The sequence below is a fragment of the Pecten maximus genome, chromosome 6 (genome assembly GCF_902652985.1).
Source record: "Pecten maximus chromosome 6, xPecMax1.1, whole genome shotgun sequence".
Classification (NCBI taxonomy): domain Eukaryota; kingdom Metazoa; phylum Mollusca; class Bivalvia; order Pectinida; family Pectinidae; genus Pecten; species Pecten maximus.
The window spans coordinates 20,291,920-20,436,098 of NC_047020.1; the positions used below are offsets into that span (position 1 = coordinate 20,291,920).

Sequence of the window (144,179 nt, forward strand, 5' to 3'; positions counted from 1 at the left end):
TTTAGCATTCCTATTACTCAGGGACAATGTTTTCAGCGGCATATATGGTTATACAAATACGGCAATTACGATCTTTACAGACAAAGACTTTCCCTTATCGATTTTGACACTTTGGCGAGTACTGACAACATAAACAAATGCGTGAACGACTTCAGGGATAGCCTCCTTTCAACATGTAAGTCATGTATTCCGAACTTTATCACTGTCAGATCAAGTGATCCACCATGGATGACCAACGAAATAAGAAAATTGATACGTAAAAGACGACCGGTACACAATAAGGCAAAAATGTCAAATAGAGCAAATTACTGGACAAAATTTAGACATATTAGAAACACTTGCATAAACACCATACGACAATCCTAGCGGAAATACTTTGAGAAGTTATGTGAACAACTTCATGTTTCCCACTTTGCAGACTCCAAACAATGGTGGAGATCTATAAAGGCCTTTTTACCAAATTCTGGAAAATGCCCCATCCCTCCTATCTCTCACAATAATTTAATATTTGACGATGACATGGACAAATCTAATATCTCTAATGACCATTTTTGTTCCCAGGCTTACGTTGACGACTCTAACGTTCAGCTTCCACACATACCTTTCGTAAATGACAAGCGTCTAGATGACATAAACATTTCTCCTAGAGACGTCAGTGACATCATAAAAAACTCTTGACTGTTCCAAAGCTGTTGGACCTGACCTTATTAATGCACGGTTATTAAAAGAGGCAGATAATATTATTAGTTCCCCATTGAGTAAACTATTCAATAAATCCGTAACTTCTTCTATTTTTCCTACACTTCCGGAAACAGGCAAATGTAACACCTGTTTTTAAGAAAGGTGATAAATCATCTCCATCGAATTACAGACCTATATCCCTACTTTCTATAATTGGTAAAATTATGGAACGATGTGTCTTCAAATACGTATACAACTTTCTTCTTGAAAATTCTCTTCTATCACCACAACAGTCTGGCTTTAGAACTGGAGACTCGCCTCAAAACCAACTAGCGGTCTGAAGTTAGCAGCGGATTCGTTATTCGTTATTGGGGATTCGAATAACGAATCCGTCTGATGTAAAAACGAATCCGTCATTGCGAAAACTTAAAAAAAAAACACTTGCATGGTTCTTCCACCAAAGTACCATTATATTTCTCCTCTCCATGCGAGACTAATAATGGAATGTAGCTCCCTAAATAGCCACCTTTACTCGAAAGGCCTAGTCGATAGTCCTCTCTGATCATGCGGGCTATCGAATGAAACAAATTTCCACTATCTTTTGCGATGCCCACTATACGTAAATCTCCGCACGCCATACTTCAATCAGATCAATCAGTACCACTTAACTGAAAGGTTGTTACTATTTGGAGATGAAAACCTCTCTTTCAAAGAAAATAAGAAATTGTTTACAAGTATTCAAAAGTTTATATTCCCATGAAATGGTGGGGGGTTGGGGTATAGAGGAGGATATCTAACAGTGTCTTCTGTAATACCAAATAACAACATTATTTCATGATTTTGGGTTGTCAAATACAGTATAAAACTTTTGTTTGTAACGGAAATTTATGGAGTGTACTTCCGAATTCTTCATATTTAAAACAATGTACACATTGTTGATATCAATGACTGTTAACTTATTTGGGGGTGATATTTTCTATACTACAAATACAATGGTGGCTAACACATGCAATTATGTAATACCAGTATTCATTGTTTTTTGCTTGTATTGTTTCTCAAACATATTAGCACTTATGGCAATAAACAGTATAGTGCCGTTATCAGAGGGCACATGAATTATTGGTGTTGTGCAACCTGACGCCTATTTGGCGAAAGTGATAATCGATTTATCTCCCTTGTTAAAGGAAGACAACTTTGTGAAGATCAGCCAGAGAGTTATCAGGCTAAGTTTATCAAAAATTTACTTGCTTAAATACTTTATTTCTTCAATATTCAGATGTAATACATTTCAATGATATTTGATGATATATTGTCAGTGTAAAAATTGCTTATATTAATAATGTGTACCGGTTGATGGCACCGGATCGTTGTTCAATATATGAAATGGCGTGGTCGTCCATATTTCTTCATATCTCGTATATGATATATTTGAGACCGCTGATGATAGTCAAACAAATCTTCAAGCCATCGGATTGAAATATCTGGCTCAACAATTTTGAGATTCAGTCCAATCGTAGCATATTTTGTCGCACCGTGCTTATGTTTAAATCAAACGCCAATGGTCGACTCGACCCAATCGCACCACGTTGGGTCGAGTTGTCTTTTATTCAAATTGGGTCTTTGTCGGACTTAACCGATGGCATCACGTATATAGGGTCGAGTTGTCTTTTATTGAAATTAGGTCAAAGTATGTTAATGTATATTGATTATGGAACTTGGAAGCAATTCATAAAAGTTGATACTTTAATAATATATGAAATTACCCGTATACTCTACTATTCATCTGCTAATAATATATCAAAACAGTGATCATGTATTGGAGCAGAAAATGTAGGAAAGGGGGTACCATGGAGCCAGCTGTTAGTCAACCGGAGGAGGCTACAGTAGAGCAACCGTTGGTGTCAGCTGAGAATGTGAGGCCACAGTCGGTTCAACAGGAACAGATCACAGCTGGCAATTAACAGACATCAAGGGAACCTGAGTACATATACAATGGGTATGACAATACTAACACATACCGTATGACAAGTGTAAATGATAATTTAGGCTTGCATATAGCAGCTAATGTTAAACAAAAACAAAAAAAAAAACAAAAAATATCAATGGTGAATATATTGAGCTTGCCCATATGTTGTCACACTCCATGGGGATATCTGACGGTACCCACAAAATTTCTTTGATTGATGGGGAGTTATAGTAGTGAAGCCCAAAACACAAACCCCTAAAATATCTGATATAAGTAAATGGACTGATGCATTTATAATATATAAGTATCTACACCCCTGTTTAATTTAGGCTTGCATGTAGCAGCTAATGTTAAGCAAAAAAATAATCAATGTGGAATATATTGAGCTTGCCCACTTGTTGTCACACTCCATGGGGGTATATGAAAATACCCACAAAATTTCTTTGATTGATGGGAAGAAAGTAGTGAACCCACAAAATATCTGATATAAGTAAATGGATGGATGCATTTATAATATATATAAGTATCTACACCTCTGTTCATTCAGGGCAACTGCATGGGCTATTGAAATATATGCAGATTGTTTGCCTTGGGGCACAATGATGTGGTGGTACTGGATGGTTGAAGTATGATGAGCAGTACTGGCTTAGAAAGTTAAAAAAAAAAAAAAAAAACCCACATGAACATGGGACATTATTGACAATGAAATGTACTTGATATATATGCAGCCACAGAAGCAGGCGTTGCCACAGACACTGAATCATAACTCACAAAAATGCTTTGATTTCAATTACAAGGGCAGTTGTGCTCGGTCACATTGTACTTACTCTCATAAATGTATTCGGTGTAATGGAGGGTATGCCACTCTCTATTGTTTTAAGGCAAACAATAGAAATTCCAATTCCTTTCAGTCAAAACCAAACTTCATACACTCAGTCTACGGTCCCAGAACAAAACAAGCAAGATAAGGAACACAAACAGTTATGGCTTTAAAAATGTCCAGCTCATAAGCACTGGGTTACTAAATATACAAACATGTCTGTAGGGAGGCTTCTTCTCCAAGGGTTTAAGAGCGTTTCTAAACTTCATTATTTTTGCCCCAAGGGGAGAAAAAAAAAAAAAAAAAAAAATTATGCAGGAAGTAGAATTAGGTAGGGTGGCAGGTTACTTTGATAACAAACCCATCGCACAGTGGAATAGTTCTCAAACAGGATGGAAAGTCGTGCCTAATAACACATCTCTCATTGCAATTAGGGGATAGCATGGATAGCAATATTGACCCTGATATGGTTTCAGCCCAATACTCATCATTGGATAAAGTTGTTGAGATGATAGCTGAGTTGGGCAAAGGTGCATTATTGGGGAAGATAGAGACCATCCAGCTGATTTTCCATTGTTAGGTTTTAAGTTTCAAGACAAATACTTGGACAAATGTTTACCTATGGGTTGCTCAGTGTGGGGTAGTTTATTGAAAAGTTTTCATCTTTTATTGAGTGGATTGTCGGAGAGAAGTCTGGTGAACAAAGTTTAGATCATTATATAGATGACTTCATATTTGCTGGGAAGGACAAAAAGGATACATGTGCTAGCCTCCTAGGCTTGAAACATGTCGAGACATTGGTATACCTATCGCTGAGTAGAAATCTGAGGGTCCAACTACAACTGATATCCTTAGGTCTTGAAATTGACACAGTGGACATGGCAATTAGGGTCCCACAGGAAAAAGTTGTGGTATTAAGGACAGAGATTTGGGAAGTTTTAGGTAGGGGGTAAAGGTTAGATTACAGGATTTACAGTCTGTAGCAGGGATAATGTCATTTCGTACTAATTCTTGAAATATTCTTACTCTGTAGTAAGGTTTTTGTATGCCTAACAGGACATAAAAAAAAAAAAAAAAAAAAAAAGTTGAATAAATACTCTAGCTATTGGTATATTAGAGCTGACCTAGAGATGTGGTTGCAATTGTTAAGTCAATTCAATGGCAAATGCTGTTATTTTTAGGGAAAAGTCTTGGAATAGTAATGTGGATTTAGTGTTGGGATTAGACATGCCAGATTACCTATTACTGTTGATCTGTTAGCAGGCATTATATCAGTCTTGACAAAAATGTAAAATATGCAGTTCCCAATATGAGGTTAGCTTTGTTTAGTTGTGCCTGTTCATTGGCTTTCTATGGATTGTTTTCGTGTTGGAAAAATTACTGTCAGTAGTAGTAGGGACATGGCTTACAGGGTTGTAACTGTTGCACAAGTATCACTTCAGGGAAGTGCTGCTAAAGTAGTGTCCTCACCAAAGCATGCACTAGCTTTGGCTGTAACATTAATTTTCCTTACAAGTCCCATTCATTCAGAATTGGGGTAACTACATCGACCTCCCAATGTGGTATGTCTACTGAAGATATTATGGAATGTGGTAGGTGGAAATCCAGTGTTTACAAAAGATACATCATAATTCCAACCCCAAAAATAATTGTAAAGTGTTAGTACGCATTTTAAGATTTGTAGGTACCTGAGGGAAGGTCTGGATTCTTGTCATCAATCATTAAATATGACTTTGTTCACAGTCGGGTTTGCCCAGGAGGGGTACACCTTGGGCTGTCTCGCATTGGATTAACAGTGTGGTGGCAGTTTAAAGGAGGTACATGTATGGTCATTTCGGACATCAAAAGTAAAATTTGTCACTTGGGAAATTTGAAACTGATCAACCAGCAAGGCTTGTCATACACTGTTGGGGTAATGACATAGGTAACACTTGGGTTGGGTGCATTGAATATAATTAAAGAAGATCATGTATTTCCTGATGTCTGAGTTCCCTGGGACATTATTGATATGCTTGTAAATATTACCCCGAAGCCATAAGTCATTAAGCACTTAAAAAAGTCTGAAAGAGATTGAACAATACAATTTCTGATCATGTTTTATAGCATAGTGGAGCTGTTGTACTTTATACAGACTTGAAATTAGATAACCATTTTTTTTCTGAAAGATGGGGTCCATGTGTCTCCTTTGGGTAATGACCTCTTTCTTAACACCTTAAAAAAAACAGGTTCTTCCCTAACAGTTACTAGTTCACAGTTACAAGTAACATGGAACAATAATGACATGTTAGGATTTTGGTCACAGCCTTGTACCGGGAAATGTGTCGCCTCCTCTTCTGTCTTCGTTTGGCTGTGAATGAGTTTCATGTGGATAACTCATTCATATGGCAGATTTCGTGGTACAAGCATTTATTGGTGATTATTGAGTTATTGATTGATATTGATTGATGTATATTGCGCATATTGATGCGGATCAGTGATATCTGTTTCCCAGTATCTACTAATCAGTATTGTCATCTGATTGATTTGTAGTCAGCTGAAATCTGTTTCCCAGGATCAGCTGATTAATTGATTTGAATTGTTGTTGAATTGGTTGAGAACTGTTTCCCAGGATCAGCTGATTAATTGATTTGAATTGTATTGTTTAATTGGTTGAGAACTGTTTCCCAGAATCAATCGATTAATTTGTTTGATTGAAATTGAATTTATTGTTGGCGTGCCATTATGGTCTATTGACAGACCGGCCGCCATATCTTGGCAATAAAGCTGTGACCATAAATCCAAATTTAAATTGTTTGTGATATGTGCATCTATTGATAAAAACAAAATGTCAGCTTTTGTTGGAGTATTTGTTATTTTTATGCTGGCAAAAAAAGGAAATAAATTCAAATTTATTCTAAATGTGGGTAAGAAAAAAAGACTTTATAATCCCGACAATCGTCACCTCATCCAGGAATGTCCCGGAACATTTCAATGAAAAGTTGCAATTATGACCGAAGAAAGCAGCAACGAAGACGACGATATGCGGAAGCAAAAAAAAAAAAAAAAAAAAAATGACCAGCGAAAACCCTTATTCATCTCGTGAGGGGAAATCAACAAATCTATCTGGGGGAAAAAATCCAAATTTGCTCACTGCATTGGGAGTAGAATCAAGCGAAAGCGAATACAAAGTTAAATTGTAAGCCTGTCTTTTTTATTCTGTATTATTTTAAGAGTGAGTAACGTATAAGTGTCAGTGACTGTGTATACAGACAACTAATATCGTACGTTAAACATACACTACGGCACCTGGGGCCATGTCGATAATATATAATATAATATAATATAATAAATACTGTTTTAAATAGGTGGCGCTGGCAATCACTATATAATTTCATAGTAAAATATATGAAGGTGCAGAAATCGTAAGAACGTTTTCGTAAATTAAAAATTGATTGATTTCGAGTTGGAAATCCTTGTTGGTGTCCTAGGCATTTATTGAAAGATACGTACACATATCTGTGAAATTACAGTTTCCAGGAAACTGTCTACATGTACCTGAAAACATATACTATAATATACTAGAATTCAAACCAGTGTTAGTCCTTTGTGTCAGGCATAATGGGTGATATCTCTTTCGGAGTGGAGGAAAAGATACTTTTCTTTTGAACGACCCCCCGAAATCGCCAAGTACGTAGTACGCGTACATTGTTAGCTGGAGATGTCAAATACACAAAGAATATAAACTCAAAACGAACAAACAAAATATGTGATACTTTTTATGGAACGGCATTAAGATGCTTTTAAGTTTGAAACTTTTGTTTACCCAAAATCCCATCACTTGAATATGTAAATGGACATACATTATTAACGATGCAAACAAATGCTCAAATTCAATTATTTAAGTTTATGTATATGTGTATCCTTAGATAGTGCAGTAAAGCAAGTTTATGTTTGAGGCAATACATTTTATTTTGACAGATTTAAAAAGTCTAATTGGCAAAACATTGTAACAGATAGCAATCGCGTGTAATTGTTGAACGTGGAGTGAACTGATTGGATGGGGTAAAGACAAATGACAGTACATGTATATAGAAGCTGTCTATATGAGTACTAACAAAATATTTCTTCAGGTCAGTAAAAGGACACATATTTTATGTCATGCAACAATGAATTTATTTAGATATCTTAAATGCATGTACCAATATTATAGATCAATGTAACTTTACCACTTCACACAGAGTAGGTACGTTCTATGTTATAAGTGTTGGTCTATTGGCGACGAGTGGTATTGCATTTTAAATTAAGGAGTGTGTAATGATGCATCCAAGTATGTTGAAAATGAAGTAAATATGACGTGTGAATAATGATATATAAAAATAAAATACATGATATCATCAAAATTCAAAATTTATTGAATGCAGAAGGACTTTTTAAGTGAATATGTTCATACGAGCCCTATAACTTAGGGAAAATCAATAGTTTACGTTATAGTCTTCACAATGAACTCTTCGCGGTCGTCATGTCCGAGTAGTCTTAATAATAAACATGCCATTCCCGTTAATAGGCTATAGGTTGGTTATGGGAAATGGTGAATTTACATTCATTATACCATTTGGAATTACACTGATTTTTTTTTTTTTTTTTTTTACATTAATCTTTTTCTTTACAATTAATTGTTTAAAGCATTGTCTTTATATTTTTGAATATAACAAGATAAGAACTGCATCATTTCTTAATTTGATTTGCATTAATTTTTTCTGAACTTATATCATTCAACATTGTACCTTTACATACCGGACACCTGCATAAACCGGCCAATACGTTTGGTCTCAATGACTTACGGTTTAGACAGGTTACAATGTAATAACAGAGACTTGTATATCACATATACAAGTCTCTGGTAATAAGAAACAGCTTATATTATTTTTACTTTCTAATTTCAGTATAGAATGACTTCATTTCAATAGAGTTGGTCTTCTTAAACCTGTTAACCAATTTGTTAATGGTTTTACAGCTTATCGTTACATTTCCACCTTAATTACACTGGTATTTCATTTATACATGTAATTTTGGTCTGATTAAGGCCTCTCAGATGTAGAGCTACAATCCTTTCCTTCAAGTCAGGAGATAATCTTACTGTTCTGTTAATTGGCCTGAGGTTATAACACACCCTGCTTTGCACAGCTTCATCATTTGAAGCCATGGCTAACAGTGACAAAATTGACATAGGTATTTCTGTGAAACCAGGACAGTACCTGTAGCGGCTCATTCCCCGAACACCAACTCTGGTGAAGACAAAGGGAGGTGTTATTGTAGGAAGTTCTTTGAAGTTTAGTTATAGTCTGTTTCAATATCGAATACCAACTCAGGTAAAAATAAGGGTCAACTCAGGTAAATAAATCAGATATATAGTTTTCTTATACAAAGCACTATCATATAGATGATTTTACTAGTAATAAAAATGAAATGACAATATTATATAATATATAAATAAAAAATCAAATTTTCAAAGCACTATGCCTAACTATATATTTTATTATTAATAGTAACAACATCAGATAACAATATATATATAAAAACAAATACAAATCAGAAGCTATTTTCTAAATTCAAAGCACTAAATATTTATATTACTTTTTATGATGACAATACTAGATTAAAATATATATAAATAAATACATCGAAACAAAAACAAACAAAAACAAACAAAAACAAACAAAAACTAAGTATTGTTAGGCAAATATAGTAGTATATTTCGAGCACAATCTGGTTTTAGAAAAGGATACTCAACCACTGAAAATATACCCACGGGTAAAATTTTCAAAGTTATCAATAATTTATATAATAATACTAAATCATGTGTTCGAAACGGAAGTGAGACATCTGATTTTTTCATGTGTAACGTCGGTTTAAAACAAGGCGAAAATTTGTCACCAATTTTGTTTTCTATATACCCTAACGATTTAGAAGATTAAAAGATTATCTTCAACTTCAACAAATTAATGTTTCTTGTTTGCAAGAAATTGATAGTTAATGTGAACATACTCTTGGTGTATATGTTAGATCAAGCAAAGAAAGCTTTATTTGCATTGTATACAAAATAAGAAGCATCCCATTTTCTATAGACTTACAACTTAAATTGTTCAATTCACTGGTTACCCCGATTCTACTTTATGACTGAGAAATCTGGGGATATGAAAACGTAAGTATAATTGAAAATATTCATTTAGAATTTTGTAAGAAAATTTTAAATATAAGAAGCAGTACACCAAATTACATGGTTTATGGCGAACTTGGAAAATTTCCTTTTTAAATGGAAATAATTGAAATTAGGATGTTAATGTTTTGACATAAATTAATGATAGGAGGCGACAAACTTTCTACTAAATTCTACCGCTTAATACTAAAAATGCAAGAAAATCAAGTAGCAGACTTTAAATGGCTTAGCTATATAAAACAAATACTAATGATACTGGTTTTAACAGAATTTGGATATACCAAAACACGTTTATAACTCCTTAGTATATACACTCTTGTAAGCCATGTACATGTACCTTGTTTTGTCATATTGACCTCTTGTTACACACTTTGTGTGTCTTGAGTGAATAAAATCTTGTATCAGGTGAGTTGATTTACCTGTGTTCTTACATTGATGATATTTCTGTAACAGACTATAACTCCCTATCAACACACCTTAACCCCTATGTAAACACCCCACCCTAACCAGAGTTGGTGTTCGGGGAAGACCCCCCTGTAGCTGGCTCCTAAAACTCACCTGGCACAGGTCTCAGGTGTGTCAGGCCAGAGTTAGTCATGCATGATCAATAATAATAGCAATTAAACAGATACTTTCATTCATTATGGGTAGTCCAGAACTACATACTTGTGTTTACATTATGTAAGAACATTAATTTAACCAGGTAATGCTCATAAATATGTAGTTGTAAATGTATATTTTTTCTAATGATACATTTAAATATATAACCTATATAAACTAAAATGATTATGTTTATTTTATAATTACTTGCCTGAACTGAGTACATATATGTAGAGAATGTCTTATTAAAAAAACACATAATTCATTAAATACTGTAACTTTCAATATTTTGAATAATCAATAACATAATATAGATACATTATCTAAACTTCCTTTAAAGTCATGATATATGTACAGTAATAAATATTCTAATTAAAATAATTTTCAATTCCTTAACAGAATGAAATACAATTCACTTACATCTTAATAAAATATGAAATAATAAGCAATTAACTTTCATAGAAACCTGATTATAGCATAAATTGTATAACTGTCTTTTATGGATCTTAATAAATATAAATTTAACATGTAGGCATTATTACCATGTATTAACAATAAAATAAATATTCCGAGTAGACTAAACGAATGTTAATAGTAATATTAAGAGAACAAAAGTAATTTGTAAAAATCTATTTATTTATATGTAAATTATATTAAAAGCATCAAAGTATTAATATATATATGATATACACATGTAGTCTGATTATAGAACTGGGGTATAGGCATGGTGTCTTATAGGACTCCAGGTAGACTCGGAGTCCACTTGGAGTGCACTCCAAGTTTACCTGGAGTCCAAACGGAGTGCACTCCAAGTCCAAATGGAGTGCACTCGGAGTGCACTTGGGTGTAACCTTTAGTCTACACTCAACTGTATATGGGCCGTCGTAACATACCCCTATATAATATATTATTTACAATTGAACACCAGCTACAACGTGACAGTCACTAGTACTGTAAGCGGGAAACAATACATTAACTTAGAAAATAAACTATATTTAAGACATATTTCATATTCCATATACATGTAAGTATGACGACATGAATTTGTACACGTGAGGACCTTATGTATGCGCTCACACACCGTCACACACCCCTATATACAATTGAACACCGGCTACAACGTGACAGTCACTAGTACTGTAAGCGGGAAGCAATACATTAACTTGAAAAATAAACTATGTTTAAGACATATTTCATATGAGGATTCGATACTTTACATCAGGTAGGTTTCAACAATGCAGGTAGGGTATGCTTGGGTAAACACATAAGTTGCTCTAAATATAACGCTATTTATTACACTCATATACAGTACGAGGAGGGTGATTTGGTACTCAAACGCTCACAGCGCGTTTGCGCCCGTCGAGCGATGGGGATTAAAACCCCGCTGCAATCCCGCCGTAATCCCGCGCAAGCGATGTCGCTGCGATCCCGCTCACGCAGCGATTCCGCTCTGACAAGGCAGCAACCCCGCTCAGCCAGCGATTCAGCTCCGGAAGGCCTGCAAACCCGCTCAGTCAGCGATCCCGCTCCGGCGGGCCAGCAAACCCGCTCAGCCAGCGATCCCGCTCCGGCGGGCCAGCAAACCCGCCCAGCCAGCGATCCCGCTCCCGTAACATGGACACAAGAAATCCTTTTTTTTTCTTTTCTTTTTTTAAATATAACGATGAATAAGAAGGAACTCATATTTATTTCATCAGAAACGTTCGCAGAATGTAATGTAACGTTTACAAAATGTGTTTCGTATTCACTTGCTTGAGTTGTTTTCTGCTTGTGTAAGTATCAAATCAAGAGTAATTTGGTAGCGTAAGTAGTGAAGTTTAGTTTAACAAAAATACATTTTATGGATCTTAAAGTATAATCATAGAAAAAGGTTAAACACAAAGTTATTTTTTAAACAACATCTTGTATCTAAAAATATTCATACGGAGAGTAGCGTAGTGCAAAATGCAAATGTACATCTGATTTTAATTAGATTGAGTATTCTGATGAAGTTGTTTTGTCTTTTTGGTGTACATACAGTACATGTACATGTTAGCTGGATCGTATGAAAGAGGAACATGACGCAATTTGGCCTGTTTCGACCTAAAGGTGACCATTTTCAAATAAAAAGTAGTTCTCAGATTTGATATTCGCTGGTGTCAATAACATGGGGGAAGACGTAGTTAATGAAATATATAAGTTTGGATGTCAATTAGACTAACTACATGAATAATAGAAAACAAAACCATCAGTTTATGCAGCATACGGAAGATTAAGAGATCAAACCAGCAACATTTATCTATTTTGCATACATATGTACATATCTACAAGTTGCGAAGCTTACAACGATGACAACTGAGCAAAATATGAGTGCAATATATATGTTTATATCTATTTTGATATAAGGTGATGTAGATTCGCAATAAGTCACGTGATATTTCACATGTACTCCAGTTAAGCTCTCGCTAGCGCTGTGCGCGAACAATCATATATCTTATATATACATTTGTGCGTGGTATATCCACTTAAAGTATCGTAGTTATGTATGATATATTAAAATAAAGAAGGCAATTAGTTCTGTCAGTGAAACATTTTCTTTGATATAGGCAGGATTTGAAATGTGGTCGAATTGTACGATCGCCAGCCGTTATGTAGCCATGCCCGTCTGAGTTACCTACAAATGTATTCAATGCTCGGTAAACGTCGTAGTATGCACAATGCACGCGCAATGTACAGGGTACCGAGATAGTTTTTCGACGGCTGGCGATGGGCAGTATACACTGATACATGTAGGCTTAGTTTGTTGTCCAATCCATTCATATATATAATATTTATGTAATTCTCTGAATGAAATATTTGAAATGAACTGTGGTCATCCTTATCATTTACGTAAGCCGAGACGGTAAAATGTACAGTATTGTAAACTTATTAATCTGTATATCACTCAATTGATAGGTAACCAGTCTAGACATTTTTCATAAAATGAAAACACATTCGTTTTGAACAACCGGACCCATAACGTATATCTCATATATACATTATACATGTACATGTACATTTGTATGTGCTTGTTGAAACAAATACATGTACATGATTTATTACGGATAATGTTCTTATTATGATTAGTATTGTGTGTATATATATGTAAATTGTATATGCACGTTTGGGTAAAATATCCAAGTTCGTCCTTATTAAAGTAATATGAAGATCAATAAATAAGTGTATCACGATATCGATCTATATAGGCTATGCCTGATGTCCAATCCTATTGACTTAACATCTCGTCAATAAGATGTGTTGAAATTAAAAATATGGATACTGAGTGTTCTATTTTCTTACGAAACCTGACATAAATAGTTACCCTGATTTTTTATTTAAACATATTTTTATTGTAACTTATATGTATATAAGAGATTGGGCAAAAACCACCTTTCCCGACACAAGTATACATGAAAAAAATACAGCAAGATGTTTACAAATTGGTTTAGCGGGAGGGAGAGAGGAGGGGGGTATATATCAAGATATAGTGAAAGTAATTGCTCTTATTTCAATGCATGTGTACATGTATATCTTGATATGTTGCAACCATTAAACCAATACGTACATATTATAAATGTATAACTTTCAACAATACAAATTATGTACCTAATTTAAATCTGAAATATATATATAATTTAAGAATGATTAATACAACTATCATCGCATATGGATTTAACGGGTTTTACTTCCGCTATTACGGCCTCAAAAAGAAAACGGCAGGTGCCTTATTCTAAAAGACTTAAATGTAAGAGGTGAGATACAGGTAGACTAGTAAACATGGAGCATAGGCGATACAGGTATACTCGCTATTGTAATCAAAATCTGTGATTGGCAGATGTTAACAGCAGGTGAAAACATTTCTATAACGGTAACTACACTGTACACGACCGGTATTTGTCCTGTGTATATATTTATCTATATCACATTGATTAACTCCAATCATGATTTGTAAATGACGCGATTTTAACCACGTGGTCTCCATACACACAGTTTTATTTGGATACTATAACACATGGAAATGTGTTACATGAGGAACATTAACATTGTATCACACGTACATATATATGAATAAACAATCCAGGTACAAAAACATAATATTCATAGGATTATATTACATACACGTAATCAAAGAAGAGATTTTTTTTAGAAAAAAAAAGACAAACCATTTAGAACTTCGTTTATAATTATGACCTTTAACAGACCTTTTAGTTTAGTTTTATTTCGATTTGAGCGGTAATAATTTAGAATATGTAATTTCGTTGCAAATTTTCAATGATTGCGTTTTTACAGGAAAACAGATAATGATACTCATCTCCTGCATTCTCTGAAGACAATGTTCATATCTTCTCCTGAAACTCTTTATTACCTACCAGTTTCAATGGAAAATTTCAATTACATGTACGTACACTGTGTATCTAATACAATTAGAGTTAATCTAATCTCAGGCTTCATCGGACATAAAATGGACTGGTCTGAATAGCTCGGTGAAGGAGGAAATACTTCACATTGTTTGGGTGTTAGGTCTTGATAATAATGGTGACTCTCGCATAGTCAGTACGTATTTTTTTTTTTTACTTCCGAAATAAAAAGGACAGGAAATATTCCCATGTTGTCGTTATAATTGATTAAAATATGTGTTTAAAATGTGTTTTTGTTGACGTTTTTATCACATACACATGACAGATGACACAAATGTATTGTTTTTCTCACAATAAAGAAAGAATATTGGACTACACACACAATCATTCTGTGGTCTATATAGTTTAAACTGTATTTTATTTGACAATTTCCATTTAATAGTATATATACAACATAAGATATATATACATACGTATATACTATAATGCTCTGTCTTGTAATCAAAGACCGTACTACATGTATTTCTTTGCTGGCAAAAAGAGATCGGGAAGGCAATCGATTATCCTTTACAAAAGTGTTCGATATCTCACATAATGATTTTGTACCAGGCTGCTAAAATAGTCAGCTCGAGTAGAGCAATGCACTTGTGACGATTTTTTTTCTGATAAGAAAGTAATTAAATGATTAGCTACTATAGTTGGGAAACTATTAGCACTGGTTTCGATATCTACCGGTAATATACATGTAAGTGTATGTCCGTGATATTAGCCATGCAAGAGATGTCCCCGATGGACACATAAATAATGATAGTAATAAAAACACAATATCTTTAGGCCGTGGATTTAAAACTACGAAATGTTCAAATAATTGTAAAGTTTATGAAACTTACTACAGAAATGCAAAGATAATTTTCTCAAACAGACATGTTGCTAGCTAAATACTTCAAATGTCTACGTAAAAATAAGTCGAGATCAAAATAACGAGCCCCTTATGTGGCCTCTCCGAGGTCATGCACAAAACGCCATCTATACAAAGGTCAGCTAAATCAGAATTGTAATAATGCTGCCGTGGACACGTGGCTCATTGTCCACTATTTAAATGGTTTCCGGATTGAGCACATTTCCGTGTTCCCCATATCCCACTCGAGGTGCACAAACATTCTGACCAAGATGCGACCGTCCTAAGTACTCTAGAAATGATGACAAAACTGCCTTTTGACCCGTCCCCATTCCGTAAGAATGAAATAATGCTACTGCGGACACTTTGTTCATTGTCCACCATTAACCGGAATGATTACCTTTCCGTTTTCCCAAAGAAGGCGGTCACCGGTTAGCAGTCACAGGATACATTTACAATGTATTGACTCAGCTCCTAACACTAAATGACGACTATATCCAATATTACTGGATTTATGACTCGTGAGTGATCTTGGTGATCTTGCACATGCATGAAAATAGTCTATTTGAACTTTAATAACTATATTTCCCTACAAATAGTTTTTATCAAAATGGGCTGACATCAAGTACACTGTCATATTGTACATCATTGCAGATATTATTCAACTTATTACAACGATTTCATGAGCAATACATTACACATATGAATTTGTATCTCATAGTTGAGGTACATCATCCAATAAATACTTACGATGGACGATACAACTGAAAACATATACATGGTAATTAAAGTATAATTAATCGACACCAGGCTGTTGAACGTCTACCGTCATTACTGATTGAGCGGGTCCTATTCAATTCCGCTCGAGCGGGCCCGCTACAAGCCCGCCCGGCGAGCGGGCCCGCTACAAGCCCGCCCGGCGAGCGGGCCCGCTACAAGTCCGCTCAAGCCCGCTACAAAACCGCTCAAGCCCGCTCAAAACCCGCAGCAATCCCGGTGCAAACCCGCGCAAATTCTGAGCTGCGCGGGTCAACGCTCTGTGAGCGTTTGAGTACCAAATCACCCTCCTCGTACTGTACATGTACACTAGTACCTGTGTGTGTCTTCGACGACGTCCGAGCATTTCAGCTTTCCATTACCATACATACTAATGATAACATTAAATCATAGTAGTAAAGTAAAACCACACGCATGCCGAGAAAAACAAAACAGTTAACGATGGAATGTGTACATCCGAATTTATACTTACATACTATTATGGTGTTCAAATTATAAATATTGGGATGAACAGTGACACTCGTATCTAAAATTATGGTGTGATCAAACTTGTACTAATTACATATATTTATATACATGTACAATTGCAGAGATGGTTCGATCGATGTCTGGAGGACCGCAGTGAGCTGCTATGCTACAGTATTGTCAGATCAAGGGTTGAAGAACAAGAATCATCAGGAATCAGCGAAACTGGGATTCAAGTGCACTCACACATGCCCCGGATTTAATCAGGATTTTTTCAGAAGATTCACTACATTTGTATAAGATGCGACCATCCATGGTCCACACGGCATAAATATGTTTGGCTTTGCGAAGAGTGTTGGGGCGGCCTACCAGGGAAGATCTGATGTTAACATCGATCTTCTTGGCCATATCGATAACTGCCTGATGGGTATCAAAATCCGCAACATTACCTCTGGGGACCGGAACGTTATGGAATTTTAGAGCAGTGCGCCTCGAATAATGGTCCTGTTCATCAAAGGACAATCGGATATCGTTTATTTCTGATTTCAGCTTGTTTATCTCTTGCGATTGTGACTTGATTACATCAGTCAGGGGGCGATACAGCGGTATTAACTTGCTCATTGATAATGGCATGTAACTGTTGATTGTTCCGAATGGCAGAATTCACAGAACTGTGAATAAGGGGCTCAATGGATTGAGTTATCGCAGCAGATACCATAGAGGCTATAGTAGGGGCCAATAGCTGCACGAAGGTCTGCATATATTCAGGCGAAAAAATAGGATTGAGTTCGTTCTGGGTACATGTAGGTGTAGGTACGTGGGTAGTAGATACATCATGACTGCCAATAGTAAACGAGCCTAGATCTGGACGTTTGTTTTCAATTATTTTTGGAGGCAGCGGACTTGACATTGTCTTACGTTTGTCGCTAGTCATATCAATAATTGGAGTTGAGAAAGAGTTCACTGAAGTATCCTGCTGATAAATCTGGTGGTCCAGATGGTCTTGTGTATGAACATGTCAAATATTGTAATGATCTGATGATTGAACATATCACGTTTTTGTTTAATCTTTTAATTAAGTACGAGTATATTCCAAAATCTTGGAAAGTCGGCATCATTGTTACTCTTTATAAAGGTGATAAAAAAACCGAAAGATGACCCCAATAGCTACAGAGGTATTACATTAATTCCTGTATTTTTTAAGATTTTTGAAACACTTTTGTCTACCCGTTTAAATCCCATTCTAGAATCTCATACTTTTCCTAACAGACAGCAATCAGCTTATCGGAAAAAACTGTGTAGTCTATGCACTTCATTTAATTTACAAGAGAGTATTAATTATAACTTAGAGAATGGATCTGAAGTTCTTGTTGCTTTTCTTGATAGCAATAAAGCCTTTGATTCTGTATGGCAAGAAGGCTTATTCTACAAATTGTACAACATGGGTATTAAAGGGAAAATATGGCTTATTATGAAACAAATGTACTCGTGTTTCACTACTAATGTTGTTTTTAATGGTTTTAAATCAGAAAGTGTAATTACGAAACGAGGGATCTTACAAATGATTTTTTAAACGAAGTAGAATCCAGTGGAAAAGGAGCAGTAGTCCATTCATCACGTGTTAATATACCTACACAAGCAGATGATATCTGTAATTACCAATAACGTTGAAAGTCTCCAACACTTACTTTCTATGTGTGACAATTACAGTAGAAAGTGGTGATTTACATTTTCCGCCTCTAAATCTAAAATTGTTGTTTTCACATACAAAAAGAAGCCAAGTACTTGTCGAAATGTATCCTTTTACGAAAAGAATTAACCAATTGTAGATAGCATAAATCATGTTGGTGTTTTATTAAATAATAGAAACAACAATGTCGAACGTACAGAACGTGCCTGCTCCAAATTAAAATGTGGTGTAATGTCCTTAATTCGTTCTGGAGCACACCAATGTGCCCTCAATCCTTTAACCATTGCTAAAATTATTAAGTGTAAAGTATATCCTTCCGCACTCTATGGTTGCGAATTGTGGCAGTTAAAGAAAAATGAAATGTACATGCTTGAAAAAGCACAGAACTTCATTGTAAAATCAATTCAGGGTTTTAATGTAAGAACAAGAACAGACATGTGTACGTCATTGATCGGTTGGTTTTCAATAGAAGTATATATCAGTGTGAAAAAATTACTATTCCTTGGTAGAATATGTTCCATGGATGTTTGAGTTTTGACGCGCGAAATTTTTATAAAGCGCATATTTGATTACAAACTGTGTACTTTCTCCAGAGGTTTTATTCCCGACATTGTCAATATTTTGACAAAATATAATTTGAATTATGTTCTTGGTGAATTTTTGAAGAGTGGCTTGTTCCCAAACAGATGCCAATGGAAACGATTAGTGAATGACCATGTAAGAAATTGTGAGGAGTTTAATCTATGTGAAAGAATGAAAACTGATAAAGAATTTTCTCGTTTCGGTCTTTTGCATAATAAAATACAACCATATTCAATATGGAAATTAGCTCTACATTTCCCCCAATACAGTTCATGTTTTAAACAAATTGTTAAACTTTGTGTTGAAATGCGAGATGACGAAAATATATTTTGTGTCAATATTGTGGTTTAATTTACAATGATGTAATCTTACATAGCGTGCTTGAATGCTCTCATACAGAGTCTTTGCGTGACCAACTGTGGTGTGTTCTCTGTACTATAAAAGATGTCGATTGTGTATGTTACCTTAACATGTTGTCAAATTACCATCTTCTCCATGTTCTTCTTGGGGGTATCGTCAATTATGACTTATCCTCATACGAACTCGAGGACTTCAGAGTTAATTCAATCGTTATTGTATTCAAGATTCTTCAATGCAGTGGTATTTTGTAATTATTTCATATGAAAAAGAGAACTTGTAATTATTATTAATGTTGTTTTATAGATATTCATACATGTATATAAAATGCATTTGCAAGCCTACATAACACATGTAGGCACTTCAATTATATTATCTCACGTTAGACCACAGAATGAAATGACTGCTATTCATTTTCTAAAAATGAATTACGTATACATGTGCTAATTAAGAATCTAATGTGTCTTAACTTAAGAAACATGTGAAGAAATTTCCTTTACTAACATCATGTAATCATTATTATATCTGTAGTTTATTGTGTAACGCGTGAATCCTTATGCGAGAGGTGATAATGAGTGTGTTTGTAAATTATTTCTGTATACTCTTCACATCTTGGAGGAAATAAAGAAATAATATACATGTACACTAGTACCTGTGTGTGTCTTCGACGACGTCCGAGCATTTAAGCTTTCCATTACCATACATACTTATGTTAACATTCCATGAACTTAACCTACTAAGGGTCCAAATGAGATGACGTCAGAGTCACGTGATTCATAGACAAGAGTTTACCGATTCAGTTAACAGGAATTTTGTTTGGGCTCCGGTTTATTCATCGTTTTTTCAAGTTTTCCTACGGTTTTTTGCAAACCGGAAATGGACAGGAGTGAGCTTGACAGACTGTCATCGTAGTTTGAGTGGTTTTTTTCCACGTACTACGGACCACATGGTACCGTGTTGTGTCTGATTTGGGTGACTGCACCAAGGACGGCTCGTGAACTTTGTTTACGTCATGACTGACCCTCAACAAACTATGATTAACGCCATTTCTGGTGATACAAACTCGACCATTTCTGGTCAACAGACTCCCATTGCTGGGGTTATCTCCGTTCACGGAGCGGCATTTCTGCCTTCCACGTCAAGAGACAATTCATTTACGACTGAAGCGACGGTCACTGCTGTAGATAGCCGCCATTTTGATGGGGTTATTCCGTCAGCTTCTTCATCGAGGTGCATAAATTATGCAAATGAGACTACCCAGCGAAGTATCGCGAGATCAGCGCTTCCCAGTCCACGAGACAATACGGGATCAAACATGGCTGCGCCCATTCACAACACAAGTGCGGGTTTCCCTGATGATTTTCGTCAGCAATTATTGTCACAGAATCAATCAATGTTGATGATTTTATCTCAATTGTTCAATAAACAACACGTGATCGCTACGGGACAAACAACAAACGATATCCCCACAAATTCTGATTCTGGCGACAACTTTAGTGATCTCCTTTCCAACACGGACACGCAACGTCACGATCTACATGAAGTAAGTTCTGACGACGAGGCAGGCGGTGAGTCAAACACGGACTTTGATACTCATGATTTCTTGAAAGGCCTTGACGATCAATTCGCGAAAGATGATAACACGTCGGTTAAGTACACGATGGCCTGGCTAGAATCGTGAATGAAGGCTTCAAACGCCATCTAGACTATAAACAACGGAAAGAGATTCTACAAAAACATCTCTGCCCGGAAAACTGCAAAACACTTGTGGTACCCAAAATAAACAACAGTGTGCTGACTACTGTAAAAAGTGGCCAGAAGAACAAGGACAGTGGACTTAGGCTGACTCAGACTTATATCTGTGGAGCAATGTACCCTCTGGTTCATCTCACCAATATCCTTACTCAAGGGAGTAAAGGCCTGCAACCACCGGCAGTTAAAGATTGTTTATCATTAGCACATGACACTTTCCGGTTGTTACAAGTCGGGTTCAGCGATGTAACATACAGACGACGTCAAGCTCTAAAACCAGTTTTACATCCAGGTTTCTGGTCAATCTGTGATAGCACAGAACCCCCAACTCAGTGGCTGTTTGGAGATGATTTGGACAACAAAATCAAAGAGTTGACCGATGCTCAACGCATCAGTAAGAAATTAGAAAGATCAAAATCAACAATGCGCTACACACCCTATCAAGCCTACAATGCCAATAACCGTGGCGGGTCGCATTCCTACTCCTCTAGAGGAGGAAGGCAAAGTCTACAAGGTCAAGGAACATATGTGCAACTTTTTTGGGGGACCGCCAGAAAACAAAGAAAAAGGATTGACAGATCAACATGTAAGTACAGGCATTCTCTCATGCTTAATCAATACACCTGACAATTTTCATGCAGGGAAAGTCAGTTTGTACACAGATGCGTGGAGTAATATCACATCAGACAGGTGGCTCCTTACTCAACTACAGGGATACTCTATTGAATTTTCACAAAGACCAATTCAATACAAATGTCCATCAAATATTAAATTTTCCAAGGAGGAACAGGTGTTCGTCCATGATCAAGTCAAAAAATTGTTGGGGAAAAAAGTTATTGAACCAGTTTTACTTGAGACTAGGACCTCAACTGAATTCATATCAAACATATTCCTAAGGCCAAAAAAGGACGGCACATACAGAATGATTTTGAATTTAAAAACACTCAACAATGATGTAGAACATATCCATTTCAAAATGGAAACTTTAAAATCAGCCATTACACTCATGACAACGGAATGTTGGTTTGCCTCCATAGATCTGAAAGACGCGTACTACTCTGTGCCTATCCACAGATCGGACAAAAAGTATCTTCGTTTCATATGGGAAGGAAGCTGCTATCAATTCTGTTGTTTACCATTCGGACTGAGTTCAGCTCCTCGAATATTTACCAAAATCATGAAACCTGTATTTTCGACCTTGCGTAAACAAGGACATACCAATGTTGCTTATATAGATGACACCTTACTTGCAAGCAACACACGCGAATCTTGCGTAGCTAACATCCATGACACAGTACACTTCATTGATTCACTTGGGTTGACAATACATCCTGAAAAATCAATACTTGTGCCTACCCAAGAAATTGTGTTCTTAGGCTTTGTTCTGAACTCTGTATCAATGACGATAAGTTTAACAAAGGAGAAAGCTCTGGGTGTCCAAGAGAAATGTCGGAACATATTGATGCATCATGAACATCCCATTCGACACATAGCTCAACTCATTGGGGAATTGGTGGCTTGTGAACCAGCAGTTCCTCATACACCCTTGTTCTATAAACCTTTAGAACACGAGAAAGACGATGCTCTCAAAGCATCCAAGGGAAATTTTGAGGCAAAAATGACATTGACTCCAACAGCTAAACAAGTAATTTCTTGGTGGATTGACAACATCGTTGACAGCAAAAAAACCAGTTCGTTATGGCCCACCTGACATTTCACTGGAATCTGACAGTTCTGGTACAGGATGTGGTGGCCTTGTGGTGGATAATAAGATCCAGAAAACAGGAGGCCATTGGTCATATTTGGAACAGTCTTATCACATAAACTATCTTGAACTAAAAGCAGCTTTTTTGACACTACAATGTTTCTGCAGTATAAAGTCACATATTCATGTACAGCTGTTTCTCGACAATACAGTAGCTATGAATTACATCAACAACATGGGCGGGAAAACTATAGATCTTACAACTCTTACACAAGAAATATGGCTGTGGTGCATTCGAAGAGATATCTGGTTGTCGGCCTGTCACCTGCCTGGTGTTAACAACACAGAAGCAGATAAACTCTCGCGCATGCTATCTGATGATATGGAGTGTCACCTTGATGAGTCTATTTTTCACCGCATCTGTGTACATTTTGACACCCCCGACATTGACCTCTTTGCCTCGCGAGTAAATGCTCAAGTTGACACATATGTTTCATTTTTACCTGATCCAACAGCCATCGCGGTTGATGCATTTACTATTTCATGGTCAAACTTTAATGTTTGTTATGCTTTCCCTCCCTTCAGCATTCTCAGCCGTGTTCTACAAAAAGTGGAGGAGGAACACACAACAGACCTGATACTAATAGCACCTCTGTGGACGACACAACCATGGTTTCCAGCCCTGCTTCATCTGCTGGTGGACAAACCTGTTCTCCTACCCAACAAACAACGGATCCTCCACCTAATCAACAAACCCAACAAGGAGCATCCTATCAAGAACCTTCGGCTGACTGCATGCAGATTATCTGAGATAGACTCGAGGAGAAGAGTATTTCAAAAGAGTCTGCAGACATCATCATGGGAGCATGGAGAGATTCAACCAAAAAACAATATGGGGTCCATCTCCGCAGATGGCTGCTATTTTGTCGTGAACAACAAAGTGATCCACTTTGTTCATCTGTGAAAAATGTGATAGATTTTTTACAGACAATGTATGATAGAAACCTTAGTTATAGTTCTATTAATACAGCTAAATCTTGCATTAGCTCACTATTAGAGATAACTGGTTCTAATAGCATCATGCAGGACAGTCTGATTCAAAGATTTATGAAAGGTGTGTTCCATAAAAGACCTACACTACCTCGATATTCCAACACCTGGGATGTTTCTGTAGTACTAGAATACCTCGAAACTTTAACTCTTGTAAATACTATCTCTTTTCGTTTACTTTCATACAAATTACTTATGTTACTGGCTATACTGTCAAGCCAACGCTGTCAGACAATTCATTTGTTCAATGTACGTGACATCAGGGTAACTTCTGAAGATGTGACAATTAGAGTGACTGATTTGATTAAACAGTCACGTCCAGGATATCACCTGGAACCTATCTGTTTGAAAGCTTTCCAACAGAACCATAAACTGTGCATTGTGCAGACCATGTCTGAATATCTGAGACGTACAAACAAAATGCGTGTTGAAGGACAAACTCGGCTATTTTTAGCCGTGAACTCGCCACACCATCCAGTTTGCAAGCAAACTTTATCAAATTGGATAAAAAATGTACTCATGCTGGCAGGTGTGGATGTGACAGTGTTTAAACCACATAGCACAAGAAGTGCGTCTGTATCAGCAGCAAAAACAACACAGGTTCCCCTAACAGTCATCATGAAGAGTGCGGGCTGGTCGAATGCCCAAGTGTTTCAAAAATTCTACAATAAAGAAATACATACAGACACATCAACAAAAGAACCTAGTAGTGTTGATGGTGGTATCTTAAATCGATACGCGAATAACAAGTGACTAGTGAGAGACAAATGTACTTCTGGACTACTATCTGAACAAACATGTATGTGGTTGTAAATATGGTTTTGAATATACAAAGCAGTATCAAAAGATCTCGGAAATGATTGTTTTTGTTTTGCTTTATTTAACAACACAAATATTCACCTCCAAAATCTCATTTGGACCCTAAGTAGGTTAAGTTCATGGAATTGGAACTTAAATGAGCTTTCTCTGAAAGCGAAATTTGAGATAAATTCCATGAACTTAACTTCTACTTAGGGTTCAATTGCCCGACCCTTGACCCTCCCAATTAATGCAAATGAATAGTTGTGTTGTACTCTGAAGACTGAATCACGTGACTCTGACGTCATCTCAATTGAACCCTAAGTAGAAGTTAAGTTCATGGAATTGATCTCAAATTTCGCTTTCAGAGAAAGCTCATTTAAGTTCCAATTAAATCATAGTAGTAAAGAAAAAACACACGCATGCCGAGAAAAACAAAACAGTTAACGATGGAATGTGTACATCCGAATTTATACTTACATACTATTATGGTGTTCAAATTATAAATATTGGGATGAACAGTGACACTCGTATCTAAAATTATGGTGTGATCAAACTTGTACTAATTACATATATTTATATACATGTACAATTGCAGAGATGGTTCGATCGATGTCTGGAGGACCGCAGTGAGCTGCTATGCTACAGTATTGTCAGATCAAGGGTTGAAGAACAAGAATCATCAGGAATCAGCGAAACTGGGATTCAAGTGCACTCACACATGCCCCGGATTTAATCAGGATTTTTTCAGAAGATTCACTACATTTGTAAAAGATGCGACCATCCATGGTCCACACGGCATAAATATGTTTGGCTTTGCGATGAGTGTTGAGGCGGCCTACCAGGGAAGATCTGTGTTTGGTGAGACTTTCGGTAATGAAGATGGAATCCAGTTTATCTTTACAAAGTTTTTTTTATTTTTAAACACTTTAAAGCGATCGGTGTAGCGGACGAAGCGCGCGATGATCGTCGTTTTACCATCCCGAACTCCCCCAAGGATATGGGACCTGAAGAGGTCTTCACGTCTGATGTTAACATCGATCTTCTTGGCCATATCGATAACTGCCTGATGGGTATCAAAATTCGCAACATTACCTCTGGGGACCGGAACGTTATGGAATTTTAGAGCAGTGCGCCTCGAATAATGGTCCTGTTCATCAAAGGACAATCGGATGTCGTTTATTTCTGATTTCAGCTTGTTTATCTCTTGCGATTGTGACTTGATTACATCAGTCAGGGGCGCTACAGCGGTATTAACTTGCTCATTGATAATGGCATGTAACTGTTGATTGTTCCGAATGGCAGAATTCACAGAACTGTGAATAAGGGGCTCAATGGATTGAGTTATCGCAGCAGATACCATAGAGGCTATAGTAGGGGCCAATAGCTGCACGAAGGTCTGCATATATTCAGGCGAAAAAATAGGATTGAGTTCGTTCTGGGTACATGTAGGTGTAGGTACGTGGGTAGTAGATACATCATGACTGCCAATAGTAAACGAGCCTAGATCTGGACGATTGTTTTCAATTATTTCTGGAGACAGCGGACTTGACATTGTCTTACGTTTGTCGCTAGTCATATCAATAATTGGAGGTGAGAAAGAGTTCACTGAAGTATCCTGCTGATAAATCTGGTGGTCCAGATGGTCTTGTGTATGAACATGTCAAATATTGTAATGATCTGATGATTGAACATATCACGTTTTTGTTTAATCTTATAATTAAGTACGAGTATATTCCAAAATCTTGGAAAGTCGGCATCATTGTTACTCTTTATAAAGGTGATAAAAAAACCGAAAGATGACCCCAATAGCTACAGAGGTATTACATTAATTCCTGTATTTTTTAAGATTTTTGAAACACTTTTGTCTACCCGTTTAAATCCCATTCTAGAATCTCATACTTTTCCTAACAGACAGCAATCAGCTTATCGGAAAAAACTGTGTAGTTATGCACTTCATTTAATTTACAAGAGAGTATTAATTATAACTTAGAGAATGGATCTGAAGTTCTTGTTGCTTTTCTTGATAGCAATAAAGCCTTTGATTCTGTTGGCAAGAAGGCTTATTCTACAAATTGTACAACATGGGTATTAAAGGGAAAATATGGCTTATTATGAAACAAATGTACTCGTGTTTCACTACTAATGTTGTTTTTAATGGTTTTAAATCAGAAAGTGTAATTACGAAACGAGGGATCTTACAAGGAGGTTCTTTGTCTGCTAAAATGTATCTTGTTTTTATCAATGATTTGTTAAACGAAGTAGAATCCAGTGGAAAAGGAGCAGTAGTCCATTCATCACGTGTTAATATACCTACACAAGCAGATGATATCTGTGTAATTACCAATAACGTTGAAAGTCTCCAACACTTACTTTCTATGTGTGACAATTACAGTAGAAAGTGGCGATTTACATTTTCCGCCTCTAAATCTAAAATTGTTGTTTTCACATACAAAAAGAAGCCAAGTACTTGTCGAAATGTATCCTTTTACGAAAAGAATTAACCAATTGTAGATAGCATAAATCATGTTGGTGTTTTATTAAATAATAGAAACAACAATGTCGAACGTACAGAACGTGCCTGCTCCAAATTAAAATGTGGTGTAATGTCCTTAATTCGTTCTGGAGCACACCAATGTGCCCTCAATCCTTTAACCATTGCTAAAATTATTAAGTGTAAAGTATATCCTTCCGCACTCTATGGTTGCGAATTGTGGCAGTTAAAGAAAAATGAAATGTACATGCTTGAAAAAGCACAGAACTTCATTGTAAAATCAATTCAGGGTTTTAATGTAAGAACAAGAACAGACATGTGTATGTCATTGATCGGTTGGTTTTCAATAGAAGTATATATCAGTGTGAAAAAATTACTATTCCTTGGTAGAATATGTTCCATGGATGTTTGAGTTTTGACGCGCGAAATTTTTATAAAGCGCATATTTGATTACAAACTGTGTACTTTCTCCAGAGGTTTTATTCCCGACATTGTCAATATTTTGACAAAATATAATTTGAATTATGTTCTTGGTGAATTTTTGAAGAGTGGCTTGTTCCCAAACAGATGCCAATGGAAACGATTAGTGAATGACCATGTAAGAAATTGTGAGGAGTTTAATCTATGTGAAAGAATGAAAACTGATAAAGAATTTTCTCGTTTCGGTCTTTTGCATAATAAAATACAACCATATTCAATATGGAAATTAGCTCTACATTTCCCCCAATACAGTTCATGTTTTAAACAAATTGTTAAACTTTGTGTTGAAATGCGAGATGACGAAAATATATTTTGTGTCAATATTGTGGTTTAATTTACAATGATGTAATCTTACATAGCGTGCTTGAATGCTCTCATACAGAGTCTTGCGTGACCAACTGTGGTGTGTTCTCTGTACTATAAAAGATGTCGATTGTGTATGTTACCTTAACATGTTGTCAAATTACCATCTTCTCCATGTTCTTCTTGGGGGTATCGTCAATTATGACTTATCCTCATACGAACTCGAGGACTTCAGAGTTAATTCAATCGTTATTGTATTCAAGATTCTTCAATGCTGTGGTATTTTGTAATTATTTCATATGAAAAAGAGAACTTGTAATTATTATTAATGTTGTTTTATAGATATTCATACATGTATATAAAATGCATTTGCAAGCCTACATAACACATGTAGGCACTTCAATTATATTATCTCACGTTAGACCACAGAATGAAATGACTGCTATTCATTTTCTAAAAATGAATTACGTATACATGTGCTAATTAAGAATCTAATGTGTCTTAACTTAAGAAACATGTGAAGAAATTTCCTTTACTAACATCATGTAATCATTATTATATCTGTAGTTTATTGTGTAACGCGTGAATCCTTATGCGAGAGGTGATAATGAGCGTGAATGAATTTTGCTCTAATTTGTAAATTATTTCTGTATACTCTTCACATCTTGGAGGAAATAAAGAAATAATATACATGTACACTAGTACCCGTATGTGTCTTCGACGACGTCTGAGCATTTCAGCTTTCCATTACCATACATACTAATGATAACATTAAATCATAGTAGTAAAGAAAACCCACACGCATGCCGAGAAAAACAAAACAGTTAACGATGGAATGTGTACATCCGAATTTATACTTACACACTATTATGGTATTCAAATTATAAATATTGGGATGAACAGTGACACTCGTATCTAAAATTATGGTGTGATCAAACTTGTACTAATTACATATATTTATATACATGTACAATTGCAGAGATGGTTCGATCGATGTCTGGAGGACCGCAGTGAGCTGCTATGCTACAGTATTGTCAGATCAAGGGTTGAAGAACAAGAATCATCAGGAATCAGCGAAACTGGGATTCAAATGCACTCACACATGCCCCGGATTTAATCAGGATTTTTCAGAAGATTCACTACATTTGTAAAAGATGCGACCATCCATGGTCCACACCGCATAAATATGTTTGGCTTTGCGAAGAGTGTTGAGGCGGCCTACCAGGGAAAATCTGTGTTTGGTGAGACTTTCGGTAATGAAGATGGAATCCAGTTTATCTTTACAAAGTTTTTTTTTATTTTTAAACACTTTAAAGCGATCGGTGTAGCGGACGAAGCGCGCGATGATCGTCGTTTTACCATCCCGAACTCCCCCAAGGATATTGGACCTGAAGAGGTCTTCACGTCTGATGTTAACATCGATCTTCTTGGCCATATCGATAACTGCCTGATGGGTATCAAAATCCGCAACATTACCTCTAGGTACCGGAACGTTATGGAATTTTAGAGCAGTGCGCCTCGAATATTGGTCCTGTTCATCAAAGGACAATCGGATATCGTTTATTTCTGATTTCAGCTTGTTTATCTCTTGCGATTGTGACTTGATTACATCAGTCAGGGGCGCTACAGCGGTATTAACTTGCTCATTGATAATGGCATGTAACTGTTGATTGTTCCGAATGGCAGAATTCACAGCACTGTGAATAAGGGGCTCAATGGACTGAGTTATCGCAGCAGATACCATAGAGGCTATAGTAGGGGCCAATAGCTGCACGAAGGTCTGCATATATTCAGGCGAAAAAATAGGATTGAGTTCGTTCTGGGTACATGTAGGTGTAGGTACGTGGGTAGTAGATACATCATGACTGCCAATAGTAAACGAGCCTAGATCTGGACGATTGTTTTCAATTATTTCTGGAGACAGCGGACTTGACATTGTCTTACGTTTGTCGCTAGTCATATCAATAATTGGAGGTGAGAAAGAGTTCACTGAAGTATCCTGCTGATAAATCTGGTGGTCCAGATGGTCTTGTGTATGAACATGTCAAATATTGTAATGATCTGATGATTGAACATATCACGTTTTTGTTTAATCTTATAATTAAGTACGAGTATATTCCAAAATCTTGGAAAGTCGGCATCATTGTTACTCTTTATAAAGGTGATAAAAAAAACCGAAAGATGACCCCAATAGCTACAGAGGTATTACATTAATTCCTGTATTTTTTAAGATTTTTGAAACACTTTTGTCTACCCGTTTAAATCCCATTCTAGAATCTCATACTTTTCCTAACAGACAGCAATCAGCTTATCGGAAAAAACTGTGTAGTTTATGCACTTCATTTAATTTACAAGAGAGTATTAATTATAACTTAGAGAATGGATCTGAAGTTCTTGTTGCTTTTCTTGATAGCAATAAAGCCTTTGATTCTGTTTGGCAAGAAGGCTTATTCTACAAATTGTACAACATGGGTATTAAAGGGAAAATATGGCTTATTATGAAACAAATGTACTCGTGTTTCACTACTAATGTTGTTTTTAATGGTTTTAAATCAGAAAGTGTAATTACGAAACGAGGGATCTTACAAGGAGGTTCTTTGTCTGCTAAAATGTATCTTGTTTTTATCAATGATTTGTTAAACGAAGTAGAATCCAGTGGAAAAGGAGCAGTAGTCCATTCATCACGTGTTAATATACCTACACAAGCAGATGATATCTGTGTAATTACCAATAACGTTGAAAGTCTCCAACACTTACTTTCTATGTGTGACAATTACAGTAGAAAGTGGCGATTTACATTTTCCGCCTCTAAATCTAAAATTGTTGTTTTCACATACAAAAAGAAGCCAAGTACTTGTCGAAATGTATCCTTTTACGAAAAGAATTAACCAATTGTAGATAGCATAAATCATGTTGGTGTTTTATTAAATAATAGAAACAACAATGTCGAACGTACAGAACGTGCCTGCTCCAAATTAAAATGTGGTGTAATGTCCTTAATTCGTTCTGGAGCACACCAATGTGCCCTCAATCCTTTAACCATTGCTAAAATTATTAAGTGTAAAGTATATCCTTCCGCACTCTATGGTTGCGAATTGTGGCAGTTAAAGAAAAATGAAATGTACATGCTTGAAAAAGCACAGAACTTCATTGTAAAATCAATTCAGGGTTTTAATGTAAGAACAAGAACAGACATGTGTATGTCATTGATCGGTTGGTTTTCAATAGAAGTATATATCAGTGTGAAAAAATTACTATTCCTTGGTAGAATATGTTCCATGGATGTTTGAGTTTTGACGCGCGAAATTTTTATAAAGCGCATATTTGATTACAAACTGTGTACTTTCTCCAGAGGTTTTATTCCCGACATTGTCAATATTTTGACAAAATATAATTTGAATTATGTTCTTGGTGAATTTTTGAAGAGTGGCTTGTTCCCAAACAGATGCCAATGGAAACGATTAGTGAATGACCATGTAAGAAATTGTGAGGAGTTTAATCTATGTGAAAGAATGAAAACTGATAAAGAATTTTCTCGTTTCGGTCTTTTGCATAATAAAATACAACCATATTCAATATGGAAATTAGCTCTACATTTCCCCCAATACAGTTCATGTTTTAAACAAATTGTTAAACTTTGTGTTGAAATGCGAGATGACGAAAATATATTTTGTGTCAATATTGTGGTTTAATTTACAATGATGTAATCTTACATAGCGTGCTTGAATGCTCTCATACAGAGTCTTTGCGTGACCAACTGTGGTGTGTTCTCTGTACTATAAAAGATGTCGATTGTGTATGTTACCTTAACATGTTGTCAAATTACCATCTTCTCCATGTTCTTCTTGGGGGTATCGTCAATTATGACTTATCCTCATACGAACTCGATGACTTCAGAGTTAATTCAATCGTTATTGTATTCAAGATTCTTCAATGCTGTGGTATTTTGTAATTATTTCATATGAAAAAGAGAACTTGTAATTATTATTAATGTTGTTTTATAGATATTCATACATGTATATAAAATGCATTTGCAAGCCTACATAACACATGTAGGCACTTCAATTATATTATCTCACGTTAGACCACAGAATGAAATGACTGCTATTCATTTTCTAAAAATGAATTACGTATACATGTGCTAATTAAGAATCTAATGTGTCTTAACTTAAGAAACATGTGAAGAAATTTCCTTTACTAACATCATGTAATCATTATTATATCTGTAGTTTATTGTGTAACGCGTGAATCCTTATGCGAGAGGTGATAATGAGTGTGTTTGTAAATTATTTCTGTATACTCTTCACATCTTGGAGGAAATAAAGAAATAATATACATGTACACTAGTACCTGTGTGTGTCTTCGACGACGTCCGAGCATTTAAGCTTTCCATTACCATACATACTAATGTTAACATTCCATGAACTTAACCTACTAAGGGTCCAAATGAGATGACGTCAGAGTCACGTGATTCATAGACAAGAGTTTACCGATTCAGTTAACAGGAATTTTGTTTGGGCTCCGGTTTATTCATCGTTTTTTCAAGTTTTCCTACGGTTTTTTGCAAACCGGAAATGGACAGGAGTGAGCTTGACAGACTGTCATCGTAGTTTGAGTGGTTTTTTCCACGTACTACGGACCACATGGTACCGTGTTGTGTCTGATTTGGGTGACTGCACCAAGGACGGCTCGTGAACTTTGTTTACGTCATGACTGACCCTCAACAAACTATGATTAACGCCATTTCTGGTGATACAAACTCGACCATTTCTGGTCAACAGACTCCCATTGCTGGGGTTATCTCCGTTCACGGAGCGGCATTTCTGCCTTCCACGTCAAGAGACAATTCATTTACGACTGAAGCGACGGTCACTGCTGTAGATAGCTGCCATTTTGATGGGGTTATTCCGTCAGCTTCTTCATCGAGGTGCATAAATTATGCAAATGAGACTACCCAGCGAAGTATCGCGAGATCAGCGCTTCCCAGTCCACGAGACAATACGGGATCAAACATGGCTGCGCCCATTCACAACACAAGTGCGGGTTTCCCTGATGATTTTCGTCAGCAATTATTGTCACAGAATCAATCAATGTTGATGATTTTATCTCAATTGTTCAATAACCAACACGTGATCGCTACGGGACAAACAACAAACGATATCCCCACAAATTCTGATTCTGGCGACAACTTTAGTGATCTCCTTTCCAACACGGACACGCAACGTCACGATCTACATGAAGTAAGTTCTGACTACGAGGCAGGCGGTGAGTCAAACACGGACTTTGATACTCATGATTTCTTGAAAGGCCTTGACGATCAATTCGCGAAAGATGATAACACGTCGGTTAAGTACACGATGGCCTGGCTAGAATCGTGAATGAAGGCTTCAAACGCCATCTAGACTATAACCAACGGAAAGAGATTCTACAAAAACATCTCTGCCCGGAAAACTGCAAAACACTTGTGGTACCCAAAATAAACAACAGTGTGCTGACTACTGTAAAAAGTGGTCAGAAGAACAAGGACAGTGGACTTAGGCTGACTCAGACTTACATGTATATCTGTGGAGCAATGTACCCTCTGGTTCATCTCACCAATATCCTTACTCAAGGGAGTAAAGGCCTGCAACCACCGGCAGTTAAAGATTGTTTATCATTAGCACATGACACTTTCCGGTTGTTACAAGTCGGGTTCAGCGATGTAACATACAGACGACGTCAAGCTCTAAAACCAGTTTTACATCCAGGTTTCTGGTCAATCTGTGATAGCACAGAACCCCCAACTCAGTGGCTGTTTGGAGATGATTTGGACAACAAAATCAAAGAGTTGACCGATGCTCAACGCATCAGTAAGAAATTAGAAAGACCAAAATCAACAATGCGCTACACACCCTATCAAGCCTACAATGCCAATAACCGTGGCGGGTCGCATTCCTACTCCTCTAGAGGAGGAAGGCAAAGTCTACAAGGTCAAGGAACATATGTGCAACTTTTTTGGGGGACCGCCAGAAAACAAAGAAAAAGGATTGACAGATCAACATGTAAGTACAGGCATTCTCTCATGCTTAATCAATACACCTGACAATTTTCATGCAGGGAAAGTCAGTTTGTACACAGATGCGTGGAGTAATATCACATCAGACAGGTGGCTCCTTACTCAACTACAGGGATACTCTATTGAATTTTCACAAAGACCAATTCAATACAAATGTCCATCAAATATTAAATTTTCCAAGGAGGAACAGGTGTTCGTCCATGATCAAGTCAAAAAATTGTTGGGGAAAAAAGTTATTGAACCAGTTTTACCTGAGACTAGGACCTCAACTGAATTCATATCAAACATATTCCTAAGGCCAAAAAGGACGGCACATACAGAATGATTTTGAATTTAAAAACACTCAACAATGATGTAGAACATATCCATTTCAAAATGGAAACTTTAAAATCAGCCATTACACTCATGACAACGGAATGTTGGTTTGCCTCCATAGATCTGAAAGACGCGTACTACTCTGTGCCTATCCACAGATCGGACAAAAAGTATCTCCGTTTCATATGGGAAGGAAGCTGCTATCAATTCTGTTGTTTACCATTCGGACTGAGTTCAGCTCCTCGAATATTTACCAAAATCATGAAACCTGTATTTTCGATCTTGCGTAAACAAGGACATACCAATGTTGCTTATATAGATGACACCTTACTTGCAAGCAACACACGCGAATCTTGCGTAGCTAACATCCATGACACAGTACACCTCATTGATTCACTTGGGTTGACAATACATCCTGAAAAATCAATACTTGTGCCTACCCAAGAAATTGTGTTCTTAGGCTTTGTTCTGAACTCTGTATCAATGACGATAAGTTTAACAAAGGAGAAAGCTCTGGGTGTCCAAGAGAAATGTCGGAACATATTGATGCATCATGAACATCCCATTCGACACATAGCTCAACTCATTGGGGAATTGGTGGCTTGTGAACCAGCAGTTCCTCATACACCCTTGTTCTATAAACCTTTAGAACACGAGAAAGACGATGCTCTCAAAGCATCCAAGGGAAATTTTGAGGCAAAAATGACATTGACTCCAACAGCTAAACAAGTAATTTCTTGGTGGATTGACAACATCGTTGACAGCAAAAAAAACCAGTTCGTTTTGGCCCACCTGACATTTCACTGGAATCTGACAGTTCTGGTACAGGATGGGGTGGCCTTGTGGTGGATAATAAGATGCAGAAAACAGGAGGCCATTGGTCATATTTGGAACAGTCTTATCACATAAACTATCTTGAACTAAAAGCAGCTTTTTTGACACTACAATGTTTCTGCAGTATAAAGTCACATATTCATGTACAGCTGTTTCTCGACAATACAGTAGCTATGAATAACATCAACAACATGGGCGGGAAAACTATAGATCTTACGCAAGAAATATGGCTGTGGTGCATTCGAAGAGATATCTGGTTGTCGGCCTGTCACCTGCCTGGTGTTAACAACACAGAAGCAGATAAACTCTCGCGCATGCTATCTGATGATATGGAGTGGCACCTTGATGAGTCTATTTTTCACCGCATCTGTGTACATTTTGACACCCCCGACATTGACCTCTTTGCCTCGCGAGTAAATGCTCAAGTTGACACATATGTTTCATTTTTACCTGATCCAACAGCCATCGCGGTTGATGCATTTACTATTTCATGGTCAAACTTTAATGTTTGTTATGCTTTCCCTCCCTTCAGCATTCTCAGCCGTGTTCTACAAAAAGTGGAGGAGGAACACACAACAGACCTGATACTAATAGCACCTCTGTGGACGACACAACCATGGTTTCCAGCCCTGCTTCATCTGCTGGTGGACAAACCTGTTCTCCTACCCAACAAACAACGGATCCTCCACCTAATCAACAAACCCAACAAGGAGCATCCTATCAAGAACCTTCGGCTGACTGCATGCAGATTATCTGAGATAGACTCGAGGAGAAGAGTATTTCAAAAGAGTCTGCAGACATCATCATGGGAGCATGGAGAGATTCAACCAAAAAACAATATGGGGTCCATCTCCGCAGATGGCTGCTATTTTGTCGTGAACAACAAAGTGATCCACTTTGTTCATCTGTGAAAAATGTGATAGATTTTTTACAGACAATGTATGATAGAAACCTTAGTTATAGTTCTATTAATACAGCTAAATCTTGCATTAGCTCACTATTAGAGATAACTGGTTCTAATAACATCATGCAGGACAGTCTGATTCAAAGATTTATGAAAGGTGTGTTCCATAAAAGACCTACACTACCTCGATATTCCAACACCTGGGATGTTTCTGTAGTACTAGAATACCTCGAAACTTTAACTCCTGTAAATACTATCTCTTTTCGTTTACTTTCATACAAATTACTTATGTTACTGGCTATACTGTCAAGCCAACGCTGTCAGGCAATTCATTTGTTCAATGTACGTGACATCAGGGTAACTTCTGAAGATGTGACAATTAGAGTGACTGATTTGATTAAACAGTCACGTCCAGGATATCACCTGGAACCTATCTGTTTGAAAGCTTTCCAACAGAACCATAAACTGTGCATTGTGCAGACCATGTCTGAATATCTGAGACGTACAAACAAAATGCGTGTTGAAGGACAAACTCGGCTATTTTTAGCCGTGAACTCGCCACACCATCCAGTTTGCAAGCAAACTTTATCAAATTGGCTAAAAAATGTACTCATGCTGGCAGGTGTGGATGTCACAGTGTTTAAACCACATAGCACAAGAAGTGCGTCTGTATCAGCAGCAAAAACAACACAGGTTCCCCTAACAGTAATCATGAAGAGTGCGGGCTGGTCGAATGCCCAAGTGTTTCAAACATTCTACAATAAAGAAATACATACAGACACATCAACAAAAGAACCTAGTAGTGTTGATGGTGGTATCTTAAATCGATACGCGAATAACAAGTGACTAGTGAGAGACAAATGTACTTCTGGACTACTATCTGAACAACATGTATGTGGTTGTAAATATGGTTTTGAATATACAAAGCAGTATCAAAAGATCTCGGAAATGATTGTTTTTGTTTTGCTTTATTTAACAACACAAATATTCACCTCTAAAATCTCATTTGGACCCTAAGTAGGTTAAGTTCATGGAATTGGAACTTAAATGAGCTTTCTCTGAAAGCGAAATTTGAGATAAATTCCATGAACTTAACTTCTACTTAGGGTTCAATTGCCCGACCCTTGACCCTCCCAATTAATGCAAATGAATAGTTGTGTTGTACTCTGAAGACTGAATCACGTGACTCTGACGTCATCTCAATTGAACCCTAAGTAGAAGTTAAGTTCATGGAATTTATCTCAAATTTCGCTTTCAGAGAAAGCTCATTTAAGTTCCAATTAAATCATAGTAGTAAAGAAAAAACACACGCATGCCGAGAAAAACAAAACAGTTAACGATGGAATGTGTACATCCGAATTTATACTTACATACTATTATGGTGTTCAAATTATAAATATTGGGATGAACAGTGACACTCGTATCTAAAATTATGGTGTGATCAAACTTGTACTAATTACATATATTTATATACATGTACAATTGCAGAGATGGTTCGATCGATGTCTGGAGGACCGCAGTGAGCTGCTATGCTACAGTATTGTCAGATCAAGGGTTGAAGAACAAGAATCATCAGGAATCAGCGAAACTGGGATTCAAGTGCACTCACACATGCCCCGGATTTAATCAGGATTTTTTCAGAAGATTCACTACATTTGTAAAAGATGCGACCATCCATGGTCCACACGGCATAAATATGTTTGGCTTTGCGATGAGTGTTGAGGCGGCCTACCAGGGAAGATCTGTGTTTGGTGAGACTTTCGGTAATGAAGATGGAATCCAGTTTATCTTTACAAAGTTTTTTTATTTTTAAACACTTTAAAGCGATCGGTGTAGCGGACGAAGCGCGCGATGATCGTCGTTTTACCATCCCGAACTCCCCCAAGGATATTGGACCTGAAGAGGTCTTCACGTCTGATGTTAACATCGATCTTCTTGGCCATATCGATAACTGCCTGATGGGTATCAAAATCCGCAACATTACCTCTAGGTACCGGAACGTTATGGAATTTTAGAGCAGTGCGCCTCGAATATTGGTCCTGTTCATCAAAGGACAATCGGATGTCGTTTATTTCTGATTTCAGCTTGTTTATCTCTTGCGATTGCGACTTGATTACATCGGTCAGGGGCGCTACAGCGGTATTAACTTGCTCATTGATAATGGCATGTAACTGTTGATTGTTCCGAATGGCAGAATTCACAGAACTGTGAATAAGGGGCTCAATGGATTGAGTTATCGCAGCAGATACCATAGAGGCTATAGTAGGGGCCAATAGCTGCACGAAGGTCTGCATATATTCAGGCGAAAAAATAGGATTGAGTTCGTTCTGGGTACATGTAGGTGTAGGTACGTGGGTAGTAGATACATCATGACTGCCAATAGTAAACGAGCCTAGATCTGGACGATTGTTTTCAATTATTTCTGGAGACAGCGGACTTGACATTGTCTTACGTTTGTCGCTAGTCATATCAATAATTGGAGGTGAGAAAGAGTTCACTGAAGTATCCTGCTGATAAATCTGGTGGTCCAGATGGTCTTGTGTATGAACATGTCAAATATTGTAATGATCTGATGATTGAACATATCACGTTTTTGTTTAATCTTATAATTAAGTACGAGTATATTCCAAAATCTTGGAAAGTCGGCATCATTGTTACTCTTTATAAAGGTGATAAAAAAAACCGAAAGATGACCCCAATAGCTACAGAGGTATTACATTAATTCCTGTATTTTTTAAGATTTTTGAAACACTTTTGTCTACCCGTTTAAATCCCATTCTAGAATCTCATACTTTTCCTAACAGACAGCAATCAGCTTATCGGAAAAAACTGTGTAGTTTATGCACTTCATTTAATTTACAAGAGAGTATTAATTATAACTTAGAGAATGGATCTGAAGTTCTTGTTGCTTTTCTTGATAGCAATAAAGCCTTTGATTCTGTTTGGCAAGAAGGCTTATTCTACAAATTGTACAACATGGGTATTAAAGGGAAAATATGGCTTATTATGAAACAAATGTACTCGTGTTTCACTACTAATGTTGTTTTTAATGGTTTTAAATCAGAAAGTGTAATTACGAAACGAGGGATCTTACAAGGAGGTTCTTTGTCTGCTAAAATGTATCTTGTTTTTATCAATGATTTGTTAAACGAAGTAGAATCCAGTGGAAAAGGAGCAGTAGTCCATTCATCACGTGTTAATATACCTACACAAGCATATGATATCTGTGTAATTACCAATAACGTTGAAAGTCTCCAACACTTACTTTCTATGTGTGACAATTACAGTAGAAAGTGGCGATTTACATTTTCCGCCTCTAAATCTAAAATTGTTGTTTTCACATACAAAAAGAAGCCAAGTACTTGTCGAAATGTATCCTTTTACGAAAAGAATTAACCAATTGTAGATAGCATAAATCATGTTGGTGTTTTATTAAATAATAGAAACAACAATGTCGAACGTACAGAACGTGCCTGCTCCAAATTAAAATGTGGTGTAATGTCCTTAATTCGTTCTGGAGCACACCAATGTGCCCTCAATCCTTTAACCATTGCTAAAATTATTAAGTGTAAAGTATATCCTTCCGCACTCTATGGTTGCGAATTGTGGCAGTTAAAGAAAAATGAAATGTACATGCTTGAAAAAGCACAGAACTTCATTGTAAAATCAATTCAGGGTTTTAATGTAAGAACAAGAACAGACATGTGTATGTCATTGATCGGTTGGTTTTCAATAGAAGTATATATCAGTGTGAAAAAATTACTATTCCTTGGTAGAATATGTTCCATGGATGTTTGAGTTTTGACGCGCGAAATTTTTATAAAGCGCATATTTGATTACAAACTGTGTACTTTCTCCAGAGGTTTTATTCCCGACATTGTCAATATTTTGACAAAATATAATTTGAATTATGTTCTTGGTGAATTTTTGAAGAGTGGCTTGTTCCCAAACAGATGCCAATGGAAACGATTAGTGAATGACCATGTAAGAAATTGTGAGGAGTTTAATCTATGTGAAAGAATGAAAACTGATAAAGAATTTTCTCGTTTCGGTCTTTTGCATAATAAAATACAACCATATTCAATATGGAAATTAGCTCTACATTTCCCCCAATACAGTTCATGTTTTAAACAAATTGTTAAACTTTGTGTTGAAATGCGAGATGACGAAAATATATTTTGTGTCAATATTGTGGTTTAATTTACAATGATGTAATCTTACATAGCGTGCTTGAATGCTCTCATACAGAGTCTTTGCGTGACCAACTGTGGTGTGTTCTCTGTACTATAAAAGATGTCGATTGTGTATGTTACCTTAACATGTTGTCAAATTACCATCTTCTCCATGTTCTTCTTGGGGGTATCGTCAATTATGACTTATCCTCATACGAACTCGAGGACTTCAGAGTTAATTCAATCGTTATTGTATTCAAGATTCTTCAATGCTGTGGTATTTTGTAATTATTTCATATGAAAAAGAGAACTTGTAATTATTATTAATGTTGTTTTATAGATATTCATACATGTATATAAAATGCATTTGCAAGCCTACATAACACATGTAGGCACTTCAATTATATTATCTCACGTTAGACCACAGAATGAAATGACTGCTATTCATTTTCTAAAAATGAATTACGTATACATGTGCTAATTAAGAATCTAATGTGTCTTAACTTAAGAAACATGTGAAGAAATTTCCTTTACTAACATCATGTAATCATTATTATATCTGTAGTTTATTGTGTAACGCGTGAATCCTTATGCGAGAGGTGATAATGAGTGTGTTTGTAAATTATTTCTGTATACTCTTCACATCTTGGAGGAAATAAAGAAATAATATACATGTACACTAGTACCTGTGTGTGTCTTCGACGACGTCCGAGCATTTAAGCTTTCCATTACCATACATACTAATGTTAACATTCCATGAACTTAACCTACTAAGGGTCCAAATGAGATGACGTCAGAGTCACGTGATTCATAGACAAGAGTTTACCGATTCAGTTAACAGGAATTTTGTTTGGGCTCCGGTTTATTCATCGTTTTTTCAAGTTTTCCTACGGTTTTTTGCAAACCGGAAATGGACAGGAGTGAGCTTGACAGACTGTCATCGTAGTTTGAGTGGTTTTTTCCACGTACTACGGACCACATGGTACCGTGTTGTGTCTGATTTGGGTGACTGCACCAAGGACGGCTCGTGAACTTTGTTTACGTCATGACTGACCCTCAACAAACTATGATTAACGCCATTTCTGGTGATACAAACTCGACCATTTCTGGTCAACAGACTCCCATTGCTGGGAATATCTCCGTTCACGGAGCGGCATTTCTGCCTTCCACGTCAAGAGACAATTCATTTACGACTGAAGCGACGGTCACTGCTGTAGATAGCCGCCATTTTGATGGGGTTATTCCGTCACCTTCTTCATCGAGGTGCATAAATTATGCAAATGAGACTACCCAGCGAAGTATCGCGAGATCAGCGCTTCCCAGTCCACGAGACAATACGGGATCAAACATGGCTGCGCCCATTCACAACACAAGTGCGGGTTTCCCTGATGATTTTCGTCAGCAATTATTGTCACAGAATCAATCAATGTTGATGATTTTATCTCAATTGTTCAATAACCAACACGTGATCGCTACGGGACAAACAACAAACGATATCCCCACAAATTCTGATTCTGGCGACAACTTTAGTGATCTCCTTTCCAACACGGACACGCAACGTCACGATCTACATGAAGTAAGTTCTGACGACGAGGCAGGCGGTGAGTCAAACACGGACTTTGATACTCATGATTTCTTGAAAGGCCTTGACGATCAATTCGCGAAAGATGATAACACGTCGGTTAAGTACACGATGGCCTGGCTAGAATCGTGAATGAAGGCTTCAAACGCCATCTAGACTATAAACAACGGAAAGAGATTCTACAAAAACATCTCTGCCCGGAAAACTGCAAAACACTTGTGGTACCCAAAATAAACAACAGTGTGCTGACTACTGTAAAAAGTGGCCAGAAGAACAAGGACAGTGGACTTAGGCTGACTCAGACTTATATCTGTGGAGCAATGTACCCTCTGGTTCATCTCACCAATATCCTTACTCAAGGGAGTAAAGGCCTGCAACCACCGGCAGTTAAAGATTGTTTATCATTAGCACATGACACTTTCCGGTTGTTACAAGTCGGGTTCAGCGATGTAACATACAGACGACGTCAAGCTCTAAAACCAGTTTTACATCCAGGTTTCTGGTTAATCTGTGATAGCACAGAACCCCCAACTCAGTGGCTGTTTGGAGATGATTTGGACAACAAAATCAAAGAGTTGACCGATGCTCAACGCATCAGTAAGAAATTAGAAAGACCAAAATCAACAATGCACTACACACCCTATCAAGCCTACAATGCCAATAACCGTGGCGGGTCGCATTCCTACTCCTCTAGAGGAGGAAGGCAAAGTCTACAAGGTCAAGGAACATATGTGCAACTTTTTTGGGGGACCGCCAGAAAACAAAGAAAAAGGATTGACAGATCAACATGTAAGTACAGGCATTCTCTCATGCTTAATCAATACACCTGACAATTTTCATGCAGGGAAAGTCAGTTTGTACACAGATGCGTGGAGTAATATCACATCAGACAGGTGGCTCCTTACTCAACTACAGGGATACTCTATTGAATTTTCACAAAGACCAATTCAATACAAATGTCCATCAAATATTAAATTTTCCAAGGAGGAACAGGTGTTCGTCCATGATCAAGTCAAAAAATTGTTGGGGAAAAAAGTTATTGAACCAGTTTTACCTGAGACTAGGACCTCAACTGAATTCATATCAAACATATTCCTAAGGCCAAAAAAGGACGGCACATACAGAATGATTTTGAATTTAAAAACACTCAAAAATGATGTAGAACATATCCATTTCAAAATGGAAACTTTAAAATCAGCCATTACACTCATGACAACGGAATGTTGGTTTGCCTCCATAGATCTGAAAGACGCGTACTACTCTGTGCCTATCCACAGATCGGACAAAAAGTATCTCCGTTTCATATGGGAAGGAAGCTGCTATCAATTCTGTTGTTTACCATTCGGACTGAGTTCAGCTCCTCGAATATTTACCAAAATCATGAAACCTGTATTTTCGATCTTGCGTAAACAAGGACATACCAATGTTGCTTATATAGATGACACCTTACTTGCAAGCAACACACGCGAATCTTGCGTAGCTAACATCCATGACACAGTACACCTCATTGATTCACTTGGGTTGACAATACATCCTGAAAAATCAATACTTGTGCCTACCCAAGAAATTGTGTTCTTAGGCTTTGTTCTGAACTCTGTATCAATGACGATAAATTTAACAAAGGAGAAAGCTCTGGGTGTCCAAGAGAAATGTCGGAACATATTGATGCATCATGAACATCCCATTCGACACATAGCTCAACTCATTGGGGAATTGGTGGCTTGTGAACCAGCAGTTCCTCATACACCCTTGTTCTATAAACCTTTAGAACACGAGAAAGACGATGCTCTCAAAGCATCCAAGGGAAATTTTGAGGCAAAAATGACATTGACTCCAACAGCTAAACAAGTAATTTCTTGGTGGATTGACAACATCGTTTACAGCAAAAAAACCAGTTCGTTTTGGCCCACCTGACATTTCACTGGAATCTGACAGTTCTGGTACAGGATGGGGTGGCCTTGTGGTGGATAATAAGATCCAGAAAACAGGAGGCCATTGGTCATATTTGGAACAGTCTTATCACATAAACTATCTTGAACTAAAAGCAGCTTTTTTGACACTACAATGTTTCTGCAGTATAAAGTCACATATTCATGTACAGCTGTTTCTCGACAATACAGTAGCTATGAATTACATCAACAACATGGGCGGGAAAACTATAGATCTTACAACTCTTACACAAGAAATATGGCTGTGGTGCATTCGAAGAGATATCTGGTTGTCGGCCTGTCACCTGCCAGGTGTTAACAACACAGAAGCAGATAAACTCTCGCGCATGCTATCTGATGATATGGAGTGGCACCTTGATGAGTCTATTTTTCACCGCATCTGTGTACATTTTGACACCCCCGACATTGACCTCTTTGCCTCGCGAGTAAATGCTCAAGTTGACACATATGTTTCATTTTTACCTGATCCAACAGCCATCGCGGTTGATGCATTTACTATTTCATGGTCAAACTTTAATGTTGGTTATGCTTTCCCTCCCTTCAGCATTCTCAGCCGTGTTCTACAAAAAGTGGAGGAGGAACACACAACAGACCTGATACTAATAGCACCTCTGTGGACGACACAGCCATGGTTTCCTTCCCTGCTTCATCTGCTGGTGGACAAACCTGTTCTCCTACCCAACAAACAACGGATCCTCCACCTAATCAACAAACCCAACAAGGAGCATCCTATCAAGAACCTTCGGCTGACTGCATGCAGATTATCTGAGATAGACTCGAGGAGAAGAGTATTTCAAAAGAGTCTGCAGACATCATCATGGGAGCATGGAGAGATTCAACCAAAAAACAATATGGGGTCCATCTCCGCAGATGGCTGCTATTTTGTCGTGAACAACAAAGTGATCCACTTTGTTCATCTGTGAAAAATGTGATAGATTTTTTACAGACAATGTATGATAGAAACCTTAGTTATAGTTCTATTAATACAGCTAAATCTTGCATTAGCTCACTATTAGAGATAACTGGTTCTAATAACATCATGCAGGACAGTCTGATTCAAAGATTTATGAAAGGTGTGTTCCATAAAAGACCTACACTACCTCGATATTCCAACACCTGGGATGTTTCTGTAGTACTAGAATACCTCGAAACTTTAACTCCTGTAAATACTATCTCTTTTCGTTTACTTTCATACAAATTACTTATGTTACTGGCTATACTGTCAAGCCAACGCTGTCAGACAATTCATTTGTTCAATGTACGTGACATCAGGGTAACTTCTGAAGATGTGACAATTAGAGTGACTGATTTGATTAAACAGTCACGTCCAGGATATCACCTGGAACCTATCTGTTTGAAAGCTTTCCAACAGAACCATAAACTGTGCATTGTGCAGACCATGTCTGAATATCTGAGACGTACAAACAAAATGCGTGTTGAAGGACAAACTCGGCTATTTTTAGCCGTGAACTCGCCACACCATCCAGTTTGCAAGCAAACTTTATCAAATTGGCTAAAAAATGTACTCATGCTGGCAGGTGTGGATGTCACAGTGTTTAAACCACATAGCACAAGAAGTGCGTCTGTATCAGCAGCAAAAACAACACAGGTTCCCCTAACAGTCATCATGAAGAGTGCGGGCTGGTCGAATGCCCAAGTGTTTCAAAAATTCTACAATAAAGAAATACATACAGACACATCAACAAAAGAACCTAGTAGTGTTGATGGTGGTATCTTAAATCGATACGCGAATAACAAGTGACTAGTGAGAGACAAATGTACTTCTGGACTACTATCTGAACAAACATGTATGTGGTTGTAAATATGGTTTTGAATATACAAAGCAGTATCAAAAGATCTCGGAAATGATTGTTTTTGTTTTGCTTTATTTAACAACACAAATAGTCACCTCTAAAATCTCATTTGGACCCTAAGTAGGTTAAGTTCATGGAATTGGAACTTAAATGAGCTTTCTCTGAAAGCGAAATTTGAGATAAATTCCATGAACTTAACTTCTACTTAGGGTTCAATTGCCCGACCCTTGACCCTCCCAATTAATGCAAATGAATAGTTGTGTTGTACTCTGAAGACTGAATCACGTGACTCTGACGTCATCTCAATTGAACCCTAAGTAGAAGTTAAGTTCATGGAATTTATCTCAAATTTCGCTTTCAGAGAAAGCTCATTTAAGTTCCAATTAAATCATAGTAGTAAAGAAAAAACACACGCATGCCGAGAAAAACAAAACAGTTAACGATGGAATGTGTACATCCGAATTTATACTTACATACTATTATGGTGTTCAAATTATAAATATTGGGATGAACAGTGACACTCGTATCTAAAATTATGGTGTGATCAAACTTGTACTAATTACATATATTTATATACATGTACAATTGCAGAGATGGTTCGATCGATGTCTGGAGGACCGCAGTGAGCTGCTATGCTACAGTATTGTCAGATCAAGGGTTGAAGAACAAGAATCATCAGGAATCAGCGAAACTGGGATTCAAGTGCACTCACACATGCCCCGGATTTAATCAGGATTTTTTCAGAAGATTCACTACATTTGTAAAAGATGCGACCATCCATGGTCCACACGGCATAAATATGTTTGGCTTTGCGAAGAGTGTTGGGGCGGCCTACCAGGGAAGATCTGTGTTTGGTGAGACTTTCGGTAATGAAGATGGAATCCAGTTTATCTTTACAAAGTTTTTTTTATTTTTAAACACTTTAAAGCGATCGGTGTAGCGGACGAAGCGCGCGATGATCGTCGTTTTACCATCCCGAACTCCCCCAAGGATATGGGACCTGAAGAGGTCTTCACGTCTGATGTTAACATCGATCTTCTTGGCCATATCGATAACTGCCTGATGGGTATCAAAATTCGCAACATTACCTCTAGGTACCGGAACGTTATGGAATTTTAGAGCAGTGCGCCCCGAATAATGGTCCTGTTCATCAAAGGACAATCGGATATCGTTTATTTCTGATTTCAGCTTGCTTATCTCTTGCGATTGTGACTTGATTACATCGGTCAGGGGCGCTACAGCGGTATTAACTTGCTCATTGATAATGGCATGTAACTGTTGATTGTTCCGAATGGCAGAATTCACAGCACTGTGAATAAGGGGCTCAATGGATTGAGTTATCGCAGCAGATACCATAGAGGCTATAGTAGGGGCCAATAGCTGCGCGAAGGTCTGCATATATTCAGGCGAAAAAATAGGATTGAGTTCGTTCTGGGTACATGTAGGTGTAGGTACGTGGGTAGTAGATACATCGTGACTGCCAATAGTAAACGAGCCTAGATCTGGACGTTTGTTTACGTTTGTCGCTAGTCATATCAATAATTGGAGTTGAGAAAGAGTTCACTGAAGTATCCTGCTGTTCAGCCATATCTGGGATGTATACAGAAGTACGTACGTGTAGTGTATCTATATTTAGAATGGCGTACGCATGCTGAACAAAAAGTGACTGGACAATCACAAAAATGGTATGTTACTGGATATCACTGGATTTTGACAACGAAGTGCACATCAATCATGAGCCGAATGTTGCAAACGACACTTACTTGGCATCTGAACATCAGAAAAAGGTTCATAGTATCCATATTTTAGAGAAATGTTATCGCCACAAAAACACCGGTTAGTTCACTATGACATCACGTGACACTTTTCTAATTTTATGTTAGAGAATTCATTGTTTTATCAGTATCAGTCAGGTTTCATGCCAGGTCATTCCACTGTTTTTCAGTTAATTGAACTATACCACAAAATCTGTTTGGCCCTCGAAGAAAAAAAGCACACGTGCATAATATTTTGCGACATTTCCAAAGCTTTTGATCGTGTATGGCATCGGGGACTTATTACTAAGTTAAAATCTTATGATTTTACTGGTGAACTTATAAAATGGCTTGAAAATTATCTTTCAAATCGTAAGCAGAAAGTCTTTATAAACAATTCATTTTCATCTCTTAGTACTATTAAAGCAGGGGTGCCTCAAGGCTCGATTCTAGGACCTCTTCTATTTCTGATATACATAAATGATATAGCCGATTTTCTTGAATCAGTTTCTAGACTCTTTGGAGATGATACTTCTCTTTTAGTTTCCTCCCACTCCTGTCAAGAGATAGAGCAAATACTTAACAGAGATCTTGAAGTATTGAACACCTGGGCTAAAACATGGTTAGTTATGTTTAACCCTAATAAAACCGAAATGATTTTCATATCTAATTCAAACGAAATTGAAGCAGACCTTGATATTGTTTTTGATGGAATTTTTGTAAATTTTACCGAGACTCACCGGCATCTTGGTGTATTAATCAGTTCATCTGCTAAATGGGGAGATCATGTTAATTCTATATATAAGTCCGCTATGAAAAAGATCAATATGTTAAGGAAATTGAAATTCATATTAAAACGAGATGCTCTACTTAGAATTTACAAAACTTTTATTTTACCTATTTTAGAATACGCATGTGAACTTTGGGACGGGTGTTCAATATCAGACTCTATAAAATTAGAATTAGTCCAACGTGAGGCAGCACGAATTATCACTGGTTTACCATCATATGTAAATGTTTCAGCTTTATACTCAGAAACGAGCCTTGAGACACTCTCTGAGAGAGGAAAACGCAGAAAATTAAGTCTATTCTACAAAATGAATAGGAACTTAACTCCACATTATCTTAATTCTCTTCTTCCTCCAAATGTCGGCGATACTAACAACTACATCTTACGAACTAACAATAATTACAGAAATTCCCCACTACAGACTCTCCCTTACTACCTCCTCCTTTATACCTTCATCTCTACACATGTGGAATGACCTGGATGAATCTACTAGATCATCTCCTTCCTTGGCAACTTTAAAAAAAAGTATATCCAGGTCTGATGAAGAAAAATACCCAACATTTTATAATTTTCGTGACAGAAAGACAAATATTATCCATACTAAATTACGACATGGATGCAGTGCATTGAATTATGATTTGTTCCGTGTAAATCTCATAAATAGTCCAGATTGTAGTTGTGGAAATCGTGGCGAGAGTGCCTATCATTATTTCTTTGAATGTGAAAATTATTTAAATTGCAGAGGCATTTTATTTGACAATTTAAGAAACTTAAATATTAATATAACATTGAATGCTTTATTGTATGGTAACAATCTGTATGCCGATAATGTAAATCTAAATATTTTCAGTCATGTGCATTATTTTATAAAGTCCAGCAAAAGATTTTATGATATACATTCGTACATATATATACATGTATATAATGTGTTATATTTCATTAATATTGTCTAGGCCAATAAATATTATATTGTATTTAGGAGAGGGCGTCAATAAGTTGACATAACTTGTGCCTTATCCTTTTGTTCACTTAATTGACAATAAAATATGTTTAAACTTAAAACAGAGAAAACTCGGGCTACACCAGACATGATGACAGGGCCAGAGAAAACTCGGGCTACACCAGACATGGTGACAGAACCAGAGAAAACTCGGGCTACACCGGACATGATGACAGGGCCAGAGAAAACTCGGGCTACACCGGACATGGTGACAGAACCAGAGAAAACTCGGGCTACACCGGACATGGTGACAGGGCCAGAGAAAACTCGGGCTACACCGGACATGGTGACAGGGCCAGAGGAAACTCGGGCTACACCGGACATGGTGACAGGGCCAGAGGAAACTCGGGCTACACCGGACATGGTGACAGGGCCAGAGAAAACTCGGGCTACACCGGACATGGTGACAGGGCCAGAGAAAACTCGGGCTACACCGGACATGGTGACAGGGCCAGAGGAAACTCGGGCTACACCAGGCATGGTGACAGGGCCAGAGGAAACTCGGGCTACACCAGACATGGTGACAGGGCCAGAGGAAACTCGGGCTACACCAGAAATGGTGACAGGACCAGAGAAAACTCGGCCTACACCAGGCATGGTGACAGGGCCAGAGAAAATTCGGGCTAATATGTAAAGTATTTTGAATATAAGCAGTTTGGTTATGATCCTGCTGTTATTTAAAATTCTTACTCTATAGTTGTACCTAGATTCGCAAGGATATTTTAGCGATACATGTATGATCACGAGCATAAAGACTATAATTATTCTATTTAGAATTATCTATTTAGAATTATCTATTTAGAATTATTCTATTTAGATATAGAATTGATCTAAACGTGTCCTGCTGATCGGCATGAATGGATAGGCCATTGACAAGGCGTACTATCATTATTTATTTTCAAATACCAAAGAAACTCCTCGTGAGAATGTCACGCTAGTTCTAAACAGCCAGAACATATAGACCCCATGTAACTCCATAAGGATACTAGATCAATTTTACAAACGTAGTCATTACAAACTTTCGCCAAACGGTGAAACTAAATAGTTTTACACGTTAATATACAACCCAATCTGATACAATGTCGGCATCTTGTCTCGGTTGATCCACTATTCAGAACAATATACGAGGAAGGAAGTCAAGCATGGTGTACACAGTCAATACCCTGTATGTCACAGTTATGCACTTCCCACTCAGTCATCAGTGTGTGTACAGCGGTAGATCAGGTTGTATCTGTCCGGCTGTAAGTGTGTGTAATGCGTCATTTTAGGATCAAAATGTTTGTCTCACGTAGAAAGTTGATATCAGCCTTGGTCTTTATCGGTTTGTTTACAGTGACCGGAATTTGGATGCAGTTTCTCAATGTAGCCAATTCAGAAAGATGTAAGTAAACAATTTAATTATTGATTTTAGTACCCTGTAGAACTGTTATATATATTCCTTTTTTCAGATTTATATTTCACATAACAATATTTTCATGTTACATGCGTCGAGGTCTACTGTGATTAATCGTTTATACCTATTCTCGAAAAAGTCTAAAAGTTAAAACCACTTTAAAAACTTTTCGTGGAAACCTTCCACGGCTGGACATAAAACTGTCGTCGCTATCGTGAATTCTGTAATGAAGGGGGTGGGGTTAGGTTAGAAATATTGTATCTTTTACATCGAAATATAGGAGCTTATAGCTCAACCAGTGATCCAATAAGTCATTTTATGAAAATATATTACATTGTATTGTAATATGGTTAACCAGTGGTACGATAAATCGTGATATATAAATATTATTGTTATATAGTTAACCAGTTCCGGTAAATCATGATATGCTAATATTCCTATAACACAGCTAACCAGTAATCCGATAATATGTGAATAAATATTCTAGCCCTCTCCTGAAGGTGGAATAATGATCTTTGTAAACAGATTATAAAGCGGTGACACAACGAGTGGTTGGTGTATATGGCATTTCTTTCACTCGGGTTCACGCTCGTGTTACTGTTACTGAAACAAACGAGAGTGAAATAGATACCATATTCGATAACCACGAGTTTGTGTGACCTGTTTCTACCACAATAGAAAAGCTATTCCGAGAATAAATAGACATGTTTTGTTTCAACGTGTGTTCTTTCACAATATGAGGTGGGTGGAAGGATATGATCTAAAGTAAAATGTCGCTAAATGATATGCAAAACTGACAATTTCGGAAACATATGCAGATAAAACAAATTACATCTACATATAACAAATAATTAGCAAGTTAGTTATTGTTCAAAGCGACCATTTGTTTTATGGAAATCTACATGAAAAATGAAATATAACAAAAACAATGATTAACTACTTTTGGGTGTCATCATTTCCCTTCACTTATCAGGCAAATCGAAATATATGGAACAACCTGATTAAAAAAATAGTCGCTGTCAAAGGTCATCGTATCAACCAATCAAACGCATTTAGAGTTTAAGTTTAGAGCTTAACTTATGGCATGTGACTGAGAAATGACGTGGCCTGACTTATGACTAATCAAGGGGGTCTAACTAATGACGTGGGCTTGACTAATGAAAGGGATCTGACTAATAATTTAGGGGCTGACTTATGAAGGGGCCCTGACGTATGATATGGGCCTGGCTTATGAAGGGGGAGGGGGTAATGAAGAGGCTGACAAATGACTGAAGGAGGGGTCCAACTAATGTGGGGGTGGCAAATGAAGAGGGCCTCACTAATAATTAATAATTGGGGTTTGACTAATGAAGGGGGCTGATTAATGACTATAGAAGGGGTGTTGACAAATGACTAATGGAGAGGGTCTGACTAATGAAGAGGGACTGACTAATGATGACGTGGGCTTGACATAAGAAGGAGGCCTGACTAATGACTAGTGAAGGGGTCTGACTAATGACTAGTGAAGGGGGTCTGACTAATGACTAGTGAAGGGGGTCTGACTAATGACTAGTGAAGGGGGTCTGACTAATGACTAGTGAAGGGGGTCTGACTAATGACTAGTGAAGGGGGTCTGACTAATGACTAGTGAAGGGGGTCTGACTAATGACTAGTGAAGGGGGAAGGGGGTCTGACTAATAACTAGTGAAGGGGGTCTGACTAATGACTAGTGAAGGGGGACTGACTAATGACTAGTGAAGGCGGTCTGACTAATGACTAGTGAAGGGGGTCTGACTAATGACTAATGAAGGGGGACTGACTAATGACTAGTGAAGGGGGTCTGACTAATGACTAGTGAAGGGGGTCTGACTAATGACTAGTGAAGGGGGACTGACTAATGACTAGTGAAGGGGGTCTGACTACTGACTAGTGAAGGGGGTATGACTAATGACTAGTGAAGGGGGACTGACTAATGACTAGTGAAGGGGGTCTGACTAATGACTAGTGAAGGGGGTCTGACTAATGACTAATGAAGGGGGTTTGACTAATGACTAGTGAAGGGGGTCTGACTTATGACTAGTGAAGGGGGTCTGACTAATGACTAATGAAGGGGGACTGACTAATGACTAGTGAAGGGGGTCTGACTACTGACTAGTGAAGGGGGAAGGGGGTCTGACTAATAACTAGTGAAGGGGGTCTGACTAATGACTAGTGAAGGGGGTCTGACTAATGACTAGTGAAGGGGGTCTGACTAATGACTAGTGAAGGGGGTCTGACTAATGACTAGTGAAGGGGGTCTGACTAATGACTAGTGAAGGGGGTCTGACTACTGACTAGTGAAGGGGGTCTGACTAATGACTAGTGAAGGGGGTCTGACTACTGACTAGTGAAGGGGGTCTGACTAATGACTATTGAAGGGGGTCTGACTAATGACTAGTGAAGGGGGTCTGACTACTGACTAGTGAAGGGGGTCTGACTAATGACTAGTGAAGGGGGACTGACTAATGACTAGTGAAGGGGGTCTGACTAATAACTAGTGAAGGGGGTCTGACTAATGACTAGTGAAGGGGGTCTGACTAATGACTAAGGAAGGGGGTCTGACTAATGACTAGTGAAGGGGTTCTGACTACTGACTAGTGAAGGGGGTATGACTAATGACTAGTGAAGGGGGACTGACTAATGACTAGTGAAGGGGGACTGACTAATAACTAGTGAAGGGGGTCTGACTAATAACTAGTGAAGGGGGGTCTGACTAATGACTAGTGAAGGGGGTCTGACTAATGAATAATGAAGGGGGTTTGACTAATGACTAGTGAAGGGGGTCTGACTAATGACTAGTGAAGGGGGACTGACTAATGACTAGTGAAGGGGGTCTGACTAATGACTAGTGAAGGGGGTCTGACTAATGACTAATGAAGGGGGTCTGACTAATGACTAATGAAGGGGGTTTGACTAATGACTAATGAAGGGGGTTTGACTAATGACTAATGAAGGGGGTTTGACTAATGACTAGTGAAGGGGGTCTGACTAATGACTAGTGAAGGGGGTCTGATTAATGACTAGTGAAGGAGGCCTCATTAATGACTAGTGAAGGGGGTCTGACTAATGACTAATGAAGGGGGACTGACTAATGACTAGTGAAGGGGGTTAACTAATGACTAGTGAAGGGGGTCTGACTAATGACTAGTGAAGGGGGGTCTGACTACTGACTAGTGAAGGGGGACTGACTAATGACTAGTGAAGGGGGTCTGACTAATGACTAGTGAAGGGGGTCTGACTACTGACTAGTGAAGGGGGTATGACTAATGACTAGTGAAGGGGGTCTGACTAATGACTAGTGAAGGGGGACTGACTAATGACTAATGAAGGGGGTTTGACTAATGACTAGTGAAGGGGGTCTGACTAATGACTAGTGAAGGGGGTCTGACTAATGACTAGTGAAGGGGTTTTGACTAATGACTAGTGAAGGGGGTATGACTAATGACTAATGAAGGGGGTCTGACTAATGACTAGTGAAGGGGTCTGACTAATGACTAGTGAAGGGGGTCTGACTAATGACTGGTGAAGGGGGTCTGACTAATGACTAGTGAAGGGGGTCTGACTAATAACTAGTGAAGGGGGTCTGACTAATGACTAGTGAAGGGGGTCTGACTAATGACTAGTGAAGGGGGACTGACTAATAACTAGTGAAGGGGGTCTGACTAATAACTAGTGAAGGGGGTCTGACTAATGACTAGTGAAGGGGGTCTGACTAATGAATAATGAAGGGGGTTTGACTAATGACTAGTGAAGGGGGTCTGACTAATGACTAGGGAAGGGGGACTGACTAATGACTAGTGAAGGGGGTCTGACTAATGACTAGTGAAGGGGGTCTGACTAATGACTAATGAAGGGGGTCTGACTAATGACTAATGAAGGGGGTTTGACTAATGACTAATGAAGGGGGTTTGACTAATGACTAATGAAGGGGGTTTGACTAATGACTAGTGAAGGGGGTCTGACTAATGACTAGTGAAGGGGGTCTGACTAATGACTAGTGAAGGGGGTCTGACTAATGACTAGTGAAGGGGGTCTGATTAATGACTAGTGAAGGAGGCCTCATTAATGACTAGTGAAGGGGGTCTGGCTAATTACTAGTGAAGGGGGTCTGACTGATGACTAGTGAAAGGGGTTTGACTAATGACTAGTGAAGGGGGACTGACTAATGACTAATGAAGGGGGTTTGACTAATGACTAGTGAAGGGGACTGACTTTTGACTAATGAAGGGGGTTTGACTTTTGACTAATGAAGGGGGTTTGACTAATGACTAGTGAATGGGGACTGACTAATGACTAATGAAGGAGGACTGACTAATGACTAAGGAAGGGGGTCTGACTAATGACTAGTGAAGGGCCTGACTAATGACTAGTGAAGGAGGCCTGACTAATGAATGGAGCTGATTAATGAAAGGGGTCTGTCTAATGAAGGAGGTATGTGTAATGAAGGGGGACTGACTAATGACTATAATTAAGGGGGCTGATTAATGAAGGGGTCTGTCTAATGAAGGAGGTCTGACTAATGAAGGGGGCTGATTAATGAAAGGGGGTTTGACTAATGACTAGTGAAGGGGTTTTGACTAATGACTAAGGAAGGGGGTCTGACTAATGACTAATGAAGGGGGACTGACTAATGACTAGTAAAGGGGGTTTGACTAATGACTAGTGAAGGGGACTGAATAATGACTAAGGAAGGGGTCTGACTAATAACTGGTGAAGGGGGTTTGACTAATGACTAGTGAAGGGGGTCTGACTAATGACTAGTGAAGGGGGTCTGACTAATGACTAGTGAAGGGGGTCTGACTGATGACTAGTGAAGGGGGTCTGACTAATGACTAGTGAAGGGGGTCTGACTGATGACTAATGAAGGGGGTCTGACTGATGACTAGTGAAGGGGGTCTGACTGATGACTAATGAAGGGGGTTTGACTAATGACTAGTGAAGGGGGTCTGACTAATGACTAGTGAAGGGGGTCTGATTAATGACTAGTGAAGGGGGTCTGACTAATGACTAGTGAAGGGGGTCTGACTAATGACTAGTGAAGGGGGACTGACTAATGACTAGTGAAGGGGGTCTGACTAATGACTAGTGAAGGGGGTCTGACTAATGACTAGTGAAGGGGGTCTGACTAATGACTAGTGAAGGGGGACTGACTAATGACTAGTGAAGGGGGTCTGACTAATGACTAGTGAAGGGGGTCTGACTAATGACTAATGAAGGGGGACTGACTAATGACTAGTGAAGGGGGTCTGACTAATGACTAGTGAAGGGGGTCTGACTAATGACTAGTGAAGGGGGTCTGACTAATGACTAGTGAAGGGGGACTGACTAATGACTAGTGAAGGGGGTCTGACTAATGACTAGTGAAGGGGGTCTGACTAATGACTAGTGAAGGGGGTCTGACTAATGACTAATGAAGGGGGTCTGACTAATGACTAAGGAAGGGGGTCTGACTAATGACTAGTGAAGGGGGTCTGACTAATGACTAGTGAAGGAGGCTAGACTAATGACTAGTGAAGGGGGTCTGACTAATGCCTAGTAAAGGGGGTTTGACTAATGACTAAGGAAGGGGGTCTGACTAATGACTAGTGAAGGGGGTCTGACTAATGACTAGTGAAGGGGGTCTGACTAATGACTAGTGAAGGGGGTCTGATTAATGACTAATGAAGGGGGTCTGACTAATGACTAGTGAAGGGGGTCTGACTAATGACTAGTGAAGGGGGTCTGACTGATGACTAGTGAAGGAGGCCTGACTAATGACTAGTGAAGGAGGTCTGACTAATGACTAATGAAGGGGGTTTGACTAATGACTAAGGAAGGGGGTCTGACTAATGACTAGTGAAGGAGGCCTGACTAATGACTAGTGAAGGGGGTCTGACTAATGACTAGTGAAGGAGGCCTGACTAATGACTAGTGAAGGAGGCCTGATTAATGACTAGTGAAGGGGGTCTGACTGATGACTAGTGAAGGGGGTCTGACTAATGACTAGTGAAGGGGGTCTGACTAATGACTAGTGAAGGAGGCCTGACTAATGACTAGTGAAGGGGTTTTGACTAATGACTAGTGAAGGGGGTCTGACTAATGACTAGTGAAGGGGGTCTGACTAATGACTAGTGAAGGGGGTCTGACTAATGACTAGTGAAGGGGGTCTGACTAATGACTAGTGAAGGGGGTCTGACTAATGACTAATGAAGGGGGTCTGACTAATAACTAGTGAAGGGGGTCTGACTAATGACTAGTGAAGGGGGTCTGACTAATGAATAATGAAGGGGGTTTGACTAATGACTAGTGAAGGGGGTCTGACTAATGACTAGTGAAGGGGGACTGACTAATGACTAGTGAAGGGGGTCTGACTAATGACTAGTGAAGGGGGTCTGACTAATGACTAATGAAGTGGGTCTGACTAATGACTAATGAAGGGGGTTTGACTAATGACTAATGAAGGGGGTTTGACTAATGACTAATGAAGGGGGTTTGACTAATGACTAGTGAAGGGGGTCTGACTAATGACTAGTGAAGGGGGTCTGATTAATGACTAGTGAAGGAGGCCTCATTAATGACTAGTGAAGGGGGTCTGGCTAATTACTAGTGAAGGGGGTCTGACTGATGACTAGTGAAGGGGGTTTGACTAATGACTAGTGAAGGGGGACTGACTAATGACTAATGAAGGGGGTTTGACTTTTGACTAATGAAGGGGGTTTGACTAATGACTAGTGAAGGGGGACTGACTTTTGACTAATGAAGGGGGTTTGACTTTTGACTAATGAAGGGGTTTGACTAATGACTAGTGAATGGGGACTGACTAATGACTAATGAAGGAGGACTGACTAATGACTGAGGAAGGGGGTCTGACTAATGACTAGTGAAGGGCCTGACTAATGACTAGTGAAGGAGGCCTGACTAATGAATGGAGCTGATTAATGAAAGGGGTCTGTCTAATGAAGGAGGTATGTGTAATGAAGGGGGACTGACTAATGACTATAATTAAGGGGGCTGATTAATGAAGGGGTCTGTCTAATGAAGGAGGTCTGACTAATGAAGGGGGCTGATTAATGAAGGGGGCTGATTAATGAAAGGGGGTTTGACTAATGACTAGTGAAGGGGGTTTGACAAATGACTAGTGAAGAGCCTGACTAATGACTAGTGAAGGGGGTCTGACTAATGACTAGTGAAGGGGTTTTGACTAATGACTAAGGAAGGGGGTCTGACTAATGACTAATGAAGGGGGTTTGACAAATGACTAGTGAAGAGCCTGACTAATGACTAGTGAAGGGGGTTTGACAAATGACTAGTGAAGAGCCTGACTAATGACTAGTGAAGGAGGCCTGACTAATGACTAGTGAAGGGGTTTTGACTAATGACTAAGGAAGGGGGTCTGACTAATGACTAATGAAGGGGGACTGACTAATGACTAGTAAAGGGGGTTTGACTAATGACTAGTGAAGGGGACTGAATAATGACTAAGGAAGGGGTCTGACTAATAACTGGTGAAGGGGGTTTGACTAATGACTAGTGAAGGGGGTCTGACTAATGACTAGTGAAGGGGGTCTGACTAATGACTAGTGAAGGAGGTCTGACTAATGACTAGTGAAGGGGGTCTGACTAATGACTAGTGAAGGAGGTTTGACTAATGACTAGTGAAGGGGGTCTGACTAATGACTAGTGAAGGGGGTTTGACTAATGACTAGTGAAGGGGGTCTGACTAATGACTAGTGAAGGGGGTTTGACTAATGACTAGTGAAGGGGGTCTGACCAATGACTAAGGAAGGGGGTCTGACTAATGACTAGTGAAGGGGGTCTGACTAATGACTAGTGAAGGGGGTCTGACTGATGACTAATGAAGGGGGTCTGACTAATGACTAGTGAAGGGGGTCTGACTGATGACTAATGGAGGGGGTTTGACTAATGACTAGTGAAGGGGGTCTGACTGATGACTAGTGAAGGGGGTCTGACTAATGACTAGTGAAGGGGGTCTGACTGATGACTAATGAAGGGGGTCTGACTAATGACTAGTGAAGGGGGTCTGACTGATGACTAATGGAGGGGGTTTGACTAATGACTAGTGAAGGGGGTCTGACTAATGACTAGTGAAGGGGGTCTGATTAATGACTAGTGAAGGGGGTCTGACTAATGACTAGTGAAGGGGGTCTGACTAATGACTAGTGAAGGGGGACTGACTAATGACTAGTGAAGGGGGTCTGACTAATGACTAGTGAAGGGGGTCTGACTAATGACTAGTGAAGGGGGTCTGACTAATGACTAGTGAAGGGGGACTGACTAATGACTAAGGAAGGGGGTCTGACTAATGACTAGTGAAGAGGGTCTGACTAATGACTAGTGAAGGAGGCTAGACTAATGACTAGTGAAGGGGGTCTGACTAATGCCTAGTAAAGGGGGTTTGACTAATGACTAAGGAAGGGGGTCTGACTAATGACTAGTGAAGGGGGTCTGACTAATGACTAGTGAAGGGGGTCTGACTAATGACTAGTGAAGGGGGTCTGACTGATGACTAGTGAAGGAGGCCTGACTAATGACTAGTGAAGGAGGTCTGACTAATGACTAATGAAGGGGGTTTGACTAATGACTAAGGAAGGGGGTCTGACTAATGACTAGTGAAGGAGGCCTGACTAATGACTAGTGAAGGGGGTCTGACTAATGACTAGTGAAGGAGGCCTGACTAATGACTAGTGAAGGAGGCCTGATTAATGACTAGTGAAGGGGGTCTGACTGATGACTAGTGAAGGGGGTCTGACTAATGACTAGTGAAGGGGGTCTGACTAATGACTAGTGAAGGAGGCCTGACTAATGACTAGTGAAGGGGTTTTGACTAATGACTAGTGAAGGGGGTCTGACTAATGACTAGTGAAGGGGGTCTGACTAATGACTAGTGAAGGGGGTCTGACTAATGACTAGTGAAGGAGGCCTGACTAATGACTAGTGAAGGGGGTCTGACTAATGACTAGTGAAGGGGGTCTGACTAATGACTAGTGAAGGGGGTCTGACTAATGACTAGTGAAGGGGGTCTGACTAATGACTAGTGAAGGGGGTCTGACTAATGACTAGTGAAGGGGGTCTGACTAATGACTAATGAAGGGGGTCTGACTAATGACTAGTGAAGGGCCTGACTAATGACTAGTGAAGGAGGCCTGACTAATGACTAGTGAAGGGGGTCTGACTAATGACTAGTGAAGGGCCTGACTAATGACTAGTGAAGGGGGTCTGACTAATGACTAATGAAGGGGGTCTGACTAATGACTAGTGAAGGGGGTCTGACTAATGACTAGTGAAGGGGGTCTGACTAATGACTAGTGAAGGAGGCCTGACTAATGACTAGTGAAGGGGGTCTGACTAATGACTAGTGAAGGAGGCCTGACTAATGACTAGTGAAGGGGGTCTGACTAATGACTAATGAAGGGGGTCTGACTAATGACTAATGAAGGGGGACTGACTAATCTCATCTAAAACGATACATTAATGCAACACCACGGTATTACTTTTGTATGTATTTATCATTATTCCATATATACAAATGTATATATATCAAATACATCATGTTATGAATAATAAAAATTGGATATAAAGATATAAATTGATATTGATAAAAAGGAAAATTTCTCTCGTTGTTGAAAAACAGTGCATATATGTACAATGTTCGCGTCATATATGATACATGTAACGCATGCCATACACAGCTGTAAACAAAAATGACCTAACAAGTGACTGCGGTTGAAATGGTTACAGCATCAGTAACAAAACAAAAGATAGCCAAAAACGGACAAAAGAAATCCGTAGAATTTGTCTAGTATGGCAGATGGGACCTGTTTAACCACAGGGCCACGTCACTGTGTATCGTTTTGGAAGCACTTGATATATTTGTTTTCCTTATGACGTATTTCCCTTAAAAAAAGTAGTGTTATATAATAGTAAGGAAAGAACCTTCCTCTTCTGCAACAAATGATTTTATATAATTGATATGGATTTATCGCTGGGAATATATCTTGAGTAACATGAGATAACGATGTATTCGAGAAAAAAAAATTCTATCCTACACTTATTTTTAAGTCACTTCTATATTCTTACCAGAATAGTACCGCACACGCGCACAAGTAAGAAGCCCACCACTACCACCCTCGCTTTTCAATCGTCAGCACATCGCTTAAACTGCAATGCCAATCTTGGACTTTTTATCACCTAAAAGTCAATATCACAATTTTGCTTATAGCATAAGAGTTATATATAGCTAAATGTACACCAATGTCGGTGGCCAAGTACCGCCCCATACACAGGGCGGGGCTATTTTTTTTTTTTTTTAATTCTGGTAATAGATGAAATATTACTTGCTACAGTTGGCTGGAGATCATCGTTTGACATAATACTTATGAATTTATTTTTATTGTTCATATCATGAAAACCGTCAATATTCTGAGCACTTTTGAGAAAAAGAGTATGTCTTAAATCAGAGAAAAGTTCACATTCTATTAGGAAGTGTTCCTCGTCTTCAATTTTTTTGCAGATTACAAAAGTTACATAGTCTATCTGCCAGGGGTATGGGCGGCCTGGCGTACCGACCTGTCTCAACGGCCAATGGTAGCGATCCCGCGCGAAAAAGAGCTAAGTTACGTCTATGGATTCTGGGTATGTCAAGTCTGACGTAACGCTCAGTTTTAAAGTCGTTTTTAAAAGTTCTGTAGGTACGAAGTTTATTACCGTTAGCGTTGTTCCTATCGTCATATAGGGCATTATACCATTACAGCTTGTCGTTATTGGCTAGGTTGGTAGACAAATGTCTCGTGACGTAATTCGTAGATAATTCGATGTCGGATACCAAATTTTCCGGGTCAATGGCGTTACATAGACGTTGTACTGTGCTAAACCAACTTTTCCTTTAATTTGTTGTCCACATGCGAATTTTATTTGACAAACGATTTCTTCGAAGACGGCGAATTTTACATAAAAGTTTCACACAAGCTACGTTTTGTTTATAATGTACATGTATGTCAAAGTCTGACCTCACGGTGAAGAAATTCAAAAGGATATTTTACAGCTGAGCGTTTGCGACACGCTCTATTAATTCTTTTATGTTCAAACAGTCAACTCTCCAATCTCTTAACATTCGTTTGTAAGATTGAGGATAGGAAACACTTGCGTCATTCAGTGCTCAAATTTCACTGACGATTACTTAAAGGATGAAATAACTAAACTTTTTTTTATTCTTTTTCACAACTTTGGTACAGTTATTCGTTTTTGGGATTTTGTCTAGATTTTATAGTGTTATTCACCTGTTTATTGCCGTTATAAATCATGCAATTTGGAATTAACATATTGAAAACATATATGTTTCAATTAATAACTTCACTTATTGTTGAGGTTTTGTCTTGCATAACGCTGTTAATTATTGTCAAAATAATCTTATTTATCGCTATGTAACGGCCGACCCAGCTGGTAACCAGCAAATAGATTATATGATAACAACTACGAACAGTTTATCTATTCTATATGACATTGTTACTGAGCCTTGTCTAAACTGGGCAAGCGCACAAATGATTTTCTTGACGATTAATTTTTCGCCATGCCGTGGTAGCACTGTCGCCTTCCCGATCTGGGGCCAGTAACTAGAAGCTATCTTAGGCCTTAAGATCATCTTATCCTTGTCTTAAGTCCTAAGGGTGTAACTAGAAGGTATCTTACCCAAGTATAACCGTAAATTTTAAGATTAACTGTACATATCCTCTTAGCGTCCTCTTAGCACGCCCTTATTTTACTCCGGTAACTTGAAGCACCCTTAAACTCTAAGGTGGTCGTAAGATACTCTTAAACCTCTCTTTAGCATTTAAGAGTGTAACCAGATGCTATACTTACTGGAAAAAGTCTATCTTAGGCTAAGGGTGCCTATGACCGCCCCTTACATCCACTTAGTGCGTAATATCGGACAAGAAACATGGCTTTGATTTTGATGAATTTACATGTGCTGTTGGATGGTGATGAAGCCATTCCTCACAGATTGTTCAGAGATCGCCAAAATCCGCTAGACTTTCTAAGCGACCAAGCAATTATTAACGATTATCGTCTGGACAGGGAGAGCATCTATGAATTGTGTGGTTTGCTTCAAAATAATCTGATAAGGACAACCAAAAGGAATATGGCTCTCCCGGTTTCTTTGCAAGCAATGATTGCCTTGCGATATTATGCTAGCGGAAGTTACATGTCAGTTATAGGAGATGCCCATGGTGTTAGTAAGATGACTGTTTCTCGTGCCATCAGGGATGTGTCACTCATTCTATCAAACCATGCTAGGTCGTACATAAAATTCCCCTTAACTAACAGGGAGCAAGCTAAGATTAAACAGGATTTCTTTGCGATTCGAGCGTTTCCTAATGTCCTTGGAGCTGTAGATGGAAGTTTAATACCCATCCATACTCCATCAGAGGAAGAACACCTTTATGTTTGTAGGAAAGGGTTTCACGCACTGAACATACAGGGAATTTGCGATTCAAACTACAGATTTCTCAATATCGTGGCAAAGTGGCCCGGATCAACGCACGATTCCCACATCTGGAACAACTGTGGAGTTTGCGCTGCTTTCGAGTCTGGTCAAATATCTAACGGTTATATGCTCGGAGACAGTGGCTATGGTCTCAGACCTTGGTTAATGACACCGAAATTAGCACCAGCAACACCCGGTGATCGGAGGTACATTGTAGCTCACCGTGCAACTCGCTGTGTAATAGAGAGAACCTTCGGTATTTGGAAAATGCGATTTAGATGTCTCCACAAAGGTATTACTTTGTCCCCTGAAAGATCAGTCCGTGTTATTATGACAACAGCAGTGCTGCACAACATCTGCATTGACAAAAGGCTTCCTTGTGAAGATCTGCTGCCTGATGACGAGGATGACAATCGAAATGAAGACACCTTGTCAAACTCCCAGATGGATGATTCCTTGCCAGGCGTCAGAGGTAGAGAAAGCGTCATAGCAAGTGTCTTTACAAACATTGATTAACTTTAATGTCTTACTCAAAATGAAAATCAATGAAGCGGTTGTTTAACATTTATTGTTTTCAACAACAAAATGACCAACAAAATTAGTAATGTTAATGCTACAAATAGAACTTCCTGTTTCAACATATTCTTCAAAGCATAAAGATAAAGATGTATGTAGCAATGTTTGGGTTTTGATTCTTCATGTACATACATTGTTATAAAACAATGCAAGAGATCCCAGACAGATCTTGGCGCCCGCCATCAAAATCGAAGATGGCTGTCTGTCGGCCATTTTCTTTTCTGATCAGTCTCAATATTAGCATGACACAAGTAGGGACCAAGGGAAACCTACATGTGAAATTTGAGGAATATCCCTCCGGTACTTTTCAAGAAATAGAGATAACAAGAATTGATTATGGACAGACGGACAGACGGACCACGGAAGCAGTGCGATTTGAATAGCTCAACATCTGAAGGTGAGCTATTAGATAATACAACATGTCGACAAAGTTTGACACACTCTGATATACTTCAAATTTCATTTCTTATCTCAGATTGAATGATATTATCTAAATATAAATATACTTAGGTCCATCGAAAAATCAGCTTAATTTGCTCTTTATTAGTTTGACTAATCATACACCCTTTTTCATCTATCATCATATCTCTTGAAAAGAGATCCAAGAGGGATCTTGGCGATCTTTATTCGTTTTGTATACAGCGGATCTTATCTTAATGACATAATGAGTAATTTAGCTATTGTGAGAAATCTAAACTTTCTGTAAACCAGAAATAGTCAAAATCAAATACTAGTATGGCCATCTATCTGCAATTTTGTTTCTGAGTCGCACCTAAAATCAAAGAGACGAAACTAAACCAAGGTAAACCTATGCATGAAGTTTGAGAAAACCCCTTCCAGTATTTTTCAAGAAATAGCCATAATGAACTCAAGTTACCAAAATCAAATATGGCTGACTGTCGGCCATTTGTTTTCTTGATCAGTCTAAATCTAATGGACATAAATACTGAAAAAGGAGACTAACATATGAAGTTTGAAAAAAAAATCCTTCCAGTTTCCTTTTTAAGAAATACAATATAGTGATAACAAGTGGCGTACGACGGACAAATGAGATTTGAACGACCCACCATCGAATGGTGGTAGGCTAAAAAGAAGAGAACCTCCATTATAGTATCTGTGATAAGAATATTCATAAAAATGTCAGCAATAACAAACTTCAAGTTATACTTGGCATTGAATGGAACTTCAACTCGACTTTAAGATGTATTCTTCCAAAATGTCTCCAGCATATTGATAACAAACTTCAAACGTCAAAATTAAAGATGGCCATACATGTTGGCCATTTTGATATCAGACTCTTTATGGGATTTCTTGGGGATTGGAATTACGGAGATTGTTGACAGACGACGGCTAGACGAACGACAGACAACGAACCACCGACGAAAAGCGATTCAAAATAGTCCATCTGACAATGTTAAATATAATTTCAGTTTGACAAACTTTATTTTAGAATAAAATGTACTAATTAATACATGTACAAATTTTGTCTCACAATAATGCACAAGAATATCATCAAAACTTCACTGCTTATGTTAGGTGTTTCCCTAAGCCTTATGGCTAAATGTTCCAACAAGTAAATTTGGTAAAACCAACTGTAAATGAAATTTGCTGTATTTAACAAATCAAACAAATTACAAAACTAAGTTTTCTAGGAATACTTTTCCGGTAAGATCAATGATAGATTCAATAAATATCACCAGTTTTTAAACTTTCAAGTAATAGTTAACCTATTGTCTTGAGCTTGAAAATAAAACCGAACAAAAAGTCAAATATCATAGTAAAATTGAGATAAACGTCGGACGACTTCACTGTGGAACTCTTCTAATGTCAAAATAGATCCAGGCGATATCTGAATAGTGTCGGAAGCTGATAATGGAATGCTGTTTCCATAAAAGGAATTCACAGATGATGGCGAAGACAAATTTGACGTTGGTGTAACCATTCGGGTAGTACATAAACTTTCAATCTCTATTGAAAAATTCGACAGGTCCTTGTCGTTAAGGTCCGGTTTCACATTAAACCAATGTTCCCGGATATAAATGTGTTTTCCGCACTTTTCGTTTAACCTGCAATAATCAATAATAATTAAATCATTAAGTTCTACACATCGATTAAAGTGTTAAGTAAAATTTATATTGCTATGCATGTATACGTCTTAATTTCATATTATCCATTGAGATGGAGACTGAATGTCGTAATATATTAAGTTGTGAATCAAGTTATATTTTGAATTCTACTGAATTGAAACTGTTTCAAAAACTAGTAAGTGAAATACAATAGTCAAACGGAGGTGCGCGACAGTTTGTATGTACTTACTTAAAGACATGTAAAATGCATTGATGTGTTCATCTCATCCTGTGGTAATTGAGCACCTGTTGTAGTACCGGTGACATGGCATTGCAAAATATTGAGGATTTCTTCTTCACACCGCTGTCGTGATTTTTCTACAGCTAGTCGCTCCTGCTTCTTTTTCAATATTTAATTTTTCTCTTTCTAAAGCATAGATCTTTGATGCTTCTTCTTCGTGAGAATCTGGAACTATTTTTCGTTTCCTACCCAAAGTTTTACATACAGAAGGTTCAAACGTAGATGAGGGAGGGGGCGATGTGTGTGTGCACGTTGCTGTAGCACTACTTGTATTTGTATGTTGCTCGATTATCGAATTTATTGATGTGTCCCAAAGTTTTTCAATTTCATTACTCCCATACATACTTGTATCAGTTGAATCAGTTTCTGTGCATGTCGTTAAATGATCAGTGGTATCTACAATATCTACTGACCTTTCAAATGTGTCAGGCATCATTACATCTAACCCTTCCACAGCAGTGACCCCAATCACCGACAGGACTTTTTCCTCTAGGGCGGAAAGTGAAGGTTCTGTTTGTTCTCCACCCCCTGTCTTCTTCCTTTCCCTTTGTAACTTAGATGCCTTCCCTTTAACAATGCTGGACCAGTCCTGCCATTTCTTTTTCACATCGTCCACTTCTCGTGACGAGTGCGATGATGAGTTGATCTTAACTGTTATGTGTCCCCATATTTTCTTTTTCTTCTCATTTGTGACAGTGTCACTGAACTTCCCCATAAGGATGTTTCTATTTTTACTCACTTCATCTACAAGTATCTCCAACTCCGGTTGTGTAAAATTTGGTTTCCGAGCCCTCTTTGTCGTATTTGAAGCCATGATGTTCTCAAGTTAAAACGAAAGTGGAGTCACAAGGAAGCTTGATTTTTTATGTGTTTTTCTGCTTGCTATTAAAGCGTTTCTGTGATTTTTGGAGAAAGTAGTCAAAGAGCCAAGGTACGGACTCCGTAAATATTTCATCCTTAGCAAAGTATCACCCTTAACAAAGATTACCTTAAGTGTGCGTTAAGGGCGTGCTAAGAGGGGTTTCCAGTTACGCTCTTAACAAAATCTTTGCATCATCTTATCGTTCCCTTATTTCCCAACTTAAGAACAATATTCTAGTTACTGGCCCCAGACCCCTAAAAAGGGGTGGGGGTAGAGGCTTACGGAATTGAAAACACAACATATTTGATATATGATACGGTTAAAAAAGCAACACGGTACTACAGGTAACAGTTAACTGCCTCGTTTCGTTTAAGTTTGACATACCCTTAAATCATACGGTACCGGCCGTACCTAGCTTCCATCAACAATAGGTATCGGATTACAATCAAGCGCTCGCATTGTTACTTGAGTCGTGTCATTATGTAGTGTCAAATATATGTCTTTTCCATCATGGACCTAAGATGAAGATGAACCGAGATTTTGATGTTATCGACGATGTCAAATATGTCCCTGTATTCGCCGTAATAATGTATTTAACATATTACAATAAACTTTAGAAAAAAAGTGACACAGGTTCAAAATATAAAAAAAAAAGTTTTATATCTTTCTATATTACACCAACATACTCCGATATACTTTTTCACAATACAATATGTTGATTGACTTATATCTTTCTAAATACGGTTAAGTTTTAGACATAATATTATGTTTAACATAATACAGGTTAGCTCTGTAATTACGTGTCGGTTCATGCTCAATCTAATTCCGTTTTGAATGAATTAAAAGATTGTGCTGATATCACATCTTACCCGTAGAGAAAGGAATATTTCCTTATTTGAATATTCTAGAGTTGTGGACAGGTTTAAATGACCCCTGGTACCACGTCTTTTAGAATGATCCTACCAATTCTTTTTTTACGAAACCCGAGGCGTTTCTGTGTTATACACCTTTTGTTTATTTGTATAGTTCTGTAGTAGTCTCCTTACCCGTCTATAATTTAATTTAGTTGTTTTTTTCAGTCGTTCCGAGTATAACTGATCCCTGAAGACTGGTATCTGTTATTATTATACAACTTTATGAACAAAATACACCTATAATAAACTCTTGAATGGATCGAATGGATCGATATTCGGGAATCAAATAAAGTTCTGTACTGTTCTATCATTACAAACTCCATTTTACATAGTTTAAAACATGGTTGTAACATTTAACGTTACTAATCTAATGCAGTCCCGGGTCATTAAAACCATACCATAGTGAACAGTAATGATAAACTATTTTGACCCCGTGACCATTGATGGCCTCATTGGCTTTAGGTAAAGTGTAATACAGATACAGTATGTGGACATTAAAAAGTATTCAAAAGTGATCAGTGCTGACTGAAAATTTGAACTTTGACATTTCTAAACCCAATGATTAACCTTTGTCATACTGTAAAAGGACAGCTATAAGATTTGTAAATAATATATTGATCTCTTATTGATCAGTATTGAACGTGATTTTTCTACAGCTAGTCGCTCCTGATTCTTTTCAATATTAATTTTTCTCTTCTAAAGCATAGAATCTTTGATGCTTCTTCGTCGTGAGACATCTGGAACCGATTTTCGTGTCCTACCCAAAGGTTTTACATACAGAAGGTTCAAACGTAATGAGGGCAGGGGGCGATGTGTGTTTGCACGTTGCTGTAGCACTACTTGATATTGTATGGTTTGCTCGATATCGAATTATTGATGTGTCCCAAAGTTTTTCAATTTTCATTACTCCCATACTACTTGTAATCAGTTGAATCAGTTTTTCTGTGCATGTCGTTAATGATCAGTGGTATCTACAATATCTACTGACCTTTCAAATGTGTCAGGCATCATTACATCTAACCCTTCCACAGCAGTGACCCAATCACCGACAGGACTTTTTCCTCTAGGGCGGAAAGTGAAGGTTCTGTTTGTTCTCCACACCCTGTCTTCTTCCTTTCCCTTTGTAACTTAGATGCCTTCCCTTTAACAATGCTGGACCAGTCCTGCCAGTTCTTTTTCACATCGTCCACTTCTCGTGACGAGTGCGATGATGAGTTGATCTTAACTGTTACTGTGTCCCCATATTTTCTTTTCTTCTCATTTGTGACAGTGTCACTGACTTCCCCATAAGGATGTTTCTATTTTACTCACTTCATCTACAAGTATCTCCAACTCCGGTTGTGTAAAATTTGGTTCCGAGCCCTCTTTGTCGTATTTGAAGCCATGATGTTCTCAAGTTAAAACGAAAGTGGAGTCCACAAGGAAGCTTGATTTTTATGTGTTTTTTCTGCTTGCCTATTAAAAGCGTTTCTGTGATTTTTGGAGGAAAGTAGTCAAAGAGCCAAGGTACGGACTCCGTAAATATTTCATCCTTAGCAAAGTATCACCCTTAACAAGATTACCTTAAGTGTGCGTTAAGGGCGTGCTAAGAGGGTTTCCAGTTACCTCTTAACAAAATCTTGCATCATCTTATCGTTCCCTTATTTCCAACTTAAGAACAAGTATTCTAGTTACTGGCCCCAGACCCCTAAAAAGGGGTGGGGGTGGAGGCTTACGGAATTGAAAACACAACATATTTGATATATGATACGGTTAAAAAAGCAACACGGTACTACAGGTAAGGTTAACTGCCTCGTTTCGTTTAAGTTTGACATACCCTTAAATCATATGGTACCGTACCTAGCTTCCATCAACAATAGGTATCGGATTACAATCAAGCGCTCGCATTGTTACTTGAATCGTGTCATTATGTAGTGTCAAATATATGTCTTTTCCATCATGGACCTAAGATGAAGATGAACCGAGATTTTGATGTTATCGACGATGTCAAATATGTCCCCGTATTCGCCGTAATAATGTATTTAACATATTACAATAAACTTTAGAAAAAAAGTGACACAGGTTCAAAATATAAAAAAAAGTTTTATATCTTTCTATATTACACCAACATACTCCGATATACTTTTTCACAATACAATATGTTGATTGACTTATATCTTTCTAAATACGGTTAAGTTTTAGACATAATATTATGTTTAACATAATACAGGTTAGCTCTGTAATTACGTGTCGGTTCATGCTCAATCTAATTCCGTTTTGAATGAATTAAAAGATTGTGCTGATATCACATCTTACCCGTAGAGAAAGGAATATTTCCTTATTTGAATATTTTAGAGTTGTGGACAGGTTTAAATGACTCCTGGTACCACGTCTTTTAGAATGATCCTACCAATTCTTTTGTTACGAAACCCGAGGCGTTTCTGTGTTATACACCTTTTGTTTATTTGTATAGTTCTGTAGTAGTCTCCTTACCCGTCTATAATTTAATTTAGTTGTTTTTTTCAGTCGTTCCGAGTATAACTGATCCCTGAAGACTGGTATCTGTTATTATTATACAACTTTATGAACAAAATACACCTATAATAAACTCTTGAATGGATCGAATGGATCGATATTCGGGAATCAAATAAAGTTCTGTACTGTTCTATCATTACAAACTCCATTTTACATAGTTTAAAACATGGTTGTAACATTTAACGTTACTAATCTAATGCAGTCCCGGGTCATTAAAACCATACCATAGTGAACAGTAATGATAAACTATTTTGACCCCGTGACCATTGATGGCCTCATTGGCTTTAGGTAAAGTGTAATACAGATACAGTATGTGGACATTAAAAAGTATTCAAAAGTGATCAGTGCTGACTGAAAATTTGAACTTTGACATTTCTAAACCCAATGATTAACCTTTGTCATACTGTAAAAGGACAGCTATAAGATTTGTAAATAATATATTGATCTCTTATTGATCAGTATTGAAACAAAAATGCAAATGTTTGACCTTTACCGACCTAACGATTGATCTTAACATAACATAGAACACCTATAACCAGTTCAAAAATATCTCGCATTGATCAGTATAGACTTAAAATCTCGCCTTTGATGACCTCAATATTGACCTTGGGTATAACCTAACGAAAAACAGTTGCACAGACCTACAAATTAGATATTAATCATATTGATCAGAATTTACGACCAGTTTGACCTATGACCTATATAATGACATTTGGTGTCATTTTTGTACATTCATAACAACAATCATCTTCCACGGCATTTATTTCCAGTAAAGGATCTAAGTTGTTAGTCGTTGAAAGCTAATCAAACAGTAACCGTCCTTTCTATCGCCATGCCATTGACAATTAATAATTTGACCTGTTTTTATTGATTCGATATCAGTACCCCTCCACTACCTGTATTTATTGATTTATATCAGTACCACCACCCCACACACACACACACTACCTGTATTTATTGATTTTATATCAGTACCACCCCCCCCCCCCCCCCACACACACACACACACACACACACTACCTGTATTTATTTATTCTATATCAGTACACCCCCCCCCCCCCTCCACCACCTGTATTTATTGATTCTATATCAGTACCCCTCCACTACCTGTATTTCTTTATTCCTATATCAGTACCGTTACCCCCCCCCCCCCACCGCCACCACCTGTATTTATTGCTTCTATAATCAGTACCCCCTCCACCACCTGTATTTATTGATTCTATATCAGCTACACCCCTCCACCACATGTATTATTTATTCTATATCAGTACCCCCTCCACTACCTGGTATTATCGATTCTATATCAGTACCCTCCACTACCTGTATTTATTGATTCTATATCAGTACCCCTCCACCACATGTATTTATTGATTCTATATCAGTACCCTCAACCACATGTATTTATTGATTCTATATCAGTACCTCTCCACCACATGTATTTATTGATTCTATATCAGTACCCCCTCAACCACATGTATTATTGATTCTATATCAGTACCCCCTCCACTACCTGTATTTATTTATTCTATATCAGTACCCCTCAACCACATGTATTTATTGATTCTATATCAGTACCCCTCCCCCTACCTATATTTATTTATTCTATATCAGTACCCCCCCCCCTACCTGTATTTATTTATTCTTTATCAGTACCCCTCCCCCTACCTGTATTTATTTATTCTATATCAGTACCCCTCCACTACCTGTATTTATTTATTGTATATCAGTAACCCCCCCCCCCCCCCCCCCCCCCCCCCCCCTCCACCACCTGTATTTATTGATTCTATATCAGTACCCCTTCACTACCTGTATTTATTGATTCTATATCAGTACCACCCCCACCCCCCCCCCCCCCCCCCCACACACACACACTACCTGTATTTATTTATTCTATATCAGTACCCCTCAACCACATGTATTTATTGATTCTATAACAGTACCCCTCATCCACATGTATTTATTGATTCTATATCAGTACCCCTCAACCACATGTATTTATTGATTCTATATCAGTACCTCTCCACCACATGTATTTATTGATTCTATATCAGTACCCCTCCCCCTACCTGTATTTATTTATTCTATATCAGTACCCCTCCACTACCTGTATTTATTTATTCTTTATCAGTACCCCTCCCCCTGCCTGTATTTATTGATTCTATATCAGTACCCCTCCACCACCTGTATTTATTGATTATATATCAGTACCTCTCCACCACATGTATTTATTGATTCTATATCAGTACCCCTCCCCCTACCTGTATTTATTTATTCTATATCAGTACCCGCCACTACCTGTATTGATAGATTCTATATCAGTACCCCCAACCACATGTATTTATTTATTCTATATCAGTACCCCTCCACTACATGTATTTATGATTCTATACAGTACCCCCCCCCCCCCCCCCCCCACACACCACACACACAACCTGTATTGATTGATTCTATATCATACCTCTCCACCACATGTATTTATTGATTCTATATCAGTACCCCTCCACCACATGTATTTATTGATTCTATATCAGTACCCCTCAACCACATGTATTTATTGATTCTATATCAGTACCTCTCCACCACATGTATTTATTGATTCTATATCAGTACCCCTCCACCACATGTATTTATTGATTCTATATCAGTACCCCTCAACCACATGTATTTATTGATTCTATATCAGTACCTCTCCACCACATGTATTTATTGATTCTATATCAGTACCCCTCAACCACATGTATTTATTGATTATATATCAGTACCCCTCCCCCCTACCTGTATTTATTTATTCTATATCATAACCCCTCCTCCACCACATGTATTTATTGATTCTATATCAGTACCCCTCCCCCTACCTGTATTTATTTATTCTATATCAGTACCCCTCAACCACATGTATTTATTGATTCTATATCAGTACCTCTCCACCACATGTATTTACTTATTCTATATCAGTACCTCTCCACCACATGTATTTATTGATTCTATATCAGTACCCTCCCCCTGCCTGTATTTATTGATTCTATATTAGTACCCCTTCACCACCTGTATTTATTGATTATATATCAGTACCTCTCCACCACATGTATTTATTGATTCTATATCAGTACCCCTCCCCCTACCTGTATTTATTTATTCTATATCAGTACCCGCCACTACCTGTATTGATTGATTCTATATCAGTACCCCCCAACCACATGTATTTATTTATTCTATATCAGTACCTCTCCACCACATGTATTTATTTATTCTATATCAGTACCCTCCCCCTGCCTGTATTTATTGATTCTATATCAGTACCCCTCCACCACCTGTATTTATTGATTATATATCAGTACCTCTCCACCACATGTATTTATTGATTCTATATCAGTACCCCTCCCCCTACCTGTATTTATTTATTCTATATCAGTACCCGCCACTACCTGTATTGATTGATTCTATATCATAACCCCTCCTCCACCACATGTATTTATTGATTCTATATCAGTACCCCTCCACTACCTGTATTTATTTATTCTATATCAGTACCCCCCCCCCCCCCCCCTCCACCACCTGTATTTATTGATTCTATATCAGTACCCCCTCCACCACCTGTATTTATTGATTCTATATCAGTACCCCTCCACCACATGTATATATTTATTCTATATCAGTACCCCTCCACTACCTGTATTTATTTATTCTATATCAGTACCCCTCCACTGCCTGTATTTATCGATTCTATATCAGTACCCCTCCACTACCTGTATTTATTGATTCTATATCAGTACCCCTCCACCACATGTATTTATTTATTCTATATCAGTACCCCTCCACTACCTGTATTTATTGATTCTATATCAGTACCCTCAACCACATGTATTTATTGATTCTATATCAGTACCCTCTCCACCACCTGTATTTATTGATTCTATATCAGTACCCCTCAACCACATGTATTTATTGATTCTATATCAGTACCCCTCCACTACCTGTATTTATTTATTCTATATCAGTACCCCTCAACCACATGTATTTATTGATTCTATATCAGTACCCCTCCCCCTACCTATATTTATTTATTCTATATCAGTACCCCTCCACTACCTGTATTTATTTATTCTTTATCAGTACCCCTCCCCCTACCTGTATTTATTTATTCTATATCAGTACCCCTCCACTACCTGTATTTATTTATTGTATATCAGTAACCCCCCCCCCCCCCCCCCTCCACCACCTGTATTTATTGATTCTATATCAGTACCCCTTCACTACCTGTATTTATTGATTCTATATCAGTACCACCCCCACCCCCCCACCCCCCCCCCCACACACACACACTACCTGTATTTATTTATTCTATATCAGTACCCCTCAACCACATGTATTTATTGATTCTATAACAGTACCCCTCATCCACATGTATTTATTGATTCTATATCAGTACCCCTCAACCACATGTATTTATTGATTCTATATCAGTACCTCTCCACCACATGTATTTATTGATTCTATATCAGTACCCCTCCCCCTACCTGTATTTATGTATTCTATATCAGTACCCCTCCACTACCTCTATTTATTTATTCTTTATCAGTACCCCTCCCCCTGCCTGTATTTATTGATTCTATATCAGTACCCCTCCACCACCTGTATTTATTGATTATATATCAGTACCTCTCCACCACATGTATTTATTGATTCTATATCAGTACCCCTCCCCCCTACCTGTATTTATTTATTCTATATCAGTACCCGCCACTACCTGTATTGATAGATTCTATATCAGTACCCCCAACCACATGTATTTATTTATTCTATATCAGTACCCCTCCACTACATGTATTTATTGATTCTATATCAGTACCCCCCCCCCCCCCCCCCCCCCACACACACACACACAACCTGTATTGATTGATTCTATATCATACCTCTCCACCACATGTATTTATTGATTCTATATCAGTACCCCTCCACCACATGTATTTATTGATTCTATATCAGTACCCCTCAACCACATGTATTTATTGATTCTATATCAGTACCTCTCCACCACATGTATTTATTGATTCTATATCAGTACCCCTCAACCACATGTATTTATTGATTATATATCAGTACCCCCTCCCCCCTACCTGTATTTATTTATTCTATATCATAACCCCTCCTCCACCACATGTATTTATTGATTCTATATCAGTACCCCTCCCCCTACCTGTATTTATTTATTCTATATCAGTACCCCTCAACCACATGTATTTATTGATTCTATATCAGTACCTCTCCACCACATGTATTTACTTATTCTATATCAGTACCTCTCCACCACATGTATTTATTGATTCTATATCAGTACCCTCCCCCTGCCTGTATTTATTGATTCTATATTAGTACCCCTTCACCACCTGTATTTATTGATTATATATCAGTACCTCTCCACCACATGTATTTATTGATTCTATATCAGTACCCCTCCCCCTACCTGTATTTATTTATTCTATATCAGTACCCGCCACTACCTGTATTGATTGATTCTATATCAGTACCCCCCCAACCACATGTATTTATTTATTCTATATCAGTACCTCTCCACCACATGTATTTATTTATTCTATATCAGTACCCTCCCCCTGCCTGTATTTATTGATTCTATATCAGTACCCCTCCACCACCTGTATTTATTGATTATATATCAGTACCTCTCCACCACATGTATTTATTGATTCTATATCAGTACCCCTCCCCCTACCTGTATTTATTTATTCTATATCAGTACCCGCCACTACCTGTATTGATTGATTCTATATCATAACCCCTCCTCCACCACATGTATTTATTGATTCTATATCAGTACCCCTCCCCCTACCTGTATTTATTTATTCTATATCAGTACCCCTCCACTACCTGTATTTATTGATCTATATCAGTACCCTCCACTAGATCTATATCAGTACCCATCCACTACCTGTATTTATTTATTCTATATCAGTACCCCTCCACCACCTGTATTTATTGATTCTATATCAGTACCCCTCCACTACCTGTATTTATTTATTCTATATCAGTACCCCCCCCCCTCCCTCCACCACCTGTATTTATTGATTCTATATCAGTACCCCTCCACCACCTGTATTTATTGATTCTATATCAGTACCCCTCCACCACATGTATTTATTTATTCTATATCAGTACCCCTCCACTACCTGTATTTATTTATTCTATATCAGTACCCCTCCACTACCTGTATTTATCGATTCTATATCAGTACCCCTCCACTACCTGTATTTATTGATTCTATATCAGTACCCCTCCACCACATGTATTTATTGATTCTATATCAGTACCCTCAACCACATGTATTTATTGATTCTATATCAGTACCTCTCCACCACCTGTATTTATTGATTCTATATCAGTACCCCTCAACCACATGTATTTATTGATTCTATATCAGTACCCCTCCACTACCTGTATTTATTTATTCTATATCAGTACCCCTCAACCACATGTATTTATTGATTCTATATCAGTACCCCTCCCCCTACCTATATTTATTTATTCTATATCAGTACCCCTCCACTACCTGTATTTATTTATTCTTTATCAGTACCCCTCCCCTACCTGTATTTATTTATTCTATATCAGTACCCCTCCACTACCTGTATTTATTTATTGTATATCAGTAACCCCCCCCCCCCCCCCTCCACCACCTGTATTTATTGATTCTATATCAGTACCCCTCCACTACCTGTATTTATTGATTCTATATCAGTACCACCCCCCCCCCCCCGCCCCACCCCCCACACACACTACCTGTATTTATTTATTCTATATCAGTACCCCCCCCCCTCCACCACCTGTATTTATTGATTCTATATCAGTACCTCTCCACCACATGTATTTATTGATTCTATAACAGTACCCCTCATCCACATGTATTTATTGATTCTATATCAGTACCCCTCCACTACCTGTATTTATTGATTCTATATCAGTACCCCTCAACCACATGTATTTATTGATTCTATATCAGTACCCCTCCACCACATGTATTTATTGATTCTATATCAGTACCCCTCCCCCTACCTGTATTTATTGATTCTATATCAGTACCCCTCCACTACCTGTATTTATTTATTCTATATCATAACCCCTCCTCCACCACATGTATTTATTGATTCTATATCAGTACCCCTCCCCCTACCTGTATTTATTTATTCTATATCAGTACCCTCAACCACATGTATTTATTGATTCTATATCAGTACCTCTCCACCACATGTATTTACTTATTCTATATCAGTACCCTCTCCACCACATGTATTTATTGATTCTATATCAGTACCCTCCCCCTGCCTGTATTTATTGATTCTATATTAGTACCCCTTCACCACCTGTATTTATTGATTATATATCAGTACCCCTCAACCACATGTATTTATTGATTATATATCAGTACCCCTCCCCCCTACCTGTATTTATTTATTCTATATCATAACCCCTCCTCCACCACATGTATTTATTGATTCTATATCAGTACCCCTCCCCCTACCTGTATTTATTTATTCTATATCAGTACCCCTCAACCACATGTATTTATTGATTCTATATCAGTACCTCTCCACCACATGTATTTACTTATTCTATATCAGTACCTCTCCACCACATGTATTTATTAATTCTATATCAGTACCCTCCCCCTGCCTGTATTTATTGATTCTATATTAGTACCCCTTCACCACCTGTATTTATTGATTATATATCAGTACCTCTCCACCACATGTATTTATTGATTCTATATCAGTACCCCTCCCCCTACCTGTATTTATTTATTCTATATCAGTACCCGCCACTACCTGTATTGATTGATTCTATATCAGTACCCCCCAACCACATGTATTTATTTATTCTATATCAGTACCTCTCCACCACATGTATTTATTTATTCTATATCAGTACCCTCCCCCTGCCTGTATTTATTGATTCTATATCAGTACCCCTCCACCACCTGTATTTATTGATTATATATCAGTACCTCTCCACCACATGTATTTATTGATTCTATATCAGTACCCCTCCCCCTACCTGTATTTATTTATTCTATATCAGTACCCGCCACTACCTGCATTGATTGATTCTATATCATAACCCCTCCTCCACCACATGTATTTATTGATTCTATATCAGTACCCCTCCCCCTACCTGTATTTATTTATTCTATATCAGTACCCCTCCACTACCTGTATTTATTGATCTATATCAGTACCCTCCACTAGATCTATATCAGTACCCATCCACTACCTGTATTTATTTATTCTATATCAGTACCCCCCCCCCCCCCCCCCCCCACCACCACCACCACCACCACCACCTGTATTTATTGATTATATATCAGTACCCCTCCACACTACCTGTTTTTATTTATTCTATATCAGTACCTCTCCACCACATGTATTTATTGATTCTATATCAGTACCCCTCCCCCTACCTGTATTAATTTATTCTATATCAGTACCCGCCGCTACCTGTATTGATTGATTCTATATCAGTACCCCTCCCCCTACCTGTATTTATTTATTCTATATCAGTACCCGCCACTACCTGTATTGATTGATTCTATATCAGTACCCCCCAACCACATGTATTTATTTATTCTATATCAGTACCTCTCCACCACATGTATTTATTTATTCTATATCAGTACCCTCCCCCTGCCTGTATTTATTGATTCTATATCAGTACCCCTCCACCACCTGTATTTATTGATTATATATCAGTACCTCTCCACCACATGTATTTATTGATTCTATATCAGTACCCCTCCCCCTACCTGTATTTATTTATTCTATATCAGTACCCGCCACTACCTGTATTGATTGATTCTATATCATAACCCCTCCTCCACCACATGTATTTATTGATTCTATATCAGTACCCCTCCCCCCTACCTGTATTTATTTATTCTATATCAGTACCCCTCCACTACCTGTATTTATTGATCTATATCAGTACCCCTCCACTAGATCTATATCAGTACCCATCCACTACCTGTATTTATTTATTCTATATCAGTACACCCCCCCCCCCCCCCTCCACCACCTGTATTTATTGATTCTATATCAGTACCCCTCCACTACCTGTATTTATTTATTCTATATCAGTACCCCCCCCCCCCCCCCCCTCCACCACCTGTATTTATTGATTCTATATCAGTACCCCTCCACCACCTGTATTTATTGATTCTATATCAGTACCCCTCCACCACATGTATTTATTTATTCTATATCAGTACCCCTCCACTACCTGTATTTATTTATTCTATATCAGTACCCCTCCACTGCCTGTATTTATCGATTCTATATCAGTACCCCTCCACTACCTGTATTTATTGATTCTATATCAGTACCCCTCCACCACATGTATTTATTGATTCTATATCAGTACCCTCAACCACATGTATTTATTGATTCTATATCAGTACCTCTCCACCACCTGTATTTATTGATTCTATATCAGTACCCCTCCACCACATGTATTTATTGATTCTATATCAGTACCCCTCCACTACCTGTATTTATTTATTCTATATCAGTACCCCTCAACCACATGTATTTATTGATTCTATATCAGTACCCCTCCCCCTACCTATATTTATTTATTCTATATCAGTACCCCTCCACTACCTGTATTTATTTATTCTTATCAGTACCCCTCCACTACCTGTATTTATTTATTCTATAATCAGTACCCCCTCCACTACCTGTATTTATTTATTGTATATCAGTAACCCCCCCCCCCCCCCTCCACCACCTGTATTTATTGATTCTATATCAGTACCCCTCCACTACCTGTATTTATTGATTCTATATCAGTACCACCCCCACCCCCGCCCCACCCCCACACACACACTACCTGTATTTATTTATTCTATATCAGTACCCCCCCCCCCTCCACCACCTGTATTTATTGATTCTATATCAGTACCTCTCCACCACATGTATTTATTGATTCTATAACAGTACCCCTCATCCACATGTATTTATTGATTCTATATCAGTACCCCTCCACTACCTGTATTTATTGATTCTATATCAGTACCCTCAACCACATGTATTTATTGATTCTATATCAGTACCTCTCCACCACATGTATTTATTGATTCTATATCAGTACCCCTCCCCCTACCTGTATTTATTGATTCTATATCAGTACCCCCTCCACTACCTGTATTTATTTTATCTTTATCAGTAACCCCTCCCCCTGCCTGTATTTATTGATCTATAATCGTACCCCTCACCAACTGTATTTATTGATTATATATCAGTACCTCTCCACACACATGTATTTATTGATTCTATATCAGTACCCCTCCCCCTACCTGTATTTATTTATTCTATATCAGTACCCGCCACTACCTGTATTGATAGATTCTATATCAGTACCCCCCAACCACATGTATTTATTGATTCTATATCAGTACCCCTCCACACTACCTGTATTTATTTATTCTATATCAGTACCCCTCCACTACATGTATTTATTGATTCTATATCAGTACACCCCCCCCCCCCCCCCACACACACAACCTGTATTGATTGATTCTATATCATACCTCTCCACCACATGTATTTATTGATTCTATATCAGTACCCCTCCACCACATGTATTTATTGATTCTATATCAGTACCCTCAACCACATGTATTTATTGATTCTATATCAGTACCTCTCCACCACATGTATTTATTGATTCTATATCATAACCCCTCAACCACATGTATTTATTGTTATATATCCAGTACCCTCCCCCCATCCCCTCCCCCCTACCTTATTTATTTATTCTATATCAGTAAACCCCCCCCTCCACTACCTGTTTTAGTGATTTCTATATCAGAACCCAACCCCCCAACCACATGTAATTTATGTATTCTATATCAGTACCTCTCCACCACATGTAATTATTTACTTCTATTCAGGAACCCTCCCCCCTCCTGTATTTATTGATTCTATAAAAAAAATTTCAGTACCCCCCTCACCACCTTATTTTATTGATTATCATCTCAGTACCCCATCTCCCCACATGTATTTTAATGGATGCTATATCATACCAACCCCAGTACCCAACCCCCGTCCCCCTACCTGTATTTTATATATCTACTATCCGTACCCGCCACTACCTCATTGATTGAGTCTATAGCATTAACCCCTCCTCCACCCAGATTTATTGATTCTATATCAGTATCCCCTCTCCACCCCACCATCTGTATTTATCTATTCTATATCATTACCCCTCCACTACCTGTATTTATTGATTCTATATCAGTACCCCTCCACTACCTGTATTCATTTATTCTATATCAGTACCCCTCCACTACCTGTATTTATCGATTCTATATCAGTAACCCTCCACTACCTGTCTTTATTGATTCTATATCAGTACCCCTCCACTACCTGTATTTATTTATTCTATATCAGTACCCCTCCACTACCTGTATTTATTGATTCTATATCAGTACCCCTCAACCACATGTATTTATTGATTCTATATCAGTACCCCTCCACCACCTGTATTTATTGATTCTATATCAGTACCCCCTCCACCACCTGTATTTATTGATTCTATATCAGTACCCCTCCACCACATGTATTTATTTATTCTATATCAGTACCCCTCCACTACCTGTATTTATTTATTCTATATCAGTACCCCTCAACCACCTGTATTTATTGATTCTATATCAGTACCTCTCCACCACATGTATTTATTTATTCTATATCAGTACCCCTCCCCCTGCCTGTATTTATTGATTCTATATCAGTACCCCTCCACCACCTGTATTTATTGATTATATATCAGTACCTCTCCACCACATGTATTTATTGATTCTATATCAGTACCCCTCCCCCCTACCTGTATTTATTTATTCTATATCAGTACCCGCCACTACCTGTATTGATTGATTCTATATCATAACCCCTCCTCCACCACATGTATTTATTGATTCTATATCAGTACCCCTCCCCCTACCTGTATTTATTTATTCTATATCAGTACCCCTCCACTACCTGTATTTATTGATCTATATCAGTACCCTCCACTAGATCTATATCAGTACCCATCCACTACCTGTATTTATTTATTCTATATCAGTACCCCCCCCCCCCCCCCCCCCCCACCCCCCCCCCCCCCCACCACCGCCCCCCCCCACCACCACCACCACCACCACCTGTATTTATTGATTATATATCAGTACCCCTCCACTACCTGTTTTTATTGATTCTATATCAGAAACCGACCAATGGAATCAACGATTGCTTAAGAAGAAATAAACTTGTTTTTACGTTAAAGTGCAGAGAGGAGTAGTCTCAATCCATACAAAAAGCGATTGACGCTAAAACACTTTTTTTTATTGCATTTTTTTTACATTCAGCATGCTTGAGATATTTTTTGATTAAACATATCTCATAACTCTATTTGAAATGGTTTACATCAGCCAAATTCTAGCATGTGTACCTAATTATGTGACAAGGTATGAAAAGTATAAATTCATCCCAGTCTTCGTCAAAGTAATTGGTCCTAATGACAGGTTTTTCTGACGGAGGACAGCTAAAATATAACCATAATGTTTCTTGTATGACTTCTCATTGCTATCTTGCCCGGTGACTAGAGATAGAACGTATACGGGAAGTAAGGACTTTAAACTTCAAGTAGTTGATAAAACGTATACGGGAAGTAAGGACTTTAAACTTCAAGTAGTTAATATCTAAATAGAAATCCAGCGTGGGTCGTTTCCTTATAAAACGGGATATGCACTAGCCCTGAAAATTGTTAAGTTGACATTACATACAAACTTTGACGAAGACTGGGATGAATTTATACTTTTCATACCTTGTCACATATAACGAAATTATCTGTTGAATCGAGTTTAATGGGGCGTTAACCTCTTGGCCAAGAGGTATTCATCGCGATAGTCAATGGTTTAATGTTACAAGAATACGCATTAATTAACCAGTCACTGTTAATAACACTGGCCTGAGAATGTTTACTTATTACCATAATAACCTTACAAAGTGTTTGGTTAATGTACTGTGGCATGACTATATATACACTTGTACCTAAAATTTCTAATTTAAACACGGAATGCAACTTTGAGTGCTGTATCAAAACTGATTGAAAACTGATCTCAGGTAGGTATATAGGAGAGAATACAAGAATTATATATGATATTATGCAGTATGCAGATGAAAATGATATTCCTGGGATGTTGATTTTGAAAAAGCCTTTGATTCGGTAGGGTGGGTTTTCATTGATAAAGATTTTTCAAAAAGGGGCGAATTCATCAGTTAATCAGGGGGGGGGGGGGGGGGGGGGGGAGGGGGGGGGGGGTCACCTTGACGAGGTTGTCGTCAAGGTGACCCTGTCTCTCCATACCTATTCATTTTATGTGCAGAAGTGCTAAGAATTAGGATAAGGAATAATGTAAATATTCAGGGAATTGATATTGAAGATACTTCTATATTATTGTCTCAGTACGCTGATGATACAGCAGTCATTCTTGATGGGTCAAGAAAGTCATTACAAGAAACACTGGAAGAGTTAAAAAAAAATATGCTGAAATATCTGGTCTAAAGATAAACAAGGGTAAGACTGAAGTTATTTGGATAGATAGTAGAAAATACAGCGAAGAAAAGTTTTGTCCAGAGTGGAATTTACATTGGGGGAAAAGTACATTTACATTATTGGGTATTGAGTTTAATGTAGATTTACATAGAATGGTTAGAATGAATTTTGACAAAAAACTAGTAAAACTTAAATCACTCCTGAGTAACTGGAATAAGCGGATTCTTACACCTATTGGTAAAATACAAGTTATAAAGTCGTTATTGGTTTCACAACTCAGCCACTTATTCATATCATTGCCAAACCCTGATATATCCTTCATTAGAAAATTAAATTCGGAACTTTATAATTTTCTTTGGAACAGTTAAGTTGACAAGGTAAGAAGAGATATTGTTGTAAAAGAATATAATGAAGGAGGGCTTAGAATGGTGGATATACCGTGGAACTTCGTTAACTCGAACTCGGAAAACTCGAATACCCCGCTTAACTCGAAGTACTTCGTCAGTCCCGGCCGAATTCTCTCTTTATCCTAGTAAAAAAAACTCGGAAAACTCGAATTCGGAAAACTCGGATAATACGAAGTGAAAATTTGGTCCCGACAATAAAAATCCTACTTAAAATGATCGAATAACTCGAAGTATCATGTTTGTGTCCAACAACGATCGGTTGTAAACGCCGACATTTTTTCAACATCAACATTCCGTTCAAGTATCGGCAATACAATTCTACACGCGATTATAAGTGTTTCATCAATTCAAATTAAAAAGAATGAAGAAAACAAATATAAATATAAGGATTGAATAAAGTTATGTTGAGGTGTATGGGGTATAAACCTCAATAGGTCTTGAGGCAAATTTATTCGCAGTTCATAAAATTTGTCTCAAGACCTATTGAGGTTTATACCCCCATACACCTCAACATAACATTATTCAATCCTTAAATGTATGTAAATATGATGTGTGTATGATGAAATTCACGAATAAATGATAAAATTAAAAAAAATAATAAGTTAGTGTTATTTGCCCCACTTATCAGGTACATAAATATACCTCTCTTTTGATTTAATTGATAGAAGCCGTTTATGGTCAAAACTTATAAAACAGGGAATTGATGGAAAGATGTTAAAAATAATACAATCTTTATATGATAATGTAAAGTCTTGCATCAAACATAATGGAGTATTGTCAGAATACTATAGAAACACGATTGGTTTATTCCAAGGAGAAATTTTGTCGCCTATTTTGTACAGTTTATATGTAAATGATTGTGAAATGTGTTTTATTAGAGAGAACTGCCAATCAGTGGAAATTGGTTTGATCAATCTATTTTTAATTATGTATGCGGATGATACCGTTCTGATAGCAGAGTCACCTCAGTCACTCCAAGAAATGTTAAATGCATTGTATCTATATAATAATGAATGGAAATTAACTCTTAATGTTGATAAAACTAAAATCATGATATTTAGGAACGGAGGTAGACTGCGTGACAATGAAAAATGGTTTTATAATAATGTAGATATAGAAGTAGTTAATGAATTTAATTATCTTGGAATGTTGTTCAATTATAATGGAAAGTTCAAAAAAACTCAAATTCATGTTGCTAACCAAGGTAGGAAAGCTTACTTTTCCATAAATAGTAAGTTGAAAAGTCACTCATTTAATATTAAGACACAATGTTCTGTGTTTGATACATATATAAATAGTATATTAGGATATGCAAGTGAAATATGGGGGCATCATAAAGCACCAGACGTAGAAAAAGTACATACCATCTTTTGTAAAAGTTTACTTGGAGTTGATAAATCTACATGTAATGATTTTCTTTATTTGGAGTTGGGCAGATTCCCATTATATATTATCAGGAAACTAAAAAAATTTAAGTATTGGCTTAAACTGAAAAGTACTTCAAATTGTATATTAAAAGCATGATTGGAACAGAGAATTGAGTCGAATGATGAATGGATAATTAACATTGTAAATGAACTTGATAAAGTAGGCCTTTCTTATCTCTGGCATGATACTGCAACTGATTGTTATACGTATAGTGTTATAGAAAATAGAATTAAGGATGTGTATCAGCAAGAAATCATTAATAGAATTAATGCTACATCACGAGGTGTAGTATATAAACATTTAGTCGATAATTTTTGTTTACAATTTTATCTAAGTAAGCCCATTGATAGTATTTATAAAAAGTGTCTAGCTAAATTAAGACTTTCGTCACATAATTTAAATATAGAGTATGGCAGAAAACATAATGTTCCTAGGGCTAACAGATTATGCGATTGTTGTAATTTAGAGGAAATTGAAGACGAGTATCATTTTTTACTACAATGTCCATTTTACTCTGATCTTCGTCAACAATATATTAAACATTATTATTACAGAAAGCCAAGTGTTTTCAAATTAGTCAAATTATTAAGTGTGAATAATGTTAAAGAACTAAATAAAACTGGTAAATTTATCCATTTAGCTTTTAGAAAAAGGGCAGAAAAGGTTAATAGTTAAATATTATTTTGTTAAACTAATGAGATGGATAAGCTTACAATATTATGTTGAACACTCTCCGACCATGTAACTGTTTTATTGTATACCTATGCATTTCCATGTTGTTATTTTCACTTATGGGCCGATAGGTCCTTGGAATAAATTGAACTTGAACTCTCTTTTTGCCCACTTTTTAGCACAGGTAAATCATACAGGTAAACACAGGTAAAATTATTATAGAACTGACTATAATTGGTTTTCCATTGTTCTCCTATGTATACACTTTTCTTTGTTCTAAAAAAAGTGGGCAAATGGAGAACACACCAATAGTACACACGATAGTCAACAACTAATCTACCCGATCGCTCAAGTGGAACTAATCTCTGACACACGGTAGATCTACTCGGCTGATGTTTTTACAGGTGTCAGATTCAGATTCAGATTCTTTATTTGCTTAAGTTTTACAACTTATTACAATAACACAAGACATGATACATTATATACAAAGGCAAACATAACAGCACAAGTATCTACCTTGCACACAACTTTCACCATACGCCTCTCGCCCATTCAATCTATTTGAAATTAGATGTAATTAGTGTGTTTGATGGAAACTTAATTACACATAACTTCAATCAGATTATGCCCATACTCACCATTCATACAATCTCACATGTATCCCCTACCCGTCCCCAGCCACATACAAACCCAATATACACATATGAGATAGAGTGAGAGTACAAAAAAATACACCTGGTCTTAAATCAAATTTGACTTTCTTCTTTCAAGGGCTAGACCGATATATTTAGGTGTAGAAATGAAACAGTCACCGGTGCCTATTAAATCTGTAAACTGCAGAAACAATAGCGTAATTGCTGCCGAGGTGTAGAGAGTACGACTGTAACGGTCAGTGCTGTCTATTAAATCGGATAAAACGCCAACTCAGTAACAGTTACATTTTATACGCACTTGCGCAATACCAACTTCCTGTGCTAATACACATGGAAATGGCGTGGTTGTCGGTAAAACGTAAGTTGGACTATCAAACAGTATTTTATATGTCCAATATACGGTAATGGTTCTGTTACGTTTTACATATAATCAGTGTTAAATTTAAACGGTTATTTGATATAACATAATAAATTGTTATTCGGTTGAATTCAATTTTATCATTATTCCTTTTGCATACATGAAATGAACATCAGATAGTTATTGAAGTGACTAAGTGAAAGAAACTTTATTGAGACTGTATATCGGCAAAACTACACCAAACTACGATTGATAGAACAAAATATTACATATACATTTACATGTATTGACCAGTCTTTACACTGAATTTGATGAGCGACAGAGCGGAGTTATAATGATTATATAATGTTGACAAATATTGACCAAACTTTGCACCAAAAACGACAACTCGCTTAATTCGAACACTCGGATAACTCGAAGTTTTCTCATGGTCCCGTCGAGTTCGAGTTAACGAAGTTCCACTGTATATTCTTTTATTAGAGCTTTGAAGTTAACATGGATAAGAAGATTATACTCTAAGTCAAGTAAATGGCAATACATTTTAGCAAAAAATATTGATATAGGCATTTTGGCTAATTGTGAAGCAGAATACATTAAAAAATGTGAATCTAGATGTAAAAATCTGTTTTGGAAAGATGTATTTAAGTCTTGAAGCTGTCTTATAGATAAAACAACACAATTAAATAGTAAGTATGTTTACCAAATACTGAAAACACCATTTGGTTTAATAAAGATTTAAAAGTAAATAGAAAAGTAGTATTTTAGCAGGGATGGTATAAAAAGGGTATTGTTATACTTCATGATCTTATGAAACATCCCCACCTATTGACATTTTACAGTTTTCAGGAGTTTACAGCAAAATTCAATGTTAACACACATTGTTTAACTTACCAGGATATTATTAATTCCATCAGGGACTTTCTATTGCATAGACAATTTGATAATATTAACTTTTCTTATCCCTTTATTCCCAATAATTTAGAATTTTTTGTTAAAAGCAAGAAAGGGTCAAAAGATTTCTACAGCATTCTTTGTAGTAATAAAATCCTACCTACTGGTAAAAGGAAGTGGAACAACTTATTTGAAATAGATGAAGAAACTTGGAGATATATATTTGACCCCTTTTCGAATTACTAGAAGCTCAAAATTACTGTGGTTACAATATAGAATAAACCATCACATATTAACAACAAATTCATATTTATTCAAAATTGGTCTAACTGATACGCCATATTGCTTCTTTTGTAAAACAGAAATAGAAACAATAGCTCACATATTTTGGGAGTGCAGAGAAGTACAAATTTGTTTTTGAACACTTTGAATTTTTGTTAGATGCATTATTGATTCCATTTTCTTTTAATAAACAAACCTTTATTTTTGGCATGCTTAACACCAAAAATATATATTATGGACAACAGACAATCTGATTTTACTTATTATGAAACAATATATTTATAGATCAAGATGTTTAGAGCAAAACTTATCAGTAACGGTATTGAAATCCATTATCAAGGATAATTACAGTGTTCTGAAATATAGTTGCATTGATAAAGGAAATTGGAGTTTAGAAAAATTTAATACTGATTGGAAAAAATGGAGAAAACTGATAGAAATAACACCCAACCCCTGACAGAAAAACAAAGATGAAATATATAATGTTTTATATGATTTTATTAATAATCTATTAAATTATTCATAAATAACTATGCATTTTCCTGCAACCTCCAACTATATATTTAAATTTTAATGACACAAAATCTCTCGCTCTCTCTCTCTCTCTCTCTCTCTCTCTCTCTCTCTCTCTCTCTGTGTGTGTGTGTGTGCCTGCGTGCGTGTGCAGATGTGCGGATGTGTTAAGTGAATGACAGTGTGTGTTTGCATGTAAGGAAGGATGTATGTGTTTTTAGTCCCCTGCCGTTTGAAAAACGAGGGGACTTTAGGTTTACCCTCCGTCCGTCTGTCCGTCTGTCCGTCTGTCCGTCCCTCCGTCCGTCCCTCCGTCCGTCTGTCTGTCACGCAACAGTTGTGCATCCAACATTTTTTTTCCCGAAAAACCATTTTTCAAAATGGCTGCCGGCTTCTCATTGGTTGAGGCTTGTCCGGACAACTCCTCTTAAAGTACTACTCCGATTTTAATGAAACTTGGTATGCGTTAGCAGTATAACATGTAGTTGTGTATCCCACATTTTTTATTTTCGAAAAAAACATTTTTTCAAAATGGCCGCCGGCTTCTCATTGGTTGAGGCTTATCCGGACAACTCTTAAAGTACTACTCCGATTTTAATGAAACTTTGTATACATGATCAGTATAAAATGTAGTTGTGCATCCAACATTTTTTTTCCCGAAAAACCATTTTTCAAAGTGGCTGCCGGCTTCTCATTGGTTGAGGCTTGTCCGGACAACTCCTCTTAAAGTACTACTCCGATTTTAATGAAACTTGGTATGCGTTAGCAGTATAACATGTAGTTGTGTATCCCACATTTTTTATTTTCGAAAAAAACATTTTTTTTCAAAATGGCCGCCGGCTTCTCATTGGTTGAGGCTTGTCCGGACAACTCCTCTTAAAGTACTACTCCGATTTTAATGAAACTTGGTATGCCTTATCAGTATAACATGTAGTTGTGCATCCCACATTTTTTTTCGAAACATTTTTCAAAATGACCGCCGGCTTCTCATTGGTTGAGGCTTGTCCGGACAACTCCTCCTAAAGTGCTACTCCGATTTTAACGAAACTTGGTATACATTATCAGTATAAGATGTAGTTGTGCATCCTTTTTTTTTTTTTATTTTCCAAAAAAACGTTTTTCAAAATGGCTGCCGGCTCCTCATTGATTGAGGCTTGTCCGGACAACTCCTCCTAAAGTACTACTCCGATTTTAACAAAACTTGGTATACATGATCAGTATAACAGTTTAAACAATGGGAAATGAACAGGTGCACTCCTAGGTCAGGCAGGGGACTTTGTATTGCTGTTGCAATACTATCCATCCTTGTTTTAACTGATGATCAGTTAAAAAAAGATACAAATTAACTTACATTTATAAATATGTTTAGTGTCTTCATTAATTAATCAATACAACAAATATTGATACCTGTAAATGATACTGATTATTTCTAATGATGTGGTGGTGATGATGTTAATGAGTAATTGATGGGTGTGATGGGAATGAATAACAGATGGATGATGCTGAATCAATGACTGATAGTTGATTAATGAAAATGATGACTTATATTTATAAAGATGATGTTGATGATTTATTGATGATGATGATGATGATGATGATGATGATGATGAATGGTGATTGATTTATGAAGATAATTTATTGATGATGATGATGATGATGATGATGATGATGATGATGAATGATAGTTGATTTATGAAGATGATTTACTGATGGTGATGATGGATGAATGTGAGAATTTGACATGATGATGATGATGATGATGATGATGGATGAAGGTGAGAATGGACATGATGATGATGATGATGATGATGATGATGATGATGATGATGATGATGATGATGATGATGGATGAAGGTGAGAATTGGACATGATGATGATGATGAAGGTGAGAATTGAAGTTGATAAGAGTGAGATATTATTATAATGATACATGTATACATATTGAATGTATCTGGAAAATAAAAAACTGATTGACAGTTGATGGGATTGTTTCTTTTGGTTCTTAGTTTAAAATTGTATCTTGGTAAGTAAGGAGTACACACAACCATTTGAACTAAACAGAGAAAACAATTGTTCTGTTTGGGTATAGACACTCGTTTTGTGTGGGTATGATTCGATCTGTTAATGTATAGGAACTCTTCCTGTGTGGTTACGGACACTCGTCCGGTGTGGGTATGGACACTCATTCTGTGTGGGTATGGACATTCGTTCTGTGTGGGTATGGACACTCGTTCTGTGTGGGTATGGACACTCGTTCTATGTGGGTATGGACATTCGTTCTGTGTGGGTATGGACACCCGTTCTGTGTGGGTATGGACACTCGTTCTGTGTGGGTATGGACACTCGCTCTGTGTGGGTATGGACACTCGTTCTGTGTGGGTATGGACACTCGCTCTGTGTGGGTATGGACACACGTTCTGTGTGGGTATGGACACTCGTTCTGTGTGGGTATGAACATTCGTTCTCTGTGGGTATGGACACCCGTTTTGTGTGGGTATGTACATTCTTTCTGTGTGGAAATGGACACCCGTTCTCTGTGGTCGTACGGACATTCGTTCTGTGTGGGTATGGACACTCGTTCTGTGTGGGTATGGACACTCGTTCTGTGTGGGTATGGACATTCGTTCTGTGTGAGTATGGACACCCGTCCTGTGTGGGTATGGACACTCGTTCTGTTTGGGTATGGACACTCGTTCTTTGTGGGTATGGACATTCGATCTGTGTGGGTATGGACACTCGTTCTGTGTGGGTATGGACACTCATTCTGTGTGGGTATGTACACACGTTCTGTGTGTGAGTATGAACATTCGTTCTGTGTGGATATGGACACCCGTTCTCTGTGGTCGTACGGACACTCGTTCTCTGTGGATATGGACACATGTTCTGTGTGGGTATTGACATTCGTTCTGTGTGGGTATGGACACTCGTTCTGTGTGGGTATGGACATTCGATCTGTGTGGGTATGGACACTCGTTCTGTGTGGGTATGGACACTCGTTCTGTTTGGGTATGGACATTCGTTCTGTGTGGGTATGGACATTCGTTCTGTGTGGGTATGGACACCCGTTCTGTGTGGGTATGGACACTCGTTCTGTGTGGGTATGGAAACTCGCTCTGTGTAGGTATGGACACTCGTTCTGTGTGGGTATGGACATTCGTTCTGTGTGGGTATGGACATTCGTTCTGTGTGGGTATGGACATTCGTTCTGTGTGGGTATGGACACCCGTTCTGTGTGGGTATGGACACTCGTTCTGTGTGGGTATGGACACTCGCTCTGTGTGGGTATGGACACTCGTTCTGTGTGGGTATGGACACTCGCTCTGTGTGGGTATGGACACACGTTCTGTGTGGGTATGGACACTCGTTCTGTGTGGGTATGAACATTCGTTCTCTGTGGGTATGGACACCCGTTTTGTGTGGGTATGTACATTCTTTCTGTGTGGAAATGGACACCCGTTCTCTGTGGTCGTACGGACATTCGTTCTGTGTGGGTATGGACACTCGTTCTGTGTGGGTATGGACACTCGTTCTGTGTGGGTATGGACATTCGTTCTGTGTGAGTATGGACACCCGTCCTGTGTGGGTATGGACACTCGTTCTGTTTGGGTATGGACACTCGTTCTTTGTGGGTATGGACATTCGATCTGTGTGGGTATGGACACTCGTTCTGTGTGGGTATGGACACTCATTCTGTGTGGGTATGTACACACGTTCTGTGTGTGAGTATGAACATTCGTTCTGTGTGGATATGGACACCCGTTCTCTGTGGTCGTACGGACACTCGTTCTCTGTGGATATGGACACATGTTCTGTGTGGGTATTGACATTCGTTCTGTGTGGGTATGGACACTCGTTCTGTGTGGGTATGGACATTCGATCTGTGTGGGTATGGACACTCGTTCTGTGTGGGTATGGACACTCGTTCTGTTTGGGTATGGACATTCGTTCTGTGTGGGTATGGACATTCGTTCTGTGTGGGTATGGACACCCGTTCTGTGTGGGTATGGACACTCGTTCTGTGTGGGTATGGACACTCGCTCTGTGTAGGTATGGACACTCGTTCTGTGTGGGTATGGACATTCGTTCTGTGTGGGTATGGACATTCGTTCTGTGTGGGTATGGACATTCGATCTGTGTGGGTATGGACACTCGTTCTGTGTGGGTATGGACACTCGTTCTGTTTGGGTATGGACATTCGATCTGTGTGGGTATGGACATTCGTCTTATGTTGGTATGAACACCCGTCCTTTATGGGTGTGGACAATTGTTCTCTATAGGTATGGGCAACCCCTCTGTGTGGGTACTGGTACCCGTCCTTTGTGGATATGGACATCCGTTCTCTGTGGTCGTACGGACACTCGTTCTCTGTGGGCATGGACACCCGTTCTGTGTGGGTATCGACATTCGTTCTCTGTGGGTATGGACACTCGTTTTGTGTGGATATGGACATCCGTTCTCTGTGGTCGTACGGACACTCGTTCTGTGTGGGTATGGACACTCGTTCTGTTTGGGTATAGACACTCGTTCTGTGTGGGTATGGACAACCGTTCAGTGTGGGTATGGACACTCGTCCTGTGTGGGTGTGGACATACGTTCTGTGTGGGTATGGACATTCGTTCTGTGTGGGTATGGACACTCGTTCTGTTTGGGTATAGACACTCGTTCTGTGTGGGTATGGACAACCGTTCAGTGTGGGTATGGACACTCGCCCTGTGTGGGTGTGGACATACGTTCTGTGTGGGTATGGACATTCGTTCTGTGTGGGTATGGACACTCGTTCTGTTTGGGTATAGACACTCGTTCTGTGTGGGTATGGACAACCGTTCAGTGTGGGCATGGACACTCGTTCTGTGTTGGTATGGATACTCGTGCTCTGTGGGTATTGACAGTCGTAATTTTGGTTGATCGGAAACCAGAGGAGATGACTATTGTGGCCGTTAAGGGCCACCTCGTAATCTCGCTACCTCGTAATCTCTACCTCGTAATCTCGCTACCTCGCAATCTCGACTTTGACTTTGACTTTAAACATATTTCATTGCAAATTTAAATGTGACAAAGGATTAGGCACACGTTTTTTCAACTTATGGGCGCCCTCTCCATCATACAAATATATTACATGAAATTATTGAGATAGCATCATTTGCATAAACATAAAGTACATATATAGATTATTTTACATAAACACAGGTTTGCAAGAAAGAGTACAAGAATACATATCAAAATCTATTGTTATTGATGTAGTTTTGTATATGTCTTCAAAACAAGAGAGTTTAGATCTACAGAAAGATCTGAATTTCCGAGCAGTTATAAATCAAAACAAAACCTAAGACATTTAAACTTTGAAACATATTTATTCTTTCCAATTCATACAATTTGCATTCAAAGAAAAAGTGAAAGGCATTTTCACAAGGATGTCTACAGGTGCAAAACGGATCATTGATAAGATTTACTCGATATAAATCAAATTTGAGAACACTACAATTGCCTCAATCTAGTATGTAAAATATCTAACTTTCTTTCACCATAACTGTAGTAGATAGGTGGATGTGGTTGTACATTTGAGTTTTTAGTTTTGAACAAATCAAGGGAAGGCAACAATCGTACAGATAAATCTAACAAGTTCCAGGTACGAATAGAGGAAGGTAACTCGATAATCGCTGTTATTTCTAAGAGCGTATCGGTTATTTTCTGCAACTGTAGGTGTAAGAAGATCATTTAAACAGTCTGAAGATAACTTATTATGCATTTTGTATAAAAGTTGGAATTTGTTTATGTTTTCGACGATTTGAAAGAGTATATAAACCAGTTTCAAAATGTAGATCTTCTATACGCGAATACGAAGGAAGGCCTGTTATGACACGGGCAGCTCCCCTTTGAGCTTTCTCTAACAATTCAGTTTCAAATTTCGTACAACTATCCCATACTTCACACGCATATTCTAAAACCGGCAAGATAAATAATTTATGAATGTTTAACAATTTTCTTAATACATTTATTTCCTTCATAACCAAACTGTATATGGCATTAATATGACCCCCAACTTGGCGCTCGCATTAAAAAAAATCCATGAGGCTTTTCCCATCAAAATCAACTCTAAATCTTCATCTATGTCAATGGAATTTAAAATAAATATTACCTCATATTTCTCTGGGTTAAAAGTTACCAACCACTTTTTACACCACAGGTTAAAGGATTCAAAATCCCTATCTAAGACAGTTTGAATTTCAAGACATGATTATGGTGTTCCGTTAGGGCCAAATTTCCAATTTCGCTCCTTCGACCTAAACGCGAAGACATTAATAGAGACGTATTGTCAGAAAAAAGAAGAATCAAGGACATCAGCAATGTCATTAATGTAAATTAAAAACAAAAGGGACCAAGAATTGAACCTTGAGGAACCCTGCTAAATTCAAAACTATGAACAAGCATTCTGTGAGTATTGCTAAACCAATACATGTCCCCTACCGGCGCCCTCAAGTTAAAACTTTAGCCAAATTTGGGTAAAAAAAAGTTTAGCCAAAACTGAAACATGATCATTTCATTCCAAACAATTTGTAAATTCAACTCTATTTGGTCGAATAAACAATGATTCCTGCCCCTAAAAGATATTCAGGTATTCTTTTGGTATGTCTACTGTACAGAGTAAAAGAATCTAAAGTGAATTTTAACTGAAATGTGTAATGTGGATTGAAATGTAAACATGATTCTGAATAGCACAGCATAGTAGTACACTAATATTATTCCAAAAGAATCTCATATCAGTGAACCATTCAATACATTTAAATGTTAATAAAATGCAATTGATGTGTACTCTTCCTGAAGAGATAAGTATTACACTTAATTACAGTAAATGGTAATGGTTTTTGATTCTGAAGTCTAAATATATAACTTGTAATTGGTAAGGAAAAAAGTGCGGCCAGACCGGGGATCAAACCCAGGACCTTCCGAATACCAGCTGGACGCTCTTACCGACTGAGCTATCTGGGGACACCCTCGGTTCCGCTACACTTTTTATAAGCAAATTGTATAAGCATGATCCAATTAAAATAATAATAAAGTTTCCAGGTTCCAGGATATTACTGCTAAAGGGAAAGAGAAATGGTCTAACGTACTTGATTTCAATTTAAATGATTGGTGTAGTATATATACACTTCCTTTTACAGTAAGTAAAAACTCACGATTACACTGGTTGCAATTTAGAATATCACATCATATCTTAACAACTAATTCATTTCTTTTCAAAGCCAAACTAACAAACAATCCATTCTGTAACTTTTGTAACTCAGAAATTGAATCAATTGTTCACCTTTTTTGGGAGTGTGACCAAGTTCAGAATCTTCTTGAAGGTCTAGATATATTATTAGATGCATTATTTATTCCCTTTAGACTAAATAAAAAAACAATGCTTTTTGGTAAATATGATGGTGATTATAAAAATCCATCCTTTAAAGTAGATAATCAAATTATTTTGATTATAAAACAATACATATACAGAAACAGATGTCTGCATAAATCTTTAAATATCAACTCTTTACTCTATTGTATCTATGATCATTATAAAGTCAGAAAATTTTGTAGCTCTAAAAAAGGGGGAAAAGAAAAAAACAAATGTTTGGCTGAATGGAGAAAATGGGATAAACTTTTGCAGATTATGGAATAATACTTTTTTAATCTGTTTTATTGACTTATACATTACACATTTATTTGTATTAAATATTAATAATCGTATGCATGTGGTACCTTCTTCTTTTGCTGGAATCCCAGTGTCTGACAATTGCAGTAAATATATATAATTGAGTTAATCTACATTTTTAGTAACAAGTCTACCATCCAGTCCTTTCCTCTTTTGGCATAAATTGTGTAAAGTATGATATTTATTTTTTTTTTTTTATTTTTTTTGCTTTTGTACTCTCTTTGAATAAAATACTTTAAAATATTACAAAGTACTCCCTTCCTTTTCTTCTTCTCCTTCCTTTCTTTCTTCAACTTTTCATCCATCTTCTCTTCCTTCTCCTTCCTTTCCTCTTCTTTGTGTATGTCTGTATATGTCTATATGGATTTTTGTCGTTTTGTTCAAGATTAAATAATATAAATGTTATGATTTGTATCCTGTCCACGTGTATCTGTGTTTGTTTTTATCTTATACCATTGATGTTAGGTGTGTATGTATGTTAGGGTGAGAGGGTGAAACCATATGACGTTAAATATGAAAGGTTTTGGAAGAATATATAGTGTGAAAGCTGAACAATTGAGTGAATAGATGCAATATACATAAATTTGAATGTCAAAAAGATAGAATGTAGAGTGAGTGAGTAAGTATGTAAATGTTTCCGAAGTAAAATATTTATATGTACCTATGTATAATATGCCTTGGAAAAATAAAACAAATATAAAAAAAAAAAAAAAAGTTTCCAGGTATAAAGTATTGCTTGGTTATGTATTTGTTAAGCATCATCTGGCATATTTGAAGTTACATGTATGTCTAATTTGGTGGATGAAAAAAATCACCTCTTCTAAAATAGAGGGGAAAAGCGTATTTTATAGGAATTCAATGTGTTATTTTTGAACATGTTAGATAAATATATGCCAGTAGGTTACATGTATATATTGATTCATTAATACTCACAATTGAAAAACAGCATCCTTATACCATTATTAAGTGAATGGAGAGCCATTAAAAAACTTTAACCTCGATAATACAGAGAAAACTGTTAAGTCCATAATATGGAAATTTTTTCAAAAAATGATTTTTTTTTTCATTTTTAACTGTACAAAAGTAATGCCACACACCCAAAGAACCTCTATACAAAGAATCAGCATCCTAATACCATTATTAAGTGAATGGTGTGCCACTATAAAACTTTGACCAAAACTTTAACCTGAAGAATACAGAGAAAAAAGTTAAGCTCATAATATGCTAAAAATTTCAAAAAATGAAAATAAGTTTTTCATTTTTAACTGTACCAAAGTTATGCCACACACCCAAAGAACCTCTATACAAAGATCAGCATCCTAATACAATTATTAAGTGAATGGTGTGCCGTTATAAAACTTTAACCGGACGGACGGACGGACGGACGCAGGCAAAACCTACAGTCTCCCCGGTTTCATCGGTAGGAGACTAATAAGAATTATTTAAGAATACTTTTTGGCGCCTGTCAAATAAATAGTTTTCTAACAAGGTGTATAATTCATGTTAGCTTCACCATTAAACTTTTATGCCACACACGATCATAGGCCTTAGAAATACATTATTGTATCACAGAAAACCATACATATATGTTTCTTTTCTTCAAGGGAAATACAAATGTTGTGATAAATTTCTATCAGCTAATAAACAGTTGAATGGACATGCATAAAACCAGATTGGTATTTGTAAAACAATGAGTTATTTATGAAATAGTTATACAAATGTTTGTAAATTACACGTTCAAAAACTTTGCCAACAGTAAATAATAGAGAAGTCGGTCTGTAATTGGAAGGTGAATGCCTGTCTCCTTTTTTTGACAAAGGCATGACTTAATGACGTAATACATCTCGGATTTCGTTATTATTTACTCGTATAGAATTAAACGTTTTATAAGTTTTTGGCTCAATGATATCTACTTGTGTTATGTTACAAAAATAGTCATTTAGTATGTTAGCTTTATCTTCATCATTAGTGACAACAATATTAGTGACAGGATCTACAAGTGTAGGAACAGATTGTGAAGTACCAGTTGATTTTAGTAATCGTTTAATAAGTCTCCAGTACGATTTTGGTCAGAAGTTTGAAAAGCTTCATTTATACCACGAACACTTTCATTAAAAAAGTATACGTGATGCTTTTTCATGTTGTTTACATTATTTCGCTGTTGCTTAAATATTCATGTCCGAAATCAGCATTGTTGACCTCGCTATTTTATGCAACATTTCACAAATTCTTATTTTTTTCTTAATTCTGAGGTAGTATAACGGTTATAAGCAATATTATCGAGCTACAACCAAGAATAAGGTCGATCCAGATATAATTAGAAATAAGATTATTAAAGGGACAATTTAGTCAAGCTTGTTAACTTTTTTATCATTTCACAAATTATTTCATGAAAGTGTACTTCAGTTCTCCTTATGAACTATCCTTGGTCATATATTGATACACGTTTATGTTTCCCATGCGTTTTTTTTAATTAATTGTAAGGGGGATCCTAATCGTATAACCATACGATTTATATGCAAATGAGCAAGTCGTCTCTACACACTTTGTATACATGTGTGCAAGCACAGCCCCGTCTCGTGACTGTAAACAACGTTTGTTTGCATTTGAAGCTGTTAGCGGATATTTTAACTATAGGTTGCCGGTCTCGTACCAAACGTAGACAGTGAATGGATAAACAAAATACAGTGGAACTTCGTTAACTCGAACTCGGAAAACTCGAATACCCCGCTTAACTCGAAGTACTTCGTCAGTCCCGGCCGAATTCCCTCTTTATCCTAGTAAAAAAAACTCGGAGAACTCGAATTCGGAAAACTCGAAAAACTCGGATAATACGAAGTGAAAATTTGGTCCCGACAATAAAAATCCTACTTAAAATGATCGAATAACTCGAAGTATCATGTTTGTGTCCAACAACGATCGGTTGTAAACGCCGACATTTTTTCAACATCAACATTCCGTTCAAGTATCGGCAATACAATTCTACACGCGATTATAAGTGTTTCATCAATTCAAATTAAAAAGAATGAAGACAACAAATATAAATATAAGGATTGAATAAAGTTATGTTGAGGTGTATGGGGGTATAAACCTCAATAGGTCTTGAGACAAATTTATTCGCAGTTCATAAAATTTGTCTCAAGACCTATTGAGGTTTATACCCCCATACACCTCAACATAACATTATTCAATCCTTAAATGTATGTAAATATGATGTGTGTATGATGAAATTCACGAATAAATGATAAAATTTAAAAAAAAACTATAAGTTAGTGTTATTTTCCCCACTTCTCAGGTACATAAATATACCTCTCTTTTTGCCAACTTTTTAGCACAGGTAAATCATACAGGTAAACACAGGTAAAATGATTATAGAACTGACTATAATTGGTTTTCCATTGTTCTCCTATGTATACACTTTTCTTTGTTCTAAAAAAAGTGGGCAAATGGAGAACACACCAATAGTACACACGATAGTCAACAACTCATCTACCCGATCGCTCAAGTGGAACTAATCTCTGACACACGGTAGATCTACTCGGCTGATGTTTTTACAGGTGTCAGATTCAGATTCAGATTCTTTATTTGCTTAAGTTTTACAACTTATCACAATAACACAAGACATGATACATTATATACAAAGGCAAACATAACAGCACAAGTATCTACCTGGCACACAACTTTCACCATACGCCTCTCGCCCATTCAATCTATTTGAAATTAGATGTAATTAGTGTGTTTGATGGAAACTTAATTACACATAACTTCAATCAGATTATGCCCATACTCACCATTCATACAATCTCACATGTATCCCCTACCCGTCCCCAGCCACATACAAACCCAATATACACATATGAGATAGAGTGAGAGTACAAAAAAATACACCTGGTCTTAAATCAAATTTGACTTTCTTCTTTCAAGGGCTAGACCGATATTTTTAGGTGTAGAAATGAAACAGTCACCGGTGCCTATTAAATCTGTAAACTGCAGAAACAATAGCGTAATTGCTGCCGAGGTGTAGAGAGTACGACTGTAACGATCAGTGCTGTCTATTAAATCGGATAAAACGCCAACTCAATAACAGTAACATTTTATACGCACATGCGCAATACCAACTTCCTGTGCTAATACACATGGAAATGGGGTGGTTGTCGGTAAAACGTAAGTTGGACTATCAAACAGTATTTTATATGTCCAATATACGGTAATGGTTCTGTTACGTTTTACATATAATCAGTGTTAAATTTAAACGGTTATTTGATATAACATTAATAAATTGTTATTCGGTTGAATTCAATTTTATCATTATTCCTTTTGCAAACATGAAATGAACATCAGATAGTTATTGAAGTGACTAAGTGAAAGAAACTTTATTGAGACTGTATATCGGCAAAACTACACCAAACTACGATTGATAGAACAAAATATTACATATACATTTACATGTATTGACCAGTCTTTACACTGAATTTGATGAGCGACAGAGAGGAGTTATAATGATTATATAATGTTGACAAATATTGACCAAACTTTGCACCAAAAACGACAACTCGCTTAATTCGAACACTCGGATAACTCGAAGTTTTCTCATGGTCCCGTCGAGTTCGAGTTAACGAAGTTTCACTGTATATGGAGAATTACTGTTAGGTCATGAATATAACAGATGTGAGTTTTTTCGAACGGTTGCGACAACAATGAAGAAGTTCGTACAGTTGGGAGCGAGTTTGCCGAGACTTGACCTAGATCATCTTCGCAAGCCAAGACTTCTGATTACGTTACACTACACGAACCCTTGGCAGATATAGTCGTGTTCAAACCGTCGTGCCCTGGAATCCCAGGGAATCCCAGGGCACCCAATCAAATCGCGTTTTACATCCAGTCTTTGTTTCACAGTAAACAACAATTGCGGCGCCCAGTGCAGAGCTACATTGTCGACTATGTCATGGTATTTTATCTAAATACAGAGACGTACAATCATTGGGAAACATTCGCAGTGATTGATCAATTAATAGAAGTCATTGATCACATATCTCATCAAAATGACACAAGCCTCCATGTGCGTTTGTAAACATCACCGATGAAGTAAATCGGTAACATTCGTTTTGATTGGTCGAAAATTTCATGTGTAAAGGGTGGTAATTTCGAATCTCCGCTAGAGGGCCAGAACTGACGCCTATATCTGCCAAGGGTTCGTGGAGTGTAACGTAATCAGAAGCCTTGGCTAGCGAAGATGGACCTAGATCGGCCTACGGTGTAATGTTGAGGTGCGATATTTTTGTTCCGTACAACTTCCATTATCATAATTCCATTCGTACTTGTTGGGTGAAATAAATCACCTAGATTGGTGTTAGCGTTTGTTTGCATTCGTACACAAATGAAAATACAATCTTTTTCTGTATACGTATCGGCTGTATACATGCATGTGTGTACACAATTACATGAACAAGAATTCCCGTTCGGTGACCCTGGAATAAACCTGTATTTGGTGATTTGAATTGTCAAAACAACAAATCATTATTGAATCTATCAATTATGATAATGAAAAAACTGTTTGCCACGCATGTTGTTAAATCGAAATCCAAAGAAATAAGTATACGTCGGATCTACCGTGTCGTGACTTACAACCAACTCTGTTCCCGCCAGAGGGCGCAACAAGTTGCACTATATTTGGAGTATAGCTATATTTGACGTGGGCTTTCCCAAAACTTAAACTGACCATAATGAACATTGGCTACGTAGAGATAAATATTGACCGCAAATGTTTTTGTCTGAATACATGTTTTATCGTTTCTGTCTGCATTATAAAAAGCATGCTTGCCTAAATTGTCCCTTTAAACCGACATACGAATGGTAGTATCACAGACATCGCTACAACGTGTTTGTGAATTAGACAACACTTGTATAGATTTGGAGATATTTTTTCACTTGAACTTCTATATTTGTTTTGCTTTCTTTTGTTTTCAGTTTTTGTCCAAAGAATAAAAAAGGGAAAACCAACACAATCACATGTAATGAACAGCTATATTGACTCGGTTGAGGAGGCAAGTATATTTTTGTTTAGATATCCACTGTCTGTCTACATGTGTTATTGTATTTTGTATTTTATTTGATGATACTGGATTTAGTTTTTTTGTTTGTTTAAGTAATGAAGTTGAACTTAGGTACTTACGCAATCCTCCTCGTCCATGTCACATCCTGTCAAAAATGGTGCATCGGACATGTTTGTCATGCAAAACAAAATAATTTATCGATTTTATATGAATATATATATGGAAAGTTTTTGAAGAAGTATAGAATATAGACTTTGATTACAACTATACTAAGTCAAGTTGACCATATTGGATACATTTAAAATTTTGTGAAGATTTTGTATATTTTTTTCTAATTAAACATCACTATGCTTACCTCATGTATGTCAATATGACGTATTTGTATGAAAAAAAAAACAGTTGATTTATACACTGTAAACTATTATAATTGATTTTAAAATCTACATTATCATGTGAAAATTATAAACCATTTTGTTAGGGTACCCCCTTCACTCAACTTGGTGTTTTGCAACGAGGTCCACTACCACTATCGGTTAATATAATAATACGTCATTTATGTGATTATGGTCTTTTTCATGTATCTACATATACAAATTTAGTTGAAAAAAGCAACGAAATTAGAGTGGTGGCAAGGCACTAATGTTAAATCTCCACCTTTTGCTTGCAACACAGTTCTATTCCAGCACAGACGTTAAATGGTTTGTCTTGAGATTAATGTATCTGACAGGAGACGCCATCGAAACAACACCTCAAACTCTAACCGGTTGGATACACAACACTACATGTACCAAACCGCTGTGATACACCAAATTATCTAGCCAGTGTGACACACCAAATTACCTAGCCAGTGTGACATACCAAATTACCTAGCCAGTGTGACATACCAAATTACCTAGCCAGTGTGATACACCAAATTACCTAGACAGTGTGATACACCAAATTACCTAGCCAGTGTGATACACCAAATTACCTAGACAGTGTGATACACCAAATTACCTAGCCAGTGTGACACACCAAATTACCTAGACAGTGTGACACACCAAATTACCTAGCCAGTGTGACACACCAAATTACCTAGCCAGTGTGATACACCAAATTACCTAGCCAGTGTGACACACCAAATTACCTAGACAGTGTGATACACCAAATTACCTAGACAGTGTGATACACCAAATTACCTAGCCAGTGTGACACACCAAATTACCTAGCCAGTGTGATACACCAAATTACCTAGCCAGTGTGATACACCAAATTACCTAGCCAGTGTGATACACCAAATTACCTTGCTAGTGTGATTCACCACATTTTCTAGCCAGTGTGATACAACAAATTACCTAGCCAGTGTGATACAACAAATTACCTAGCTAATGTGATACACCAAATTATCTAGCCAGTGTGACACACCAAATTACCTAGCCAGTGTGACACACCAAATTATCTAGCCAGTGTGATACACCAAATTACCTAGCCAGTGTGACACACCAAATTACCTAGCCAGTGTGACACACCAAATTATCTAGCCAGTGTGATACACCAAATTACCTAGCCAGTGTGTCACACCAAATTACCTAGACAGTGTGACACACCAAATTACCTAGCCAGTGTGACACACCAAATTACCTAGACAGTGTGACACACCAAATTACCTAGCCAGTGTGATACACCAAATTACCTAGCCAGTGTGATACACCAAATTACCTAGACAGTGTGATACACCAAATTACCTAGCCAGTGTGATACACCAAATTACCTAGCCAGTGTGACATACCAAATTACCTAGCCAGTGTGATACACCAAATTACCTAGCCAGTGTGACATACCAAATTACCTAGACAGTGTGATACACCAAATTACCTAGCCAGTGTGATACACCAAATTACCTAGCCAGTGTGACATACCAAATTACCTAGCCAGTGTGACATACCAAATTACCTAGCCAGTGTGATACACCAAATTACCTAGACAGTGTGACATACCAAATTACCTAGACAGTGTGATACACCAAATTATCTAGCCAGTGTGACATACCAAATTACCTAGCCAGTGTGACACACCAAATTACCTAGCCAGTGTGACATACCAAATTACCTAGCCAGTGTGATACACCAAATTACCTAGCCAGTGTGATACACCAAATTACCTAGCCAGTGTGACATACCAAATTACCTAGACAGTGTGATACACCAAATTACCTAGCCAGTGTGACACACCAAATTACCTAGCCAGTGTGATACACCAAATTACCTAGCCAGTGTGATACACCAAATTACCTAGCCAGTGTGACCAACCAATTACCTAGACAGTGTGATACAACCAAAATTACCTAGCCAGTGTGACACACCAAATTACCTAGCCAGTGTGACATACCAAATTACCTAGCCAGTGTGATACACCAAATTACCTAGACAGTGTGATACACCAAATTACCTAGCCAGTGTGATACACCAAATTACCTAGCCAGTGTGACATACCAAATTACCTAGCCAGTGTGACATACCAAATTACCTAGACAGTGTGATACACCAAATTATCTAGCCAGTGTGACACACCAAATTACCTAGACAGTGTGATACACCAAATTACCTAGCCAGTGTGATACACCCAAATTACCTAGCCAGTGTGATACACCAAATTACCTAGCCAGTGTGATACACAAATTACCTAGCCAGTGTGATACACCAAATTACCTAGCCAGTGTGATACACCAAATTACCTAGCCAGTGTGATACACCAAATTACCTAGCCAGTGTGATACACCAAATTACCTAGACAGTGTGATACACCAAATTACCTAGCCAGTGTGATACACCAAATTACCTAGCCAGTGTGATACACCAAATTATCTAGCCAGTGTGACACACCAAATTACCTAGCCAGTGTGACACACCAAATTACCTAGACAGTGTGATACACCAAATTACCTAGCCAGTGTGATACACCAAATTACCTAGCCAGTGTGATACACCAAATTACCTAGACAGTGTGATACACCAAATTACCTAGCCAGTGTGATACACCAATTTGCCTAGCCAGTGATATAACTTAATTATATAGGCATTGTGAAATCGCGATCCAGAGGTTGAGGGCTAGTGATAAAGTGTCTGGGCACTAAAACCACTCGACCACCGCTACCCAAACTTAATCAGTGTGATACACTAAATAAAAAAGCCGGTGTGATGCACAATAGCTGCCACTTCCTAAGGACATACTAACCTTTTGAATGCACAACTATATTTAACAGAGCGTCACGGGAATGGAATACCTAAAAGAAAATGCAGGAACTTGGCGACAACAGGCGATAATGTTCCCACCTCAAAATATATCAAAGCGTAAGTTATGTTGAAATATTATGTTTACTTATTCAGTATCTAAATATTTTAAAACATTTTCTGTTTTGTATGAACTATTAGATTCCTGACATAATTTATATATATAAACCAAAACGTTCCATTAGTATGGATGTCAGTCTATCTGTTACATGCAACAGTTATGACTTTGATTGCTTGTTTAGGGCTCATCATATTGCCTTAAAATCAACAAGGATTGAAGCAGTATCGAAACCATTAGGGGAACTAATTAGTGTAACTGTTAGTTTTGCAGAAGGGATGTTGTAGCACAAACTACTTCAATATCAAAAATAATGGAATAAATACCACATGGTTGTTATCATTGGATACACAACCAAAGTAATATACCCATTTTGTGTGCATTAAAACTTCAAATATCCAGAATGACAACATGATTTTTTGTTCTTATTGGAAAAGGAATTGTATTGAGAAAATATAGCATAGACAATGTGGAAGGAAACGAAAAGTGTTAATGGAAATTTAAGAAACTAGTGATCGACTGTTCCTTTCACATGAAAAAAGAAATCAAAATGAAGTACTCAGTGAAGTTTGAATTTGTCAACGGCCATTGTCTATTAAGATATTTCAGAAACCAATTATTAATCATTCTTGTGTTATTCACTCCAAAGTACAATGTAAGTGTCCGAAACAACCCTTTTTATCAAGTAATGCTTAAAGCGACTTCAAGTTATAATCTAATGGTACATAGAACCATGGGGGTTTAATTGTATATGGTATAAGCCAACTTACTAGATTAAATGATGTGTTGCTGAAGAGTGATATTGACAATTGCCAAATAAACGAAAGATAATCGTCCTTTACTGTGTTGCAGGTTTTATGACAATCGGGATACCGACAATAAAACGAGAGAATAAAACATATCTATTTGATACACTAGAGTCTCTCTTCAACTGTTCTACCGAGAAGCAACGTGAACAGATTTACATTGTCATATTATTGGCTGATTTCAACAGAGAATGGAAAGAAAATATTACTCATATCCTCAGCGAAAAGTATCCAAAGTCTATCCGCACGGGGTTGTTACAAGTCATAGAAGCGCCAACAGAGTTTTACCCACCATTTAAAAATCTAGAACATACCTATCGGAGGCATTCAAAAGCGAAAAGGAAGTGGCGTGCTAAACAAAACTTTGATTATGCATTTTTGTTTATGTACAGTAAACCGTTGTCAACGTACTACATGCAGTTGGAGGATGACGTCTATACTGTCCCAGGATACCTGACACGTATTCGGAATCATTTACTACAGGATGACGGATGGGTTTGTCTAGAATTTTCCGAATTAGGATATATTGGGAAGGCTTATCATTCAACAGATTTGGAAAAGTTGTCTAGGATGATATTGTTATTCTATGTGGAGCAGCCAGGGGATTTTACGTACATGCATTTTAATTCTTTGATGTTGCAATTTCATAGAAGGATAGTGCGTCCAACTTTGTTTCAACATGTTGGCTTGCAATCTTCTCTCCGAGGTAAGATTCAGAAGCTGAAAGACTCATATTTCACTAAAAATCGAAAGCGTTTCGATAAAGAAAATCCGCCCGCAAAATTGTTCACAACTATACAAAAACTGCAAAACTCGAATCCGTTGTTTATGGCGTACGATATGGCGGGTGGCTTTTTCTGGACTAAATGCGGTCCGGAAGTGAATGATACTATCACGATCGTATTTGACACCCCCCAGAGCATTGACGAAGTGATCATTCAGACGGGGACAGACGAATATCCACATGATACACTAAATGAAGGAAAGCTTGAAGCTAGCCTCGGCTTGATCAAGGTGAATAACAGCAATCAACCGGAGTGTACAAACAACGTGTTTCTTGGAAATTTCCAAGATGGTAATATACATACAACAAACATAAGTAAATTACTTGGGTTCCGCAATGTGAGATGTCTACGTGTAACTGTGAAAAAGAAACAAAAAAAATGGTTGATTGTCCGAGAAATCGCCCTGTTTACCCGTGAAAATTCAAAAAAAAACATGGTCAATTCTACTATCATAAGTAATGTTGAGAAACACCATTTCCAGTTTATTTCTTCTACATCAGTAAATTTGTAGGTCAATGTTTTACTAGGGGCGAACTTGATTCTAGCTTGCCGTTTTGTGCCGGTTGTCCGTTTTGAGCTTGCCGCCGACACGTACATTCAAGGAAACCGGCTCAGTTGCAATATGGCCAACATAGACCAAAACATATTTTTTTTTAATTTATTTTATGTTCCAAAGGCATTGTAAACATCGAATGCTGCAGAACATTCAAAATCAACTTATTTTCCTATATGTATCACTTAAATAGCCTGACAGGCTCAAAACAAGTTGGCATTCTCCATGTTCTCACTTAATCTAACCTTTCGGATAAACACGTCGCCATCTTGTTTGCCGATGTACCGATGTTTCCAAACCAGTGGGAATTTTCACTGATTGGCACTTGCCGAAATTGTGCGAGCATATTCGGGTCACCATCAAGTAATTTTGCCGCCTTGCCGCCGGCACGTCAGAATCAAGTTCGCCCTGAAAGCGTGGTGTCGCTTTAGGAACGCGCTCTTGTTATTTGCATGAGCATTTTGGATTTAAAGAGGGTATAATTGATAGTGTCTTTTGTAGAAACCAAAATAGTTTACGAGTATGGATGATATTTATCTTACTGGATTGGCATTATTCTGCATTTAACTGGTAAATGTTATACATCAAGTGGTTGTTTTATATATTTCTTTTTTTTCTCTTTCTCTCTCTTTCTTTTCATTTTTTTTTAAAAAGTCACATAAAACATCAGCTTAAGCACTAGTTGCAACTTTAAAAAAATAACTAACGAGAGTGAACGAATATTAAATAACCAGAAGTTTGCATGCCATATTTCTATCATAATAATACAAAAAAAAGCTGTTCAGAGTATTAATTGGTTGAATAACATCCACTTATTATGGTAGAAAATGTTTGCCGTTTGTATTTACGGTATGTTTCTTTTCAATTTTCGCAATAGTTCGTTTTTTTACAGTATGAAAATACCATTATATATTTTAGAATTCATAAATGTTAAGAGACGCTTTCGGTGAAACGTAAGTACTGTTGACAATGGCTATTGGCAGGGTATTTAAGATTACGATTGTTCCTGTGAATAAGACGTTCGAGTGGTAATTTGTGGAGATGTGGTGGACCTGAAATTGTGATGTTGAATATAAAATAAGGTTATCATCATTTGTACAGCTAGACCGTTTATAGTTTTGTACAGAAGACTGGAAAAGCAGTTATTCGTCTATATTCGGAAGTGTTCCAGCTTAAAGTCTCAAATATTTCTGTTTGTAAAGTTATAGCGAAAAAGTGTGAATCTAACAGCTCTTCTTTTGGATCATCTCTACTAAATTGGCGAGGTTTGCCCAAGGTTTTGCCTCCATGGATCCCAAAGTGACTACAACATTCTACATTAGGACATATGCGTGTTTTATATCTGCAAGCTATGTGGTCTTAAAGTTGCTTGCTTTGGTGTTTCTCCAGATGGATCCGAGTGATGCATTGGCCTTGCAAGGTACATTTATATTGCTGATGTGACTTCCATCGAAAATTTCATAGTGATCTGGATTGGAGGACATTAAACAGGCTTCTTCCAAGATGTCCAGTACCTTCATTCTACAGGACCAATGTATCTATATCAGAGGAGATAATAGTGCTCCCAGAAAAAGGTCTGAGCTGACTCGATGGTGTCTGAAAGGCTATGGATAGGAGAAATCGACAGTACTGCGCCCTTTGTATCTCTTAACAGGACTTGACACAAATAGGATTCCTCGATGTTGACGACAATAGTTTGTCTACGATGAATGAGAAAGTTTACTAGCTATGTTATGACAGGTACTAATTATATTGATGCCAAAATGAAAAAGTTTCAGAATGAGTCTTGGCATGATCTACTTTGTGCCTTTGAGAAGTCACAGATTTCAGGGATACGAGATGAACTCTTTTGTGAAAGCGTCCTTCCTAACTGTTACACTGTATTTCTTATTTGTGTTGTTTGAGAAAATCTCAGCACCTCGGATACCATGTGATGAGTAAGATTCAGTCCCTAATGTTATATTAGTTGTTTTACTTTACTTTATATTTTTTGGAACTTTGTTTTTGATTTACTGACAGTTGAGGTAAAGGATGGCTCTTCTGCAAGCACCATATTGTTTATTGTCGCAGGTTATTATGAGAGGGTGTAGCCTGGGGATGCATTAATATCAGATGGAATCGTCAAAGTGTAGTGAATATTAGATATGTGCATCTGGTACAACGTATCTGATGAGTAAAATAAGATTGCATGGTAAATTAGAAGGGCATATTGCCAAGAACAACCTTAGTTTGTCACATGACTTCCTATACCAGGACAGGATAAATGATGCCACTGCTTACATGCTATATTTATCGTTCTATGAGACATTCTGTTGACAGTAACCACGTTCATGCCTGGTGACTGATATTACTATTTGGCCCTGGATTTGGGTTTATGTCGGATATAGTGGAGGACAGAGTCTTTTAAGGAGGTTGTCTAAATATGATTTCAATGAAGGAAAGGCTGCCGTTTGCCATTTTTGTGTGAGCTGTATTATCCAAAGGTTTGTAATTTATATAGGTTTGAAAACGTAGAGCGAAAGCTATGTAGTAATGAGGTGTGGACAAAGGTCGGAACATTGTGACTGTGGTAAACTGGATCAGTGCAAAGTTTTACCGGTTGCATTTGTGTACTCACCAAATAGAGATGTACGAAGACTGTCGCTGAGATATGGAAACCACGTGCACGTGCTCGAACAGGAAAAGTGAGGACAACACAGACCTGGAGTAAGTTGAATATGACGATGGGCTATGAGCACTCTTCGGAAAGATGAAACCATGATGTGTACCACCCAGGAAGTACGAGCCGGAAGTGTTTAGTTTAATCGGTTTAACGAAGCTAAGCTGGGGTAAATCATTTATTATATTTCGCTGATATTTACATATCCCATGGTGACCTCTGTTGTAATAAGTAGTAATTCATTTGTTTTATAATAGTTATTATTTTAAATGTTTTAGTCGTTGACAACGACAGAGGGATATCGAGGTATGAAATTGTATTACGATTGTTTGTGTACTGTATATCCTGTGATTAGTGATGATTATTAAGTAAGGTCATATCCATTAATTGAAGTGTTATTGCGTATTTTAGCGGAAATAAACCGAAAGTTGGTCCAGTCGTAGTTAGGTTACGCTTGCATCAATTTGATATTTTTAATTTTTTTTCTTAAAAGCATATTAAGGCAGGGAGGACGGTGAAGGTTGACCCAGGAGCCATTGGAATTATTTATAGTCGAGCTACAAAATGTAATCATATACTACGTCATAGTACAGTCATACGATTAACCATTGATCCAGATGTTGACATATAATTCAATTTACCCGTTATATCATTAGTTATCGACATAAAAAAATAGTCTAAAGGTTATTAGGGGAAAATAATTTGAAAAATAAGATAAGCTCACCAATGCCTGAGATATTATTTGTTAATGCATTTGGGTGTGTTGTGAAGCATAACACAGCACATACTAACTTAGATCCTTCTCATATTTATTATAGATTAACTTTAATTATGAAATTTTGCAGCTTATCTATTTATTCTCACATCTTCTTTTTACATTGTAAAGGCTGCAATCCTTCAAGTATCACTCACTATTTCTTGCATAAGTAACGCAGCTTCTGCACTGTATACATGTACTGGTAGCAAAAATAATGGGCAAATAGTGGTTTTAGGTGGCTGGATGGACCAACTACAGCATAACAGTTCCCTGTATATTTCATAGAAACTAGAAATTAAACTTCTAGTCAATATATCAAATCTTTTGATATCTGAAAGTAAGATATATTCATTTTTATTGATGCCCCTCTCTTCAAATGTTTCAAATCTATCTGTTCTATTTAAATTCTCTTTGTGTATTTCAAGGTTATTATTATGTGTCTATATCTTAAAGACAAATAAGAAACAAAACTGGACACATACTATTTCACTTTAAACGAGGCAAGTTTAAGGAATGTTCGAAAAAGGTACACACAAATAGTATATAAGTTTCATAGTTTAATAAGACAACACTTGGTCTATATTACTGTCAAAGCACAGGGCATTGTCTTTATGAGGATATAAGATTATTGTTATATATATGTAAAATATATATTTTAGGTGACCATGAAATGTCTTAGTTCCAGATAATGTCAGCCAGTTGTTTATATTTTGGTTCGAATATTAGTTTGCTTTGTTGTTTTCCGGAATAGAAAGGGTTGCCGCCACGAAGCGAGAATGATGTTGTGTTGTCATTTCTCTGGGTAATTCCCCCAACGTATCCCTCGATTGTAACATGGTGGAGAATCCAAAGTCAAGGAAACCTCAACTGCCAAGCAAGTGCCTCATCGTTTTATTTTGATTTTATCGTCGAATCGAATGTGAACTTATTATTTGCGTAAGCACGTGTGTGGCAGGCAGCCGCTGTGACCGTTTGATGTGTGTTATGCCTATGATGTGACTATATTATCCAAACACTTTGCCGTTTCATCTGTCTTTGTGATTGACACGATTTATACCATTGAGATGCTACTAAATCAGATAGTACGAATATTACAAACCTATGACTTGAGGTTCGATTCCTTACCGTTTAAATACGAGCTCAAGGACGACCAGCATCATTTATCACTTAGTATTGAGTGGGATTTGACAGGTCATGGTGATTCCTGTGATATTATCAAGGTTAAACCGAAATCAAAGTCGCCGTCACAGATCAGTCCCGGTAAGCGACGAACCAAGGCATGGAAAAGGCGAAAAAGGATTAAGAGTCATGATCGGGTGGTTATTCCAAAGAGTACAGACTCTGGTGTATCTGTTGAACCTGCCTGTGTAGAGGAAGTTCAGAAGCAGAAGCCAGTTTTACGTAGTGTAAGTGTGATGACACAGTGTGACCCTAACCCTGTTAAGCCTATCAGCATTGAGCTTAAACCTGAGGTTATTGCTACATCATGTGTAAAGTCGCCTTCGAGTCATCCAAAGACGGCGCTATTGAATATTGGTAAACCCGTTTGTGAAGGAAAGTTGATTTCTCAACCAACAGGTCAACCTTTCAATAATGTGAACCAGATCAACCCTCCAAAAACTATCAAAGCTGGATTCGTTCGTGAGGAGATAGCCCATTCTCTACCGACAAGTCTGTGTGATGATGACTTTGGGTGGGACACAAACCCATTTGCTCAACAAATGTCGAGAAAGAGGAACTTGACATCTTCGCAAGTCAATCATGTGACCACTGTTTTGAAACCGTCCAATTTTGACAGTATTGTGAAAACGTCTGATGATGGGACATACTCGATCAACTCAAAAGACCTACTAGCATTTCTAATAAATAAGTGATTATATAATTTGACAATATCTCATTACTGAAGTGATTTAAGCCGGTGTTGTACATTGTCGAGTAATATTGATAATATTATCCAGTGGAAATTATATAAACAGTGTATATATACGTACTATACATTTTAGTTACAGCATATATACATGTATATATTACAGATTATTGTGTTGTGTGGTGCTGCAATTGTGTCTTAATTAATCTAGTGAGATTATGATGTTTCAGTTTTATATATTATGTTATAGTGAGTAACATTTCTATTTGACATATGGACTTTGTGGAATGACTGAAAACTTTAAATGTTGATAATCAGATCATTGATTTATAATTAATAACTACATGTATGTACTTTGGGTTTCTAATTCATTTCATGGTTCTTCAAAAAATTTCCCTAGGGTTAAATTTTTGTTTTGGGGGGGGGCATGTTATATATATGTAAAATATATATTTTAGGTGACCATGAAATGTCTTAGTTCCGGATAATGTCAGCCAGTTGTTTATATTTTGGTTCGAATATTAGTTTGCTTTGTTGTTTTCCGGAATATAAAGGGTTGCCGCCACGAAGCGAGAATGATGGTGTTGTGTTGTCATTTCTCTGGGTAATTCCCCTAACGTATCCCTCGATTGTGTCATTATACATGTCCCTGTGGACAGTGTATATTGCAATATTCCCTATGATTGTGAGACTCTAATTTTACTATAAAGTAATGAAAATAATTATAGACATAAACATAAACGGGCTTTTGTAATTGTGACAGTAAACTGAGTCACGCACACACACACACATACATATAAAGGCAAATTCCATGTCCGCAATTATCAGGAGGACTTTCAAACATTAAGGATCAGAAACATTTGTTCCATTATACAAGACACTAGTAAGAACGCATATCGTCTACGCAAGCTCAGTCTGGGCACCCCAAAAATCGAACATGTGGAACAAATCGTATGTGTACAAAGAAGAGCGAGGAAACATCTTCCCGGGAAGGCTCACCTAATCTACAAAGAACAATAAAAAAAAACTGAAGCTACCTTCGCTAAGCTATTGCAGAATTTGGGGTGATATGATTGAGCTGTACAGAATTACAACACATAAATAAGACAATGTAGCATGTCAAAAACTAACATTCTGGGATGAAGGAACACAGAAGTTATATAAAGAAAGTTCAACAATCCGTGTTGTGAACTTGTGGAATAGTCTTTCAGAAAAAAGTAGTATGTGCAGACACCATCAACACTTTCAAGAACAGCATCGATAAATACATGGAAGGTCAAGAAATAAATATATAGAACAGAGTGCCTCTCTGAACTGTAACTACCATTAGATGTACTTGGGACAACCTAACATTTATTGAGCAACAGTGCGGAGTTATCTTACACACGTACACAACGAAGCCAATGAGACTGATGATATTGACCAACTCAAGATTAACGATACCTTGAACTATAATATATAGCTAATTGCTGCATATTTTTAGTCTATCACTAAATATGACAGCTATATAACACTAAACAGTATATGTACACCATACACGGTACAGTACGATGGCCGACAGCGGCCGCCAAATAACAACTACAGAGTAATAGATTTGTGTACATGTGCATTTTCTAGGCGTACAGTACAAAGACTCAATATTGCAAAATGCGTACATGTACATTTTGCAACTTGTCATGTACAGTACAACTACTCAATATTGCATAATGCGTACATGTACATTTTGCAACTTGTCATGTACAGTACAACTACTCAATATTGCATAATGCGTACATGTACATTTTGCAACTTGTCATGTACAGTACAACTACCTAATATCCATTAACATTCCTAACATTCGAATCCAACATTCCACGATTTGACGGTATGAAATTGAGGTTACTTGGTGCAGGAGGATACGTGTTACATAGGGTTGAGCACGTGGTAACAAAGCATCTAAATGACGCTAACAATAACAACACACGTACGGAGAATAACACACATGACGCTAAGGCCAATTTTCGCCACATTACCCACGCCGCCGAGCAATAAGCGTCCTCGCTTAAAACTATATAAAACTGACATCACATCTCTGTGAAATGATTTTTCCCTTCTGCAATCAAAGCCAAGAGGTTATGACTATAAGCCAAATAAAGGTAGCCAAAGTCTATAGTGACCTAGACTCTTTACAATTCTGACAATTTATGCAATACACAACATGCTTCATTGCTTACTTTCATTACTATTTCTTTTCGTCCTCGCTTACATGCTCAAACATTTAAACATGGATGCAAACAAACGTACATACGAACGTACACAAATACTCATTCAACCAAACCCACCGTCTGACGCCAATACAGACGCACAGATGACACTCTGGCATACGACAAGCAGACACCATGGCAGACACTGACCAACTCACTGTTGGATATAAAGACAAACACAAAATTCACTGAATAAAAAGTCAGTCATATTCACATAGAAAGATAGGTATACGTAAGATCCACTCCATTACCGACTAGATATACAATGCAAATGTAATTCAGTCAACCATACACAAAGATACAGATACTCATAGAAAGACAGATACAGTTAATATCCACACAATTACAGACAAAATATACAGTGCAAACTCGGTCAAACATACAAATAGAACAGACAGACTCATAGACGTATCAAGTTTCAGACTTAAACTCATATATACGTGTACAGTTACGGTTTTTTATTTTACGTAAAACAATTTTCATGACTCAATACATCATTTTCCTTGTAAATTAAGAAAACTAAACCTACATTTTATACAATAAACTTGTTGTAACGTGGTTGGTAACGTTTAACCCAGACAAAACTTATAATTTTTATTTCAAAATTCTATTGACATAGATGAAGATTTAGAGTTGATATTTGATGGAAAAGATTTGATTTTTTCTGATAGCCATATAAATGCCATATACAGTTAGTTCTGTTATTAAGAAAATAAATGTAATAAGATTGAAGTTTTTTGCTAAATCGAAAAGTCTTTTATATCGTATCATAACAGTCCTTCCTTCGTATGCAAGTCTTGAAACTGGTTTAGATACTCTTTCAAATCGTCGAAAACGTAAAAAATATTTGCAATGTATAATAAGTTCTCTCCGGACTATTTAAATGATCTCCTTCCACGTACTGTTGTAGAAAATAACGGATACGCTCCAAAAAATAGCAGTGATTATCGAGTTCTTCCTTTTTTGGGTTTTCTCTAACAAATCTCTCGTTCATATCTTCCACCACTCGAAGCTGAAACTTGTTAGATTTATCTGTAGAAACGTTGCCTTCCCTGAAGTTGTTAAAAACTCAAATGTACTACGATCTCTACCTACCTACTACAGTTATGGTGAAAGAAAGTTAAACATTTTACAAGTTGTTTGAATTGGAAAGATGAGATATGTTTAAAAGTTTAAATGCCTTAGGTTTGGTTTTGGATTTAGAATTTATCTTGTTTAGAAATTCAGATCTTTCTGTAGATCTAAACTATCTTGTGTTCCGATATGTTCAGAACTACATCAAATGTTTTGATGTGTATTCTTGTACTCTTTCTTGCGAATTTGTGTCTATGTCAGATATTCTATATGTTTATGCCTATCTCAATATTTTCATGTAAGGTATTTGTATGAAGGGAGAGGGCACCTATTAGTTGAAAAAATGTGCCTTATCCTTTGTCTCTATTTTTGCAATAAAACGTGTTTAAAGTATAAAAAAAATTTAAAGACAAAGAAATTCAAGACTGCTTGAAATATTTACATTTTATCCGCAAAGTCGCGTTTCCAGCACGAGAGACTACCTTAACTATTCTACTTGGCCGTAAAATTGATTTTATTCTAGAAATAAACCCGTTTCTTCCTCTTTTTTTATATATAGTTTTTGTGTTATTTAACGACATAACGCAATTCGGAGTCATTAAGGGCTGATCTTTAGCAGTTCAAATATCTATCTAGGGATTATGACAGTATCGATTGTTTACATCGTCACATTGGATTATTTTAAACATTTTAACAATATAGATAAAAATACCGCGTTGTCAGGACAGCTGATACCGACTGCAATCAATCGGTGAATGCACCGACAAAGTGGAAGTTAAAGTCTTAAAATATGACGTCATCATAGTACGACTTTGTATTATGGCTGGAGTGTTTGCTTAATTTTCATTGGCAAATGTTCTGTTTTCCTCACAAGTACCCATCAGTGAGTAGTCCTGTTGCTGCTAAAAATAACTCAGCTGGGACATTCCCATGGCATTGCGAACCTGTTCGTGCTATTTTTAACACGACCAGGTCAGCAATCTTTGCCTCCAATCACTTTGTGTTCGGTGTACATGAGACAATACGGACCTGGTCAAGAGTTTGTTCACCTCGGCCTGCGGCCTCGATAAACAAACTCTTCACCAGGTCTGTATAGTTTCGTGTGCACCTCAACAAAAGTCAATAATTGTATAATGTACAGCAATAAAACAATGTATTTATATAAGAATACATCATTCAGAAATATAATACGGTGCATTTTTACATGCGGTAGTAGTAACAGAAAGCGAAATTAAAGATGTTACAAAAATACTGAAACTCGGCAAGGCATCGGGCCATGATGGAATTAACCATCATATGTTGAAAAATACTGTTGATTCTGTTTGTAAACCATTGACATTGTTATTTAACTTATCCTTACCTAAATCTGTTTATCCAAGTTTCACTTGCTGACATTTGATTATAACAGTATCTTCTGTTTTCTCACTCACCTGGCTATATATTGGGGACTCTTGTCTCATTCTTTTTAATTCTTGTTTTGGAGTTGTACTCTCTCCAGTAAAGAGCTTATAGTCCTCGGACGAGGTGTTTTCACTAGACTGCATACTGTCCATAAAATGGTCAGGTGCACTCATCTTCTTATCATCAAATTGACGACGGACGTTGGCCTATACGGACAAATAACGGACAAAACAGACAGCCGGAATACGTAAGACGACGGAATATATGACGAAAATACGATTTGACGACAAACGACGGACGATGCAACAAACGAGATATCGCTATGGATAATACGCAATGCGTATACGGTGACTGAAGGTGTCGGCGTGGCCTAATGGCTCAGTACCGGCGCCCTCCCAAACACCGATTTGATTACAATCACGTCGTACTGACCACTGGTCACCAAAAAGGGGGAAAATAGGGGAAATTGAGGTAAGTCCTTTAAATTCATGGTAGTCCTGAACGCTTGAATGGATTTTGATGAAATTTGGCCCGGATCATTATTGGACAAAGGGGATCAAGCTATGAATGAACAGAGGGTGTGGCTTCCCTAGGGCCGGAGGGAATAGGGGAATTTCAGGTAAATAATTTTCATCGCTACTAGTCCTGAATGCTTAAATGTATTTTCATGAATGATCATGAGCACCATTTTAGCAAATGTCGTCTTATGTTGTGCAAACGAAGGGTGTAGCCCCCTCCCCCACGGGCGGGCCCAGTAGGGGAAATATTGAAGTAAATCCTTATATTGCTACTTGTTTAAACCCTTGTGATCCACACCCCAAAATCATATACATGAATAGCATTGCTGGACATCAAGAGATCAAAACAATCCTGGTTTAAATATATGCCGTTGGAGTCTTTCCCCACCCCTAGGGACTTAGTTTCTTTGATATATCTTTGAAACCATTGGGATCCTCACGCTATAACCATAAATAGCATTGTTGGGGATAAAGAGATAAACACTTTCATGATCTAAAAGTAGAGCGTTGAAATACCAACCCCATAACCATATATAGCATTGTTCGACATCAACAATATAGATATTAACAAATGAACATGAACACTATTTTGACGTTTGGTCAAATCCAACCAGGTGAGCGATACAGACCCAATGGGCCTCTTGTTCAATGTTGAAGCTGTGAAATAAACCCAATCATTTTCTTACGGGCCACCTGTTTTTACGTTTCAGTCTTGTTTTTCGACAGAACTCTATGCCAACACGAACTGTTTCTATTTTGTAATCTCACCCTCTGATTTATTTTAATAATGAATGATTGTCAATTATAACACGACGATATTTTACACATGATAATGATTTTATTTTGCAACCACTGCATCAAATGATAAAATCTCTAACGCTCACCACGAGATATGTAAATAGCTACAATGTACGACTGTCGAAGTTAAAGATATAAATACGTCGGGTTATGGTTCGATGAACATCTTACATTTGTAAAAGGATCGGCTTTTCACCTCAAACCGACATCTTTAAAATATTTATACCCAGGTTCGGTGATCTTGGGTCCGTCAGGGTCTTACATTCTGGGTCATAATTTGTACCTGAAGTCTGGCAAATAAACACAAACTCAAGATATATAAAGTTCAGGTAGTTTTATTAGGGTACCACTAAACACTATGTAAAAATATACAGACAGAGGGACAAATTATACAATTCTGTCACACACTCAACACGCACAATACTATAGGACAACATGACAGTAGTTTAGTAAACTAGCGGCTACATGGCCATACTATAATGATAGTACACAAAACTACTGACAGTGAGTGTTACCATAATAGTCTGATAAAGACTTTCATTCTGACTACGTGAATCGGGGAGAGCTGAGCCAGGCAGTCCTATAAAGACTTTCCATCTGACTACGCGAGTTGGGGAGAGCTGAGCCAGGCAGTCCTATAAAGACTTTCCATCTGACTGGCGAACTGCACAGGTGTACCGGCTTATATAGACAACCGCGGCAATCCGCACGTGCAATATTCGCGCCAAATTACCTGTACTCGGAACACTTCCGCTGTCAAATGACTAAGGAATTCCGAATAATATATCGAACAATACAGTCGTAACTTGTTAGTAGAGAGTCACCATATAATCTATTCAATAAAGTTTATAAATTTCCTCAACTTTTACACTCCCCCCCCCTTAAGACAAAAGCTACAACTTTTTGTCAAAATGTACACAATTTGTAAACTTTGATGACAAAGAAATATATCTCAGCAGATCGTACAAAAACTACGCAGGTCTGCACAGCATCAGCTTCAACATGCAACTGTAGTTGCAAAGTACAACGTCACTACAAACATTCTTTCACAAAATTTTGTATACAATTAAGGCTCCAATCAGTTCTGATGCAGATACCAACTAACTACCTATAAACAATGATCATATATATATACTTGATACAACACATGATACAATCAAAAACATTTAACATAAATAGGGATTCGTCCCTCTCACGAACTCTTCTTAAAACATGTAAACAAACATTATAGGTGCTACAAAAATAATCACATAATTTAGCATAGAATCCATTACTAAAAAATAATTCATGAACCCTGTCTGTTAATTACAATGTGACAGTAGATTTGGGATGAAATTCATTACTAAAAATAATTCATGAATTCATACAACATATTCAACCAGAAATCGAACACCTAAATTCCATACACTGCACAACACCCGTATACAGTACAGACTAAACAATCAGATTGAACACACACAACAATCACAAACATGACTTGAATCATTATATCCACTCCCCTGGAAACCTATATTGCAAAATGTAATGATAGTGTTACTTCATGTATGTTACAACATCAATATAAAAATGGAACTTCAATCACAGAACTACACAGCACACTCCTCTCTGTGTTAATAGCTTCAGGAGCATAATTCAAAGTGCTCAGTAAACTTTTTTTTCATGAATATGCTTACCATGCCAGGGTAACATGGTCACCCATTGCGTTTTACCAAAACTACCTACATGGTTGCTCACTCTTCAGAAGCACAAACACAATAAAAACAATTTCCTGTGTAACAAAATAACAATACAATAAAATATAAGACAAAATGCATAACAAAACAAGCACTTGATTATCTCGAGCTCTGCCACATCAGATTCATTTTGTACATTACCACAGACAATATCTACAGAATCACTACATAATGGCACGATACACTAAGTATCCAGTTCCAGTAACTTTTAAGTATCCAAATCACAAAGTATTATAAGCTGTACACACAATGAAAGCAACTCGCACAAACACACAGTTTCCGGCAAAACACAAAGTCTTTTACTACCCATCATTTGCTACTCCAATAGTTGGTTCCACTATACCCACTGTACTTATGAGATAGACATACATTAAATGTATGTACTGATAGGTTAAGCTGACAGGGTTAAGCTTAAAGCTAACTATATGCCATGCCTATATGTCGTGTCTGTACTATGTGCACCTGTGTCACCTTGACCTTTGCTAGTCCTCTGTTCACGTGTGTTGCCTCTCGTCGATGTTTTTGTCGTGTATTGTTCGTAGTCGCTTGTTTTTTCGTCAGTGTTTCGTGCCTGTGTATCCTCTGTCGTGATTGGTCCTTATAGTTTTGTATTGTTAAAAAGTGGGATAAATTCAAGGTGGTGGATTAGTTTCCTGTCACGTCTTCCTCGCCAGTAATAATGTAGCGTTAGGGTATGTAGGGTCTTGGGTGGGTAGTATTAGTCGGGATGTTTGGGTTAAGTTAGGCCGTACAGGTATGGGGGTTGGTTTTAGGTTAGGATGTTAGATATAGCTAGGCCTATGCTGTTGTGTGTTTATATGTAATTTTATGTTGTAAATGTTTATATCGTCATTAATAAATGGTTAATTGTAGTTCAAGACGTTTGTTTTCTCTCTATACGACAGATACAAGTTACCCATCGAACTTTGGTTGTTGGTCCACAAGGGCGGGTCGGGTGCGGTTTGACGTACGCAAACTGGGCCCGACACGCTCCTGTTACAAAAGTGGTGTCGTTTTGACCAGAGCTTGTTCTGTTTATAGAGAGGAGGAAGTGTCTTGAAATAAAATCCCTGTTACAAGTTGTTTAAATTGGTCAGTTTTATTAGTGATCTTGGAAACTAATAGGTACACCGATGGCACAGGGGCGCGTCACTGTAAACAGTAATGGCGGAGAGCCCGATAATCAGAATGTTCGAAAAGTCGATAGTATTTCGAGCCTATACAATATTGTAGGGACAATGGCAACATAAGGCAATCGTAAATGTTCTGTAAAGAAGGTATTGAATTACCTGTAGATACAGAAAAAAACCTTTCATTTAACATTTAATAATCCAACACAGACAACACAAATTCTGTTAATTTTTATTAGTCTCTAGTCAATAAGTATTATGGGACACATGTAGACGTAAATAGAACGTCCCGTGAAGATTTGTCAAACGAAACAATGCCTGTACTACAAGCTCGTGTGTTTGATAGTCAGGTAAATGTGGCACGAAAGGGGGAGTCGGAAACCACAAATGTGAGAGGAGTGGGCTCAACAGGGATATCCGGAAATGACACTAGGTATTATTTCCCATATAATTATCTCCTAACAGGGTAGAAATGGGAAGTTTAAGAGGGTATGTCATAGTGAAGGTGTATGAAAATAGACGTAAGCCATTGAACTGGTCAAGTACCGGTGTATGAGCTGTATGTGTCAATGGAGGGGCAAACGAGGCTATCGGAAACATTGATTGGATGAAGGGGCCAACAAAAGTGTATACATTCCTGCAGGTGGATCTTTGGTCTCTCTCAGATCAACCAAAGTGTGGATAGCAGTCAGTTTGTTCATATAGGAGGATAAGTCGCCATGGGAGTAGGCGCACGACTGCTAGGTCTGACTTGGGAGGAATTGACGCTTCCTCGGTGCATCGTTGTAGGGGAGAGGAGTTCCGGTCCAAGTTTAACAAAAAAGAAGATGGATGGCCTATTGCTACCAACGTGACCATGGACGAGTAAGCGGGGAGGAATCAGTAATCAACACCGATAACTGTGGCTACCACGACCTGATGAAGGAACACCTAGGATGTGTAATTGAACTGTGCTAAAAATGCAACATTACCCGAGACATTCCGGAAGTACTATTCGTTCGGGTGTTTTCCCGTTCATATCTATTTCAGAATTACAGACTTTATAATTGAAAATGTGTATGCCATAGTGATATATTTTTTGTTTGTTTTTAACTCCCAATTATATTTTATATGTATTTAACTTCATAAAAACGGGGGCTAACTTTTTCAAAGAAGGGAGGTGTGTAGCAGGGGATGTTATTATATATGTACTGATAGGTTAAGCTGACAGGGTTAAGCTTAACGCTAACTATATGCCATGCCTATATGTCGTGTCTGTACTATGTGTACCATCTTCGCTTGCCAAGGCTTCTGATTACGTTACACTCCACGTGTAACGTAATCAGAAGCCTTGGCAAGCGAAGATGTATGTGTACCTGTGTCACGTTGACCTTTGCTAGTCCTCTGAGATATAAATACCTCAGGTTTTGGTACGATGAACATCTAACATTCAAATTGGCGATGCAGGAAAGTCAGCCAGCCTTGAAGTTTTCATTTTAAATTAAAAGGAAGCAATCCCTACAACTTAAGTACATTGTAATTGTCGATTTACATTTTTCAGAGGGTGATTTTTTAAGGGGCACCTAAACAGCAAATCCAGTCAAAACATTGATATTTTACAGGCCTATAAATCCATAGTATGGTGCAATGTCACAGAAGTAACATGATGAACTTTTAGTATGTATCATGGCAAACCGTGGGACTTGCTGTTGACATGTAATTTGTTAAGCTGTTTGTAAATTTCAACAAAACGTAAGAAAAAAGCATGTTCCAGGGGGACATAATTAACTCATTTGTATCCCATATATTACACAAACTTGCCATGTCGTTTTGCTCACAAGTGTCTAAAGCACAAAATAGGAGCATTGGTTTGACCAGCTTTGACGTTATTATATGTATAAACGCTGTTTTTATTTTGACCTTGAATTGCAAATGGCGGTCGTGAATGATATCACACAAATACGGCATATAAGGAGGTATTTAAAACATCAAAAATGCTCTTATTAGACAATATAAAGTATTCTTGAAATGGCAAGAAGACTACTTTTATGAAAAAATGTTCAACCGTTGAGTTTGGGGTAAAATATGCCTATTTCTGAAAAAGGCTGCAAACTCGCCAGTTTAACAAATTGACTTTAAAATGTTCTTCTTACTATGTTGAGATGTCTTAAATGTATGATATAGGAGTATTGTTATTAACTGAAATGCCCCCCTTTAAGCCATATGTGTGTAAAATTATTCACAGCCGCCATTTGCATTCAAAGGTCAAAACAAAATAAGTGTTTATACGTACATACAGTAAAATCAGGTCAAACAAATGCTCCTACCCTGTGCTATAGACACTTGTGAACATAACAGCTTGGCTATTTTTCAGGTTTGGTCATTTGCGTGACTTAGAATTATTCCATGCTACATCTTACCACAAAGTTACACTATAGAAGAAACTGGTAGCATCTATAGCAATTTATTGGTGATTGTAAGAAGCCACATGTCCAAACAAACATTTTGGTATATTACATGACATTTTTTTGTGCAAATATTTAGGTATTTATTCGTGTTTGAAATTCAACATTATTCTGCTATATAGATGACCCATAACGCCGCACCCAACCCAGCGAAGATGTACTCAACTGTGAAAATTTACGGTTTTTGGCCATTTATTTGTAAAAAAAAAAAAGGTTTATTCTTACGATATTTACGATTCCATTCTTCAAGTAAACCAAGATGTTGTTACAAATTTAAGTTTTAATTACAACAACCACTTGTTTCATTTCAAATCTTGCCTTTCTTGCTATCGCGGCGAGGATCGCAAGGAGATTTTGTTTACGCTCGGTCCCGTACCAAGGGCAGACTACTCTCGACCTACCTCCCTGTGCTAAGACTACTGGTTCATGTGTAGCGTGTATTGCCTGTGTAGCGGGGGATGTTATCGTATATGTACTGATAGGTTAAGCTGACAGGGTTAAGCTTAACGCTAACTATATGCCATGCCTATATGTCGTGTCTGTACTATGTGTACCTGTGTCACCTTGACCTTTGCTAGTCCTCTGTTCACGTGTGTTGCCTCTGGTCGATGTTTTTGTCGTGCATTGTTCGTAGTCGCTTGCTTTTTCGTCAGTGTCTGTCGTGCCTGTGTACCCTCTGTCGTGATTGGTCCTTATGGTTTTGTTAAAAAGTGGGATAAATTCAAGGTGGTTGATTAGTTTCCTGTCACGTCTTCCTCGCCAGTAATAATGTAGCGTTAGGGTATGTAGGGTCTTGGGTGGGTAGTATTAGTCGGGATGTTTGGGTTTAGTTAGACCGTACAGGTATGGGGGTTGGATTTAGGTTAGGATGTTAGATATAGCTAGGCCTATGCTGTTGTGTGTTTATATGTAATTTTATGTTGTAAATGTTGTTTTCTCTCTATACGACAGATACAAGTTACCCATCGAACCTAGGTTGTTGGTCCACAAGGGCGGGTCGGGTGCGGTTTGACGTACGCAAACTGGGCCCGACACGCTCCTGTGACACCTGTATACTTTTAATGACCTTTCTTCTAGATACAATAAATATGATTAGATATTTGACAAGAGAACCATTGATTCCGTTAGCTACAGTACTAAGTCCTTTCAGCTTGTAAATAATTTACCAATTTTGATAACTTCATCTGAAACTTGCTGACTGAACATAACTAGTATGGCAACGTTATTGGCATGTAATTTGCGATATTTGCATTGAGGTTGGATCTTGACGTCTTTGTCCTTGTTATCATTTGATAATTATTATTTTGTGTTCAGTAAACTCCTCATTAACCCATGAAACAATTTCAAGGTGTTTGGATATACTTGTAGCACAAAAGATGATTTGTTAATGTTGGAGGTGAAAGACCAATTATTGGAAGAGGTCTGATGAACGATGAATGATTATCAATTATATTAAGACTATTTGATATCTAAAGATGTTAAAAGATCTGCATTGTATTTGATGAAAATTTAATGTAATATTTAGATAACTTTTAAATCTGTTATAGGCATTTGCTATCGACCATTAACTGATCCATATCTTATTTTCTCCATTTCGCCCAACAACGGAAGGAATTTAAGGCATGGCAAATAATTTACCAAACATAAACTGATATAGGCTCGGTAAATTCAGGACAGGGTCAATTTGAATCTTTTCGTGAGAGAGTGAAGTAAAAGCATAGTAAACGTTTCCTATTTTTATCCAGTATATGAACAATCTGAACTAAATTATCAGATAAAAATGTAAATGTTTTTAGATTACTATGTTTTCATGCAACGATATGTTAAGCAGCACCAGATCATACGTGACTTTTCCTTTTGTATGCTAACGCGGGTGTCTCATCACTTGTTTCTCGCACAAGCACAAGCAGTACATTGAGAGGCAAAACTTTTTTGTAAAACATACAAGAAAATGTACCGTTGTACACAGGCAAAATGTCAATTCAGGTTTTTTTTCAGGTCAAATTCATCTTAAGACATTTTGCCTGTGTAGTTCTGAAATACTTAGAACTATTGATTGTTATATTAAAAATATATTATATGTCAGGAACACAATGTTTGATTTCAAGTAATACCGAAACTACAGTATGTTACATACTTGCTTTACACTTATAGGGGTCTTATGTTATTCAATGCTTGAGCAAAACCGACAATTTGGCTCCGTTCTTGCAATTTTAAAAAGCTTTGATTTAGTGAATATATTTATAAGTGCCATTTTCACTTTTAAAAACAGTTTACAAAAAATTAAAAAAGGAAATTCAGTTATAACCAACTGCAATCTACTGCTTAATTTTCAATCAGGTGATGTCAGAAGAGCATCATCCAAATGTTATTATTTTTCTGTGACAGTTTAGATGCAACTATGTTTTTGAGCAATATCGCTTTCTTATATATATGTTAATCACGAGAATGGATGAAGCATTGGGTTGTCACTCTGCTTTTAGCAGTTCATTAATTTTATGAATATAATTAAAAACAATGATATCGATTATCGTGTTATGATGGTAAATGATATTCAAATTTTGTGAATTAATGTTTTACAGTTGAAGATGATTCTGTACAGCGGTCCCCTAATGTATGTGTATTTTAAATCAGCCGTCCCTTACTGTATGTGTATATTAACTCAGCCGTTCCCTACTGTATGTGTATTTTAACTTAGCCGTTCCCTACCATATGTGTATTTTAACTCAGCCGTCCCCTAGTGTAGGTGTATTTCAACTCAGCCGTCCCCTACTGTATCTTTATTTTAACTTAGCCGTTCCCTACTACTAAAAAATATATGTGTATTTTAACTCAGCCGTCCCCTAGTGTATGTGTATTTTAATTCTGCCGTCCCCTAGTGTATGTATATTTTAACTTTGCCGTTCCCTATTGTATGTGTATTTTAAAATTAGCCGTTCCCTACTATATGTGTATTTTAACTTTGCCGTTCCCTGGTATATGTGTATTTTAACTCAGCCGTCTCCAAGTGTATGTGTATTTTAACTCAACCGTCCCCTAGTGTATGTGTAGTCTAACACAGCTGTCCCCTACTGTATGTGTATTTTAACTTAGCCGTTCCCTACTATCTGTGTATTTTAACTAAGCCATCCCCTACTGTATGTGTATTTTAACTCAGCCGTCCCCTACTCTATGTGTATTTTAAAACAGCCGTCCCCTACCCTATGTGTATTTTAACTCAGCCGTTCCCTACCATATGTGTATTTTAACTCAGCCATCCCCTAGTGTAGGTGTATTTTAACTCAGCCGTCCCCTACTGTACATGTATTTTTACTCAGCCGTCCCCTACTGTATGTGTATTTTAACTTAGCCGTTCCCTACCATATGTATATTTTAGCTCCACCGTCCCCTAGTGTATGTGTATTTTAACTCAGCCGTCACCTACTGTATGTGTAGTCTAACACAGCTGTCCCTTACTGTATGGGTATTTTAACTCAGCTGTCCCCTACTGTATGTGTATTTTACTGTATTTGTATTTTAACTCAGCCGTCCCCTACTGTATGTGTATTTTAAATCAGCCGTCCCCTACTGTATGTGTATTTTACTGTACTTGTATTTTAACTCTGTAGATTTATTTTAACTTAGCCATCCCCTAGTGTATGTGTATTTTAACTCGCCGTCCCCTACTGTATGTGTAGTCTAACACAGCTGTCCCCTACTGTATGTGTATTTCAACTCAGCCGTCCCCTACTGTATTTGTATTTTACTGTATGTGTATTTTAACTCAAACGTTCCCTACTGTACGTGTATTTTAACTGAGCCGTTCCCTACTGTATGTGTATTTTACCTCAGCGTCCACTACTGTATGTGTATTTTAACCCAGCCGTCCCCTAATATAGATGTATTTAAACTCAGCTGTCCCCTACTCTACAAGTATTTTACTGTATGTGTATTTTAACTCAGCCATCCCCTACTGTATGTGTAGTCTAACACAGCTGTCCCTTACTGTATGGGTGTTTCAACTCAGCCGTCCCCTACTGTAGATGTATTTTAACTCAGCCATCCCCTAGTGTATGTTTATTTTAACTCAGCCGTCCCCTACTGTATATGTAGTCTAACACAGCTCTCCCTTACTGTATGTGTATTTCAACTCAGCCGTCCCCTACTGTACGTGTAGTCTAACACAGCTCTCCCCTACTGTATGTGTATTTCAACTCAGCCGTCCCCTACTGTATGTGTATTTTAACTTAGCTATCCCCTACTGTATGTGTATTTAAACTCAGCCGTCCCCTACTGTATGTGTATTTTGACTCGGCCGTCCCCTACTGTATGTGTATTTTAACTCAGTCGTCCCCTACTCTACGTGTATTTTAACTCAGTCGTCCCCTACTCTACGTGTATTTTAACTCAGCCGTCCCCTACTGTATGTGAATTTTAACTCAGTCCTTCCCTACTGTATGTGTATTTTAACTCAGCCGTTCCCTACTGTATGTGTATTTTAACTCAGCCATCCCCTAGTGTAGGTGTATTTTAACTCAGCCGTCCCCTAATGTACATGTATTTCTACTCAGCCGTCCCCTACTGTATGTGTATTTTAACTTAGCTGTTCCCTACCATATGTATATTTTAGCTCCGCCGTCCCCTAGTGTATGTGTATTTTAACTCAGCCGTCACCTACTGTATGTGTAGTCTAACTAGATGGTGACACCTGAAGGATGTCACAAATGGAATGAAGTGTAGTAAGGGGCGATAACTCTGTGTGAGCATGTTTTGTCAAAATCGCTCAATATCTAAGTTTCGACCAATAAAAAGACTGTTGTTCGTAAAGGCAACAAAACCCATCAAGTTGAATTTGCAGTTCCCTTAAAACCCCCATATATCAAATCTAATTGAAATTGAACATTATCTACATTTCGACCAATCAGAGGCCAGGAATTGGCGACGATTTTGTTTAAATGTGAAAGTGAGGCTACGAGAGCGACCGGTGATCAATGATGTATCTACATATCAAATTTCATCAAAATCAGACAATATCTAAATTTAAACCAAGCAGAGCTCATTTGATGGCGGCCATTTTGTTAAAATGTGAAAATCAGGTTACGAAAGTGGCTGATTTCCCATGATGTACATAAAAATAAACAAGGACCCATTGGAGGGCCAGAACATACGCCCGGGCAATATTTGACACTTGGAAGGGGATAGTTTCACAGGTTGTAGTGCTCCGGCTCATCAAGATGTATATTTGTGTCAAGTATGGAGAGCCTGGGTCGGGAAGTATTGGAGTTATAGTCCGGACAAGTAAACTCATCAAAGGGGAACTACTCCGCAAATACGGGGAAAAGGGCATGATTTTGGTATGCGACACTCCGAGTCATCAAGATGTGTATTTGTGTCAAGTATGGAGAGCCTGGGTTGAGTAGTATTGGTGTTATGGTCCGCACAAGTAAAATCATCAAAAGTGAATAACTCCAATACGGGGGTAATTAAGGGGCATGATTTTCGTATGTGACACTCCGGCTCATCAAGATGTGTATTTCTGTTAAGTATAGAGAGCCTGGGTCGAGAGTTATGGTCCGGACCACCCGCCAACATGATAACATTATAATGTACGTCGGGTCGGGCGTATAAAAATCATTAAAACAGGACAATATCTTAATTTGGAACAATTTCCTCACAACATAGGGATTAACTCAATTTCCTCACAATATAATCATTAACTCAATCAGATGTAAATTTTCATGATTTTACAGGAATTAGCTCGCACCAATTTCAATCTTGGAGGATAAGTTAATAATTCATACTTGCGTGAGGAAAATCCAAATTTTTAGTACCGGTATGTATGATAGAAGGAAATTTGTTTGTTTTTTTGCCTAAGCTATTTTAATAATATCCTACTTCGAGAATTTCCCTGAAGTTCAAAGTCATGATCAGTGTCAGTCGTCCATATCAAGCAAATAAGGAAATGTCTATTACATTTGTTTTAAACAGTTTGCAACTTCTTATAGTGTTTGGAATCACTATAAAGTTCTTGATCGATCGATCATCAACAATTCTTAAACAATCCATGATCAATTATTGATCGATCATGAATAGAAAGAGAAATATCAATAATCACTACATTATAATTTATAATAAATTGATATCATGACCAGATGAGCGAGTTAATTCCTTTTATCTTTCCCTGATGAAAATTAGGTAATTAGCAAGTTTTGAATTTTTCTAAGTGAATTAGAATTCTCAATATCTAAATAGCTTGAAATTGAGAGAATAATTCTACAATATGAAACTAAAACCAGATTTCTGGCAAAATTTCAGAATATTTCAATTATTAGAACAAAGAGGGAAGTTGATTGCAGTCAGAGGCCTACAAAGTAGAATGTGTCTCCTGATGTAAATATATTTTCCATGGCAGTGTGGGCCTTAAAACAGAAACATACATTGCGAACTGTTTACACAAGTCCCTGTGCAAGTCACAGTATTCTACCTGTGTGCAGATGGCATTTTTAAGACTATTCTGAACAATTTTGCTAATTAAATCAAGTTATCTAATTCTTTGATATTGTCAAATAATCTCTATACCTTTTGTAGTAAGTTAAAATAAATCCAAATATTAATTGACTTAATAAAATAAAATATATATTAGATATGGTACATATTACTTCAATGTAATTTTTTTAGTTTAAATTTGTCAGAATTGGTTTCTCGCACCTTTTTTCCTTTGTTGTATGTGAGCGAAATGTTTAATAAAATATGTTACAGGAAATATGGTATTTGAGGCAAAGATATTTCAAAATTTACTGATTTTTACCTGTGCGCATATGACATTTCCAGGGAGAATATTTTGTAAACTTATGATTACTAGGTAACTTCTATTAATACTTTAATATGGTTGTTTTCTAAAATACCTTTGGTATGAAGATGAAATTACTTTAAAATCAAAATATCAAAACAAATTATGTTAAATTGATGACATGATTTTAAACATGAAATTACTGAATTTAACTTAATGTGACATAATAATTAAGTTGTTTTAGTATAAATTTGTTACACCAGGTTGCTCGCAATCCTTATCAATTGCAAACGCAATAAATTAATTAATAACCAACATTCTAGGATAATTTTGTCAGAACATGTTGTCCACACATTGTTTTCTTTGGCACATGTAAAGAAATGTTGAAATATGTTGATATAGTATTTTAGGTAAAGACATTTGAAAATTTACTTATTTCTACCTGTGTGCAGATGACATTTTGAAGAAAAACTATCTTATATATGTTTAGTAATTTTCTTTAATACATTTTTTAATATGTTGATACTGATTTGAATTCAAAATATAAAAAAATCCAACATGGTTCTTAAATAAGTTAATTTAACTTAATGTGACATAATAATTGACAATATTTTAGCATAAATTTATCAGAACAGGTTTGTCACAAATTGTTTTCTTCGGCACAAGTAAGCGAAAGGTTTATATATGTTGTAGGGTATTTGTGGCAAAGAATTGGAAAATTTACTACAATTGTTTTTAACATTTACATGCATGCAAAAGATTATATGATTTAACCCTGTTCAAAGGCACAGTCTCAATAAAGGGCATGTAACAGCCTTTTTAATTTCAAGTTATAGGCATTTGAATATAATAGACCAGAATACTATTTCATTAAAAATTTCAAAAATGAATATGATGTAGGCCTGCTGTAGTGTAGTGAGGAAGTTTCCAGCTCGCAGTGTAGGTGGTTCAATTTAAATAGTTCTACAAAATTAAATGAAATCTTAGCCCTATTTAAGTCGCCAGCGTTCTACATATGCTTGTAATGATTTTTATAATGTTCATTGATAATATACTAGTCTCTCTCGTGCGAGTAGGTAGCAAGACAAACATGCACGAGTAAGGCATCGCTTCACCGCGGGACTCTAGTAAGTCGACTGTATGTCAGAATATGATCGGTAAAAATTAAAATTTATTTCATTTCTCCTTTCACAAGGTAATTCATATATCAGAGAAGTTGCAAAGTAGTAGTCTTGTGTGTGTGTTCGTTCACGAGATAGTGTCCGAGAGAACACGGTTCTGTGTACATTGTCACCTCAATCTGGAGATTCCCGTTGTTATTTTTAGACGTAAACAATCACAGAGTCGAAGCTAGTCACAAACAAATACACAGACTATCGAAATAGTTCTATCAATCAATTACCTAAAGTTGGAGACAAAGCAGGCCTATCACTACAGTAAATATCAAATAAACAGGAACTATTCTTCGTGCATATTTACCGTCGTCTGTTTACATCAACGTTAACAAACAAGTTTACTTACCGTCAGCGTTAGGCCTACGAGGCTTCGGGAATTTGCTTGACATTAATTCTGAACGCTGGGTTGATTTTTCGCATGCATGTTTGTGAAAAGCGACATACAATGATCGTGACAAAGTATCTATATTCTGGAGCATTGCCTCTGATGTTGAAAAAATAGCAATATATACTGGCAGTGACAGTAAAATACAACGGAACCCAGCTCACCGAGCAGTTCAATCAACAGCCGGCTTACACAACAAACTTTCGTGACGAGTTCAGGATGGGCGTTACGTCATCAAAACATGCGATCGTCTGCATCAAAATACCCCTGTCGAGTGGAAAAATACTGAGAGGCTCGCCAAAATACTACCCATTTTTAAAGCCCTATTGTGGCCGTTCTGTAACAGATATCGAAAAACCAAACAGGCGGATTTCTTCGGAATTACTTCTTCTTCCTATATTTGGAGTGTCAATTCGTCAGCTTTCAGATTGAATTCTCCAGGTCGAGTTATATAGAAACCAGCAGTCAAAGTGTCGATTTTGGCCTGTTTGGCCCCAAATATCTCCATAACTAGATTTTTCCCAGATATACCGAATATGTCAGGACCTAGATCACGCCGAGTTTTACAAGTGTGGACAGTTTCATCAAGAAGTTACGGACAGTTTTCTTTGCCCTCAAATCCCAGATATGTGCTGCTAAATAGCCAAAAGTAGCCGTGTCTACATTCCGTTCCGTAAGGAACGATAACAGAGTTATCGCCCCTTACTACACTTCATTCCATACTAGAGGGTGACACCTGAAGGATGTCACAGATGGAATGAAGTGTAGTAAGGGGCGATAACTCTGTGTGAGCACGTTTTGTCAAAATCGCTCAATATCTAATTTTCGACCAATAAAAAGAATGTGTTGTTCGTAAAGGCAACAAAACTCATGAAATTGAATTTGCAGTCCCCTAATACCCTCATATATCAAATCGAATTGAAACTGAACATTATCTACATTTCGACTAATCAGAGGCCGGGAATTGGCGGCCATTTAATTTAAATGTGAAAGTGAGGCTACGAGAGCAACCGGTGTTCAATGATGTACCTATATACCAAATTTCATCAAAATCAGACGATATCGGAATCTGGACCAATCAGAGGCCAGGAATTGGCGGCCATTTTGTTTAAATGTGAAAGTGAGGCAACGAGAGGTACCGTGTCCAATTATGTACCTATATATTAAATTTCATCAAAATCGGACGATATCTAAATCCGGACCAATCAGAGGCCAAGAATTGACGGCCATTTTGTTTAAATGTGAAATTGAGGCTACAAGAGGGACTTGTGTCCAAGGATGTTCCTACATATCAAATTTCATCAAAATCGAACTATATCTAAATTTGGACCAATCGGAGGCCAAGGATTGGCGGCCATTTTGTTTAAAAGTGAAAGTGAGGCTACGAGAGGGACCGATGTCCAATGATGTACCTACATACCAAACGTCCTCAAAATCGAACAATAACTCAATTTCCACCAGTAATTAGAAGCCTTTGAGTGTCAAATTTCATTAAGTGGGGGACTTAATTATGTATTGGTTATAAATTATCTTGTAATAATTCTCACACTAAAACAGGTTCTGGAATATGGCATGTTGATTCAATTAGCATCTATCCAATCCTATAGCATCTATCCAATCCTAAGTTCTGGGCACCTCGTGTGTTGTTCAATGAGGTAGTCACCAACTACTCCATCCAAGCAGACCCAGCCTCAAAATGATCCTGACTCTTCATATGGCAATAAACCCAGCTAACAAACAGAACAATAAATTATGCACTTGTAACCCTGTAAAAACTAGTCGCAATATACCGCTGGACTAGAGAGATCTTCAATTAAGCTCGATCGGTTGAGCGTAAGACTAGTAAGCCAGAGGTCCCGGGTTCAATCCCTAGCTGAGGCAGTGATATAAATTTAATTAATCATGCGCTCTGTTACATTGACCCATGTAGGGACCTGGGGAAAATAATCAGGATTGCTCCACAAGCATCACTGTTACTCCTGTAAACTCGAGGACGACTTCTTTCCTGGAGGGGAAGTATGTAACCCTGGTAAATACCAGCCGCAATATACCGCTCGGCTAGAGAGATCTTCTCTATAGCTCGATTGGTTGAGCGTAAGACTTGTAAGCCAGAGGTCCTGGGTTCGATCCCTAGCGGAGACAGTGATTTAAATCTAATTAGTCATGCGGTCTGTTACACACTCACAGTATTCTAATCAATAAATTAGTGACATGCCATCTAAGATTTTAAAATGTCATATATGATGTAAAAATCCTGTGTCCAAAATTTACGGGTTCACAAAGTGGGCAAAATCAACCAGTCTTCAGCCTATATATGGATTATGAAATATCCAATCTGTCATTTTGAGTTTGTTATAAAACATTGAATAATTATTCAGTAATCATTTCATTATTACTGATAATCAATTTTATATATTAGACCAGATAAGCAAGTTATCTCCCTTAAATATCTTTGCCAGATCACAAATAAGGTAAGTAGCAAGTTTTAAATGAATTTGAGCTAAAATTTATGTAAATGAAGCTTAATCAAGTGTAAACAATCATGTTTTCTTTTAAATCAATTTTTTTCAACCTCTTATGAGGCAACAGTGTACACCAGTTAGGCAGGTTTCTGAAAAATAAGTGGTATATCTTAGTTAAGGCCGGGTAGTAGTTGGTGACTACCTCAATGAACAACATGCAGGAGGCCTTTTGCATGTCATCCAGGACACAACCAAAACAACACTGAAAATAAATGACATGTCTTACTCTTAACTATGTTTGTGTTGTTATGTTTGCTGGGATTATCAACCCGTGAACAGCCATTCATTTTGAGGTAGGGTCTCCTTGTAGTAGCTTGTGACTACCTCACTTAAGAACATACAGTATAGGAGGCCTTTCACATGCTATCAAGAGCATATTGTTTTCACATGTAAATAAAAAGTTGAAATATGTTGGTATGGTACAGTATTGCAGGTAAAAATATTTGAAAATTTACTCTTGTTTACCTGTTTGTTGATGACATTTTGAATCAGAATATTTTGTAAAAGAGTCATAATTTAATATTGGTAATTCTTAAAGTTTGTCGAGTAATATTCTATAATATCTTTTGCAATAAGTTGAAATTGATTTCAAAAGCCAAAACAATACACTACATGTTTCCACACCTAAAGTAACTGAGTTTAACTTAATGCAACATAATAATTCACAATATTTTAGCATAAATTTGTCAGAACAGCTTTCTCGCACATTGTTTTCTTCGGTGTATGAGAGCGAAAGGTTTAAATATGTAGGTATGGTATATGAGGCAAAGATATTTGAAAATCAAATAATTTTCCTGTGTGCAGATGACATTTCGAAGACTATTTTGTAAAATTGTAATGGTTGAATTCTGGTTACTCTGATTTTGTCAAATAATTTTCTATAATACCATTTATAATAAGTTGAAATGAATTTTAAATCAAAATATTACAAAAAAAATAACATAACATGTTTTCATACCAAAATTAACTGAATTTAACTTAATTCGACATGATAATTGACAATATTTTAGCATAAATTTGTCAGAACAGCTTTCTCGCACATTGTTTTCTTCGGTGTATGCGAGCGAAAGGTTTAAATATGTTGGTATGGTATTTGAGGCAAAGATATTTGAAAATTCACAAATTTTCGTGTGTGCAGGTGACATTTCGAAGAATATTTTGCAAAATTGTGAGAGCTGAATTCTGGTAACACTGATATTGTCAAATAATTTTCTATAATGCCTTTTCTAATAAGTTGAAATGAACTTTCAGTCAAGATATTAAAAAAAGCTACTGTACATAACATGTTTTCCCACCCAAAATTAACTAAATTTAACTTAATCAGTTAATGCAATCATAATAATTGACAATATCTTTGTCTATCATATGATGTAGGCCTGCTGTAGTGTAGTGAGGAAGTTTCCAGCTCGCAGTGTAGGTGGTTCAATTTAAATAGTTCTACAAAATTAAATGAAATCTTAGCCATATTTAAGTCGCCCGCGTTCTACCACACCTGTGGTTCTACATATGCTTGTAATGATTTTTATAATGTTCATTGAACCGCGGGACTCTAGTAAGTCTATGTCAGAATATGATCGGTAAAAATTAAAATTTATTTCATTTCTCCTTTCACAACGTAATTCATATATCAGAGAAGTTGCAAAGTAGTAGTCTTGTGTGTGTGTTCGTTCACGAGATAGTGTCCGAGAGAACACGGTTCCGTGTACATTTGTCACCTCAATCTGGAGATTCCCGTTGTTATTTTTAGACGTAAACAATAACAGAGTCGAAGCTAGTCACAAACAAATACACAGACTATCGAAATATCAATCAATTAAATTCGGAGACAAAGCAGGCCTATCACTACAGTAAATATCAAATAAACAGGAACTATTCTTCGTGCATATTTACCGTCGTCTGTTTACATCAACGTTAACAAACAAGTTTACTTACCGTCAGCGTTAGGCCTACGAGGCTTCGGGAATTTGCTTGACATTCTGAACGCCGGGTTGATTTTTCGCATGCATGTTTGTGAAAAGCGACATACAATGATCGTGACAAAGCATCTATATTCTGGAGCATTGCCTTTGATATTGAAAAATAGCAATATAAACTGGCAGTGACAGTAAAATACAACTGAACCCAGCTCACCGAGCACTTCAATCAACCGGCGCTTTCACAACACACTTTCGTGACGAGTTCAGGTTGGGCGTTACGTCATCAAAACATGCGCTCGTCTGCTGTAGCAAAATACCCCTGTCGAGTGGAAAAATACTGAGAAGGTCGAAAAATAGGCCATTTCCAAAACAATATTGTGACCGTTCTGATAAAGATATCGGAAAACTAAACAGACGATTTTCTTCGGACTTACTTCTACTTTCTATATTTGGAGGGTCATTTCGCTTCAGATTTAAGATTGAAATCTCCAGACCGATTTTATACAGAAACCAACAGTCAAAGTGTCGATTTTGGCGTGTTTGACCCAAAATATCTTTACTAACTAGATTTTTCCCAGATATACCGGATAAGCCAGGACCTAGATCACACCGAGTTTTACAAGGTGTAGAAGTTTTATCAAAATGTATCGAGCCGTTTTCTTTGCGCCCAAAGTGCCACTATATGCTGCTAAGTAGGCAAAAGTAGCCGTATCTACATTACGTTCCGTAAGGAACGATAACTCCGTTATCGCCTCCTTACTGCACTTCATTCCATACAAGTTTGAATAAATTCAAAAATAAATTTTAAATAAATTTTAAATTTTAAAATAAATTCAAATAAATCTGTGTTTAACGCTGGCGTTGACTGGTGTGCATTTAAACACCTGGCGTTGACTGGTGTGAATTTAAAATTTATAAATACATTTAAAATAAATAAAAAAAAAAAAAAAATCAATTCAAAGAAATCTGGATTTAACACTGGCGTTGACTGGTGTGCATTTAACACTGGTGTTGACCGGTGTCCATTTAATACTGGCGTTGACCGGTGTCCATTTAATACTGGCGTTGACCAGTGTCCATTATCATAATACTGGCGTTGACCAGTGTCCGTTTAACACTGGCGTTGACCAGTGTCCATTTAATACTGGCGTTGACCAATGTCCGTTTAACACTGGCGTTGACCAGTGTCCATTTAACATTGGCGTTGACCGGTGTCCATTAAATACTATAGTTATTACAGTGTGCATTTCCATGTTGTGTGACGTCACAGTGAAACAGGGTGTCCCCACCCGCAGTAGGGGTTCGACTCCCGTCGACGGATGTTTTTTAAATATATTTTTATTGTCTATTTCATTGCTTTGTTTATTCTACATTTCTTGAATATAAAATATATAAAATATAGTAAGAAACGAATAAAATATGTATTTAAATTCATTAATGAAACTCAATGACAGAATTAAACCATAAAATTGAATAAATTTGACTGACAATTAAATCAAATAGCCTTTAACATAGAAAACACTATAAAACCTTTCGTGCTTTGATTCCCACCAGGAGTCGAACCTGGGTCTCCTGCAACACAGTAGCAAGTGTGAAACCCCTTCACTATAGGAATGTGTATAGCACTACTTGATTTCAGACTGATTTTGTTGAATTTCTTAATACGGCATTTCGAAATATTTCCCCTCTGCTTTTACAAGGGCTTGGGACCTTCTAGCATTATGCTAGGCAGCATTACAAATATTTCTATAACTTTCCATTTAATACTGGCGTTGACCGGTGTCCATTTAACATTGGCGTTGACCAGTGTCCATTTAGTACTGGCGTTAACCAGTGTGCATTTTACACTGATGTAGACATACCAGTGTCAAATGGACACCGGTCAACGCCAGTGTTAAATGGACACTGGTCAACGCCAGTGTTAAATGAATACTGGTCAACACCAGTGTTAAATACAATTTCCGCTATCGTCCCTTACTGCACTTAAGCTGGTTCCGGATTTCAAATTTTCAGATTTTCCGAAAATGTGTTAGTGCGTTGGATTCTGGGTGTAAAAAGGCGGGAATTCTTCCCCAGTGCAGTGTAAAATGTCTGGCTTACTGTCTTTCGATTATACGTACCCGTGTGACCTAAGCGGAAACTGTTGCATCACGGATACGACAGGAAAAAGAACTTAATGTACCATATATGAAGAAACAAGATTAATTATGTCTTTTAGATAGAGATGTTTGTGATAAATATGTAAAAAAAAAAAAAAAAAAAAAAAAAATTGTGGAGAAATGTGTCTTTCGTATTTTCTCTGATATCTCAACATTTTAAGAAATACTGACAGTGACAGTGAAAATACAAGCAGCTCACCGAGCGCTACAAGTTCAATCAGACAAGCGGAACAGACTTGATAACGTCACTCGTGACGTACGTCCGTAATAGACTCTCCGGAATGTGAGCTCGCGGTACATAGTACCCATGTTCAAAACCCTATTGTGGCCGTTCTGTGATAGATATAGAAAAACTAAAGATATCATTTTCTTTGGAATTATATGTACTTGTGATGTGTGAATTTTCAGTATGTTGGCATTATGCGTTAATTCTCAAGACCGAGTTGTGCAGAAACCAGCAGTCAAATAGTCGATTTTGGCGTGTTTGTACCCAAAATATCTCCATAACTAAAATTTCCCCATATATAAGGGAACTGCCAGAACATAGATCACACCGACTTTAGCAAGTGTGGAAAGTTTTATCAAAATGTAATGAGTCGTTTTTCAGTAAGCTCCGGCAAAGTAGTCAGAATTAGCTGCATGTACATTACGTTCCGTCCCCCAATACACTACATTCCACACATACTTGTGACGTCCCTCGTGACGTAACATCCGGAATCCTCCTCTGGTTTCCATGAGACCTCGCCAAAATACAACCCATTTTTAAAGCCCTATTGTGGCCGTTCTATGACAGATATCGAAAAACCAAACACGGCCTTTTCTTCGGAATTACCTCTACTTGCTACATTTGGAGTTTCAGTTCGTCTGCTTTAAGATTGAATTCTCCAGGTTGAGTTATACAGAAACCAGCAGTCAAAGTGTCGATTTTGGCGTGTTTGGCCCCAAATATCTCCATAACTAGATTTTTCCCAGACATACCGAATATGTCAGGACGTAGATCACACCGAGTTTTACAAGTGTGGAAAATTTCATCAAGAAGTTACGGACAGTTTTCTTTGCCCTCAAATCGCGACTATATCCGGCAAAATAGGCAGAAGTAGCCGTGTATACATTACGTTCCGTAAGGAACGATAACTCCGTTATCGCCTCCTTACTGCACTTCATTCCATACTAGAGGGTGACACCTGAAGGATGTCACAGATGGAATGAAGTGTAGTAAGGGGCGATAACTCTGTGTGAGCACGTTTTGTCAAAATCGCTCAATATCTTATTTTCGACCAATAAAAAGAATGTGTTGTTCGTAAAGGCAACAAAACCCATAAAGTTGAATATGCAGTCCCCTAATACCCCCATATATCAAATCTAATTGAAATTGAACATTATCTACATTTCGACTAATCAGAGGCCGGGAATTGGCGGCCATTTGGTTTAAATGTGAAAGTGAGGCTACGAGAGCGACCGGTGTTCAATGATGTACCTATATACCAAATTTCATCAAAATCAGACGATATCGGAATCTGGACCAATCAAAGGCCAGGAATTGGCGGCCATTTTGTTTAAATGTGAAAGTGAGGTAACATGAGGGACCGGTGTCCCATGATGTACCTACATACCAAATTTCATCAAAATCGGACGATATCTGAATTCGGACCAATCAAAGGCCAAGAATTGGCCGCCATTTTGTTTAAATGTGAAATTGTGGCAAAAAGAAGGACCGGTATCCCATGGTGTTCCTACATATCAAATTTCATATTTCTCTGTTATCGCCTCCTTACTGCACTTCATTCCATACTCAGCCGTCCCCTACTGTATGGGTATTTCAACTCAGCTGTCCCCTACTGTATGTGTATTTTACTGTATGTGTATTTTACTGTATGTGTATTTTATCTCAGCCGTCCCCTACTGTAGGTGTATTTTAAATCAGCCGTCCCCTACTGTATGTGTATTTTACTGTATTTGTATTTTAACTCAGCCGTCCCCTACTGTAGATGTATTTTAACTGAGCCATCCCCTAGTGTATGTGTATTTTAACTCGCCGTCCCCTACTGTATGTGTAGTCTAACACAGCTGTCCCCTACTGTATGTGTATTTCAACTCAGCCGTCCCCTACTGTATGTGTATTTTACTGTACGTGTATTTTAACTCAGCCGTCCCCTACTGTAGGTGTATTTCAACTTAGCCATCCCCTAGTGTATGTTTATTTTAACTCAGCGTCCCCCACTCTATGTGTAGTCTAACACAGCTCACCCCTACTGGATGTGTATTTTAACTCAGCCGTCCCCTACTGTATGTGTATTTTAACTCAGCCGTCCCCGACTGTACGTGTATTTTAACTCACCCTTTCCCTACTGTATGTGTATTTTAACTCAGCCGTCCCCTACTGTACGTGTATTTTAACTCAGCCGTCCCCTACTGTAGGTGTATTTTATCTCAGCCGTCCCCTACTGTATGTGTATTTTAACTCAGCCGTCCCCTAGTGTATGTGTATTTTAACTCAGCCGTCCCCTAGTGTATGTGTATTTTACTGTATGTGTATTTTATCTCAGCCGTCCCCTACTGTAGGTGTATTTTAACTCAGCCGTCCCCTAGTGTATGTGTATTTTACTGTATGTGTATTTTAACTTAGCTATCCCCTAGTGTAGGTGTATTTTAACTCTGCCGTCCCCTAGTGTATGTGTATTTTAACTTTGCCGTTCCCTAGTATATGTGTATTTTAACTCAGCCGTCCCCTACTGTATGTGTTTTTTAACTCAGCCGTCCCCTACTGTACAAGTATTTTACTATATGTGTATTTTAACTCAGCCGTCCCCTACTGTAGGTGTATTTTAACTCTGCCGTCCCCTAGTGTATGTGTATTTTAACTTTGCCGTTCCCTAGTATATGTGTATTTTAACTCAGCCGTCCCCTACTGTATGTGTTTTTTAACTCAGCCGTCCCCTACTGTACAAGTATTTTACTATATGTGTATTTTAACTCAGCCGTCCCCTAGTGTATGTGTATTTCAACTCAGCCGTCCTCTACTGTATGTGTATTTTAACTCAGCCGTCCCCTACTGTATGTGTATTTTAACTCAGCCGTCCTCTACTGTATGTGTATTTTAACTCAGCCGTCCCCTGCTGTATGTGTATTTTAACTCAGCCGTCCCCTGCTGTATGTGTATTTTAACTTAGCTATCCCCTAGTGTAGGTGTATTTTATCTCAGCCGTCCCCTAATGTACATGTATTTTTACTCAGCCGTCCCCTACTGTATGTGTATTTTAACTCAGCCGTCCCCTACTGTACGTGTATTTTAACTCAGCCGTCCCCTACTGTATGTGTATTTTAACTCAGCCGTCCCCTACTGTATGTGTATTTTAACTCAGCCGTCCCCTACCCTATGTGTATTTTAACTCAGCCGTCTCCCATTTTCTAATAATATATACTGAGGTGGTACATCTGACCAACCGGCGTGTCCTATATTCTAATAGTATGCCACTGTAGGGCTATCGCGAGCAATCTCCCACTACACTAGTGACTTAGAGAGAGAGTGAGATTAAGATGAAGGCCATATAATATTGTATAAATGTATAGATGCTCCTCACTAATAAACTGACGGACTTGAACTTAAAAAATTCTGTCTGTTATATTTGAGTTACAGTAGCACATTTTCCTTCCAAAATTATTTAAAATGTGTGTATACTTTGTAGAATATGGAATAATTTACATTTCAGAGAGGGTTTTTTTTAATATCAATTAAAGTCGATTAATTGATTTCCAAAATTTGAATTATTGAAATCCATATCGATTTATTGATATTAGAAATTCTCGAATTATGAATTTCAATAACTCAAATTTTGGAAATCAATAAATCGAATTATGGATATCAATAAATCGATTGATGGAAATCCATAAATCGAGAATTTCTAATATCAATACATCGATTTATGGATCTCAATAATTCAAATTTTGCATATTCATAATTCGAATTCAAGAAAATACTTATTAAGTTTTATGACACCATTGAGCTGAAATATTTATAAAATAACGTCCGCAATATAATAAATAAGAATTGTAGTCTATATATCGGCCTACAGCAGGTTGTCATGTAAAACATACATGTACGTATACAGTACGTGTTCCTTCACCAATGTGGAACTTCTTGATTGTATTTGACAATCGATCCAATGCAAAAATTATGCATAATGCACATTTCATGACCAATAATGTTTCCAGCAATAAAAACCAGTATGATAATTCTGTCGCTTAATTATTATTTCGAGGAGTTCCGATGGGGAACTGCTAAGAACTGTCTACCTTTGATAATCAGAGCTGATTTATGGAAT

At 37.4% G+C, this 144,179-nt stretch overlaps 1 protein-coding gene across 1 annotated transcript; it reads left to right on the forward strand.

Annotated features, from left to right (window-relative positions):
* Positions 1 to 50,367: 50,367 nt before the first annotated feature.
* Positions 50,368 to 114,166, forward strand: LOC117329199 (alpha-1,3-mannosyl-glycoprotein 4-beta-N-acetylglucosaminyltransferase C-like). Its single transcript, XM_033887013.1, has 4 exons — positions 50,368 to 50,540; positions 102,751 to 102,827; positions 106,078 to 106,165; positions 107,016 to 114,166. Exons 1-4 carry the CDS (start codon positions 50,414 to 50,416, stop codon positions 108,263 to 108,265), a joined length of 1,542 nt encoding a protein of 513 aa, XP_033742904.1. The 5' UTR covers positions 50,368 to 50,413; the 3' UTR covers positions 108,266 to 114,166.
* Positions 114,167 to 144,179: the final 30,013 nt, after the last annotated feature.

Coding starts and splice junctions, on each gene's coding strand:
- LOC117329199 (XM_033887013.1), top strand. CDS start 50,414: ATGCGTCATTTTAGGATCAAAATGTTTGTCTCACGTAGAAAGTTGATA. Junction 102,828..106,077: donor ATATTGACTCGGTTGAGGAG/GCAAGTATATTT, acceptor TATATTTAACAG/AGCGTCACGGGAATGGAATA. Junction 106,166..107,015: donor ACCTCAAAATATATCAAAGC/GTAAGTTATGTT, acceptor ACTGTGTTGCAG/GTTTTATGACAATCGGGATA.